This window comes from Anabas testudineus, chromosome 5 (genome assembly GCF_900324465.2).
Source record: "Anabas testudineus chromosome 5, fAnaTes1.2, whole genome shotgun sequence".
Lineage (NCBI taxonomy): Eukaryota > Metazoa > Chordata > Actinopteri > Anabantiformes > Anabantidae > Anabas > Anabas testudineus.
In genome coordinates this window covers 7,617,446-7,756,485 of record NC_046614.1, presented here as the reverse complement: position 1 = coordinate 7,756,485, position 139,040 = coordinate 7,617,446, and the positions used below count along the sequence as shown (strand labels likewise).

Genomic DNA, 139,040 nt, shown 5'->3' with positions numbered 1-139,040 from the left:
TATTTTGAGGATTAAGATTTATGACAGAATATTGCTTGTTTATCTAAAACTGTTTACATCTAGCTGCCCTCTTGTCTTTCAGTGTTTTGGATCTCAGTATACTTAATGTGCCCTAAATGTAGGGTTACTGTACATATGTAAATACAAGAAGTAACATCAGTTGACAAGGAAAGGAAAAAAAGAAGGGAGGGGGATAAAAGGATGGCAAGCAGGATGCAATTAAAGTAAAGGGAGAGTGCAGAGGAGAGGGACAATAAAGAAAATAATCACATTTCACAAGTACTTCAAAAGGAAATACAGTTGAAAATGCATGATGTGATAGATCTCAGCTCCAAATAAGTTCTCAAATACCAGTCAATTCTCTGTACCAGCAAACGGAGGAAACAATTGCAGCATCGAGCATTTTTTTTTTACCAGGAACAATTTAAAGGAGTGGAGGAATGATTTTTGAGAAAGGACCTAGAAACAGCTTAGAGGGGAAATATACACTAAAAAGTCACACACTTTGTTATCAAAGCTAAAGGCTACACACATTCGCATCTTTTCTGTAAGCTTTTGCAATGTCACAACATTTATTCCTGCATTAATTTTTTTTACCAAGCTTGGTAAGCTTACATTGATAAGGGGAGAGTTAGAGCTCTGTACATACAAAGTCTTCTCCAGCACATTCCAAAGATTCTGGATGGGGTAAAGGTCTGGACTCTGTGGTGGCCAATCCATGTTTAAAAATGATGTGTCATGCTCCCTTAACAACTCTTTCACACTGTGAGCCCGATGAATCCGGGTATTGTCATCTTGGAATATGCCCGTACCATCAGGAAAGAAAAAAAATCCACTGATGTAATAACCTGGTCCTTCAGTATGTTCAGGTAGTCAGCTGACCTCATTGTTTTGACACATAATGTCCTATGTTGCTGAACCTAGACCTGACCAACTGCAGCAACCCCAGATCGTAGCACTGCCCCCACAGGCTTGTACAGTAGGCACTAGGCATTTAGGTGCATCACTTCACCTGCCTCTCTTCTTGTCCTGATGCGCCCATCACTCTAGAACAAGGTCAATTTGGACTCGTCAGACCACATGACCTTCTTCTACTGCTCCGGCGTCCAGTCTTTATGCTCCCTAGTAAATTGAAGCCTTTTTTCTTATTAGCCTAAGAAATGGTTTATCTTAAGGATACACAGCTGTTTAGTCCCAGGTTCCTTCGCATTGTATGTGTGGAAATGCTCTTACTTTCACTATTAAACATAGCCGTGAGTTCCACTTTTTCCTCTGTACTGATGGTTCCCCACTATCCTTCCAGTTTTTTAGTAATGTGTTTGACAGTTCTTAACCCAATGTTAGTAGTTTCATCAAACTCCTTAGATGTTTTCTTTGCTTGATTCATGCCAATAATTTGATCCTTCTGAAAGAGATTAACATCTTTTCCACGACCACAGGATGTGTCTTCAGACATGGTTGTTTAAGAAATGAGAAGCTACTCACTGCATCAGTTAGGGTTAAATAACTTGTTGCCAGCTGAAACATAATCATTCATGCAGTAATTATCAAATGAGAGGCTCTTACCTATTTGTTTAGTTAAATCCAGGTGGTGACTTAATTTTTGAACAGGCAGAGTAGCTATCCAGAGCATCTACTTCATAACGCCACCTCTGCGAACTCTAACAGCCAGAAGTGGAGATGGGAATATTCACATATGTGTCAACAAGGATGTTTTTTTCTTTGTTGTTTTTTAAGACATTCTGTGGCTTTAGATCAAGACTTGGAGAGTCTGAGAAAAACTGTTGCGCCAGAAACACTCTGATTTGTGTCAGATGATGTGTTGTGTCATCACCTAACACCCACATGAGCAAATAACATCTTGAGGTTGCACAAACTTTCAATAGTGGTACTCAAGTTCTCAGTTGTTGCAGTTGCCTTATTATCATTAAAATAATTAAGGTTAGTCAAACTATAATGTTTACAGCATCTGCAGTGATTGGACAGAGCTTAAACTGAGCCATTACACAAAAGTCAACTCTGATTATTTTAACTATTTATGAAAATAAGATAGCATGTAGTGTATATGAATGCACTCAATCACAGCCACTACAAGCTTTTAGCCCTTGTTGACAATAATGCTGTGGTTTCTGCAGCAGTGCCCAGTGTTATCAATAAGTCCTTGGAAATTTATAGAATAGACTAAATAGTCTACTTCTGTTTGATATACACTCATCCCGTTTTTCCTGTTTCCCTTCCATTTGATATGTCTGGTCAATGGCCTCATGGCCAGGTGGAAAATCAGGCCACATCCCAATATTCATCTCTGCACAAACCCACCACTCCTCCTTAAACTCTTGAGATGGTACTTGGAAACCTCACACATTTGCAGCTCTGGTAATGATTCATTAAAATGTTTTAATGACGACAGACTTGGAAGAGACTTGGTTAAATCTCCACAAATCAACTTGACAGGAAGATGAAAGTCAAGTGTTGAAGAGACATTATGGAATCGTGACAATTGTTGGTTGTTATCGCCTGGAACCAATCAACAGTCCATGTTTTAGGCCCCAATCCCTTGCTCCTTTTTTTGCAAACCCAAGATGGTTAGTATGAAATTTGAGACATCCAAAAGACAACCTCAAACTGAGCTCCTATTTTGTCATTATTAAACCCTCTACCAATCACTAAATTCACAAATCAAGGTCCAACTTTCTCACAAATACATTAGTACACATAGGATGCAGACATCTTTCCCTGCAAGTGTCCTCATGGCATAGGTGAAAGAGGTTCTGCTGAACTCCATCATGTCTCCCACCACTTCAGAGTGACTGTGCCTTGTTTTGTAATTAGGATGTTTTAATAGACTCATCCTTTCATGTTGGGATGAAGCATGACCACAGTAGTGCCTTTCTCGGAGCGGAGATGCAGAATTTAAGTTGTGCCAGAAGTGTTGTGGTCGACCAACTGTTGTGTCGGCAAAGCTCAATGAGAACATTCACAATGAGGTCAGAAGATCATGATGAACAAGAGCACATCTTGAACCTTTTCTCTGCCATCATACTTTAATATAGCAGCAGCTTTTAGCAGAACCAAGTTCATTTATCGGTCATTGCTGGGCAAACGTGGCTGCATCTTCGTGAGTCAGAGAGTGTTGAAAAGCACATGAAGGCCACTGACTGGCAGTGATAATTTAACCAGGCTTAACTGAATAAACGGATGTGTTATGTGTAACGATATGACCACCTGGGCTGGGGCTTTCGTGTAGAGGATATGTTGCTAATTCTTCCTTCCTGGCCTCATCTGGGAATGCTGCATTGTATTAGTGTAGTTTTCATTGACCTGGCTTTCATTGCCATAGGTGGAGGTATGTTACACATGCTTGAACTGGAGTTCAAATGCAATCGTTTGTAGCTTTTGATAACATGTAGATTTGCCTTATTGTAAGAAAATGTATTACTTTTACATTTACATTTAGCTATTTGGAAGATGCTTTTATCCAAAGCAATTTACAAATGAGGTGCAAAGCAAGCAAATATCTAAACCAAGGAGACTTTTTTTTTTAAGTCCAGAGAAAGATTTGAGTTCTGTTTTCAGCAAGTTTTTAAAAGTTAATAGTGAAGCAGCTGAGTGTGCAGAGGTGGGTAGGTCACAGAGCTGAAAAGTTTTGCCTGGGATCGTTTGAGGTGAGTTGAGGAGACCACAAGATCAGGAAACTGAACCAAATGCGGGCAGCTACAGGAAGCCACTGCACGGATCTGAAAAGTGATGTAACATGTCAAAAATGAGACATACTGCTGCATGTTGGGTCATTTGGAGGGGTCGCGATGCACCATCTGCATGCCCTTTGAGAGAGATGTGGTTGATCATCAATGACCACCCCCAGGTTTCTGGGAGACTAAGTTGGAACAATGATTGTGGACCCTATGTTGATGCTGATGATATGTTTCATTGAAGGTCTAGCTAGGAAGACAAGAATGTCAGTCTTGAAGTGGTTGAGCTGTAGACGCCTTCAGGCATGTAGAGATGCGTAGTGACAGAGTAGAGTCATCTAGTAGAAATGAAAGGGAGAGGTGTGTGTGTTGTCAGCATAGCAATGATAGGAAAAACCATGCAACTGGATGGGGATAAAGGGATATAGTATAGATGGTAAAGAGTAGAAGACCAATAGCTGAGCCCTGTGGCACGCCAGTGGAGAAACAATAAGTTAGAAATCTATCCTTGCCAAGATCAAGGAATGTTCAGGACTTAGGACAGGCCAGTGCTTTTACGCTATTTACCCTATTACCCTTTATGCCTCAAAAGCTGAGAAAGTTATGAGCAGATAATCTTCATTATGTTGGACAATACACTACTCATCATTATTCCACCAAATAAAAACTCAAGTTAACTTGAGGCAAAAAATCTCTCATCCACAATAAAACTGATTTGACCATGGTTTGCTTTGAAAACATCATAAATATGAATTATGTGATCACAGAAATCCACAGAAACAAAAACTAAGTCTCCAGTTTATTGTAACAAGATATATATATATATATATATATATATATATATATATATATATATAAAATAATGATAATTAATCTTATACATCATCTAGATACATTAAAAAACATAACATAATGTACAAACAACATGTCAGTCAAGGAAAACCAGAACAGCTAATAACAGAAACATTGTGAGGTCCGTAAAGAAAAAAAACAAACAACAGTCAGTGACATCTCAATCAACCTCAACAGAGCAGGGACGAAGGTAAGAATTAGAAAGTTGGAAAATCTGCCAAAAAGTACAGAGAAGAGCCAGAACTTGAATGATTCTTCTCTGTACTGAGGCCAAAATAAACCTGTATCAAAGATCTGTTAATGATCCAAACCGTACCCCCAGTGCATAAAACAACAGAAGGAGGTCACAATAAAAGCCTGAAAAAGCAAATCAAATCAACGATCCGATGATGTCCGGGAGTCACAGGCTTGATGACGTTATTAACAGGAATATGCAACCAAACATGAAGTTTATTAGTTAGTTTGAAGATATGAGGTCCATTTCACTGCACAGACAGATATGTTCCTTCAGGATGAGCTGGACTGATAAGAGCTCGGTATAAGAGAAGTGTGAGTAGTATAGAGAGCAGGTTTATTTACAGCTTTGCTGAAGGAATGTGCTCAAAGGCCAGCTGCGTTAGAACAGGAGTAAAAAGGAGGAGAAAGTGAGGGGCGAAAAGAGAAGAGAGAGATCAGAGATCATTTCCCCTTCCCCGGACTCGAAGTCTTCAAAGTCCTGCAAATGGAGCTGGGAGGCCAAAAAAAGATGCAAAAACATGCTCAAGTGCAAAACGCTCAGGTCGGCATGCATCTGCCTGAATTTACACATGCAGACGCACAATCAAATGCTGAAAACATGCTGGCTCCAAAATGAGCAATCTGGGTTACGAGGTGAGTGAAGTGGAGGAGTGGAGCTACTCAGGCGACCATAGCTGCTCGGGAGATCGTTTGTGTCATTAAATCACACAAACAGTCATTTTCCTGCTACATCTGTGAGAGAGAACCCGATGACAGGCGTTCACTCGCAGCTCAGGTCGACGAGTTTCATCGGCGGCGTGCACAGCAGACAGCAGTGACTTTGACGACAACAGTGTGTGGCCAGTGAAAGCATCACTGTAACAGTACTGCTGCCTGGCTGTGGGGGTGAAACGCAAGGAAAACACACGTAACGCACCGTGTACGCATGACATCTTTGCGGCGAGCTGCTTTGTAGTAAACATTTAGAGCAGACTCAGTTTGAAAAGTGGCTCTGCTGACCCCACCCTTTCTCTTTGCCTGAAAACCCCCCAAAAAAAATTCACCCCAGGTTTTCAACACTGGCAGGAAGCACGCCACAGAGCTCTTTTACTAATGAACAGGCCTCCTCCTTTCTCAGCCCCCCATGTAATATTCCCACAGTGCATTGTTGTTATTTCGCATTCCACAAAGGTATTGTCCCATTTTTGTGCCGAGGTATACACCAGAGGTTCCCCAGTAAGTGGTGTAATGAGCAGAGGTTGACAGGGGTTGACAGAGGAGAATTAGTGCCTACAGAGCCCCTCGGTCGGTGGGCAGATGGCGGCCAAAGCCGAGGCCTTTTGTCTCCACCAGCAGGTCCCAGTCACCAGGTCCAAGCACTAAGACGAGCTCCTAAGCACTAAGCGCCAGCACCACAGCACCACAGCACCACAGATTTTTTCCATGTTTTCCATCAATCACACTGGGTTCAAAATCCTTAGATTAGTCTCGTCTAAAATCTGGATCTCATCACAAGATGCTTCCTTCTGAAACCCAGTGAGGAGTAAGAGCACAAAAAAAAAAAAAAAAAGGAGCTAACCTCAAACTGTTGCACAAACACAAACACGACAGCTACAAACGCCAAGATGTGGAAAAGCTTTGTCAACTTCTTTGAAATATACCGGTCCTGTAAAATGACTGATGGAAGAGTGGATCTGGAAACAGGTTTTTGGAAGTAATTAGAAGAGAGACGAACTCAAACCTTTCAATCTGTGTTTCGAGATAATCTCATGTGAACTATTACCTACGGACTTGTACATCTAAACTCCACTCTCAGACACCATTTCCACCCAGACCTAAATGTCCACCTACGAAGATGAAAGATAATTCCTCTAAACAGCTTTGCTCCCACGGTGGGAGGCTAAACGAGAACCTGGTGGTGTGGCAGAGGACCAGAGAGGCAGATGAAAAGCTCTGTAGGCTGATAAGGAAGCCAGGCAGACTGGATGATGAGAAACCAGAAACCTGGCCTGTAATGGGGAATTGGCAATTTACTGGGACTGCCGGTGAGTGCTGCTGGCTGTGGTTGACTCGAGTGACAAGACAAGGCCACCTAGATAGAGAGAAAGAGGGGAACAGAATGAGTGAAAGGGGATGCCCGGATAAGTGCAGAGAGTGCTGCTCGCTTCAGTGCATCCGCCTTATTTAAAATCATAGTTTTTTTTTATACCCACACCGCTGGAGTAACATACACGCATTTTGTAATCATAATATTAAACTTTCCCATTCAGGAAAATTGTGAGCATTTGCCACCTCTCTCATCTTCTAAACTGCAACTAGCCTGTAAAACCAATTAAGGTGTTCTGCCTTGTTTGCTTCATTTATATATATATATATATATATATATATATATATATATATATATATATATATAAAAAAATAAACACATGTAAAAGTGACAGCTTGTGGTTTTGTGGGGGCACAAAAACAGTCTCTGCTGCCTGGCAATATCAAGGTGTTTGTAAGTTAGTGCTGCCAGCCAACAAGTAGCTAAAAGCACAACTGGTCATTTCAATCCCAGATTTCTTGTGTTAGTCAGTGAGTTTAACAGGATTTTCTCAGTGTCTGTTCTGTGAAACAAATGTCTCCTGGTTGTAGCTTCATAATTAACAGACATGAGTCTGGTATCGATCTTCTCATCGGACAGTTGACAAGATAAGAAGCAGAAAACGCTGGGACACACACAACTAACACACACACGGGAACACAGAGCAGAGAAATGAGTGGAAAAGTGAAAAAGATGAAAATAATGTTGCTGCATCCTCGCTGCAGATTCCCCCCCGGAGTTCTCACTCTGATCACGCCTCTCTCCCTCTCCCCTATTCACCCGCTACTACATCTGTCTCTGTCATCAGTCTCACAAGAGTTTGTCCCCCCCCACATATACAAAAACACAGACACACAACCTCCCACTCAACCCCCCCTACGGCCTGCGCCCTGGCCCCCATTGTACAAAGCTGATAGCTTGAACATCCAGGGAATGTGCCTTCATCGAAACACTCTTCTATCTAATTAACAGGCCGACAGCTGGATAAAAGCACCAAGGATGAGATGCTTTCTGATTCCCCCCTCGTCTTCGACCTGTTACGTGTTCGCTGCCAAGACGAAAAGGTGGTTTGAGGCAAACAAGTAGCTTAAAATGAAAGAAGAACAGATGAGTGTGTTCTCCAATCCTTGACAACAGAGAATAGAATAGAAACGGAAAATAAAAATAAAATAGAGAAAATAGAGATTTGGAAATATAGTTAAAAGTCAGTTATTCTATGTGACAGACTCATTTTTATTTTCTCATTATCCACACAAGCAGAATCTTTTTGTAGGTTATCAGGATTTGATAACTACGCAAAAGCTGAGATTCAAAATGCAGTGTAGAAGAATTGGGAACAATGAGGAATCAATCAAATCAAAAAGTCAATTATTTTTATACTTTTATTTTTTTACTTAACGATGCGTCCTAAACTTTAGAGACGCCCACTCAACAAAACCTGATGACCACACTGCACTCATCCTCATAAGCTTTCAACAAGTTTACCATTCTGGAAAACATCACTCTACGGAGGGCCCTTCCCTGACGTTACAGCCCGTTAAGGTCAAAGGTCAAATGAAAAAGTGTTGTCGAGCATTAAGAGTAAAGTTGCCTACAGGCTCACCACACACGCACACAGCAACATCTGGGTTTAAGTGAGGAGACACAGAGAGTCTGGAGCGCTGCTAGTACTCAAGGGCTGACTTCATCCCCTGCATGTGTGTGTGTGTGTGTGTGTGTGTGTGTGTATGTGTATGTGTGTGTGTGAGAAGGGGGATGCTGAGCCAGCATGGAGTGGCTTATTTGATCACTGTCAGTCTGACGGGAGCGTTCACTCAAGGCCCCAAAACTGCTGATAGCTGATCGTGATAACCCCACAGTGTCTGACATCATTACTGTCAGACAGGGGTCAGACACAGGGGTCACTAGAGCAAATACACAGAGACATCATAAATGTTCAGTGGGGGTGTGTGTGTGTGTGTAGCAAAGAAGGGTCACAATAGACAGATGAGTGCATGTTTTGCTGCATTTATGGTTCATGAAGTTATATTCCACAAATTTTATTTAGTTCAAATACAAAAGGAAAAATAAAATCAACAATATTATATGAAATGTCCCATTAAATAGTAAAAGGAACTTCCTCTAACTAAAAGTCTCTTTGAAATCCCAGAGAGAACTAACTCCATTAATATGTCCAACAAGTGAAACGGTGGCTCCAATAACAACATGACCTCGCGGGAGTGACATCACGTTGACGTCGTCTCTGCTTCTGTGTCAGCGGTAAACCCGGAGCGCAGTCGTAAACTCCAGAAGTCCACACGCGTCACAGCACTTAAGCTCCAGAGCGTGCACACAGGCCCGTTACGTCAGCAGGGTGAAGTATGGGCCGGGAAAAAAAAAAAAAAACCCCATTTGAACAGACGCACTTTTGCTCAGCACGCTTCCACGGTGAGGATTCACTCTGGGAGCGTCTGGGAGGCGTCACTGAGAGTTCACTCTGTACGGGACTGTCTGTGTGTCCGCTGTCGCCACAGACACACACACACACGCCGTCGGACCAGTAATCATGAAACGCTGATTACAAGAAGTGATGCAAGCAATAATCTTGTAAGCAATCGTGCACTCATGCGCGCTCTGAAACACACAAAATCTCTGCGGAGGCAGGGGCGGTATGAGAAAACAGCTAGAAAAGCAAAAGACAGACTGAGAGGTTCTGTGTGATTTTCTATTTTTTCCCCCCAACAGCAGGCGAAGCAGCGGAGCGTCCTCTGGGGTCTCTCCCTGGAGAAGTCCCCACCAGACTGTGGAAAAGCTGGTCAGCGGGGGTCTCGGAGCATGCTCAGTGCCGTTTTCCCATAGATTTGTCACAGTCTGCATCTCTGGCCCTGCTGTGTGACCCTCTCTTACTACATCATGCTTCCCAGGGTGCTGCCACTTCCTTGAGACTGCTGCTCGGCCCTTCCCCTCAGTCTCAGCCAACTCAGCCTTTGTAGAACATGAAGTTGGCTCCAGTTTACTCAAGAACATCAGCAGAAGAGATGATTTATGACAGAATACTTAGTGGTATCTTTGGATGTTTGGACTTATACAGTAAATGACCACGTTTGACCGGCACCTCCACCCCAAAGGAGGCTCCGTGGTTCCTTCCAGGATACATTGTCTTCACCTACTCATGTTCAAACTCCAAGGCTTTTTACACAATCCATCCGGCTTCCCCAGGTACGAGACACCGCACGTTCACCAGCCCACCACCCCTGCATTGTCTAGGACAGGGTGTTGTAAGGGTGGTGGTGGTGGTGGTGGTGGTGGTGGGGGGTGTCACCTTTCCTCCTCCTGGTGCTGCCTATGACCACACCCCTTTTCACAATTCTGATTCATTTCTTTCGGTGTAAGACATCCTGGACACAAACGCGCTTACTCACACTCAGAGGATGCGAAACGGGGCAGCGAAGAATTCATGGAAGGAACACAGCTTTACACACACACACACACACACACACACACACACACACACACGTAACTCCCACCGGACCACTTGCCACACATTGACTCTCGATCAGTGCTCATGCCTCGCTCCAGGTCTTCGTCACCACTTTTACAGGGCATCCTATGCATCACCTTTTTTTTTTTATCTAATGATACAAACCAGTAAACCAGCTTGCTTGTCCTTCCTGTCTTTGGACACGTAGTTTTCAACATTTCCCAACTGAAAATGTTTCCCACCCACTCCTTTTCCAGTTATCGTCCACCCCTTTACTACTCTACACTACTCGGTCTTCCTGTGGAGATACAGTGTGGACGCTCTGGTACAGAAAAAGATCAGGGCTCGCACACACTATACCGATAACTAAATAGAAGGTTAAACTTTTATAATATATAATGATTTCCTTAAACTCCTTACATTTTTCATCTCCATTGCTGTTTCTCTGTCTCCCTAACGTCTGTTTTAATGTTGTGCCTCTTCAGCAACATTGCAACCACTTCCCATGTAAGCTTAGTAAAAGATAGAGCATGGAGACTGTTATGCTGGAGTTTCAGGTGATAAAACAGACTCGTATTAATGAGAAACTTTACTAAACGTGGACTTAACACCTCCTAGCAGCTGCATTTTATTGGGCCTGTGGGCTCCTGACAGCCTTGGATGATGATTCTGCTTTCAATAGGCGATTAGTAATCTTTTTCGTCCTCTTTCCTCTCACTGTGGTAACTTGTTGGTCCTAGTTATCAAAACACAAACTACCACGCACTGGGTATTGAAAGATCCTCATCACGTGAATGTTGTTCTTTGCAACACTCGCCTCACATATCACAGTGGCTGCAGACACAGGAAAGAAAGTGAAGATTGCGGGATGAGGACCCGTAGCTGCAGCATCTTAACTTTGAATCATCATCTGTTTCCACTTTAGAAACAAAGCCTGCTTTTCTCTTTCAAATTTAAACTGACATTAAGTTATTTTAACCCATAAATACTGTGAACGAATGCTCGTATGCAGGTGAAAGTTTATATCAAACAGTAAGGGAAGTACCTGCAGACAGAACTTCACACCAACTAAGCGTCACACATAATCATAATATCATACATAACAACTGCCAGTTTACACCCAGGAGATATGGAGAAATACTAGCATTAGTCCAAATCGTCTTTCTGCCCATTTAAACCCCATCTGGATAAGGAATTACACTAATTTTTGCTGCTACAGTATATTTAACAGTAAGTTTCAAACTGTCTGCTATGAGGGACTGATCATAGCAGGTGGTAACCACGGGTTTATCTGTAATTTTACAGTTTTGGTTTACTCACAACTCTCGCTGTCGTCACTTTTATCAGCTAAAGCTGGCGCCATCATTTGAATTCAAATGAATATTAACATTTGTCACAACAATTATAAAGTAATTACATGTTAGTGTTTTGTTTGTGTCCTCAGCATATTACGCTGCCCCCAAGTGGACAGAAATCGGAATGCAGGCTCAAGTAAATGTGCGGTGTGGTGTCAGTGTAAACCATCATTAGTACAAATGAAATTCATCTTCAGGTGCTGAAGTCAGAAACCAGAGAAATCCGCATTTATGAACATCTCCGGCTGCAGCAGGTTACAGAAATATTGAAACGGAGACCGAGTTTCCTTTGCATGCCCTCTGCAAAGTAACCAGCTTCCTCTTGTCAGCCGTGCCACATCAGTCCAGTGCACCCAGCAGGAAGTTTACAGCTGCCACAGTCAACACAAAGCGTGTCTGTCTTTGTCCCAAACAGCCTTTGTTTTTCAGTGACAAAGAAGAAAGCCTGAAAAAAAAAAAAACGAGGGTTTGGAGAGGGAGACTGTCAGGACTGCTTGGTGCCACAAAGACTGAGCATCGTACAGAAAAGCAAACGTCTCATGAAGTGTAGCTCTCCACGGCTCGGCCATGCTGACAGTAATTACACCACACAAACAGCTATTGTTTACAGGAAAGCACTTTCTCATTATTTTACACTTTGTTTTTTCTGCTGCGGGCCAGTGCCACGGTCAAAACATCAATGTATCTGATTTGGGTTTTTCTTGGCTGACTGTAGGCTTATTAGCATGCTGTGGATGTTTGTGCAATTCCCCCAGTGGTGATCGACTATGTGTGTGTGTGTGTGTGTGTGTGTGTGTGTGTGTGTGTGTGTGTGTGTGTCGCGCCCTGCAAATACATTTCAGTTTGTGTACATTAGATAATGTCGGGGCTCCATTACACATGTAAAAGCCACAAATTTGGGACTGAATTAAGTCAGTTAATTTCTGTCTCATGTGTTCTTGCCTCAGTGCTGAGTGCACATAGCAACACAGCCTTAGTGTGTGTGTGTGTGTGTGTGTGTGTGTGTGATCCCCTATAGTGTAAGCTGTTGCTCAACACAAATCTTTGCTGTTAACTATAGCTCAAGCATTCCCTGCAGTATTTTACTATGCATGTTATTGCAGAAAAAGCTGCTATCAAATGAGGGGAAAAGCACCATGCGAAAACACTTTTCTCGTGCTGGCTCAGCATATTTCTGTGCTGGGGTTTTTGCTGATCACTCTGTGTCCAGCCCCCCTGCAGCCTGTCTTCAACTCCACCATGCTATAGATGAATCACTGCTTTGAGGTAATGATGCATAGAGGGAAAAAAAAAAACAAAACAAAAAAAAAAACGCACCATGCACGCAGCGGTCGGGGCAATAACTCGACCTAAAAGCAAACCATGTGTTGTTTGTGTATGAATGTGTTTTTCCGACACGAAGACGGTGTGTAGGGATGCGAGTCACTCTTTTTCTCATGTGATAAATAAGGAATTAGGCCACACGGGGCCTCCCATCCTCTTTGTGCCCTTGCTGCAAGACATTTCTATCACTCACTTAATCACCTGTCAGTTTAGCCAGGGCTCACAGAACCTTAGGTAACAGCTCCCTTTGAAAAAGGAGACTGATAAAACAAATCCACTCGTCTCCAGTACAGATGAGGTAGATCCCTCGAAAGCCTAGCACCGATATCAATATTTTAAGGTGGTAGTATATATATATATATATATATATATATATACTATCATCTCCTACTGGCCCTGACTATGACAAACACACACAATCACAGACATGCATAAAAATCCCTCTAGTGACATTGATTTGAGTCTCTCTCTCTGACAGAGTCCTTGGCCTCCGATGTTGTCTGTGGCACCCTGGCAGGAGACCGTATAACTTTATAGTGGAGAACGGTTGTGCACGACACTCAATGCCCTTGTTTCAGAGCGTCAGTCACCCTCAGGCTTGTGAGTTACGGCCTGGGAGGTGACAGCGTGTCCGCCACAGGAAGTGGCCTGCTGGCTCCACGAGCTGCCTGTTCTCACAGCTTCAAGGCAATCGGGCTGGAGCTCTGTTGACAGGGAGGAGTGTGATGACTGCGACCTGCCACAAGATGACACCAGAGTACCCAATCACAGCATCATAATGTACTGTTTTAAATACTACATATTTCATGGTTTGACCCTCAAATATTAAGAAAACTAAAAGATAAATAAATCCTAGCGTTATACTGGTAGATCAGATTGGAACATGATGCAGCTGGAGCGCAACTGTTTTCACTGGTTGAGTAGTTGACCCCATCATGGAAACATGTAAATCCTCGGTGTTACACAAATTACTGCACAGGCACAACTCAATTACATGAATTAACATGAAACCATGCTCGAAACGTAACATACCAAACACATTTGTTCACAAACTATCACATTACGTGTGAAGAAAAACTGCTCCCAAGGCACTGGAAACCATGGCAACATTTGATTGACCATGACTTGTAACGGTGACATAATACATTTAGATAATAACATATTAGTCACAAACACGAAGTCTACGCTGCAGAACTAGTGGTGAAAATTTGAGATATAATTAATTCAGTGAGTAATTTCTCCTGCTAATCAGTAGCTTCCAGCGCTAATCAGCATAAGGAGCCTGCTCGCTGCTGTTAAAGGTGATTTTGATGACATGCATTTTGCATTTCACCTGACACTATTGTGATTACCATCATGCTGATTAGAACAATGCTGCACTTGAATATTTGACTTACTTAACAGTTCATAATCTAATTTAACTTGGTCTATTTTAATATTTGAGGTTTGACAAAGTTATTCTGGAAGCTCTGCTGCGTCACACCTCTCCTCTTTTTGTCTTCTCATCGATGATAAGAGGACCCAGCACTCATCCACGGAGCCTTCTTCAGCTGAGATAGTTCGAACCAGAAAGCTTTTAACTCTCTTTACTCCTTTTGGCCTTTACTTATTTACTTCTTCGGGGGGGCCGTTTACAGAAGAACACATGCACTCAGAAAGAGCACTTCCTCTGGAAGGCCTATAAATAAAGGCGACGGCTTCTTTAAAATCCGAACGTCACATCACCGAGACACCAAGCTGCCACAGTCCTGCGATGTTTTGTTATGTCTCTGAGCTGCCTGCAGCACCATCAGCACCCAGCTGCACTGCTCGCTCGGTTTACGTCCAACCAGCCACTCCTCAAACACTTGGGACAGCTGTGAGCCAATGGCAGCACATCACATTAAATATATATATTCTTATAGACTAGAACAATTTTAATGGGGAAATTCCTACATATTTATCCACGTCGATGCTTTTACACTGTGGATGGACAAAACCAAACATGTCAGATCCCCATTTGCTTTTGTCTGGCTACTAATGGAAAGCAGTTATTCAGTGCAGGCACAAATTCAGCCCTAACACACGAACTTCACAAAATAATTCTTTAGGAGAAACTCATGAAGCTTGTGTGAGTTGTAGATTCAATCCAGATAATTTGAACAGGGGATGCTGTCACCCAAGGTTCACAAGCTGCCGTGTCTGTAAATGTGTAACTCTAATAAGAAGAAATCAACTTTTAAAGTGTTGCTCATCTCGAGCATATTTCAGTAAAGTTTGGTGCACGTGTGGCTCATGATAACAAAAGATTATTAGATTTTCTTCCTCAACCAGTAAACAACAATCCAATGTATGTTGCCAATGTAACCCTCTCCCCCCCTCCCGTCTCCTTTGAAGCGACTTCACAGCATCAATATTTAACCTGACATTGTCAAAATCTAAAAAAAGAAACAAATGCTAAAAGGAAGGCAAAGCTTTGAAGAATCTTTTGCCTGTAGAACTGCTCTGAACACACGACACGAATTTCCCTCCGAGTGTGATGACGGCGACACAGGAAGTGTGGATTACAGCGCTGTAACGCGCCCAACAGTCATATCTGATTATGCTCTCGACTGTATAGAAATTCATGATCGATGGCTGCAGCGCAGCTCCACGCGACGCAGGTGACAAATGATTTCTATGTGCACGTTTCATTTTCTGTTGACACAATGGGACATGTGGTGTACTGTAATCCTTTAGTGAGAGCAGTGCAGCTTGGCCATAGGAAAAACAGAGCTGTCAAAGAGGGTGAGACTCAAGCCCGTCCAAGAGCCAGGAATAGCACATAAGTACATGACTTTTATATTTTTCAGATGTGATTGTTGTGGAACCCCTAGGAGCAGCCGAGCCCCCGGGGGCCTCTCTGTCCTGGCTGCACACACAGTATTTAGATTTCCCATTCATTTCCTCACTCATTATGTAGCAGTTCAGAGCAAGAAGCTCCGGATGCTGCTCGAGCAAACTCTGCTGAACTTGCTTAGTGCTCATCTTTTTTTTTTCTCCACAGATACTCTGTTCTTTGAAGTAGTGGATACAACACGAAAGGCAAATTCCCATGTTCCCATCCAAAAACAGCTGGTAGGGACAAATTTCAGCCGTCCACACACCGTAGAGCACGTTCACGTTACACGCACTGTGAGGAGCCTAATAGGTTTTCATAACGTTTCATAAGATAGGCTGCGATAAAGGAAGATGTGAATGAAATGCATCACGGGGTCTGTGTAGCATCTTTTCTCTTCGACATAACCGTGACGAACAGCTCCACACAAAGCGTCAAATGAATCACTCAACAGTGTGACACGCATTTCATTTATTAATTTTTTTTAAAAAGAGGGGATGAGTCACTTAAAACAGAGTTATTCTTACCATGAGGTGTACAACTTGACTTCGATCAGGGGCTCTGAGCACATGAAACAAGAAATCCAATGTGACTTTCGTCTTACAAATCAAATGTCCAGTGTGAGAAGTATTTCATTTTCCAAATCAGGAAATGCTGCTGCATTGTCTGCTGCTCCACTTTGTTTCCCATTAACCAAAATATTCTACAGTGAGCACAAAGAGCCTGTATGGTCCCCTGCAGAAGAACACCTGGTCCTCATTACATTTACTTTGTTAAACGGGCTTTAACACGCCTTTGTTCACTGAAGACATTTTAATATCACAGTGGGAGAGGCGCAGCCGTAAACAGTGAAATTAATGATTTTGGTTTTAGGATCCTGGTACCGCGCGCTCTGGCTCACTGTCGTGGCTTGTTTGGTCACTTGAGCATAACAGAGCCATTGTTAATGTCACCTGTGATTCCCACTGTGCCAAAATGTCAACTGTGAAAAAGGCCAACAGGCTGTAGGTTCAACATACAACATATCATGCTGTATCTGTGATAAGAAACTAGACATTGTTTAGTTTACACTGTTCAGAACCTGAACTGGTTCTGAACAGTGTTGCGCGGTTTCGTTTGTTGGATGTTTATCGCTAAGAGCAACTGTGGCCAAAACAGTAAAGTTGAGATAGTAAAGGAAGTAGAACAGAAGGCATCTGCAAAGGTCCTATCTGCTTTCATGAACATGCAAGGCCGTACTGAAGGAGCCTCGACACCGTACAAGCAGTCAGGTCAGTCGGGCGTTCTACAATCTTACACAGGACACATAGTGAGTGAATTGAGGCTCAGTCCTCTAACTGATCAAGGTGGGCTGGACGTGAAGTGAAGTCTCATGCCAGCGCTAGATTAAGTCACATATGGTAGCTTTAATTAAAACGGATTCCACTATTCAAAGCTTGGGAGACATCGTCAGTGGATTTCTTTCTAGCAGCTGCTGATTGATTATTGTGACAACTGCAAGAGGCTGCAGCCATTTTTCTCCTTAATAAAACCATCCACAGTAGCCTCAAGCCGAACATTCACCATACCCTGTTGAGTATTGTTATTCTAACTATGATAAGAGGAAAAAAAAAAAAAAAAACACATTGCATGAAATGCCCTTTGAACAGCCACAACATATTTCTCCACCACACCTCGGTCTCCCTGAGAAAGCCGATTTCCATGCACAGTCAAGCATAAGACAGATACAGTATTAGGACAAAGAGCAGCCACTGCATGACAGCAGTGTGGATGCCCATAACATGACAGCAGTGGGAGCCACAACAGGCTTGTTATAAGGGATACTGAGAGAAGTAACTTAAAAAATGAAGAAACTTTCTTTCCTTTTCTCTTGAGTGACGCCTGTTGAAATCCTGAGCACGCCGCCAAAAATAACCCCACACACACTCTTCATTTACTTTGCTCCCTCAGCCTTGTTTACACATCTACAACTCCAGGCTCCAGTCAGCTTGAGGAAAGAGCCCAATGTGTTGGTGTTACCATGGCAACACGGCAGCGGAGGGTCTCCAAGGTCACAGCGAGAGCACCTGGAGCTGAGATGATGGGAGGGCGGCGGGTTGCCCTAGCACTCTGCCACTACACCGGGACACACAGGCATGTTATTACTGGACATTTCATTAGCCTCTCCTCGCCCTGCCTGGCGCTGACGTGATAAATTGTGACCAGATGTGTTAATCTGGGGTTGCACAAGCAATAAAACACCGGGCACCGATGATGATGATGATGATGATGGTGATGGAGTTTGGGTAATGAGAAGGAGTGGAGTATATCCTGGTAATGGTGGGTGGGGGGTTTAAAGAGAGGGGAGGGGAGGGTTTTCAGTGCTGGCAAGTGGATTACATCCATTATTTAGGAGCTGCTTCCCCGTCACTGTGGAGAGAGAGACGGGGAGAGAGTGTTTGGAAATATAAACATCTCCCCATGTTTTCATAGACTGCAGTAGATTAAAAACATTCTTACATGAGCCAAAAAAAACAAAAACAAAACAGCTTAATTACAGTTAAATGTTATAGACTAATTTAATTGCAGTTATACAGCGAGTATGTACTTGGATATATATGGAGTATAGCTTGTTAAAAATAATCTATAACAACTGTGCGACTTAAAAATGAGTTGCAGTGCATGTTTCTCAGAATAGTGCAGGAAGCCAGATCCATACCCACAAAGGGAGACTTTCAGATCATTGCATCAAAAGGAGTGTGATGCACTGAAGCCCCTTTGCATTGCAGAGAAAGTGGGCCATAAAAAAAAAAGCTCTAATATGCTACTGTTTGATCGTGATGCTTCATCCCTGCTTCCCATTTCCTTTTATGAGCTGCACAGATTGTGTCTACAGGGTAATTTGGAAAACAGACTTTGGAACATATGGTATTAAAGCTACAATATGTAACTTTCTCAACTATTTTTTGGTTTATTAATATGCTTCAAAACATATCTTAATGTGATGAGGCGCAGTCGAATGCATCAGTGACCCAGGCTCTTTAGACAACTTCGCAGCATTGCAGAGATATACAATATTAAGGATTTTTGTGAGAGAGGCTCACCACTTTGACCAATCAAGAGAGAGAATTGTTATCTGGACCTGAGTGTGTATCACAGCAGGGTTTTTTTTTCTCCTCCAGAGTGGAAGTCATACCTTTGGGCACAGCATGTAGTCAGCCATGCATCCAGCTAACATCAACAGCATTATAAAAAAAAAATACATGTGGGCTTGTTTATAATTTTGCAAACAAATATTCGCTCATTAACTTACAGTACAGGACTCATCTCAGTCTCATTATGTATGTTCAGAGTCCTCAACCTGGCAACCTTCCAGTCTTGGGAGGAGGGGGCAAAAGGAAAATCTGACACTTGAATTTGGGCTGCAGAACCCAGATGAATGGCTTGATGCCAGTGCTACAAATAGTAAGGGTTAGGCCAAGAAATTATAGGGAACACTCATTTCAGCTGATGGAAAGAATCTCCAAATGAATGAAATCTCCTTTACTGTAATTTCATAACAAGAAGTGCGACAAATACTATTTTCCTCTATGTGTAGCTTAGTGGAAGTCCCATGTTCCAAGGAGAGAAAATGTCCATCTTTCTTTGCTATCTCAGTGAGGCTTCTGCAGTATCTCATGCTGCGCCTCATCTTTCTGCATCAAAACCACCCAGAAAAAGATTTCATTTTTCTCCAGTAGTAAATCCCTGCCGGCATTCACAGTTCACCAGGAGTGACCACCCTGTTTGCTGCTGCGTTTGTCTCATTTCCCCCACCGTTGTTTCCCGGGGACAAAAAGCACAACACAGCACTTCTGGTGTCTTCATCACCACCTACCGCGGTCTCTGCAGCTTCCCTGCTGTCTGTTCTCTGTCAAAAGCAAAACCTTTCAGTGAGGAGAGCAGAAAGGATACACGACGAGGAATAAGACAGGGAAGGGAAAGTGCAACGTGGAGGACGACGTGAGAAATAAGGGTATATATGAAGTGCATATCAATGAGACAAGACAAAGAGTAGAGGAACTTTTTAAAGATGGTCCCATCCAAGCTTTGATGTTGTGAAAGGATGCAAAATCTTTGCATTACTTTGCTTCAAAGGCTTTGTTTCCACACACACACACATACACGTTTCTTTTAGATCCTCTAGCCTCTTTATCCATTTGTTTGCCCAAATGATTAGAGCTCAGTACTGTCCAGACTGTTAGAAAACATGTTCTACTTGCCCCCCAGTGTCTGCTTCACTATAACGCCACAACACCATGTTTGTATCGCTAAAGCTGGTCAGGGCTTCACGTGACGTTCACTCAGTCCCCAAAACGATTCTAATGGTTATGATAACAGAACCACACACTTTATCATTTGTTGAATATATTATTTTATTTTAACATCATCATCATCATAGTTTAACTTTAATTTCCCCTTCATTCATTTAAAATGATCACCTCTGAAATGTACACATACTGCAAACTGTCAAAAATATACAAACAAATGCAGGCTTGTGCTATAGTCTGGTCAAATGTCTAAAAAACAGTGGCACTGGGGAGAAAGAGACAGAAAGAGAAAGAGAGAGAGAGAGAGAGAGAGAGAGAGAGAGAGAGAGAGAGAATGGGAGGGATGGAGGGAGGAAAGAGAGAGAAAGAAAGCGAGAAAGAGACATTGAAACCGGTAAAGACATGCACAGCATCATTGTGAGCACCGGTTACATTGATCCAGGTGCGCACTACTTCCATGGGATCCTTGTGGAAAAGTACATACATTTCATCATCTGACAGTGCGGCACAAAATGCCTGCCACGTATCAAATCAAAAACAAAATGTTGCTCGTTAATGGAACTGTTAGGCACATCATTGTTTTTTTACGGTTTTTCATTTTCTGGAAAAGTCTGAGTTACTGTAAATGCAGAATGCTTAAAGAAAAAGAAGAAGAAAGAATAAAAATAAAACATACATTTAAAAAAAAAAAGAAGAAGAAGAAGAAAAAAAAACAGCTTTCAAAATAATTTGGAATCACTGTCCTGTTAGTAACTCACCACTGTTACATACTGTGTGTGTGTGTGTGTGAATGTGTGTGTTCGTGTGTGTCACTGAATATATGTGTGTGTGTGTGTGTGTGTGTGTACACAGCTGTGTGTATTTCTGTAGCAATCAATGATAATGGGAGTGAGTACTTGCAGTTGTTATGTGGGTTGTTGCTGTAACTGGCTGCCAGCCGTCCTATCAGATGCTCAGGTCTTTGGGGTTCTCCTTGTAGGTCTTCCTAGGCTCGGGGAGCATGGGATTGGGTGACCGCCTAGCGTTGGTCTTGAGGGTGCTGTAGTACTCCCTGACCTTTGCCGCTACAAAATTGTCGTCATCCTCTTCGTCCTCCGAGTCATCCCTTCTGGAGCTCCTGATCGGGGAGATATCTCGTCCAAGGCTGCGGGCTCGGTACTGTGGCTCAGGGGAACTATCTCGGCTGGCATACCGCCCATCCCTCTCCGCCCTCTCAGCTGAGCGTCCCCTCAGCAGTGAGGTGTACCTCTTGTAGGCTGAATCTGAGTCAGGGGTTCCCACCCTAGGGAGGGTGGTGTCCCTGAAGGCATCTCTCTGGCCTCGAAATGCCACATCCCTTAGTAGACTGTCCCCTTTGTATGCACTCTCCATGGTGTGGGCTCTCCTCAGTAGGCTGTCCTCCCCAAACAGGTGCTCCTCTTTGCGCATTGACTGAAGCGGGGCCTCCCTGTTCAGGCGGTCTAAGGCTGGGGGCTCACGGAGGATACTGTCCCCAAAAGAAAGGCTGGGTTCAGGAGTCTTGGAAGACTCCTTCAATACGGCCTCATCCCTGTTTGGCCTATCGTGGCTGCGGCTCTGTCTCACTGGAGAGGCGTACCGGTAGGGGTCTGAGGAGCGAGCATGACGTCTGGTTGGGGAGTGATGTCGAGAACGATGTGGGGATCTGTGGCGACGAGGCGAGCGATGAGGCGAGCGATGAGGCGAACGGTGGCGGTGGTGAGACGAATGGTGACCGTGGCGTCTGTCGGGGGAGCGGCCGTGGCGGTGTCCCCTGTGACGGCCGTCCAAGGTGTTGTCTGCGCTGCGTGACCGGGTATGCTTCCTGTCGGGTGAGTGGTGGCGGCCACGGTGGTGCCCACTGGAATGGTGCTGATGGCTGTCGCTTTTCTCATCCTTTCTTGATGAGCCCTTCTTCCCGACCTTTTTCCACTTGTGTTTGCCTGTGCTGGTTTTCTTGTTGGGGGAGCTGTGGCGGTGCTTGGAATGGTGGTGCTTGCCGGTACCATTAGAATTGTGGCTTGGCTCCTTCTTGCTCCGGGATGATTGGTGAGGTTCTGGTGGGGAGCTTGACTCCAATGGCGCGTTGACTGTGGGAAGGGTTCTCACTTCCGCAGCGTTTTGTAACCCTGAGGCTGGGTTGGCTGCACTGTCGTCGTTGAGGCTGCCGTCTGCAAAACAGTGTGACATACAAACGAGGGCAGTGGGATCAAACATGCGTCTATACTATAAAAGCTTCTGACTGCTTGAACATGAACCATGCTGAGTCACTCAGACATGAAACTGAGAACATTTCAGTTGAAAGCCATTCTGATGTTAATGCCAGCAAAGATGGCTAGTTGTTAGATGGCACACCAACAGTCAGCGGCAGAACACTGTAGCTTACACATGAGAATAGAAGGCAGTGTGATACAGCTGTGAAGCAGCCATTGCTTGAAGAGACTTGTTACCCACAACAAACCTGTTCCCAAGTTTGAAGCAGAATGGGACTTTGCTGGTCGAGCGACTGGGCTTTGGGCTGGTTCCACTGGGCGCCAACGTGCTGCATGTTGATGATGCTGCTTGACTGCACTTATTAGCCATGCTCTTTCATGCGCTGTCATGATGCCTTGGACACTTGTTTTATGTTTAAAGCTAATAAAATGAAACTATTTCTGTATTACAGTAATTGTGTGGGCAGCGTAGGTGGCATTTTAATATTGTAAACAGTGTAAAGACAGCCTGGAAGTACAGTAGAATCTAGCAATGGACCAGCAGTTCTGTGTTAGTCTAAAGCAGTATTGATATTTAGAGGAATTAATTAATCTAATATAATGAATTGAACCTCTGCATTTCACCTTATGACTTATTGCCCAGAGGTTAAATGCAGCTGGTGAAGATATATGCATGAAGTATCCATAACAGCAATTACGGGAACGGCGACACTGGCAATGCACTTTGGGTGAATGGAGTTGTATGTATGGAGTAGCGCATGGGCACAGGTGAGTCAAGACCACACAAAACACATCAGGATGGACAGAGAGCGAGAGAGAGAGAACGACAGGAAGTGGGGCGGGAGAGCCAGACGACAGGGGAGGACAGCAACTAACCGTGGTCTGATTTTGGAGGACAGAGGCCTCCCCCATCTTGTCATTTCTCATACATGCAGTGAGATGGGAGGCGACCATCCCTGAAGGAAGACAAGAGCCCAGTGCAATATAGGAAGAAAGGAAAATACACAAAAACAGAAAGAGAAGAGCACAATAGTTTAGATTGCTTGGAGCCAACTTGAAGGAAGAAAAGGAAAATTATTTTGTTGATTTTTCAATGAAAAAAAATGTGTTTATTTGATCATTGAGTCATTCAGAATAAAGAGACAGTCCAGGAAATTGCCCAAACCCTTCAGTGGAAACCATCAGTTACAGAGAAAAATACTGGAAACGCACACATACACACACACACCTAAAGATGTGGACACAGAAGCAGCAGAAACTCAAACCCCAAAAACCGAAAAAGAAATAAAAAAACAAAAATAAAGACAGTGAGACTCGCACACCCAACACAATAGCATATGAAGCAGTTTTACATTGTTGACAGAAGTCAAAAGAAATACTGGCGAGACTGTCGAAGGTTGTGCCAACTAAAAAGTACAAACAATGATCCAAAAATATACAAGTTCACATGATGTCATATAGGTGCAGGTTAAGACAGCACATTCTTAGCGCAAAAAAACAAACAAACAAACAAAAAAAAAAACATTGATGACTTTTTCAACAGGCAAATGTATCTCCACTCAAAAAAGTAACAAAAAAAAAAACATTTATGATGACTCGTGACTATCAATCAAAACTGGTCAGTACAATAAAAAAAAAAGAAACATTCCATAAATATTATGGAAAATAGACAGTAGAAGGAAAAAAAAATCTAATTTACACTTTTGACAAGTTCATGCAGCAATAGACTTTTATCCATTAATATGTGGCTTCAATTCATGGCTCTGTACACAGAACAAAAATACTTGTAAAAATGCCTCTATTCCTTTAATCACTGTACAAAAAGCCTATATAATTGGAGCAACTCTTCTTATTTTCAAATGGGGAAGGGTGCAGCTCTATTGTCACAGCTTTTCAATGACATTAACAGTGGGTGCAAATTAGTGAGTCATGTCAAGCACAGTATAGTGAGATTTGCTCTTTGAAATGGCGAAGAACAGCATCGGGCTGCCTTTTCTTCTAAAACAGGTCTCACGTAAAACCTTTAAGAAGTTCAGTAGCTTACATTCAACTTCAATAAATATCATAAATATGGTTGTGTCGCGGCCAAACCAAAGCTATGAGATATCCCATGTTTTATCACAGGGTATAATGGATCAAGTTTTCTCTTCCCCTTAATGCTAAATTTAATATTAGTATTTCATTTTTGGAGCCAACATTGTTTTTAATGCACAAGAAACATTGATTTTTTTTTCCACTACTCTGGTCAAACTCAGCTAACAGATGCTATTTTCATGTAGCACTGAAATCACACCCACCACCTTTCTGTAAAGTCCCAGCAAAGTGCTGTTGCTCAGTGGCCAGAAGGTGAAGAGTGACAGCGGGGTGACATGGAAGCTGAGAGCGGGTGACAGCAGGGGGCGCAGGCAACAGCACCCAGAGGAGCGACCTCCACCCCTGCCCAGCCCCCATAGCAAAATACCAAAGCCCAGAAGTGACCTCCACCAGAAAGAGACTCAAGACCAACCAGCCCCCTCGTCCCCTCCCTGGTGGGTTTCTGCCAGGGATGGGTGAAGGATGCTGGAAGGTTGGTATAGTTCTTTCGCCTTCAACCCGCCACCGCCCACTGAGCGTCCCCTGGCTCAGGGTGTGAAGATGGGAGAGAAGGGAATGTTTTCGTAGATTGACCCACCATATTCAGGCACGGAGCCGTCGCCCCTCTTGAGCACCAGATGGACGCGTCGGCCTCCACTCTTGATGAGCTCGATGGCTCTCGCATGCTTCATACCCTTGGTGCTCTCGCCATTGATCTCCAAGATTTCATCGCCGACCTAAGAGAAGGACAAAGGCAGGAGGAAGGGAAAGGAGGGAGGCAGAAAATAGAGCCAAAAGGACAGGTGAAGACAGGGGAGATGAGGTAAATCGGAAGGAGAGAGAAAAGACAGCAGGAGACAGAAAAAGAAGAAGAGACAGCAGAGGAGGGAATGCAGAAAACAAGTGACAAGTGGGGAGGAAAGTACATACGGGGAGAGATAGGAGGCACGAAGGTTCAAGGGGGCAAAAGGAAGGAGAGATTGAGAAGTTGATAAATAATAAGTCAGCCGAACCGTAAACTCCACAACAGCAACGTTTTCCCCCTCTAAATCAACAGTTTCCAGAGAGAGCAAATTATGTAGCAAAGCAGCAACTGTGACGCCGAGAGACAAAAATGAGGGAGGGGGCAAAACAGAAGTCAGAAGAAATGCCTCCATGCCTCAAGTTATCTGTCAGTGCTGTCTGCGCCGAGGGAATTCCTCTCTGGCAGACTACGGATCTTTCACTGACACGTCTCTCTGCCTCACAAAGCCCCTACTATTAATATCTCCGCTAACAAGGTGCACAAACACATGTACAAATGTGCTCATGTATATACATACACACACGCCTTAAATGTAGCACATTAATACATAACTAAGGCTACATTATAGAACACAAGCACACAGTTTTGTTCTGCATATGTCTCAGACAGAGACGCATAGGCGAGGATCAATTAATCCCAAACTATATATTCGATCAAGCAACCCAGAGGAAGGGCTCCTGCTTTCTGCAATTAATCAAAATAAAGGTTAATGTTACAGTTTCCTGACAACTTCGCTAGCATGTATGAAGCAAACAGAAGGACATTAATTAAAGTGTACATATTCTGTCAGGAGGAACACACCGCAACTCTGCAATGTTTGTGTGCCACATTGAACTTCTTATGTGGCTGAGCCTCGAGGCGAGCATGTTTATATTCTGTGAAGCGTAACTCGCTGTTAATTAGGAGATACATTATGCACAAGCAATTATGTTGATAGATAATATTCTTCTGAACGCTATGAAGTTTATGAGGCAGTATAATCTACGCCGTAGTTAATCAAAACAGTCAACGGCACCTGAATCTATTATCATATCATAATAATGGTCACAACTAACAGTTATTTAATTATCAAGACCAAGTCCAAAAATGTGCAGCACTGTCCAGTGACAATGAAACACATCTTAGTAAGTCAAATAAACCGTATCACATAAAAAGCTATCAGTCTGGAGACAGTAGACATGCACGTCTCACACAGTGTACACATGAGAACATAAAAACTAAACTACATAGTACAGGATACAAAAGCAGTGCTTCTCTAACAGATTTGTCATTTCCAAGCTAAAATAATCCTGATGACATCACCTGATTTTCTTAAACTTGAATAAGAAGTAGTATCGAACTGAACTTTCTGCACACGTGAAGATAGTGAATCCTCTGGGTTTAAATGTTTTATGATTTGAGCTGTGTGAATGCTGGCAGTACGTTGTGCCCATACCCTCATCTTTCCGTTGCGTACAGCGGCTCCTTCCTCAGCTAGCCTCAGCACGTACAGGTCCATGTTGTATTCTCTGCCTCCTCGCAGGCTGAAGCCAAAGCCTTTGTTATCTCGCTCCAGGTCCACAGAGTAGAACTCAGCATCCTGATGGCGCCACACACGCACACGGAAAGAGAGAGACACATTTGCATCAAGGTCACTTTTGTGATTCAGATTTGAAGTTTGTATGTGTGTGTGTCCTTTGAAGTGAGCTTCTATTTCAGGAACATGTGACAAATGCCACCTTCAGGAAAGTCACACCTATTTAATAGGTGTGCCAGACTGTGTGTGTGTGTGTATACACATTCATATGCTCAGGCGTAAGCATGCTGAATTATGGATGCCTTGGGCTCTCGGTGGACAAAGAGACATGGCTCAGACAGAGAGAGAGAGGGGCCAGGCACCGCAAGGACAGGCAGACAGCCAGCAGCTCCTTTCTTCACGCCCTCCTAATCTCCTCTGCTAAAGGATCAATGCTATCTGTGAGAGCCATCTCCAAACTGCCAGATTAATTCAGCAGTGAACACAGTGGACTGAGGGGTTACTTTGAAAGCAAACAGATTTTCCTTAATACAAGGACTCCGATAACACGGGCAGGTAGCCACAAAGAGACAAACATATAAATAAAAATGCACCTTGTTTGTCCTTGGGGAGGTGGGTGGGTGGACTGGTTAATGTACAGTATGAAGGGACAGAAGATAAATGGGTCTGTAGGTGCTAGGACAGCTGGATGGATGGATGAAAAGACAAATGCGAGTAGCAAGCTGCGGTGATGGAGTGTGAGCTGCTGCTGTGTTTGATGGAGACATGAAATGGATGGATGGATGAAGTGACAGGTGAATGGATGACTGCAATGTCCTTCCTTACCTGAGCGGAGACTTGTGTTGGGGGTTGGGGAGGCGGGCCTTGTGGGGGTAAAAATTCAAATGATTCCTGTTTTGGTTTGGTGTTGTTCCTGACACAGAAAAATATGAGTCAGTGTGAAATATTAAAGATCAAATCAGCAAGAGACTGAACTTACTGAAGGCATAAAATGGCAAATGGAATGCGTATATACTCAGCTACAGCCTTCTCACTGTACTATTCTTGTTATGTCCAAAGCACTTTATTTCCCAGTGTGCTCCTCACCTGGCTTCAGTTGCAGCCTGTTGCAGAGGAGTGTGAGTGGTGGTTATAGTGGCAATCTTCTCTGCATTGGTCAACAAGGATGCATTTGATGACTCTGAGGATAGTGGAGGAAAGAAGGTGTCGTGACATTTCTACCAACAAATGTGTCCAGTGAGTCAAAGCAATTACACTGGCTTTAACATGCTTTTAAGACAAGAAAAGAAAGGTGGAGACCAATTCAAGAACTGAATTGGCCAATTACAGTTTTTGATGTCAGTGTGTCCAACACGTTTGTCACACCATCCAATAGCCGAGCAAACGTAAAAGCCTTCTTGCTACTCTGAGAACATTTTATTGACATTTCCTTTTCCCATACAGTCATAATTTGATTCATTAAAGCGTGAATACAAATAGAAGACTCTCTGTGATGAAATGTAATCCATATTTCACACGTTGAATTTTTCTGTGTGAACACTGGTGTAGATTCAGCAGCTGTCAGCTACAAACATTAGCTGGCCTACAGGGACAACTGCCAGCTCCACCGTTAGCCTACGGGCTTCCTCCACCACATAGCCAAGTTCTGGGACACGGAGGAATATAGAGGTGTGCCAGTCACTTTGTCGAGGCACTTTTCAAACAGTTCTTTTCCTAAACAAACTGTACGTCTTGCTTCGGATTGAAACTCTGCCTGTCTGCCTGTGAGTTGTCAAAAACACAGACACATGCTCTGGGGACAAAACAGATCCTTGTTGTTCGGTCTTATCTTTGATTCAATCATTATGATATCAGTTTGTGTTATCAGTGAATCACACTGGGATGTAATGAGAAAAGAAAAGGCCATCATTACACTAGGGTTAGGGTTAGGGTTAGCTACACAAAGCTTTTATTTATACAGCTCTCCACTGCTCTCCACTTAGTCCCCTATTTGCTATACTTCTCAGCCTCTATCCATCTCCTACAGCTCCACCAGTCCCTTTGCAACCTGTTGGTTTAACACACGTCAACTAATCAAACTGCAGCGACATTGCAGCGAGCTTCACCTCAGACATTGGGTGGGAGAACCTTGTAGTTCTGGGCACACACCCAAAAGTAGAAGGTCCTCCCCTGCATCAGGTCTGAGCTGAAAATAATAGATATGATTTTCTGGCACTTGTGTTACATTTTCACATATTTTCTGTTGCTCATTTCTCACTTTTAGAGCCTCATATTTGTTCCCCTAAACACCCCCTATACCCCTCCATCTGCTCATTTGTATAACCTACTCCTTCCATTCTGCTGCATCTCTCCATTCATCTCTCCTCCAACTGTTTTCTGTTTGGAAATTAATCAAACAAGCTCTGTTTCTTTTTTTGCCCTCCCATTATGCTCATGAACCGCTGCTCCTTTTCTCCTCTCGCTTAGAAACATTCGTGATGGTAAGGAACCAAACTGCTCCTGCAATTTGTGTCTGGCCTTGGCTATATGCCCTCCTGGCAGTTAGGAAGGAGAGCAGGCAAAATCAAAATGAGATTTCAGGAGAGAGAAAGCAGAGGGGAAAATAAAATGGGGGGAGATGGGAGTGGTGGGAGGGCTGCTCAACACAATATACCCCAGGTTGTTGTTTTTTTTTTTTTTAATCTACATCCTATCACCTCAGGCATGTCTATTGCTCTTCTCTTACAGACTAGGATCAATGAGGTGTGATTGGTCTGTGCCTCAAATCTATGCTACAGAGACATAAGCTCTGATGAAGGCATTATCTATTTGTGCATGTATTACTGTGCACAAGCAGGAAGCTCGTCATGCCAGTTTTCCTTGTGGTAGCAGAAGTGCTGCACATCAGTCAGTACAAAACTCAGTCTGTGCTACCACACAGGAGGAAGTGGAAAAGGAGCTCAACCTGGTTTCACTTTGGAAGAACTGCTTGCAATGGTATTTATTCATGTCAGAAAAGTTTAGACAGGATTCATCCACACAAAAATAGGCATGCTCAGCCATGTGTAAACACAGGCAGGGAGAACAGTGAGTCAGAGACGCAATCTTTTCCTGTCACTCCTTCTGTCTCTGTGTCAGACAGCGTCTGTTTGTTTGACACATGCACATAAACACAAACCACAACTTTGTAATAAAGCATATCCAGTTATTTTTCCTTGACGCCTTCGCTCTTGTGTCTTCTTGGCAGAGCAATTTTGGCTCACGGTTCTCATCAACCGCTCCACAGGGAAAAAAAAAAAATCCATAGAAAGTGAGTCGGAAAGCAACGAGCGGCGGACAAATAGCTTCAGTTTCTACTAGTGTGCTGGTTGACAAGGAGTATCACCTTGTCTCACTCACACGGATGCGTGCGCGCGCAAACACACTTAATTAAACAGTATTTGTGAAGCATGCCAGAGTGATCTGTCAGCAGAAGGTACAGAGAGCTCTCAGCTGCACAGCACATCATGCAGTGCAATGTGCACAAACATTTCCTTAAAACCACTTTGACAGAGTAGACACACCCACATCCACACAGAAGGTTCTGCATCTTTCTCCTTCTCTCACACGTGTGCAAACACACACATCTGACTTACTTATTTACAAAGTGTGGACATGCTGAAGAAGAAGAAATGCAAAGTAAAGTTCCCGAATATCCCCAAAGAAGCCGTTTTGCTAACACTGCGGCCGTGTTCCAGTGAGATGAAAAGGCAGTGAAGGAACTGCAAGCTTTATATGACAATACAGCCGTACATAAGTACTGAGGAAAGTGGTGACAAGTCCTGCCTCTCAAATATTCACTCCTTGGAGAAATACTAGTATTTGGTAACTGTACTGCAAGAACAACTGAGATTTTTAGGACTATTGAAGGTGCTGTGTCCTACCTTCTGGCAACAGCTGATAAAGGTATTGAGAGATATTGAGGCTAATAGACAAGTAAAAACAGGTAATGACACGACCAACTTTGTTTAACTGAGTAAAACTTTACTCACCGTCTCCGGGAATGATGCGCAGAGTGACAGTGTTCCCCGCTTCCTTGATAAGGTTGACAATGTCAGAGTGGGACTTGTTGGTGATGGAGCATCCATTGACGGCCAGAATGCGGTCGCCAACTTTCAGCTTCCCACAGCGGTCCGCTGGGCTCCCCTCGATGATGCGTCCTATTTTGTGGGGCATGGCCACACATGCATTGCCAGCTATAGTCACCATTGACATTGTTTGGTTTATGCGATTGTGTGTGTTTGTTTGGGGTGTTGTCGGAGTGTGTTTGAAGAGAGGAGAAAAAAACAGAAGGGAAAGGGGAAAGGAGGAGACAAAGAGGATCAGAAGGTTAACAGCCAGCAGTCAAGCCAAAGTCATTGAGAGAAGCTTATCAGAGATACAGTGGAGCAAAATGCATGCGTTGGCAAAGAGGATGGGCACATTTAAAATGTGCTCTGGAAAGAAAAAGGAGATTTTGTCATTCTGTAATTCTAAGTACTTTCCATTGGAGAAACTTAGATTAACTCCAATGTATTCACCTTCTGTTTCCCCCTACTTAAAGCTACTCCAGTACCACATTCCCAAATTGGCTCTCATTATTACATTTGCCGAGCAGCAAAAAAGCTAATAATGAAAAAACTGTGTTCTGCTGTCTGCATCCCAAATACCTGCACCTGCAGAAACTTGGAGACGACAAACATACATCAGAGCCGACATCTCACCAACTACCCTGAGGTCTCTCTGTTTCTCTCTCAGTCTGACATCAGTCACTGCAGAGAAGAGGAGTGTGCAATCACTCCTCTCTTTTCCCCCCGTCTTACTTTTCATTATTATTCATTTATCCCTTCCGACGGCTCCCACTCTTTTATTTCACTACAATCTTGTCTAACCCCGACCTCCTTCTGTCTGTTTTACATTAATCCAGTCGGTTTGTGCTGTAAAATATTGTGTTTAGAGTGAGTGAGAAAGGGAAACGAAAGGTGATGTTGCATATCTGAACAAAATGAAGCGATACTAAAAGTATAGGAAGACTAGTTTCTAAGTCTACTACTGCTCTGAACTAATGACTTACTGGAAAGCAACATTTAAGTTCCAAACCCCCATATAACTATTTGGCTTTCATTTGATCAAATCTAATTAAATCTGTTGATTGGTGCTTTCCACTCTGTGTGAAAAGTAAGACTTTGTAAGCCAACCTGAACAATCAAGCATTTTCATGCCTTTTCAGTCCACCCACACTGATAAAAGATAAGCGCACAGAAAACAGTGGAATACCACAGTGGTGAAGGCAAACAGCCATAGCAGTAGGGTAAAGAGTGCACTGAGTAGAAGAGACACTTCTAGTTTGTAAAAAAAAAAAGCAAAGCAGAGTCAAAAATACCAGCTGAGTGAAGCCAAAATGTTTCCAAGGTCATTTTGAGTCAGTGAATATGTGTGATTGTGCATCATCCAATAAATAAAATTGATCCACATTGGTCATTTCACCTACTTTTCCTGCTTGCAGCTCTTATTCTCATCAATAGGCTTTTAGTGCCAACCTGCTTGGCAGCAACCATTTAAGTTCAGCTGAATAATACAAGTGCCTTATGTAAGTCCCACTTAGCTTGTGATCAATTATGAAAGCCTTGCGCAAGAGCAGCAGCAGCTGCAAGCGAAGAAAAGGGTTTCAGTGTCTTGGTCTGACAGGCTCGGACAAAAATGAGAAAGAAGAACCACTTCTTTGAAGAGTGTTGGTATTGATCTGGTGGGACTGTAAATAGCCAGAATCTGTGCTGGTTGTCAGGCTATTTTAGTGTTCAGTGGTTTTATGGATGATGCAAAGGCAGCCCGCAAAGAAGATAGGAAGATAAAAGGCTCCAGTGATGAGGAAAATCTACAGAGTGTGTTTCATGTTTTGCTGAGTGGAACTGATTTTTGTAATATTTGAAAGTACAATCGACAACAATGGGCCTGAAGATATTTTGCAACTTTCAGAACACTCCGAACAGTGTGGCTTCTCTTACCGAAGGTGGTTCCAGTTTCAGGCCGTGACACAGATGAGACGATGACAAAACCAAATCCTTCGTTCTCGCCCCGGCGGATCTCGACGTCGTAGGGCTGCAAGGCAGAAGAGGAGGCAGTGGACGTGGCGTTGGGGGGCTGAGAAGAGGTGGTGGCTGCTGCAGCAGCGACTACAGCGTTGCCACTGCCCCCTGTCCCTCCACCTCCTCCCCCGCTGCCAATGCCAGAGGTGGAGCCGCTGCCAGAGCTCACTGTGTTGAGGGAGTTCTGGCTGCCTTGCGGGGTGCGCTTCCCTATCTCCTCTGTCAGGCTTGGCGCCTGGGTGCTGCTGTGGTGGGAGGAGGCTGGCGATGGAGGCACGTCTGACTCTGCTTTAACTAGAGATGGCAAAGAAGGATAAAGTGAGAAAGGCACAGACATATGGATAAGAAATGGTGTGAAGAAAAACTGCGAAGAAGGATTTATTGAAGGAATAAACTGTAGACAGCGAGGTGAGGCGGAACATACACAACATACAATATGAAAAGATCATGAGGAGAATGAGGGCAAGTAGATAAAAATTGGACCAGCCAGCATAAAAAATGGTGCATAATAAGAAAATACAACATTAAAGGGAAACAGTCAAGATATAGCAACACAGATAAATGTTACATCAGCTGCCCAATCAGAAAATAACAAAGATTGTAAATAAACAGACATTTTTCTCTCCTAACACAGCTAGTTTATGTCAATATGATAAAAGAAGCGCTGGTATGACAGCTTGGAGAGAAGAACCTCTCAAACAATCTCTCTCTTTCTGTTTTGAACAAAAGATGAACTGAAGACACGGCCCGCCTGTTGTATCTGGACACTTCATTCCACATTTCATTTCCTGTACAGCTGCTCTAGGAAGGCGCCTCATATTCTTGACGCTCTGAGTCAGACAAGCAGCAGCACCGGACTAATGTCTGGCTGCGGCCATCAGGCCGAAGGTTGACCACCCTCTCCATCATATTTATGGGGCTTTCTTTATCGCCTGCCGTGGAGCTGAGCTGAGCAAAGTCGGTGATGGGGTGGGGGTGTTTGCTCACACTATTGGCCTGAGCATTTTCTAATGTTATACACATTAGGAAAATGTAAGGGGGCGATGCCTGTACACATTAAGCGGGTCCCCAGGCTCCTGATGCAACTACAATGAAAATAACACGGCTCCTCGGCAGCGTAAAGCACAGTGCCCTTCAGCTACTGATTACTGTTGTACTGTAAACAGCAGAGAGCTGTAATGACATAACAGAATCAAAATGAGGAATTGGATTTAGTTTATAGAATAAATTCTTGATGTAAAAAATACACTAATGACACGAAACCCAACTACTGATGTGCTCAATGATGTTAGTAGCTACAAGTAAACACTGATTGGGTTTTTGTACTTGGTCTTGTATTTACATTCAGTAATTACTATTCTGCATCGTAGTACTTGAGTGACTGAGTCCACCAGAACTTGTCTTAAAAAGAAGTTAACTACAACTCAGCAAGAGCACCAACTTAACAGAATATATTTTAAAGCATAGTGGGTCTGTACAGTAAACGAATACACCAGGTTTACTCTTCTGGTTCTCAACAAATTTGCTGGCTCCAGAATTCTGTGTCTTGTGATATATACAAGATACAATACTTTTATTTTTTTCTCCTCTCAGTTCAAATATATTAACTCCTATGAGGTCATTAAACACTGACTGACTTTTCTGAACAGGGCTTGCAATAGGTAAAAATGATTCCTCCTCTGGCTGCTTACCGGCATAGCTGGTTTTGCGTCGCACAGTGAGGTTGACGTGGCCTTGCTTGGCCGCCTGCTGCATCAGTTGCACCACTAGTTGGTGCGACTTGCCCACCACTGCCGTCCCGTCCACACATATCAGTTCATCACCAGACCGCAGGCGTCCGTCCTCATCTGCAGCGCCATACTTCACTATGTGGCCAATGTAGATCTGTAACAAACCAAAACAGATGAGTGAGACTGGATTATATCATAAAGGGGTATTGACTGCCATAGCACTTTTAGTAATACACACATTACTTTACAAAAGCTCAACTAGTGCATTTTCCTGAATCAAAGAACAGTATACATATATAAATGAAAATCACTGACAGACATCCTATTTTTCAAGGCAGCTATAAAGTTGGCTAAAATTTAAATCTCGCTGTTACATCTTCACTTTTCTTTCCAACCTGCTACGCCTGAGCCAAGCTCCAAAGCAAATCATTATTTTTTTTTCTCTATTAAAAACGCAATGCAGGCCAGTGAACAAGAACAAACATCTCACCCTTTTTTTTTTTTTAAAGGGAGAAAGTGTTTGTGTGAGATGGTTGTTTTTTTTTTACTGATTGGGGCTACATTGGCCAGATCAAAGAGAAAATGTGTTGAAGAAATCACTGATATGAAAATGTCGAACACTGAAGCTCAGAACTATACAGAGGAGGAAGATAAATAGAAAAGCAAATGTGGTGGAAAAACCCCTATACAGGCTTCACAGAGACGTCTTGGAAAAATAGCGTCCTTTTCATCATTCAGGTTGCCGTAGCTTATGTCTTATATACATGTCACAAAAATTTAAACCAGAATTTAACTACTGGAAAGTCACGTTGGAGATATTCAGTCATGAGAGACAGAAAAAGTTTGAGAGAAATTCACCGGCTCTCCTGGCTCATTGCCTCCAAGAATCCTGAAACCGAACCCCGTGTCCTTCCTCCACAGGAAGATGTCCTGCTCCTGGAAGTCTGGAACTGTAAAATCGACAAACCACCATTAACATTTTTGGCTATCAACAATCTCAAGAGACTTTCTGTGTCCGCACCATTACAGTACGATTTCAGTCCCAGCATGCTATTAGAAATTCTGTTTAATTCCTTCAAAATGTCATGCTCTAACTTTAAAAAAAAAAAGCACTGCAGACGGTGTTAGGGACATAAAAGATGCATCTATTGTTCTCAAGGAATCAAACCTCATTCTCTTGCTTATGACAACATGCAAATAATCATCCCCTGAATTGTTTTAAGCTTTGTCGCCAAGACAGCACTTTGAACGAACAGTCTACCTGGACACTGTTGGAATAGAACAAACAACCAATCCATCAAAAGATAAAAAATGATCTATTTTGGATGAAGAGCATAGGTATAGAGCTTAAATAAACTATCAAAAGCCAACCAGATGCCAAAAAAAGAAAGAAAGAAAAATTCATTGGGCTCATAATTAGAAAGGATCAGGCTAAAACTCCCTACAGATGTATGAAATAGCACTGTTTCTTTTTATTTTATTTAAGTATTTTGAGTGATGTTCCCGGAGTCTGGACATTACTATTCAAATGGACTACACTGTTTCTTTTATGAAGTAATGTGTGACATGCAACTCCATTTCCATTTTTACAGACATTCGAAAGCACTTTCCTCCTGACAGGGGTGCTAATACATGCTAGAATAGGCTATATATTATTGAGCAGAGGGCCTGAGGAAGGCTAGTTCACAGTCCACTTCCATCGACGACAGAAAGAAGCACATTTGTGTGTGTGCCCGCGCGCGTGTGTGTGCTAGTCACTAAAAAGGTGCTGTGTTATAAAAGAAGCATTGCACTGCAGCGACTGACAGCTCATGGTTCACGTAGCAGTGGAGATGAGGAGAGCCACAGGGGGTCTGCTGTGAGCCAGGGGAAAGATGGAGCAAGTCTGCACGTGTGTGGTCTCATCCAGGAGCACACACGAGCAGCTCTGCTTTAAGTATGTCTATATTTATTCACATATGCATGTTTATGCATGCATTTGTATCGTCGCAGCTGTGTTGTACAGGCTGTCAAACATGCACCTCTGAGCAAACTCCCGGAGAGATTTTCTTTTGCAGAGGCATGGCCGCTGCTGCCAAGGCCACTAAAGTCACTACGAAGTGGCAGGGTTGCAGAAGGCATAAGCAGCCTGCTTCCAATCTGTTCCTTCAGTCAACAGTTAAAATCCCTGTGGAGCGCAGCTATCGTGTCCAATCTATCACAATGTTACTGTGGAGGAACTGGAAGAGGAGTCAAAGGCTAACTATCAGAATCTGTACCTGCACTCGGGAGGGTCAACTGCACAGTTACACACTGCTTCTGTGATTAATAGATCCATAAGTGATCCCTACAGTGAGGCAACTGGGCGTGACTGGATCAATATTTTACAAAGATGGACGAACCTGTGCAGAGCAATGAATGAGGACTGCAAATAGCAAGCGTGGATGGCTAAAAGAGTGAACTGGGAATCTGTTAAATCCAGACAATAATAAAAACAAATGCCAATAATAAAAACGAAGGCCAATAAAGCACAGAGCGTCTTGTTTTTTCTTCCAGCAGGTTATTGCTGTGTGAGGTTTTTTGAGGATTTTTTTTTTTTCGGCAAATGAAAATGATTCACCACTTGATGCATTTAAAGACCTTGATCTCAGCGGAACTTTTCATTATAGCGAATGTTGCATGAAGAAATGTCCCCGCTGTGGCCAAGGCCTGGGCCCTATGGGGAGCATACAGCAGGATTTTAGGATGAAGGCTCAATGCAGCGTGAGTAAGTGAAAGATTTACAGCCACTGTTGGAGCTCAGCTGTCCTCCCTGTCATTCTGTGTGTTCCTCTTTACTTTTTCGTGCCTCTGAATTCCTGCATCTCACGTTGTTTGACCTTTCTCTTATCCTGATATTTCCCGTTCACATCCCATCTGTATGTTTCCATCGCTTCCACCTTCATTCGTGCTTTCTTTGCATGTCTTACTGATCAAAATGACTCAAGCAATTTCGAAAATCCCCGTCGAGTCTCCAGCACCTTAGGACGGACATGTAGACATAATCTTCCCCTTAGTCTTGGTTTCTTCAACTCTTCATCTTCATTCTTTACTTCCTTTTTAGATCAAGCACTATTGTCCTCGCAGGCTTTCATAGTGGCTTGCCAACAGGCGTCTACACTACTAGCACTAGCCCCTGCTCAGCCCTTCCTTTCGCATTCTTCTTCAAAGTCATCTAAATAATGAAAATCCTTGACAAGGGGCGCCTGGGAAAATGATTCGATGTTAAGGTTTCTCAACACTTGCAGACTTTAGGTTTTTTTTTTTACTTGACAGTAGATCTAAGGGTTATTCTTTTTAATTGGAGTTATTCCCTGGCTTTGACGAGGCCAGACAAGTAGGAGGGGGTGTGCATTCAACTGACATCCACTGCAGTATTGCTGCTAATTATACACTCATGCGTCTCTTAAGGGAAGTCTAGAGTAAAAGTGTGTCAGTGGTGCCAGTAGCCGGAACTGGACCAAAGTATTATCCAGCAGCTGGACCAAGAACATGTAACAGGCTTCTGTTGCTAGTTGGAAACAATGTTAAACTGAAAGATACCACTGTAGTTTGATCACTTTGTTATGAGATGTGTTCATGTTCAACATGAAGCTAGGGACAGCAGAGCTTCTCTTAGCACAAAAACTAGAAGCAAAGGGGAAACAACTAGTCGGGCTCTGGCCTAAGTAAAGTGAATCTTACCCACCACCTTGAAAGATATATGTCACAACTAGCATGATGAAGTATCATTTGTCTTATATATATACACAAACAGTATTTGAAAACTTTTTTCAACAAAACCAGGCGGAGAAAACAAACAAACAAAAACAAAAAACCAGAGTGTTTGTCTTGCTTTCTCTTTGGGCTAAGGTGAGATAACCTAATTGCCTGCTGGCTTTATTTGTATATTTAGGCTGCAGATAAATTAGTTTATCAATCTTCTCAAACAGCAAACAACATGTTTGTCAAAGTGCTGACCTACTTTAATTATAACATTTAGTTACATTACATTCTACAATGCAAATTTACTAATCCTACTACTAATCCTTTACCAATTATTTGTGGATTGGTTTAGACTTTTTTCACGCTTGCAGGACTCACTATATACACTCTCTATATAGCTGCTGCATTAGACAGCATTAGTTTTAGCTAGTTGTACCTAATATGCTAGCAACTGAGCGTTAATTAGTCCACATATATAGCAGCACCCAAGCACCAAAAGGAGATCATATCCCTTTCCAAAGTACAGAAGCACACAAAAAATGATTGGGTCATTATCACTTTTGAGAATATAAACCAGTAATTTACATGAAAGGCCTCTCCCTGCCCAACACCTTCCTCCCAAACATGCAGTACCATTTAGACACACAGAGGATCTCCACCGAGCCAGCAGCCCCATGCAGCCCTTAGCCAACTGCCACCAAAAATGTATATACTTACGCCTACTTTCATACATGCTCCTGGACTGGGCCCAGATCTTAAAGGGGTCCGGTTTTCTCTGAATAGTCCCGTCTGCCAGGGAGTCCTGGGGCAGGCCTGGCAGGGGCTGAGAGGGGGGCGGGGGAGCAGTGCTCTCAATGAGAGAGGGTGCCAGGGACGAGTGTACGGGTGAGTCTGTGTGGGTGCTCCGGTGGCTAGAAACGCTATGCTGGGAGCTGTTCTGACTGTCCTTCCTGGACAATTGCTGTTGGAGAAGCAGATCAATATCAATTGAGTATTGAAAGTCAGCTGTGGGGGAGCATGATGTGACAGGGACACAGACAAAAATGCCAGGAAAACAGAAAAAACTTCAAGAAACAGTCAGGGTTGTGGTTTTTGAGAGGAGAAACTTAGCAATGAAGATATGAATACAAAAGATTTTGAGATTAGATTAAAAAAAGAAGATTCTGCTCCTTCGGGTAAAAGGAAACAGATTTTATTGTTGTTTTGTTACCTTATTCAACACAAAGAATATTAAAGAGGTTTTATTCCGAGTATTATTTTAGCAAACAAAGGGAAAAGAAAAGATCTCAATGGTTTCTCATGATTAAGTCATTCATCTGTGGGAGAAAAAAAAAAACATGGCTCAACTTACAAGGGTGCATTGACTATTCCTTTTGTTTAACAGAGTGGAATGTATTAACAAGAAACTCCATGCCCTGCTGCATATGGAAGGATATTCACACGGTGAATAAAGCACTCGTGGGGTTTGAAATGAAGGGAGGATTTTATGGATGAAGCCAGAAATGTAAAACGCCTCATAAATTGCCACTGACCCCTCAATAACATGGGCACTTAAGCACCTGCTCAAGAATTTGAGGGGAGTGGTGCTTGAGCAAGGTAAAGTACCTACACTCGTGAGCTCAAGCACATGTAAAAATCCTTTCCATGAAGTCACGTTATATGTCACATTTGGACTTTTAGTCAACATCTGCCATGCTGTGAAAAAGTTCAATAAGAAAACAGTGATGTGAAAGGGTTACAGACTGAGCATGAGGGGGAAAATGTCACATATTTAAGACAGTAAGAGAAAGTGACAGCAGTTAGGTCTCGTCACATCACGTGACTTTCCGTTTTTTGGCTGTGGTAGACAAAAATAAACTGGAGATGGGGCGGAGGCAAGTGGCTGTTCTCAAATATCAAAGCGTTAGGCCTTCAAAGTGCAGCCATGTCTTCAATAAATTCCAAATCATTACTCTCTGAATCAGCCTCCTCCACCTCTGCAATTCATGTTTATATTCATCATCCTTGTTAGACATAAAAGAAGCTTGATGCTTTTCCAAATATTAAATCAAAGCTGTGGCTCCTGCTGGAACACTTATTCTACCAGTGTAACCTCACTGGGTTGTGGTCAAGTAAAGAAATCGATAGATTCCCATAATTATTCGCGATTGCAGGTCTTGTTTGGTGCTAAAGTCAGGCCTCAGGACTGATGCTTCCTGCCCTGACCACAAAATGATTGTTTTTTTTTTTGGTCACTTTCATTGCATCAAACACAACAGCGCCTCCAGTAGACAACAAGGCAGCGTTGTCTTCCTTCTCTCTCTCAGTTTGATGCACACCAAGCCCAAATCCTATTCCCCTTTCAAATGAAAGCAAATCTCTTGCTCTTGATGGATCTATTAGATTTGACCTTCTGCAGTCATTCTGTTCTCTCTCTGTGCTCTGGGACTCATCTAATACATTGATTTCTCCTTCTTCAATAACTTATTAGGGAGACAGAAGATGGGCGAAGGAGAGGAGGTGGGGAGGGGGGGGGGGGGGGGGATGGGGCAATGAAAACAAATCCCTGCTGCTTCCTTAGCTCAGTGCTGTGTTGCCACCAACTGTCCACAGCGTTAGCAGTGTTAGCAGCCAACTTTAGTTTGTTGTGTTGCACATAAACAGCCTCATACAACATAACTGACAGCACTGACACACTGTTGTCATTTATTGTACTTATTATCACTCTATTATCTACTACAAGTATATTATCATCTACCCCACACCAAAAGACCACACCTCATTCTGAAAAACTTTCATCACATACCATCCTAGTATAATCTCTGTATGGAGGAGCCAGCTCAAAATCATCCTGCAACACAAAATTGACAAACACATGTTCAGTCAGAAACAGTCACCACGGCCCCTTGATGAATGCAGCAGACATCACAGGATGAGGTCGTCTCTCAGCTGTGATCATATATTCAACTCTCACACTGCAAGCTTAGCATCCAGCACGATGCGATCATCAGCATGTTAGCAACCCAGCTCACGCTGTGCATCAAAGCCCCTTGTCCCAGACCCCACCAGAGAGGAGGAGGGGGAAGCTGATGTGAAGCTACAGGCATCCACCCCCACACACAGCACGGCATCCCGTGTCTACAAACAGACCCACAACCTCAGCACAAGTTACACCTTACAGGAGGGAGTTAAAGATGAGGTAGCAGAGGAGAGGCGGTAAGAGTGAGCCAGATATACCCTCAGAGAGATACAAGCATGTACATGAGAACACAAGATGATGGATGGAAGGATATAAATGAAGGGAAAACAACTACTTACCAGTTTGGGGCTCTTCTTAGCAGGTGCCACTCCTGTGAAACCAGACAGAGAAAGGAAAAAGAAAAAGGGAGAAGGTTACCGATGGCATCATAGTATATAGTCCACCTTTACAAAAAGGGAGAACGCAAAAAAACCCAAATAGGAACAAAAAAAACTGATAACACAGACTCCAAAACAATGGAAGAACAGTGCTCATCTAGCCCTGCTTTTTCCTTTCCTTCCTCTATTTCACTGCTTTGGTTCCTTTGCTCGCTGATCCACGGCTGGCGCTTGAGAAGGAAAGGAGGGGAGTGGAGTGGGGGGGGCAGGCAGCGCGTTCTATCTGCATCACTGCCGCGGCCAGCGCTTGGCTTGACTGGTGCAGCGGAAGAGTGGGGCCAGCCCCAAGGGCTAACTCAGCGCTTGGTAGACCCTGGCTATCTGCACGCATGTGAGTGAGTGTGTGTTTGAGGGAGGAAAGTGAGAGTTAAGAGGAAAGGACAGACTCCTGGAGAGCAACTAAGCCGGAGAATAAAGAGAAGAGTAGAGAGAAGAAAAGGGAGCTGTGCTCTGGAATTCCTGGCCGTAGCATTACCCATGGAGAAGGAGTCCAAGATACTGAACATTAAATTATAGGCAACCGTCAGTTCCCCTCTTACTGAGACCATCTTCGTGTGTCCGCTGAGCGCCACGCTCCGCTGTCGAAGGCTCCAGCATCTATAGACAGTTGGCGCGTCCTCCCTGTCTCTCCCTTTCCTGCTGCCTTTTCCTTTTTTCTCCTTCTTTCTCTCTCCCTCTCACCTAACAGCACACTGTCCTCCCTCCCTTTTCTTCCATCAGCATCATCGCCCTCCCTCCCTCCCTCCCTCCCTCTCTCTCTCTCCCTCCCTCTTCCTCTATCTCGCTCTCCTCCATCTCAGTCTCCTTCCCACCCCCACATGCTGATAAACATCCACGCTGCACACACACACACACACAAGCACCAGGCAACTCTGCACAGCGCTCGACATAAATCATAGTGTGTTTAAGGCAGAACAGACGGGCTTCTCAGTGAATGAACAGTATCCAGAGATAATACAGAAATATCATTATCATAGCCAGGAGCACAAAAATAGAGTAACGGATGACTTAAATTTTTCCTCAACCTGGATCTAGCCAGGGAGATGCCTCTGTGCCCTCTCCCTCTCTTTCCCTTGGCTCTGCATGAAATTAACAGTTGCATGAAGTTATGGAAATGAGAATGGAGAAGGAATGCATGAAACAAAGAAAATGCAAGATCCGTTGCGTGCCTATTGCCACGATCAGTGGAATATAAACCACACGCCCCTGATATCCAGTGGCTGTGTGTAACACATGTAAAGCATGACTGAGACTAGTCATCGTCTGATCTCAGAAAATGGGCCACTATTATGTGTCAGTCCTCTGGGGAGGCCCAGAGAATAATATCTTATACACCACACGCATACGCTTGCCTTTTTTTATCTGTCAGACATCTGGATTTATTCACAACTGACACCCCACACTGTGCTGCGTATACAGTTTTTCTCTCCTCCCCCTCCTCATCCTGCTCCCTCTTTTCACCTTTTTTCAATCAAGGGGAAAACATTCATTCGGGAGTGTGTCGCTATCCCCTAAATCAGATGCAAGCTGTCAATTCCGAGGTATTCTCGCTGGTCTAAGCATGCTGTCAGTCAAAGTGTCAGGTTGGTGTGTGATTATCCTTAATCTGTCCACTCTGACTGATGCGCTGCTGCTCTCCGTCAGTTTCTCAGCTCACATGCGCTCTCTGTTTGCTTTTCAATCAGACACTCTGATAAACTAAATCGACACACCAAGCTGACTGTCAAAGGTTGTGTCGGGTCTGCTGAAATGTAAAGCACGTTTATATTTCACCTCCAAATGTTGATCCTCATACGCAAGACACAAATTGGGATGTTTGTTGCATGTGTTAGTTGGCATTTTCCTTGTTTGTGTGAGGTAATTAATCATGTAATTAACACAATAATTAACAGATGCACTGATAATGAAGATAACCGGTAGTTGCAACTTCAAAAACAAAAATAAATAAATAAATAAAATGAAAATAAAAAATAAAAATATATACTGCTATACAAAGGTCAACATTACATCAGTAGGCAGAGGCAGCTTATGGGCACTTTATGGGCTTGTGTATGTGCGTCTGTGTGTGCGTGTGAATGTGAGAGAGAGAGAGAGTGAGAGAGAAGCACCAGTGTATTTGAAGCTCCCAAATCAAAAGGTATTGTGGATGTTCGGGCCAACATCCAGTTCTAATTACAGACAACAGGGAGGAAAGAGTGGTTTTAGACAGGTGGTCAACCTGCACACTGACAATGACCAAATCCTGAGTGCCTGTGGTTCTCAAATAACGGAGTGGAACCACCTCCCTCCACCTCTACTCTCTCTCTTCTCCCCACACACACACACCCTAAAGCTTATTTCATTGTGCTTAGCAAATCTTAAACTTCAGGGCGGAAAAGACAATGATAAAGGGATATTCAACCTAGGCCCCACTCATTTTGTATAATGTGTGTTTTTTTTTTTATGATTAATGACATATGAACGGTAAATGATTGACTGATTATTATGAAGAATGACTATTATCAATTCCAATGACGTATAAACCAATTAAGTATCCAGTATGTCTGAGGACTGCAGTTAAATTATTTTTGTAGCTTGACACAACAAAAGTCATCTCATTTCACTGAATTTTAGCTGCCTGTGTTTCTCTCTGTGGAAGCCATGACTGCAAACACTGTGGCAGAATAACTGCAACCGTACAATAGAATCTATTCAATGACACACAGTTAAGATGTGTGCACTGGTAAGTTTAATTCAGCCAAAAATATATGCCAAAAAGACCTGTCCCTTTGTGTTCTGTAGGACTGGGTATAATCTGACAAGAACTACTGTAACCTCCCCTGAACATGTTGCACAGTCCTCTTCAGCAGGAACTGTTGCACCAACCTGGCAGCACAGCAGTCACTAAATGGAAGCAATTACTAAGCAGATTAGGTTGTCTGTCTACAGTGCGTATGTGTGTGTGGGTGCACGTGATGGTAGATCTCAGCTAGGAGTGACGGCTTCCAACAGGCAGGTCCATCTGTCACCGTGGTGACAGTGCCGGGTGACTGTGGGGAACTGACAGACTGTCTCCAAGCAACAGTTGTTGTGGTGAGCTGCTCTCTCTTGTAGAGCGAAAGGACTGAAAGGTTCACATCGGCTGTGTACATCCTGGATGTGACAGCCCTGCTGCAAACAGCTGTAGCGTGTGAAATTAAATGTGACAGAGGAGCGTTACAGTGCCATTAAATAGATAACAAAGGTGACCAGGGAGATCCTGCCTGTACAAAGTTAAAAAAACAATTAATGAAATTTCTTGAAACTGTTCTGGTGCTTTGAAAGTAAAAGTGCATTTCCTTTTTCAATCTGTGGCTTTTGAAAAAGCGGGGATGAAATCCCACCTCCTAGAAATGCATATATCAACCTGGTGGAAACCCAAGCGCAGATTATATGCACAGCATTGTCATGGAAACAAAATATGGTGCAATGGTGGAGATTTATGACCCACCCAAAAGCTTTAGAGGTGTGAAAACATAGGAGATCGTGGGGGGTGTCGGAGAGAGAGCCTCACCTTGCCCCTGTGCAACAAGCAGTGATTCACCAGCTCAAACCGCTGGCAAGTCAAAATTGAGCCGAGGTGAATCGTGGGCACCCAGTGGGCAGGCTGCTCCCCCATCATTGCTTTTCAGGACTGCAATGCTGTTTGTTATAGTGCCACTGGAACATGCAGTCAGCAGAATTTTTAATGGGAAGTGGGCAAAAATACGACGCTTCCTGCCCATACAGTGAATTGATTTCCTGCTTTGGTCCGTGCAGGGACCTATCATCAACATTTATCGCTTTCTAATGGGTGTGTACAAGACTGTCCACATTACAGAGGCCTCACGAATGGGTATGCCAGTAACTGTGCGTTTATTTATGTGGGTTATGTAAGTTCACATAGTTGTGTTTGTGCCTATCGATGTGTGTCCTCAAAGAGCATTGATCCATGGAGCGTTTTTTGACAGGAGGCATTTACAAGCTGTCTGTACACTTGCCCACTATTATACCAATTAAAGCTATCTAGTGTGACAATGATCTACTTGATTTTTTTACCCTCTTTAAGTTGAGAAAAAAAAAAACCCACACATTTTGTGGGTTTTTTTCGTGTCTGTCTTCACGGGTACAATAAATCTCCTTTAAAACTGCACTTAAAGACAATGAGGGGAAAAGAAAACAGATCTAAACAAGAACTACACCCAGTTGTGCTTTAGCACAATAAACTCATTGTGGAAGAATGAGCTTTAGTTTTCTAAATAGCCACACAAATAACCTGAGGTGTCAGACATGTCTTTAGGTATTTAGCTTCCCATTTAGTCAGAGCACAACCCCCCTTATCTGTGTTCGTCAACCTGTGTTTGTCCCCTGTCCAATGTTGGGGGAGAGTAGAGGTCCAGCTGTCATTCTGAGATGAGAGTGAGTACTGATCCTCAAGCAGGGACTAATGTGTCACTGCTGATTGGTGAATCATGAAGTAGGGGCAGAGAGAAGAAAAGAGAGTGCAAAGAGTCATGCGGATTTCTGCACCACTCTTTCATCATCTCTGTGATTCTCACACATCCAACGGTTCCGGGGCAATGCAATCCAACCAGAGTATGAATTCTACTCAGTCTAATTGGACCTTTTTGGATCGAGTCTGCCTGTTCTCAGGTTTTTTTTTTTTCAATGAAAATGAATTGCATGTTGAATCCCTAAAGCTCTCCCAGGGTCTGTTTCAGGTGGTGTCCTATCAAGACCTCTACCTCCGACATCTTTCCTTCTACCTTTGATCCACAGTCGCTATGTATTCTTCCGTTTCCTACACATGGCCACAAGCACAAATTACCTTTCATTCATCCCAGCACCTGCTTGGCCTCACAAATAGGCCAAAAAAAAAAAAAAGTTGAGTGCAACCTGCACACTGAGACAAATGGGCTTCATTTTTCTATAGCCGACTCATGACACGAGCTGCTAGCCTATTGAGAGGCTGCGTTTCAAAAAATCTACAACTATACGAGTTTTCGCTGACAAAAAGCTGTACAATTGTACTGATGGAGTGCGACTCTATGGAGTCCACAACATTTACACCTTTTTAATGGGAACAGGGGAGAGGAAATTAGCGTCTGTGCTACTGCAAGACATCAGGGGCCAAAATGAATTATGTCAGCGCATCAGTGGGGGCAAGAGAAGACAGCCGGGGGAAATGAGCACATTAGAGCAGTGTAATTAGACAAATGAAAGAACAATGTATCAATGTATCACAGACCTGATTGAAGCAATAAATCATGAATGTGTGCTTATACACAGCACATCTTTGTGTAAAAAAATGTGTAAGCTAACCTATGAAACACTGTCAAGTCTCATGCAATAACAAAAGCAAATAAATAAACAAACAGATTAAATTCACATTTTTTAAAAACACATTTAAACGTACAGTATTTTCACACTGAATCGTGCAAAAGCTCACAAACTATGAAAAACTATGATGGGAGAGGGGTGATGGGGACCACTGTTGTGTATAGCATAATTAGTGTGTGTGTTCATGCTGTGATCTTCAGGCACTGGTTCCCATCTTCATGGTAGTGAGTGGGTGTGAATCTGTACTGGTAGGAAAGACAAGGTGGAGGAGGGGTGGATCTCCACCAATTAATTCTATACCGATAACTTTCTGCCTTTTGAAAGTGGATGCATTACTGTTCATGTTTGAGACCAAATGAGCATGTGTTTATTTATGCGTGTGTGCGTGTGCACCTGCAAAAGCGATGTTTGCTGAGGGAACAAGAGATTTGTGATGAATAGTAGGAGAGTGAGAGTAAAAGAGAGCACCAGCGAGAAAAAGATGTATGCGTGTGATAAGCAACACTGACATCAGGAGTCCAATTAGAGGCCAGTGCCTCGCTGCTACTGGTGAAGCGAGAGCGAAGTGAAGAGAGGGGGAAGAGCGGGAGAGTAATTAAGGCACCGTGTCTAAAAGCTTGCTTTATGTTCTCGGGAGTGTGACTGTATGTGTGTGCTGTATGTATGCTGGCTACTGACGCGAATGATGTGTGTGAGCAGGCCATTGACACGAAAGAAATGTATAAAGGTGTGAAGAAATTAAAAATGATGACAGGAAATGTGTAGAAATTCAGCATAAGGAATTAATTTATGGTTGTTATAATAGCACATATGGCACGCTTGGTATTGGTAATTGTGTATAGATCAAATTAGCACAGAAACAATTAGTTTCTCAGATATTTCAAGATGTCATCTATGGCTCTGGGCTATTGTGACAGACATTTTTTACTAATTTTATAGACAAAGCAATTAACTGGAAAACATTACACGTAGCCCTAGAACCAACAATATTTTGGTGGGCCATATTTCACAAATAAAGAATTCACACATGCTCATAATCTATGGGCAGATGCTCGCCAGGACTGAGCATTATTTGTATAGCTTTTGAATACTAGTAGTTAACAAAAAATTGCCCTCCCCCCCCGAAAAACCCTTATTGTTGGTTTATAATACAAAGCCAAGCAAGATATGTCTTAACACAAGCAGCTGTAGAAAAGCTTTGAGTAAATAAAACAGTGTCTCAAGCTGCTTGATCAAAGAAGATGAAAAGTATGAATCTGACTAATTTCACTAAAGTGAACTCAGTGCCAGGTTTGAGGACTTAACAGCTTTTGATATTCAGTACTATGGACATATTTTGGAGGTTCTGATACCCAGCCAGGTCAAAAAAATCAAAGCAAACACACTGCACTTCTCCAGTTTGGTTCTTTGGCTTTGTTATTGCTGGGTGTGTTGTGACTAGGCTCTTCAGCAGAGCAGTTGTAAAAACAAACTGTATCCAGTAACAGTGCTGTGAGCATATTTCTGTTGTACTATTAATCTGCATTGTCTGTTTGTCTGTATGTGTATCTACATGTATTGTCAATCTGCTAAGTAGGATAAAACCAGCTATAATGATATTTAGTAATGTGCATTATTATTATCTATACCATTGTTTTTTTTTAGCTGCATTTCATTGTTTTAATAAGAGCCCATTTAGCTCCCATCCGTGATGAGGTTGTATCACTTCATGGGTGTGTGTACACTACCACAGCATGATAAAGAAGTGCTCAGAGACTGCAATGTGACTTGGATGCCATACATCTGACCAATTTCCCTTGACAGTTCTGGGTACTTAACCCTGCAGTGGAGATGACTGCATGTGTGCACAAACACATACCATAAACCTTTTATTTACCTGAATTAATAAGCCCCAAAGCAAGCTACGGATAGTATGACAGAGAAAATGGCCCAATTACTTGTATCACACAGTGCATTTAGAGCTCTTGCAGTCTGCAAGTCTGATGGGGTTTGAAGGAAAAATGCTGAAATTCAATCATTTCAGTTTTATCCTCCATTCACAATTGCTTTGTTTCCATTTAGTGCTTCTGTGCAACAGTTTCAATCAGAGGCTGTAAAAACCCGGGCGGTGCACTTTAAATAGCAGCATTCACACACCCGTACGCTGTCTATGCAGAATTGACTGACACTGACCAAGTAACGCTGAAAATATACGGTATGTTAACAATAAAATGTCAGAGACTTCATCTCAATGCGAGACAGATAGCCAGGTGGGCGGATATAAGGCATGCCGCACAACTGGTGTCATCTTCAAAGTGATTCTCGCAAGGGAGCAAACTAAAAGCCCAAAATAAACTAGACAAGTTCTCAACTAACAAGCGGCAGAAACATGGGAGAGCGCAGAAGAGCCAGAGCAGAGAGAAAGAACCTGAGTGTGAGGAAAAACTAAAGAGGATGCATCATATTAAGGCCCTGATCTGACACACCACCTAAAGCTGAGTTTCTCTGCTGCTGTTTACCCATAGTTCATCCATGTCCCATCTAATTTTTCTTTCTCTCTGTTTTCTGCCAATAGCTATACATCTATGATATTCTGTCAGTGTCATTTTGTGTAAACACCTCATCCTCTTGCTTCACACTTCAGTGTAATTTCATCTTTCTCTGTGGCTCCTTTTTCTCTTTTCCTTCTACAATTATGCCTTTATCTTGCCCTTCTTGGTTCCAACCTCTATTTACATGAATAAATAAACATGTGTGTCAATAAAAGAGCTCTCTGTGAGCTGGAACAGCCTGAAGGGCAGAAGCCTATTATTTTTTGTCAATAGCATTAAGCAGATCCATGGCAAATGTTTGTTTTGTTGTGCCGTACTTGAACATATGGGAACATAAATCTGAAACTGCCACATAACATGACACATTCTTCCTCCCCCTTCCTCATCTCCATCTGCTCAGTTACCATACAAATGACAAACATACAGATTGTTCTCCACTCACCTCTTTGCACCAGCATGGTGACCTCGCTGCCTTTGGGACACTTGCTAAGCAGGTCGACCACTTGGTTGTGAGACATGCTCTGGACGTTTCTCTTGTTCACCTCCACGATGATGTCGCCCTCTTTGAGGCCACGGCAGCGAGGGTAGTCCACAATCTGCTTCACTCTCTGCCCTCCACCTCCAGGACTGTCAGCAATAGTGAAACCAAAGCCTTTGTCTCCTTTCTCCATGTGTACAGTGATGAGCTCTGGTTGTGTGGCAATGGATGAGGCCAGGGTGACCACGTCACTGGGGTAGCTGAGCTGGGAAGAGGTATCAGAGGCAACTTCAGCAGAAGGGCTGTGGGGTCGGGGGAGACCGTTGAGGGGTGCCCCTCCATTGGTTGAGCCATTGTTGTTGTTCTGACTGCCATGGCTGGATGGCGAGTCATAACTGTTGGGTACTTCCTGGCCGTTGACGATGATGGGCTCTTTGCTGTCTAGAATGGCCACTGAGGTAACCAGGCTTGTGTTGGGGTCATCGGGGTCAAAGGGCAGTGGATAGCCACGGCACAGCTCCAAGTTGACCATAGAGCCAATTGGGATAGATTGGAAGATCTTCACAACTTGGGCATGGGTGTAGCCCAGCACACATGTATCGTTGACACTCACAATCACATCACCTTAGAAGTGGAGATACGAATGAGTTAGTTTAACTTTGTTTAGTAAAGCATTCAGAGAAAGTCAAATTTACAGGGGGTTAATGTTGTTGTTGTGCTGTCATCAGAGTCAGAAAATCTAACTGAAGTATTCCTTCTTTGTAAACTTTGATGCACTTCATAGACCAACCTGTCTCCATCTTGCCATCAAGGGCTGCAGGTCCATCTAGGACCAGGCTCTTTATCTGCAGGAACTCGTCTGGCTCGTCGCCTCCGACAACAGTGAAACCGAACCCTCGACGACTCTTTTTCAGCTTGGTATTGATGAAAGTCCCCTTGAGCTCGGATCGGTTCCTAGTAAAGAAAGGCTTTCCTCCTGGACAAAGAAACACAGGTTACTTAATTTACACCAGTGATAATATAACAGCACAAACTATTAATTAAGCTGTCGTGGTGTTGGTGTGCATATCATCTGCTTCTACAACTGTTCTGGGCTGTGTGATATAATAAATCTGAAATTCTCTTGTGCTTACTGTTTCAGCACAAACATATTACAACTCATCGCTCAGTCCCAACCAATCAAAGCCCAGTCCTGCCCTCTTCTAGGCTTCAGTTGGTGCTAACCTTGTGCCTTAATTCTGGACAGGGCATAGATTATCTGTGGAGTCCACTGTTACTCTGGTAGTGGTAGTATTTGGCAGCTACTACAGTTAAACTCAGACGTGGTAATACTGCCTGGAAAAGACTGCTGTATAAGATGCTTGTAAGTGATCTTATCCGGATACTGTATCGACTAAGGCAATATTGATTACTCAAAGTGTATGGAAAGCTGCAGACACTGGGCAGTTAGGACATTAGCACTCCAGAAGAAAGACATCGCAGTTCAGCCAATAAAAAAAAAAGTATTTTTAAATATAACATAGTTCAAATTCTATATGTATGTTATACCTGATTCCTGATTGGCTAGTCTGCTGGGTCCTTTTCACTTGTGAAGGTTTAATTAACACCGAAATCTCTATCAAACACATTCCACAGCGTTAGAGTTATGGGAACGGCTGAAAAAAAATGTTACAATCTAAACCTCAGTTACTCAGTCCCCTTCATTCTTCTCTGTTGTGCTTTCTCGAGCTCATTATCTGGCATTACAGATAAACTGAAGAAAGATGTAAGATAAAATCAGTCTAAATCAAAAAACGGAGGTATTCATGTTCACTGTGTAGAATGTGAGGATCAGTGAGTACCAGTTGAATACAGTTATAACTTTCTATTAATAGTCAAAATGTAAGCTACATACCACAGAAAATGACTTAAATAAATTAAAGAACATATTTCACATAAGAGATGTTAAGGGCGAAGAATGAAAGTGAACAGGAGGGAGACGATGGAGAGTGCACAATATGAAGAGGAAACCATACAGGAATGTGTATTTAGGGACCTGCAGTACCACATCAGGTCAGAGCAGAGCTACATCTAATGCATTCAATGAAAAATGCATTACCCTTGAAGTCAGTTGGTGTCCTTGTGTTTGTGGTGTTTTGCGGTGTATGCGTTTGTGTGTGATGCCGTTGAATAGCGTCTTTCATAACAGGCGAGATGTAACAAAACTGTGAGCCGAGATGGCGGCTTTATCCACAAGGGATCCAGAGATGTAAGAACAGACCAGGAAGTAGGAGAAACATGAAAGCACAGAGTTAGATAAAGAGATTTCACACGATGCCTTTCACGGGAGGAATGTCAGGGCCTAGGATGGTGCAGAATAGCGAAGTCAGAGAGGATGTGTGGTGGGGAGAGATAGTGAGATAGACAGAAGACAGACAGAACCAAAGTAGAGAGCAGAGACAAAAGCCTGCAAGACGCCCAATACGAGCAATAAAATAAAAAGATCGATGAGGGAAAAGGAGAAGGTGGCCAACAGAACAGCAAGGGAGAGTAAGAGGGAGAGACGGGGTGAGGCAGTTAATTCTCTACCGTGGCTGTGCTAATTAGACAAGCTGCTAGTGGGAGGCTTGTACAAAAGGAGCTGGCAACCGAGAGAAGGAAAACACACAGCAATGGCTAGACAGTGTGTCTGTAGGTGTGCATATTGCTAAATGATGGGTGAAATCAGGCCATTATTTGATCCAGAAAAATGGAACGACGTAACAGAGGTCCTCAGAGAATCAACATGTGGCCACAGTAAACACAATGGAACACAATACCAAAAACTAAAGTACATACACTACATTGGAGGATTTTTGTGTTCTGTCTTGCACAAAACAAATGAGATGAACGTTATTTGACTCATTATTAATATATAAAGAAAATGGTGCAGCTTTATAGTGTCAATTCATAACTGGCCCTAACACATAATAAGTCACTCTGGGTAACATGGTCTAGAAACTGAAAGGACATGACTAATCTTGTTTTTGTGAGGTTTTAGATGAAGTTGAACTCACGTTTTTGTCCCATGGCGCTGGGCACTGTGGGTCCTGTTTGAGGGTCCCTGTAGGTCTCCTGGTGGTTGGCAGCATAGCTTGCCAGGGGAGCCCCTGCCAACGTGGAGTCCTCAATCCATTCTGCAACAAGCAAGAGGCACAAAATCTCTAGATGGGGTCTAGACAGGTGCACAGCTGCCCTACTTGAGGAAGGCTCCAGGGCTCTGAGACATCATAGCCTGCTGCACAGTGCACCTGGGACAAAGCCAGGTTGCTTCATATGAAGGTGGAGGAAAAATTCCACCTTCATATGAACTGATACAGTTACAATAGAAATTTATTTGTAAAACCAGGCTAAACAGGTCACACAAATTACATATAGATGTAATTTCATGATGCTTTTAACAAGGTTTCAAATCCTGCTATTAAATGAAAGTGTGATGTTTTTCTTTATTATATCTACCTTTTATTAATCACTTGTTACGGCATCACGGCACTTATCACACTACAACTTTCATTAAAATTCTTAACACTGAGATAGAATCAGTGCAGAGATAAATACAATTAGTAAAAGCCCTGCTTGATACTATTGAGTTTTTTGAAGATTGTTCCTTCAGAAAGGACCAAAGTCAGTTAATCGAGTGGACCTCAATGATTTCTGCTGAATCAGCAGAAGGCGGAGCGCGATAGGAGAGCTCCCATGCGGGAAACACTGCATTTACAATTAGTCTCTGCGTGGGGCGTCCTCTGAATGCAAAAGGTTTGAGACAGGAGACAAAGTTTAATTTCAATTTAAGTAGTATTTAAGATGTTACTGTTAAGTTTTGGCAGCTGTGCGAGAAGAACTTTGCTCTATTACGTGACACAATTAGGTTGGGGACTCTACGCTACTCTACTCTAAGCAGGCAGATCATCTTCAGTTGAAGACAAACTTACCTCTCTTTACCTTGGTGAAACAAAAGCTTTTATGTTATTACAAACAAATATTCAAAAGCAACAAAGAGAACAGAAATTAACTTCAAAAAGGCTGTGTGGTACAGCCGCAAATAATAGTTATGCCTTTATGGAAGGGCAACTAGCAAATCATAAGGAAGGAGCAGGCAACATCAGGTCATACAGTAGCAATAATTTGTAGACAGACAATCTCAGGCGCACATACAGACATGTATGCAGACGACTCAGTCACACACATGAATAGAAAGAAAAGAAATGACGCCCTCCGTGGGGGCTTGTGAACAAACCTCTGATGTAGCGCTCACCTTCAGGTGGCTGCTGGCTTTGGGGCTGAGGCTGCTGAGGCTGCTGCTGTTCTAGCTGCCTGCGCCTCTTAGCCTCCAGCACTGGATTCTCATACTGGGTCTTCCTGTTGATATGACTTTGGGGTGGTGAAAGGAGGCATGAGCAGATAGAGGTAAAGAACATATGACAGTGGGGATGAATCATAGGAGCCAGCAGAAAATAAGAATAGAAAACATGATGTAGGACAAGAAGTAAATATCAGCAGGAAAGTGGAGCGCAGCAGGAAGGGAAGACGACACAGTGGAGAGGAGAAGATAAAAGAAGAGAGAGGTTCAGCCAAGAAAGGGAGGGGAGACATAATGATAAAGCCTTGATTAATACACATTGCAACGCATCCACTCATGCTTACACAGAAACTGCTCTCTAAGACATGTTAAACACAATCACAACCACGTCACATCAAATGGATCTCATTGTGATGAAGGTCTAATCCATAGAATCTATTAGCTTTCACACTGCACATCAATCCCAGGAGGTTTCAAACCAACACTGAGATACTACACATACAGCCAAATAAAGGAAACTGTGAATAATGTATATAAAAAAATAATAATTCAGCAAATGAGAAAACAGAGATCCCACAGCCTTGAGCTCTAGGTGTTGCTTTGGACAACATGTATGAAATATATTTGTATTAGCGTTGATGCCATGGGGCTTTACACAAGATGAGATGCACACATAAGCGCCGGCACACACACACACATACACTTTGCATGTTTTCCCAAATGGTAATGACACAAACAAAATGTCCTACATTTTCCAGTTCACAAAAGCCCAAAATAGCTGCGGGTGTGAGAGCAGAACTGTACAAACGTAAGAGTGGTTCTTCTTTACAGTAAGGTCAAGAGTTTCATCCTGTTTCAAATGAAAATGTGTGACAGCGTTTCTATTTACGTGCGAGGAGAAAACTGTCAATCTTTGCTTTTTCCTCATACATGCATGTCTACACAGAGAGTCTGTGTATTTGAGCAGCCGCGTATTATATACAGTAAATCACTTACTCAACATAGTAGACCCCATATACTGGATCGTCTATTTTCTCCCATCCTGGTGGAAGTTCTAAAACAAGAAGAAGAAAAACAGTGAGAATAAAAAAACAGGGGAAAACCAAAGGTCGTAAAGTAGCTCTAGGCTATGTATCGAGTCATTACAGGCAGGACCTGCGGAGACCTTTTGCCTCTCTATTGTGTCTCCCTGCCAGTCAGTCTCCAGGGCCAGACTGACACAACAGCTTTACAGGCTGTCTGGCTCTCCCCCAACCTCTGTCCCCCTGATACTGCTGACATTTCCACACATCAGATAAGAACAGAGCAAGACACCCTTGGGCAGAGATGGATGGATGAACGAATGGACTGACAGAGAGATGTAAGGAGGTGGCGAAAAGGAGTAGTGAAAGGGTTATATAGATAGCAGGTAGGAGGACAGAAAGTAAGTAAGAGGCAAGGAAGGAGACATAGTTGGAGGTAGGCAGGAAGCAATAAGCAACAATTCAGGCTTTGTAGGCACTGTATGAAAACACAAAAAAAATGTTTGTATGGTTTTAGGGACTTAAGTGACAACACCTATCAAAAAAAGGAGATTCTCTCTTTTTTTTTTTTTTTTTACACAATGACCTATGAATTTTTTTCAGTTTCTTCACCTCATGCCAATAAAAAACACTCCAAAGAATTATTTAATCTAAATTAATGAAAAGATACAGTCCCTGAGTAGACAAAGATAGTGTAGCTGTGATCTCTGCTTGCGTCCTTCACTTTTTACAAAAGTCAGAGTGTTTTTGTGTGAATTCACCACAGACCTACCTGACTTTGTCTTCGTAACCTCCTGCTTTGCACATTGTCAGCAGCACAGTCAGAAAACCTTCTTTATTAGAAGGGACGGCTTTGAAAGCAGCTGGATACTCACAATGATGCAAGCATGCATTCAGGGAGGCTTTTAAAGACGGTGAGGGTGAAAATCAATGTAATCGATGCTGATTTGGAAAAGATATAAAAGTGACTGGGCCCTCTTCAGCTGTTTGATGGCGCAATCTTGCTAAGTTTCTACAGCGTTTGCCACTGAGAACAAAGCAATCATCTCTAACAAGGCTATGTGATTCTGGTCTATAGTTTGATCACCGCACCCTGATTGTTGGCTGGCCTTCATATAGATAATGTCAGAAGCTTCTAATTGGCAACAAACACAGATTGTCCAATAACTATCTCCTCGAATGTATCGCTTTACATAATATTACCCTCAGCCTATTATGCCTCGCCCTGTGAGTGAGTAGATGGTAATTACAATTATCCCACTTGGAGAGGCTCCCTCTGCTTTCCAATGATGAGGGCTCTTAGTTGGAGTGGAGTCAGCAATGGCTGCAATAAAAATGCTGGATGGGAATGTTTAAAATATCTGTATGTGACACACACGCTGCAGCATATAGATGTTGGCTTACAATACTCCCAGGTGAGTTAGGTTCAGGTTTTTTTTTTTTTTTTTTAGAGGAACAAAGAACGATTCTGGAACCACGGCCGTCAATTCGATGCCTGTCAACAACTTAAGCTACCATTATTCCACATTTCCTCACCTGCTAAATGCAGCTAATACAAAAAGCACATGTGGCATAAAAGGAACGCAAGGTTATAGTGTTGGTGTTATTATGGAGGGCGAACCCACAAAGCAGGCACGGTGAATAATCATTCAGATGTTTTGAAGTGGAACGTTAAATGGAATGCGGTCCCGCCTCGCCTCGTGCTAAACTTTAATCACCCACTTGATTTCACACTGCACTAGTTCCGGTCCTGGAGGAGCACCTGTGTGTAGTGTGTGGTGAGAGTGTGCGTGTGTCTGTGTGATAGAGAGAGAGACAGAGAACGTACAAAGGACATTTGGTGGTGTAACTATCTCAGCAGTATTGTATACATTTCAGCATGGGGCAATGCAAAGTAGACGGACAAAGAGACAAATCTATCAGTCATTAAACAGTGTTTTCTTCTCACTCTGGCTCCCTGTTCCTCCCACACATCACCTTTCAGAACATATTGCGTTCAATATGGAGTCAAGAGTAATGAATTACGTGTTTAACTGTTTGCAAAGTCTGTGCTACAGAGAGCGGCTGTGTGAGGATTTGAGCACATGTGTTGTCTGAATCTGTCTGAGTCTGCCCCTCCACAGAGAACAGAAGTTAATTACGTTTCTTTGCCTACCTTTATTGAATTGTGCCGATCGATAATTATTGAACATGTTCATGCGGTCGAGAGCTGTCTTATGGACAGGGGACTCGTCTGGTTTAATGATCATATCATGGCAGCTATTTGAAAAGCTTAATAATGGAAGTTGCTAAAAACAGCTAGGCAGAGGCTAACAAAGAGTGATTAATACAGTTTTAACAAAGGAACAACAAAGATATACCTAGTTCTAACACCTAGGTATATCTAACACCTAAATAAGGCGCCATAAGGTGAGAAAATTCCCTTAATGTAAAGTGAATGAAAACCTTTCCAATTCAATTTAATGAAACAGAGAGTGTTTACAAATAAAAAAAACACAGAGTGGTTGCTTTTGATTGAGGTTTCAAATTTTTCCATTAACACAACCTTACATCCATGTTTTTCCCGTGTATTTCCAGCTCATGTCAGAACATGTTCATCATAAAGGGCTAGTACACTCAATCAAAAATCAATTACCTCCTCGCTGGAATGACATCATTCACTAACCGTGTGTAACAGTGCTGGGCACAATCTCCAGACACCATTTATCCTGCACAAGTAGATGCTCTGTAGTGTCTGATAGGATAGTTAGCATGCTGATGGCCTTAGGGAGGAAAAAAAAGGACTGTTGCTGTCTGGCTCAGGCAGACACCCATTAAGAAACTATCACTATAACAATCTTCCTCGGATCATGACTTCGTCTCTTATGTATGAAATGCTGGTCTGCTGATGTGGGATTGTTTTATGCGTATCATGTGTCTGGTTGGCTGTCGTGTTAAGGCCAGCTTGTTTTTTTTCCTCATCACATAGTGTGTTTGTCAAAGTCTCATACTAATGGTTAGCTTGATAAATGTCAAGAGACTGACAAATGTCTTATGATGAGGGTGATTAAGAGTCATTGTCACAGTCACCAAATGTTAAATTACTCCAGGAGCCACTGGTGGTGTGGTATAATCATTAATATGACTATTATCTTCTATAACACACTTTATAAAACAGTAAATTCAAATGAAGCCATTTTAATTTTAAGAGTGAGTTAAATATATGACAAAAAAAAGTAGAGAGATGGGATGAGATGTTGGATGTTGGGTTGCCAGTTCAAATGAGATGGAATATTAGATAAGGTACCTACCTAGATCATTGTCCAGCTCCTCTGTATGTACCCCTTCTACTCATCATGACAGACAGCGCAGCAGCACGGGATCAACAAGAGGTGGAAGGTGGAAAAAAAAAAAGGAAAACAGCTGTGAGTTAACAGTAATAGCAACATCTGACCACTGGGTGGCAAGAATTTATCAAAGCAAGATTGTGTTCAATATCACAATATGAGTTGGTTCAGGAGCAGCAGCGAGGTTGAGTTGAGTTGGTGATTTTTATCCACCCTGAATGACTGAACATCAACAAGCAATAGCGCAATTACTTGTGCACATTACTTAATGAGCAACATGATGTGAATGATGCAGTCAGCCGCTGGGAGATGTGGGACAGCTTGCTCTCATAAACAGTGGAAAGGAGAGAAGCGGAGCAGTACCACCCATTGACTGCTCACTATTTTCTGTGACCCAACACTGACACCTAAGGGCTGCTATGTGAAACACTACTTGATTTCCAGACTATCACACTGTGAAATTTGCACGAATGTTTCAAAACTCTAAACACAGAAGTGGCTGTGGTGATTCATTCGATTAAATCGTAACATATTTTATCATCTACATCCTATATATAAGGGGTGTAACAATCATTCACACAGGTATTCGTGCTCAGACGTAGACGTACCATCATCTTCACATTCTTCCAAGGGTTTCTGAGGCTTGTCCAGGCACCGAGGGTCTATCCAAGAGGTGGTCTTTGTGTTGTGGCTAAACAGAAAGTACAAGAATGAAATTAACAAAATTAACACACCTTTTTCTTTTAACATATTGGGCGAAAACATGCAACTTCAAACTGTAGAGGTTAGATAATCCTATCAAAGCCAGGACTAAGTGGATTTGTTACACCACTTGCTAGTGTGTCCTAACCTGCATGACAATACTCAGAGTACTCACTCTATAAAGTAGACCTCTCCATTCTCGGTGAAGGCCATCTCCCAGTTGTCAGGCAGAGGTCCCAGCGGGTCCTCTGGGGGAGGATGGCTCAGGTGAGAGTGTGTCTGCTGTGTGCTCTCCGTGGTGGCCGGTGGTGAGGGGCTTGTCCCAGGGTAGGCTGGGTTACGCTGGCGGGGGGCGAAGGGCCGGACCGAAGGATGAATCTCGTCTAATTCACTAGAATCTCCTGGGTGAGCAAAATCAAACGTGGGTTGGTGTTAGGAAATATTTTTACTAACAGGGGGCTGGCTAACACTTTAAAGACTTTGCTGTCTTATTGTATTGATGCTATTTATTTCTTTATTTTGGTGGGATCTTTTCTGGTTGGTCCTTTTTCTGGCTGTTGGAACTGAGAGAAGCTATGAAAAGAAAAGCCAATTCCCCTCTGGCAATAATAAAGTTTTTTTTTAATGTTGAAAAAGAAGCTAAATAATTTTGAGAAAAAGGGTTCAAATTTTTCAATTTCAGTTTCTGCTGAGTCCTCATAATGTTTCCAAAAACAAATCAATGAGAAATCTCTTGATCTCCAAGATCAAAATAAGTTTTATAAATCCTCAACTGGCCATTATAAGAGCTGGCTACAGTCTAAGGACTTTCCAAAACCTCCACAAATAGTTGTGAGAGTGGGCAGTTCACGCCTTGAATGGCCTCTGAAGTGCTCTCACCTAGCTTCCTGTTATCTCATTTTTCACACTCACACTTGATTGGCATCCTCACACAATCAGAGACAGCAAATACACAACTTACTCACACCTTCTAAAAACACACGGCAGAAACAGCTTCAGGCCTGAATCTAGCTGCTTATGATGCCCACTGACCTACTAACACACTATAGGAAATATCAAGAAATGAGAGAAGTAAGTCACATAACTAAAAATCACCACCAACTCTGACTAGATCTTAAAAAAAAATAGCACCAGTGTCAGCATCATGATTCAAAAATGGTTTAAATCAACAATAACATCTACAGCTCACTCACAAACAAAAGAGACCTAGCGAGTACTAATGACAGCATTAAAAATCATTTCAAAAATGGAGAGTGCTCAGTTATTGGGCCTCTGCTGCTTGCAGCCAGATGGCACTATTTTACATTTTTGGATGCATGGATACAGGCAGATGTAGTCAAACCCAGAGACCACTCACTCACCAATCAAAGAAGCACTTGTATTCTGCAGCCCCTCACCACACCAACTAGCTCTCTTTGCTGCTCTCTCTCTCCACGTCCTTTGTGCTCTTTCTCCTACTTCTCTGATTTTCTGAGCTTATCCTCTTTGACAAAACACAAACCACCCTTGCTGCTTCTTCTTCTTCTTCTTGTCTCTCTCCCTCCAATCCTTTTCAGACTTGCCCACTTTACCCATTCCCAGCCACTCCCCCTTTCTCTTTAATTTCCTGTTACCATCTCTCCACTTCCATCCCCTCCCACTTCATCCATCGCCACTCACATTCTCATTTTCTCTCCCCCTGAACTATGTTGCAGGGAGCAGGATCACATTCTAGTGTTATACTCCAAACTAAATACAACACAGCATGTTCTCAGGTTGCTGTCGAAGACGGCTCTGCAAACTGCCGCCTATATAGCCACTGATTTCAAGTCTTTTTGGCTTCAAAGATGTGCTGCACCAGCTGAGGGAGTATTTGAGTCACAACTTAAGTTTTTTAGCTCTGAGATTTAACATGCACCTATGAGTAGTATAAAACAAAGGAAAGTAGACCAACAATTGGTGGCGTGCAGCCAGACACATAACAGCTGTTAATCAGTTGAAGATAAACATTTTGAGAAGGAAAAACCTGTGTGAAAACGCAGACAAATTGAAGTGGCTATATATATATATATATATATAATATCACTTCATATTTATATATATATTTATATATATATATGTCCACTTCATTGTCGCGTTTTACACAATATTACTATATGTATATATACTGTGTATCGATGCCAAATGTGGTGCTTTGGTTTGGCTGTTGCCTGTGCTAAGATGCCAAATTGAATTTAGTTTGGAGTATACTGCAAGTCTTGGGGTCCATTCCGGCCTCATATTTTGTATCCAAATGAATGAAGATTCGGTCTAAATCCATTTGAAACACACTGCTGTTTACACATGATGTCAAAATGTGTTTTAAATTATTTCAACAAGGGAGTGACCACTGGTTATTACATTTTGTGTCCCCACTCGCGGTGTGAAACTGTTTAACAAGAATCTCTGTGCATCTCTGCACAGACGAGTGTCTGGTGCCCCAGCTTGTTTACAGCTTCAAATCACTGAGGCTGATGACGCAATCAACTGTGTTTAGCATTCACATTGCATTACACTATTGCATGGCCTGAGAAATCAGTCCATATTGCATCTTCAGTGAGGTCATTCACACCAGTGTTTGAGTAATAACCGGTTTAACTGCTCATTTAGCTCATTTAGTCCTTCAAGAGAAGGTCCTATACTGTTTTTAAAATTGCTTATTTTGCCAACTATCTAAAGCCTTGCTACTTCTGCATCTGCATAAAGGGAGACTTGAAAGACAGATCCTCCCTTTATTCTCTAAAGGCTCCCAAATCTCACAAAATATAACTGGATAGTGTCTTCACTTAGACCCACACTGACTGGTAAAAGTCTTTGTGTTTAAAACTTAATAATGCCAGTTTGTCATACATGCTTTCTGTTAAAAATTCTGAAGAGCTGCAGAGATAACCTGGGGGCATTAGCAGGACTATTTTCTTAAACCTAATAAAGATCCTGCCAGAGCCACCAAAGATATTACCCAACTGGTTTTACAGGCCATAGAGCAGTTCTCATGGTAATTGAGCTTGATGCAATAAAAACTAGGACTGATAAATAGACTTACAATGGAGACAGCATGTTCACATTTGAGAGAGGTTGAAATGAGGAAATGTTTGACTTTACATAATAAATGACTTAATTAATCAATTATGATAAATTGATCAAATGACTGAATTGATACACCTGTACAACCAATCATTTTTAAATGGAAAACTATTCATTCCATTTTACCAGAGATGCAACTAAAAGTTCATATCTTAGGAGATTTTTGAGAGACCGAACATGAATAAAGATTCTGGCTTCTACTCTTGTGATGACAACATTGAAACCACATGGATGCTCATGTTATTTCACAACTGACATCCTCTCTTTTAGTTGCAGTAGCTTGTGACTTCAGCATCAATGGGAACTTATGAAAACTATTCGCACAATATTATTATGGATTCACATTACCCTTGCTCCCTAACCTCTCGTCCCCTGTACGTACCGGTAAAGCTACTGTTCATGTCAGGGAGGTCCTCGTCGTCCTCCTGCTGCTGTTCTCCAGGCACTATTCCAGCATTTTGCATGTCATTGTAGGACTTGGTGCGTCGGGGAGTGGAGTGCTGCGAGCCCGGCAGGCTACCACTGAGCCCGTCTGGCAGTGGAGCATCACCGCCGTTACCACTACTGCTAATCACTTTCCCACCGGGGGGCTGCACCGGCGGCTTGGGCGTCCCATAATAGTTACCTAGGAAACGAAGGAGGAGGCAGGGAGGGTGGGATTAAAAAATACAAAAATGAAAAAATAAAATGACATTTTAGGTGGGGTAGGTCAAAGGTTTGTGTGTGTGTCTGTTAGAAGGGTTAAGTCATAGCCTTTCTATGCAAATACAGAGGCAGGATTTGTCTATGTGTAGCAATGTGTCTAAATTTCTTTCTTGTTTAGTCCAGTTCACACCCACCACTTTGTTTTAATTCACAAAAGACTACTTAATATTCAATTTTGAGTATTTTCTTAAACAGAATTATATAATTTTTGACTATTATTACTGAATGTATTAAACATTTTGTAAGCAAAGTTGATACACTGGCTTCCATTTACTACTAGCAGGAGAGAGAAAAGACATTTATTCATACTGTTTGCAGCCAAATTGTTGATTAGTGCCAGCTGCATATTTTCAGCTAAGCTAACTATTTCTAGTGAAGTTAATACCAGGCAAAACCTAAGAGAAAAAAAAGATGCCTCTTACATATACAGTATTGTACACCAAGGTGTATTCTGCATACTGTACAGAACCAGTGCATTGTTTTTAGCATTGTTATATCACATTCTCATATAGTTCAAAGCCAAAGCATTTTGAAAGCTGGCAGAAAAATAATTGCTATATCACCCTTTGTATTCAGGACCAAAGTGCCATTACGTCTTTTTTACCCTCATCATCTCTTGTTTTAGTGACTAGACACAATTGCAAGCCAACACCGCGCTTGCATGGTGTAGAAAATATTTGATTCGTGAGTCAAGCACACTTGACTGATCTAATAAAGTGGTAAATGCAACTGTGAGCTCAATTTTGCTTGATTTGCCCATTAAAAAAGCTACTTTGCTTTCAGCATCCTTGTTATTTGTGGTGGTTGGCAGAAAGCAAAATGGTGCATGGTACATCCTCCCTCTGATCCTTTTAGATCATCCTACCCTAGCTTCCTGCCACATCTTCAATTTTAGCTGCCTAGGAACTTGACAGTCTGAAGTCTAATTTGTCACAAACACAGTTTGTGGGAAATAATGATATTTATTCTTTAAGTTCCTCATTTCCTGCATATTGTTGCTAGCAGAACTGAGCAAACTACCTGTCAGTCAGGAGTCCACTGGCCTTGTTTGCATCTTTTGTCTTATCATCAGAGGGAAACTCTAACATCAGTCTCTAAGAAAGACGACTGACGACTCCACAGTCCCCCAATATATTTGACATTCACCACATCAGTGATGATTTCCATGAATTCACCTCTGTGCTGTACTTTTAAATAAAAGCAAACTATCAACATTTTGTTAGTAACCTTTTTAACTTACAAACTTTTCTTAAACTTTTCTACTTAATCTACAAGTTTCCAATATGTCCAAGAGCTATGTTTTTAACAATCTCATGAGAACTGAGGTGATCATGTTGCTGTGGGCTATCTGACCTACATTTATGGTGGACAGATTGAGGGCAAAATCTGTTGCATACCAAAGAGCAAGAGAACATGAACTTCATTTGAAAAGTACAACTGCCTGGCCTTGTAATATTGCACAATGGTGCATTGAGGGGCTCATCTGTTGAGAAATAAGAGCAATATTTTGAAGGTTGATGAATGAAATGAATCATGTGTTATTTGACTCAAATGACTGTCAAGGACTTGTTTTGAGTTCAATTTGGAGGCAGTGAGAAAACATAGTGTCGTGTGCTAGGAGGTCCACCTGTCCAATGCTGCCAGGAGTTACAGAGCGACTTGGATGTTTTCTGCTATACAAGTTACCACATCTGTCCTGCGTCAGGTTAAATGACATTTGAGAATTTGAGCTTATGTACTCATGAGCACAGAGTGAAGGTTGAGTCTGAGGACCTTCTATTTATAAGTTTCATTGAGTGATCATGTATTGTTCTGAATGGCACATTTACATCTGTAATTGCTTTTCGTGCAGGATGTCTGCAGAGCAAATGAAACTGAAGATATTTTAACAGAAGCAAATAGCATTTAATTTAATACCCAATTATACATGTTAAAATTACAATGGAAAACTGCAATTCCAGTAGCATAACAACCATTTTTACAATCATCATCCTCATTTACATAATCATGTCCTAGATCAAAGATGTTCTTGCCTATTATTGGTGCTGAAATGCTTCAAAAACACCAAGAGAGTCTTTGTAAATCCAATGAAATCTGTTCCAAAATCTAAAATGTGATATACTAAGGCCTTTTTTAAGAAATTGAATTTAAATGTTTTAAAAGTCTTTTAAAGATTTGCTTTTTAATTGTTGTTCTAAATACAGTATCTGAAACTCCATGTGGACTTTATTTGAAATGTAATATAGAGGTTTACCTTTATAGGTAGTTCCTAATATCTGTACTATGTGAATATAATGTCACATTCTCTATGTTGGGTCAATTATTTATGTAACAAAATGCATAAAATGCATAACCAAACTTTAAAAATGGGCCCTGTAGTGCCAGGTAGAGAACAACCAGCATTCAAGACTTTTAGCTAAGCTCATATGTTCATCACTACTATGAACCAGCAGATTTGACATCTGGTTCAAACCACAAACAGTTCCTACTCCTCCTCAAGTATGAGAGGATCTAAAGGAGTTTGCCTTCCTCTAGTTAGAAAACCTTTTTTAAAATCTGTAGAAGTTACTAACAATACAATACACTTTACTAAAACTACATTTTACCTTCATATGCTCCTATTTCTAAAAGGGTCCCACTCTTCTCCAATTCTAGGAAGTCCTCCACTGAAAGGAAGTTGTAGTCCACACCAGGGACTTCTCCTTCACGTGGGGTGCGGGTTGTACCTGGAAACCAAAAAGAGTAGGAATTAGCATATTTTATTCACACCACCCTTTCAATATGTTTTTTTAATAAGACACACTGTGAAGATTAGTATAGCAGCAAGTTTTTTAGGGTACATGAGATAAGGGTGTACAGTGTATGGAAGATAATATTTATCGAGCTAACTAAAATGTAATATTGTGAATAATGTAATAGCAAGAACAAATGTTCACTGATTCTCCAAAGGGAGATGATCCATTGTTTGCTATGATCTTCCTTCACACTGGGGTAGAGTGTGAGGTATCGTAATAGCACCTTAGTAGGATCCTGCCATATGTGTGTGAATGTGTGTAATTTGGCATGTAGCCGGTGAGAACCTAGCATTTGTTGTTTATGGCTGCTTATTGTTTAGTCAGTGCAAAGTCAGTGGTAATGGCTTTTGCTAATTGTCACACTCCCCACTGCATTGGCAGAGATCTTCTTCTTCTTTGCGTCCTTCATTCTCTTCCCTTACTTGATCCATTTGTCTAACCTCTTGATCACTTGAGTGGTTTGGCAGCGATAAAAAGGGTAAAAATAGATGTATGTAGACAAGGGTGAAGGCTTCCTATGCAGCCACGATCAATGACATTGGTGATAAATCACAGGTTTGAGGATCTCTTACAAGCATTTATTACACTCATGCAAGGACATCGTACTCGTACACAACTTCTTTCCCAAAATATTTTGGCAGGCATCAATCAGCTGTCACAATCACGAGCCATTTTCAGACATGCACTAGAACCGGAACACTGGAACAGCTAATGTAGAACTCAAATGTCCAAAGCTGTTGGTCTGGACATTAAACATATTTCACCCAGCCAGCTCCATACTATAAAGTCCATGTAAGGGCTGAATGATCCCATGTGTGATTAGAGCAGATAATTGTTCTGAGAGCAAGTGTGCATGTTGATGACATATCTATCTATCATGCAACTCGCATTGTACATCTTGCGCGTTTGGCAGGCACCATTCCTCGCCTAAACCATACTGAGTAATTTCAGTAGCGAGAGCATGTCCAGGTTCATATGAGAAAACGGTTGTAATTTGTTTTTTTATCTCTGTTATGGGCCACTGTATGAAGGCACACAGATCGGGCAAATCTTCCTGTGGACTAAATATTATAATTAGTGCCCACATCCTTCCAAAACTCCACTGTTTGTGACCAGATAGTCATGCAGCAACACAAAGTCAAACAAATCCCTTCTGAAGTCTATCAAACAAATTAGATCACATCACTCATTCCCAGGCAGCAAGTCATTTACAGAATGTCAACCTTGGAGAGTCCTCAGCTGAGCCCGAGTGTTCAGCCGACTGTCAGTTCACTTCGTACACAAAAGTGGCCATTGATTCGACTCCATTGAGACACTGCTGCTCTTAGAAAGCCAAATAGGAAGTAGAATTGCGCAAGTGTTTCAAAAGGGATAGAAAAGCAGGGCTTTGGCTTAGACCCATGGGTAAGACACTGTCATTGCTATAGGCCTAATTAATTCAATACCCATTACCCACAAAAGCTCCATTGACCAAGCTGTGAAATAGAGTGAGAAGGAAAGATAGGTTGAGACTGAGAGCCATACATAGAGACTCCTGAATGAGTTGAGATTGGATGAGGCGAATGACAACTCTTCCGGATGCTGACCTCTAAAATGCAGAGGGAGATACTGAAAGAGGGAGACTACCAAAGCAGAGTTAGCATAATCCAGCTACTGGCACATACAATGAAGCCTTGGAGATTTGCTGTGTTCGTCTAGTGCTGGCTGGCTTGTGGCTTAACGGCTTCAGCATCTTCACCAGCTGAGAAGAGTGGGTGGGCGAAATGCTAAAAACACATTAGCATTTCAAGAAGATGATCAAGGAAGTAAGTGTTGAAATATTGGCAATCGTACTGTGGCAGTGAGATTTCAGAGCTACAACTGCTGCAGCAAAACACATGCACGCATGCCCTAAAAACTGTACATTTACTGTGGCTTGATGTGTGTACGGGATTGCGTTTTTACAAAAAAAACAGGCAAGAAAGAAAAATTAAGGTAATTTCTATTTTATAATGCATCATGCCAGCGGATTTCAGCTGTTGTTGGGGACAACCCAGAAAAGATAAGTGAGATATGGGCACAAGCAGTCCTCTACATGGTCTCATACGAGTTCTTAAATCCCTTTTCAATTCTGTAACAGAAATATGGAGTACACAGAGGCATGGCTCAAAGGTCTGGCTCATATGAGAAAGCATAAATAATGCATGCACACGTAAAATAAGAGTGGGACATATACTTTTCTCAGAATACTATTAAGTGTTCTGAGATAATTTGGAATTTAGATTTTTTTGTTTTGTACATTGATTTTATATAAGGCTCAGACAACAGTATACAACTTCTGCCCACTGTTCTTCATGGATTCTTTTGTCTGACATATTTTCCTTCAGTACACACATTCACAGGCCTGCTAGGTAGATAATACATTTAGGGCATTTACACGCACTCAAGTAAGATGGTTACAGTCTGCCTTCTCCAGAAAGCTGATTTCTTAGGTGTCATGTAAACAGGAAACCTGGTTACAATAATCAGGGTAGGGGATTAGAGAGACGTGATTTGCTAAGATAGATTTCTCCTGGAGATCACCAATTACTCTGTCATGTAAACGCGTAACTAGGTTTCTAATCAGCTTTCTGCAAGAGCGCATGCGCATAACAAAGGCTGCAGGCTCTCACCACTCTACTACTATCAGCTGGGAAATGCAGCTGAATGAAAGGAGAGATCATTGCACGGAGCAACACAGTCGTATTTAAATCACGTCCACCCGAAATTAAAATAAAACTGAAACTAACACAAAGCTCCCCGTTCGACATCTAAATAAGTCACTTTTCACTGTGCATTTGTTTTCAGTACATTTTTTGCTATAAATAGGAGCTCTGTATATCTCACTGTATGTCTCTCTCTCATATCCTCCCACCTCCCCAATACATGTATCAATTCTAAAAAAAATAAAAGCAAAGAGAGAGAGAGAGAGAATGGAGGAAAAAGCGGTAGGTAGGTATCTTTTCTGTCTCCAAACAGCATAAATGTATGGATCCAAAAATCAGCTCAGGGCAGAGGAGAAATCGGATTACTCTTTTGCTGCATGTATACTTGGATTTCCAGTAACTAGGTTACTTGAGTGCATGTAAACGACTGTCAAGCAGGTAGAGCACTTAGCCTACATATGTGTACACACACACACACACACACACACACACAAAGCATGAGAGTTGCTATTGGCTAATCAACCATAGACAATGAAATTAAAGGCTATTTATTTTGTAATGGATGTACATTGCATTTCCTTGAATCTTTCTAAACAGCTTTCTAACAAATGCAGTGCTTGTTTAAAGGCTTTATTGTAGAGGTTTATGTTGTCAGTGCAGGTGTAATTACATCAGTTGAGCCCCTATAGATGAGCAGGAGGCAGAGTGTAACTACGGAACGAAAGATAACATTTTTTTTATATATGCCAGGATTTTTGCATTTTTGTATGTAAACACATCCTGTTACTTATTCCCTCCTTCTATCCTTTTGTCTGTCTCTTCACACCAATGGCACAGGGCATATTGCTGAGCCACCTTTTCCCTCTGTCATTCCAGCAGAAGGTCGACTCATACACCAGCAGTCACACAGACGTATTATTGGTTTAGGCGTGAGATTTGCTAGACAGACTCTTCCACACTTGCTTAAGCTTGTAATTGTTTAAAAGAGGTGGAAAGGAAACACCTTTTGTTATCATCAGCAGCTGTCCAAACCCCAAAAATCGAGCACACACACACTGACAATGGGAGGAGGTGCATGGTCACCAAATGGTATGGTCTGGGGCTAAACAGGAGTAATCACTTAATGGAGCTTTATGCACCCATTTCCCCCCAGCACACACACACACACACACACACACACACACACACACACACTTTCATTACCATAACAGCCACATTGGGAGCACTGTACTATCTTTGCTATGAACCACCTATTGTGACCGGATAAAAGACCCACAATGAGGACAGCAACTTAGAGTTAAGAGCTTCTTCACTGTATCTACAGTTATTTAGCCCAGATTAATATTAAGTTAGACATTCATTCAACATCTGGCCACATAACCATAGCATGGCAACTTGAGTACACACTTTAGGGGATTCTACATCGTATGACTCATAGACTTGCAAGAATATTTCTAAATGGTTAAAACCACCAACGCGCTGCTGGGTAATGCTGCGTCACAGCACAGCTCCAACCTTTTGTAATGTATTATTATTTGTCTTACTAACAATTCAATTCAATTTAAATCTGTGAGAATCTTTATTTGTCCCCATGGGGTAATTAAATTTGAGGTGTTCTGTATAAATATGCCTATATATGCCTGTATAATATGTTATTAAGACTTTATGCATTTTAACCCACATATGAGATGATCACGTTCTGAGTGCATTTAATATTTGGTATTCAATACTGCATCAAATGCTTCCACTATCAATTAATTGTTGGTGCCTCTCATAGATGTCATCATGAATTGTTTTGGGATTAGTTGACCTTCTCTCCAAATTTGCATTACACCATCTTGACACACTTCAAAAAAATAAAAATAAAAAAACACCAGGATTTTCTTCAGTGACTTGAGCTCTGCTTTTAATACTGTCATTCCTTGGAACCATTCCCAGGTAGATCTTAACACTCCATTAAATAAACTGTATTTTTCTAACTTCAGCTGGGAAGTCCCCAGTCATGTCAGCGTCACCAAACCTTATCGGCCGTGGTGGTAGAGGGAGCTAGTGGACTGGTCCAAAGAATTGTCTCTGATATAAAACAAACAAGATGACAGTGGACTTCAATAAAAGTCCACCCTCACTTTGCCTAAAAAGCACAACTTCCTGCAGTAGCCGAGGCAAGACATCCAACTTGTTCTACCGATATTCTACAGAGGCACCACAGAAAGTGGACACACTCACTGTCCAAATATACACGGCTGCTGTTACCTTTGACCTCCAATCATTCAGCTACCTTAACTGAAAAGAAAACGGCAACAAGGATCCTCAAACTGTTAAGCTTCTGAACTCATTGACCTCCAAATCAACCCCTTTAACTAAATGAACAAAGGGATAAAATAACTGAGTCCCACTTCATACTTCCTGTGGAAGTTGCAGAAACAATGTATATGTTTCAACATCATGCTTGCATTTATTCAGATGGGTGTACATAGATTTTACCTGGCACATCTCTTTTACACATTCATTTACCATTGCCTACAAAAAATATGTTTCCTCTAGTGAGATGCAGATTCATATAAATCTAAGGACAATAAGCCAATTTACTTCTGAATTGCCAATGTGACTCTACTTTTATACCAAAGAAATAATTTGCACTGGTCTTCTCCGGTTCTGCACTAATGCATCCTAAAGTGTCACTGGAGACGCAAAACTAAAGGATTTGCCTGAGCAAATGGAGAAAGTGATGACATAGAAGCTTACATAAACACCGAAGAATGTGATCACCTGAGTTTCTCCTCTGAATAAATTGGTTGGGTTTGTGAAAGTTATTGTTTAAAGCCAAATAAATGGCAAAGGCAGGTGAAAGCTCTGAGCTGCTTCCTTTGCTAAAGAAATAAAGACATTGTTCTGACTGTGTCAAGAAATATTGGGCAATATTTAACATTTAGAAGTACAACTCAGTTCCTTTAACCAACACCATTATCTTCTATTACTGAAAATGTCAACACTAGTCTACACTCCTATTATACAGGCAAGTACAAAAAAGAAACTTTAAAAAGTTAAAACATTTTGTCAGTGTTGTTTAGCTGAATCCCCTCTCTTCACTTCCTGACATCTCAGTCTTAGCCACCATATACCTGAGCAGCAAAAGTAACCACTGATTGTGAGCAAAGTTTTGTATAGTTTTCTTCTTCATCTAAAGCACTGGTAGCCTGGACAAATGAAACGGCTTCTTAGCCCAAGGTATTACACTACCACAAATATATTTAATTCAAAGCTCCTTTGAGTGATATTATCAGTACATTTAATCAAACGGCTCACTGTGATGTGCAGTAGCACTTATTTCAATGAAGTCACCACGCACTTCTGTTAGTATTTAGAAAGTATGGTTGTTTCCTGTGGACTTTCCATTCCATATCTGGGAGTTTTGGACATATGGTCGAACAAAATAATATAATTACATCTAAATCCCTCTTACTGGGCTGGGGTAAATTAAAACAGCCATTTCCACTATTTTCTGAAACTTTATAGACTAAACATTTAATTGACAAAATAATCTGTGGATTACTTGCCCTAGATGTTTTGCTAATACTTTAGATAAACACACAACTTTAATCCACTAATAAATACACTAAGTGGATATTTAATAAGCAAATCCTAAATCACATGTTAGGATTCCCATGAAACGCAGCTTTCTTGTGACAGCTATATAACAATTTTTGAAGGAAACAGTAACCACTTTGCCACCACTGTGACCGTGGCACTGCCAATCATAATGTTCTTCCTCCACACAGTGTCTCAGAATTAGGCTCATCCACTACAGTGAGCATCCTGTTACACTAAGATGTCTTTCAAACCACAATCGATACAAGACGGTGACTTGTCACAACCCTTGCTGTGACCTTGGCCTTCCCCGTTTGTCAAAACTGTCACTCAGGTAACAAAGGATCAATATCCCTGTCACCTGTCCTCCGCCTGTCATCTTCCCATCATCTCCCCATCATCTTGACTGAACTCTGGTGTTCAAGTTTCATGTCTTGGTTTAAGGAGGACACGGCTAACAAATGGCATTATTTTAATTTTTACTTTTATTGTGATACTAACCATGTCCTTTTAAAACTTTACATAAAAGCACACTTATTTTCGTCTTTTATTCATGCGTCACCTCTTTAGCTGATGTTTACCCCGTCTCTCTTCAACTAGGCTAATGCTCACTAGCAGACAAATCCAAGCTCCTCATCTATATTTAATTGATGGCAAAGTATTTTAAGGAAGGGACTGCCCTTCTAGTGGCATAATGCACTCAGACCACGGTTACTGACATGTATGAAGGCAGAGGATGACACCAGGATTAAATCTAAAAGTACAATGACATAATAAGAAGTACCAAAATTACCAAATTCTTCAAGTATATTATACTAGGGCATCTGCCTTGACATGACAAAAGACTGAGAGGTAAATTATTATCACTTCAACCATGTTCAATAATGTACTATGTACAGCAAGCCAGAAATGCTAGCAGGGGAGAGGAACATTGCTCATCTTAGCAACAGCTATATTTAAATGACAGAGGAAAGCACAAGGTTATAAATTTAGCCCTCTTCTTTTAACACAATGGCATCAAAATATATGAAAAATGTAAAAGGAAGCAGTGCAGGCACGCCACAACCCAGCTTCTAAAAATAACCATGTATGAAAAATCTGTTTATTTCCTACGCTTGCATAGCCCCAGAGCAAGAGTGCACCCTGGGCTCACATATCCCCCAGGCCTGGCCTTGCATTTTAGCTGTGACCTACATTTAATTCCCTCCACAAGGACAACGTTGGGCTTCACTCCTTGGATGACTTTGGGTTCATGGCTGGGAGCGGAGGAGGGATCTTGCTTGACATCGTCTTTAGTTTCAGTTTGTTTGCATAGTATGGCATTTTTCATAAATGTGTCTTCATCTTGCTTAAATCTCACCGTTTTCTTAAAATTAAAAGACAAAAGTGCCCCAGACTCAAATACTTCTCTCATATTTGTACCAGGTTTTCTTCTCTTTTTGCTGATTCCAAAACAGCCACAGAGCTTTAGACAAAAAAGAGTAAACATGACTCGCTGGTTATAGCAAGTAAAAAAAAGATATCTTCCATACAATGAAAGTGTCCAAATGTCCTTCAATGTCACTGTCCAAACTGTAAAAATTAAATCCACAATCACAATATTTAGTTAAAAAACGTACAGCAAAGAAAATGTATATAGCTCTCTTCTTGGATTAAAGAATCATTAAAAGACATCTTGATTAAAGCAGTTTGAAGTGTTTGTTTTCCTTGATGAATTCTTCTAAGATGATGAAAAATATGACGTCTAAAGTAGTACTTGAATACTAAAAACACTTGCAGACTTATGGGTTGTTGGTCAAAGTAGGAGGCGGACTTCGTTCTGATCCCAGGGCTCCTACATTCAGGGGAGTGTCACTGTAAGATATCTCCACCCTTAACAGCAGATGTGTTGATCTGCCTAAGGAACTTGGACGAGGCCCTGAGGGTGGGGTTGAGGTGAGAAGAGGATATATTCTGAAACGTAAAATTGAAGTAACACAAATAGTATCTGCAAACATGGCTGAAAGGAATACACATATCCTGGATGTCACACTATTTGGTTATATTTGGCAATACTGAGCTATTTATATGGGCTAAATAAGGAGGGACTTACAGCATTCATCCAGTAAAAATCTATTTATGACAGGTTATATGTGTATCACTCCTTCAGAATCTAATAGCAAATGACACAAAATGTATTCTTCATGGTGGACTATTAGACATTAGTTACACTGTGCTTTCTCACCGAGCCAATTAAACCTAGATCTACTTAACATAAAGTGACATGACCAAACAAGTTAGTCAGGCTCTAAAGAAAACACACCTACCCTAGGACATTTAGGAGTTGTTTTTAATAGAAGACATTAGCTGAACAGAATAAGATAATAACATGAAAACTTCAAACACACTGAAACCCAGAAGAAAAATAATTTCACTTTGGTCTCAAAAACCAAATAATCAAAAGACACATTTCCACAATCACAATCCATCTTTCCACTCGAAACAAGTCTTTGGCGTATGCCCACACTACACGGATTCACAGACTTCAGTATGACCTAGTTACAAATTGTCTTCAAAAGTCAGAGGGTTCAGAGAAAAAACATGCACACTAAGGTGGAAAACACCTATAATTCAGAGGGTTTGAGGGTTCATCTCTTGGGCAATTCAAAATGCAGGAATGAATTTAGCAAGTACAGAAAACAAGGAAAAAAAGATGATCAACATATTGCTCATGGTGAACTGATCAGTGTCATGAGTAAGAAGTAGGCCCACATAAATGTGTTTGGCAATGATTCATTATCATAATTGTTCTATTAATAGGCCCAGCTATTCTTATTCAGCTTGTGTGCTGGCATTCAGGTCATTCAGGACAGGAGTTATTTGAAAGAGTGAATATAAATTAGTTTGCAACTTACATAAAACAATGTACTCTCAAACTTTGGTGATTGTTTTTTTTTTTTTTTTTTCTTCAGTGCATATAACAAGTTATTTAAAAAATATTAGGTGCAGGGTTAAATGCATGTGATTGGTTAAAGAAGAAGTTGTGTCCTGCAAAGCTTGATTAAAGTTTTCATGAGGATGACCCAGCGGACAGCACAGGAGCGGTACTCACTACCTCTGCTTCCCTCCCCTCCACTTCATTCTTTCCTTTCTGTTTTGTTTGTTGTGTCTTTTTCTGGCCTACTCAGTAGTTTTGGTTTTTCAAATCTCCCACAGCAGGAATTGCCGTCTTTTAATCTTTACGCCATGACTCATCTACTCTATGTATGAATATTAATAAAGTTAATACCACAGACTCCTCCATCCACCCTCTCATCTGCTCATTTTTGTTTTCTGTCTCCAGAATATCTGGCAGTTCTGACAACTGCCTGTGTGGCCGAGCAAAACTGTTCCTTCTTTTGGTTTGAATAGAAGACAACTGTGGTTTTTCTTCAAGCCAGAAGCCCCAACTCCATTTTGCTGCTCTAATGTTGATGATGTCATGTAATCCAAAAGTCTACCAAATAACTCCTGCCTTATTCTTCCAGGCTGCCAAACCTACTTAAATAACCAGGGGCTCCAACAAACCAAATGAGAAAGACAATGAACATGGCGTTGAATGGAGGCCATATGTGTAGTTGATTTGAAAGAAAAACTTGTAAACTAAAGGTATTCATAATTTCATAAACACCAATTTTCACATTTATATTAGATTTTGTGCAGTTTCTGATCTTAATTTTTGCAGTTTTAGATTTTTGGCACTTTTTGAAGCAGGGGGCAGGATTACCAGAGATGAGGTTCTACAGATTAAGACCAAATTGCATTCAGGAAATCTGGTGACTTTACAGCTCAGAATATCCTACTCATTATATTTAAGTGATTGGAGTAAATGAAATGGACACTTGGGAGAATGTTACATTTTCCAGGCTCTTTTTAGACCTGACAAGACACCAATTACAGCCCTAGACCGATCAATAATGTCTTATGGTACAGCTTGATGGTCACCTTTCTTACAGCAGTAGCATTTAAATCTATGTATGAACCTAACGTTGCCAGTGCTGGAACGCCATTGGTAGCCCAATGGTTACAGCACATACTAAAATTTCAGCTTGGCGCTAACATTAGCTAACATGTTTTAGCCAGAAAACCACTGGCTGAATTAGACAGCAAAGAATGCAGACAGCAGAATCAGAATGGGTAAATACCATGTAATTACACATCATGAACTGTAGTCTTGTAGAGATGTTTTTTCTGACTGACCACGTTTGTTGATCATGATGGGTTTTGCTGTAGCATCTGCCTTCCCACAATAAATATATATTATAAAAAATACAGTATGTAGCTGGTGGATAATCATAGAAGTAACATATATATATTTGCCGTGTCTTGAAAATCTGGCGTTATTCACAGACCCAACTGTTGTGCAGAAGCTATTACAGAAGCATTTCTCTAAATCTCCACAATAAACATGCTCTTTTGTAAGGCTAGCCAACTAGTCCACATTTTCCAAGTAGATACAGAGGAATTTCCTCATGGATAACTTTCAAGACACACGCTACAGTACGTACATGCACGCACACACACACAAACACAAGGGGAGGGAAAGCAGGCTGTCATCATATTCCAAAACCAAAACAGATCCATCACCCATCTTGGCCAGCCAGCCTGCCAGTATGCTTTTTTTTTTCTTTTTGGGTGAAACACTCACGCACACACACACACACGCAGGAGGGGTGACGGGCTGACTGGGGACTGTGATCTCGGCAGGGGGATGAAGCCATCTGTCCCAGTAAAGGGTTAATCCAACCAAAAGCACAGGCCACAGATTCCAGCATTTTCAGTACTTAAATTCCTGGCTATGATCAGGCTACCTTTATTTTGTTTTGTTTTCAAACTTTCTTAGGAGGCAGTGTTTCAGTCCATTGTCCAGCCTGATTCTCTCAAACCCCAAACATCTTAAGGGGTCTCCTGATGGAATTAATTAATGAAGAGTGAATGAATTATGCTATGGCTTTTCAATGACCGACACAGATGGATTGTCTTCCACCAGGAAGGGTGTATTCACTGCTCTGGCTAGTTTAAAGATGCACACAATGAAGAGATGACAATTACACAAAATGCTACACGACAATAGGAGAAAAACAGGCCTTTCTGTGGACCTGTGTCGTACATTTTATGCTAAACATGATTCCCCTACAGCTGGATGTTTGGGTGGGTGTCTGAGGAGGAAGGGAAGGAATGAGGGAAAGAGAGAGATTAGAATAAGTAACAAAAAAGCTGAAGGGCCAGTAGAGTAGTGTGAAGCTAAATCAGCCAGAAAGCTGCCTGAAAATGCCCCCCGCACACAGTCACAGCCGGCCTTTGTCTTTTTATTCCACCCAGAAAAAAGCATGATGGGCTAGCCTCTACCTACAGCAACACAGAAGTGAAAAAGCAAGGCTTTAAAATGATCCTTTTAGAGGGGTGGGGAGGCAGTGATGATGGATGGATCGAGATGAGGGGGGGCTAAACCAGACAAGAGATGGACTGAGAAAGGAGAGAAAGAGAGAGGGAGGATAAAGGAGTGGTACAGGCTAACCATAGCATCTTGGATGCTCCAGACATACAGACAGACAGCAGTTTGCCGCTGGAGGTAATGGCTTCCAATGTGATAAAGCATGTCAACAAGATCACATAGCTTTAATACCATTGCAGAACTGGAGTGCATCCACCAGAAACACACATACTGTACATACACACACGGAAGTGACACTTTGTACACACACAGGCATCGAACCGGGATACAGACAAACGCACAGACGCACGCAAACCTCAGACAGACAGACACAGACACACACAGCTTCCGTTTGACCACAACACATCAGCCTCCATTACTGCCAGCGATGTGGCTCCGACTCCCTCGGTCTGCTCCTGATGCCTTCCGCCTGATGCACAGCCATCCTCACCGCCTGTCTCTCCATCTCTCTCCCTCCCAACCCCCAACCATTAAATCACATCAAACCATAGTGCTCCTTCTCCAAATGAAAACACAAAAAACAGAATACCTCATTCAGGGTGCTTGTGAGGAGGGCTTCTTCTCCTTACACTCCACAGAACAACACCACGTCGACAGGAGACAGAGGGAAGGAAAAAAAATCCAATCAGGTGCGGATGAGTGGAAGTAAAACCAGAGCAGATTCACAGTTCCTTCTCCTTTTCACCCTCCCCTTCCTTCTCCCGTGCGTCTGTCCTCTGTCCAGCTTTGGCTTTATGATGCTAAGCTAATGGGAGCTAAGCTAAGCAGCATCCACACATTGCCTTATAATGTGCTCTGTCTCATACCCACACACACCAATGCAAGCTTCTGTCTCCCTCTCTCTCTTTCTCGCTCACTGACTGAGCCCCGCTGTCTCCCATCTCACAGGCGCTCACATGCACCCACCCACCTCCCCCTCTTGCTCTCGCTCACTCGCGCTCCCTCCCCTTCTCTTGACTATTCACCCCTATTCTTTCTTGTTCTCACAGATCCAATCAGCTTTTTTTTCCCTCTCCCCTACACCTCTGTTCTTTTCTCTTCCCCAGACACTGATGTCCTCACACACAGATATTTTCCTCTGGGTGTTTAACTAGTTCTAAACAAGTCATCCGTGTCCAGTGTGTGAAGAGAACTGGAGTCAGGGGAAGAAACTTAAAGGCAATGTTGAGGTTCTGAAAAAGAGTGAGCTTGGACAAGAGCTGGTAAGGCTGGGAAGCGTGGAGTAGAGTGAGGCTGTAGCTGTATAAACTTATGTTCAACAGAATTAGCTTGAAATTAAGAACAACTGCAGAATCAACAAAAATTAGTTGTTACAACTGTAGTGAAACTATTTAAGAAATATTAACACATGATATCAATAGAAATGAGTCAAATCTGGACGAACCCCAAAAGAAGCAGATTGAATCTTAGGATTCTTATGAGATTCAAGCTACAACATGAAAAATGTAAAAACAGCCAAAAAAACAAACAAACAAAAAAAAACCTATAATGCTGAGAGAAAATTGGCCCACTGGCAAAACCTAGGATTGACTTTTATGTTGGTCAGTGGAGGGGGTTGGGAAGAGCAGTGAAAAAGTGTAAAAGGGAGTGGGGTCAAAGATCATGCAATTCTCTGTCAGATTCCCCTTAACTGTGCCCGAGATCCATACTTTATACTATCACTAAGAGCACCAGGCAGGAGACTCACACTGTAAAACGTTAACTTGGTTACTCTAAGATGTATTTTTATCGCATGTTTTCTGATTGGAAAACCGTATGAGCTGGAACATCTGCAAATGGTAAAGTATTTCCATGTAACTACAAACAAGGAGAATCACACACACACATAAGCATTCACATTTCCAAAAAGCACCTTGTACTACCTCTAGTAGCCTAAAGTGAGAAAAAAAAACTTTCTTTTTTATTCTGCATGTGTGTGCAACAGTGTCAGTGATTGAGTGGGTGCCTGTGTCTGTGTGTCTGTGTGTGACAGCTGGGGGCTATGAATCTGGTGGACTCCCCCTATCATTCATTCACTGTTTGACAACATTCCTTTGACTCCTGTTAATGGTGTTAGTGATACAATAAACCTCCCCGCCAGCATCAATTCAGCTCCTATTATTTTCTTCACACCCCCTGTCTGATCTACCTGCAGCATGCTGGGAGACCCTACTCCAAATGTAATCAGATTGATACGGGTATAGTGTTGTGGCCAATAGCCCCCTCTACAATGGTTCCAAAAGAATTTTAAATGTATTTCTAAGGGAAGGATCTCAAATATTGAAAGGTTAATACAGTCTACTCAGTTTAAAACCAGGAAGCATTACATTTCTGGAGAGGAACCATACACACAATATTATAGGAGGTATAATTAAACATTAAATTAAATTGTGAAGAATCATCATCAGATCCTGAAGAATGAATGATCTGACACTGGGCATGCCAAAATGTGTTTCACTAGCCTTGACAAAAACAACATGTCAAACTGTGGACACACACAGTGTAGCTGACTGACACAGATCTGCTCACAGGTCAAAGCCAAAGGAGTTGGAAGTTCACTTGTCAATATTCCCTCCACCTTCCATCGCCTTTCCTTGATTTAGCACCTTCTGCTATTTAGCACTGGCGTACTGCGGTGCTTTGGTTGAGGTGGCACAGTGTGATTGCATCTGTGGATGCAATCGGTAACCTTGCCAAACCAACAGCAGACATGCTGTAGACACACTCAGCAGAAACAGTCACGTATCGGGCTGCACTGCGAAGTCTGATTTAACCATGGCTCGTTATGTGTTTATGTTAGCTTGAATGGCTAGCTAGAGCCAGCACTGATTTGAATGTGTTTGCATCTTTCCATTCGCCCTCTCTTTCTCTTCTCCAGCCCCCCTCGCACACCCAAACTCCACCCCACCCCCATCCCCATGGCTTCAGCCCCCACCTCCCTTCGAGTCGTCCTCTTAGCCTCTATACGGGTTGTCAGATCATCTGTGCTGCTAGCCCCGCAATTCATCACACACTCACAGACACACGTGAACGCAAGCCTCTGCAAACCTTTCTCATCTGAGAAGCCAACAGCAAACTGCCAGTATCACAACAACCACAGCAGACCACACTGCTACTTGCCTTGGAGTAGGAGAGACCTGAACTCCCCTTTCAAAGCTCGCTGATGCAGAATGCTGAGCTTTAAAATCAGCAAGAAACCAAATACAGCAATCCTCTCTTCTTCTTGCTATTGCTCCGATCAACTGGCAGGAGAAATGAGAGAGGTAGAGCGTTTTAGATACAGAAAGAAAGCAGCAGCGGCGGCAGTGAGAGCATGAGGCAGCGGTGTCATGACTTGGGGGGGTGGGCAGGAATGAGAGGATAGAGGGGTTGGAGGGTTGGAGGGGATAATGGGAGATTGGGAATGCTGAGCGCGGGGATGGGGTGACCACAGGGGAAGCTGACGGACGCCTTAGCAGATGGGGGAGGGTGGGAGAGCTGTGGCTTCGCATTTTTAACAGGGTTTTGGGAACAACTGACTTTGTGGAAATGTGACTGGAGAGAGCAGTTTGTGTTTATAGCAACTTACTTAAACTCCGTGGCAGTTTTATATTGTGTTTGTTATTTATTCAACTACCTGCTACTTTACTACTTGCAATTTCTAAATGTATCTAGACTCACAACCCAATACAGCAGCTCTGCTGTGAATTTTACTTGTTTTGCAAGGGCAGCATTTCTCAGTTTTTGTTAAAACTATCAGAAATGTGATAAATCTACTATATGTTTATTATTGAGGCCATAGTGGGTGGTGAAGTTGGAGTACGCTATATTAATATGGTAGCCAAAACATTGGAAACACCTCATGCGCTCTGCATAGCTTTACCTCACAGAACAGAAATGGAAATGGCTCTCAAAAGTGTTGGATGACTTGTAAAGACTAAAATATGTTTGTTTTTGTTGGCACAGAGCAAACACTCGCTCACCACCACAGTGGACTGTGTTCAATCCCTACTGTGGTGCAAACGGGATGGCACTCCAACAAACACAGTTGGCAGTGCTCATCGGTGGAAAGCCAGGGAAGGATCGTGCCCTTATTGCTACTCTTGTGACTCCTGATGGTTGTTTAGGTCACCAGTGTGAAAGGGATAGCAGGAACCTCCACACTTTTTAGTGAAGCTCATGGCTGTCTGGTGAAAAGAAGCAGCTAAAGAAGTTATGAATCACAGCCAACCTTGCTAAGTTAGTAGAGACAAGCGCTTTTGTTTTCCATTACTGTATGTAACTGTTACATTATTTGCCAATTTTATATTTATAAGATGTTCTTGGAATTAGATATTTTGATCATAATTTATATATATATATATATATATATATATATATATATATATATATATATATATATATATATATAATTATAGTTATTTTAATAGACGTTTTGTAGAGTAGGTTTTTCATAATATTGTCAAAAGTAGGACATAAATTGGTAGAAAGGTTGGCTGGAAGGAGTTACCATTTCACAGGATTTCGAGGTAAGAGAAGCCCCAACATCCACAGACTCACTTCTCCATCTGTTTATCCACCTGCTTGCTGTGCATTAATCACACCTACACATGCACATGGACAGTGTTTTGAACAACCTTTGGACATACGTCAACATGGATGCACTCTGACCTCTCACAATCAAATGCCAAAGCAGTCCATTCCAGTCCAGTCCAAGTGTAAAGGTAAAAGGGAGTATTTACCGATGTCTGCATGCACTGTAATTTCCCCCAACCACCACATAATGCAGACACAAAAAATAAGCAGTGGCAAAAGATTTATAAATTTAATATTCCAATGAGAGTCTTGTGCCTCTGTACAAGTGCATAACAACAACAGTTTATAGTCCAATAAAACATATGGTGTGGGGAGCACCTTCATGCGTTGTTTACTGCTAACAACAACAGGGTTTTTACTAGTGTGCCATAGACCACTCAGTGATTAAAATGGCCATTATTGCCAAACCCCCACCCTCCACCAGTGTCTGGCTGACATATGGTAGTGGAGGTAATGCAGATAAAGTCCCTTAAACAGGGATCCTGAATACAGATAGTAATTTGTGTGAGAGGGCCACGAATAAACTAATTGAAAACCCTACTGAAGAGAACCATTAAGGGAAAAGCATGGTTCTGGGGAAAATAAAAAGTTCCCTTTCAAGTTACTGCAAAGCAAAAATTCAGCACACTACTTTTTATTTGTTCCATCATCAAAGCTGTAATTACAGAGAACAAAGTTATTTAAAGTTATGTTTGCAATTGAATGCTCCAAATTATATTGGATAGAATGAAAGCAGCAAAAAGTACAGAATTCTGGACTGAAATCTGAATCCCTGATGAAAATGTGTGACATTTTTGATACAATGGTTTCATTTAGATACTACTGATATGAGCCTACCGCATCTAAGTTGAAAATATTGAATTTGTTTTTTGTAAGTGTAAATAAGAAGTTGATGCAATATACAATGATGTTCCTGGCTCTGATTAGTCTATACAGTTGATATTAATATTATATACAAAATTGGGAGCAGAAAGCGTGGTTCAACTTCTTTCTTAGTGTTCTATCTATTCTCTGCACAGGGGGAGTTGCACAGTTATCACATTTATCACTCTGCAATTATGACATTAATGCAATTACCGCGTGGAATTAACAATTCTACATCCTTAGCACCGATGTTATCTTCATGGGATGTTTTTTAATAGCTGTGATGAATAAAACACATATTTCAGCTTTTGAGCAGCAGCAGCAAGTTCAAGAGAAACATGCAACATTACAAATTCTTATGCATTCTTGTCAGAAACAAGTCTGTATTCCTGGATTACACAGCCAGCTCTGGAAAAGGAGACGCTGGTCAGTGATACAGGAAGGACCTGGATGAAGCCACAGCATCTACAGTGTAATTAATGGTGCTATGGATCCCCAGGACATGAGATACTACCAGCCTACTTACTGTGGAGTCAACTAATTTTTTTCTTCTAACTGATCAGACAATATAGTAAAGCAAACGATGTGCTGAGTGAATAAATGGAAGGTGGAGGCTGGCTGACTTTGTGTCAACACAATGCTTGTTATCAGCTTGGGAGGCAGATGAAAAAGTGCATTTTGGGATGAAAAAGGATCATAAGAGATAAAACCGATCAACTCATAACTTGAGGTTAGATCCAAGGAGGATGTGATTTAATCATTCTGGCTGACTGCACAGCACACATTAGTCAAAAGGCAAATGGAACCCTGCTAAGATTGGACCGAAATAATCAGGCCTAATTACAACAAAGTATGTGGAGTCTGTGTGAGGCAGTCACAGGGATCTAAAACTGATGATGCCTGAATCTAAGACTAGAGCTTGATAAGACCTGGCCTAGCTTAAGTTTTTCCTTTCTTTTTAATCTGAATGCTCACAACATAAATGACAGTCCTTGGAGTTACATTGGAACAAAGCATGACAACCATGGGAATGGAAATGAAATGACAGAACCAGGTATATGGCACTCACAAGGCACTGCGTGACGGTAGAGGTTGTCTCGGATGGTCTGCTGCAGTTCGTGGTCGGGTGAGGACTTCTGGAAGCGCTGGCTTAGATAGTGCTTCAGGTCCTTGTTCAGCTTGCTTCCTGTCATTGTGAACAAAAGCAGGAAAACACATGGTAACTGCATCATAAATAAGGGAAGCAAAAACAAGGCTGGCAGACAAAGGAACAACACAAGAGGAAAGGGAAAACACTTTTACGCTTCAAGTCGGTCAAGTGTCAAACGGCCACACAGCGTGGCTTCCGCAAAAAGAAAAAAGGTTTATTCTACTACAACAAAATAACTAAATAGTGAGCCCATAGCCATGAATTGTACACTTGCCATTTTCACTCAGAGGGGCAGCTGGCTGCAAGCTTCCCTCTCAAACCAGCTAGGGCTAGCCAAAACTAAGACTACTAGCGCCGTGCCTAACACCGCGAATCAGGCCCCCTACCCCTATGCCATCTGGGCCTCAGACACACATTAGGCTACTGAAGGGCAGCACGGCTGGAAAGTGCCCAACAGCGTGCGTGTGAGTGTCCATATGACATGCACGTGCAAACACAACACAAACAGTAGGACAACACGAGTTACAGAGTGAAGATGTTAAACACAGCCTGTGTGCCGTCACAATAAAAGGAAAATTCAGCCAATTGACCTAATGAATATGACAATGCTGTGATCTGCATGTTCATGAAACAACTAGCACCTTATCACGTTCTATATTCCTGCACGTCCCATCATTTAATATACAAATGATTTATCTACCATCTTTGCATGGCTGCTGAGACCCTTTTTGGTTGTCTTGGGCAAACAACCAGTCATAAAAAGCCCTGGATCCTGTTTCCATGGAAACTGTGTGCATGTGTGCGGGTCTGCCTGTTTTTGTGTGTGTGTGTGTGTGTGTGTGTGTGTGTGTGTGTGTGTGTGTTTAATAAGATGATTGAGATTGTTAGCTTATTACAGAAGAGCATTCTGCGCTGTTTGGCAGAATGATTGTAGGTTCAATAAAAATACAATTGAAGCACTACAGGCACATCCCACTGATATGATACGACTGCTTTTTAAATTTAATTTTTATTTGAACCCCAGATTTTATAAATGGTAAATGGACTGCACTTATAAAGAGCTTTTCTACCTAACTGGTACTCAAAACGCTTTTACACTGCTTCTCATTCACCCAGTCGCACACACAAGCACATACAAGCACAAACACACACACACTCAAAAACCCATGGCAGAGCTCACCAGGGGCAACTTGGGGTTCAGTATCTTGCCCAAGCACACATGTGACAGCAGGAGCTGGGCATTGAATCACTGATAGCATGATTGGTAAATGACTGCTCTACTTCCTGAGCCACAGTCACCCTGTCATTCATATATATATTAAATATTAGATATATTAATAATTATAATTGCATTGTTTCGGTATGGTTTGGAAATTGGCGGGCTCATGTTTCTGGCAATATTTCTATACTAGACATAAAAATAAAAATGCAAAAGGACGGGTTTTACGTCCTTACGTAAAAAAGTGAATGTCATTTTTATAAAGAAAGGTCTCAATATTTGTCCATAAGTTTCTGAACACTTGACAGTGGACTCTTTTAGAAGAGCTATGGTAGCTTAACAGAGCACACGCCACATGACACCACAACATCCCCTGTTCTGACCAAGTCTGTTATACCCTCTCATACCCTGTCATATCATCTCACTTTTCCTGCCTGCGTTTCTAGTGCTATTAAATAAAGGCTAAATATTATATATTAGAAATATTATTTAAAAAGAAAAGAGCATTTTTTATTTTCTTTACTTAACTCATTCCTCACAGTTGCCATGATAGCACACGAAGTTGTTCTGTGTCTTGAAAAGGTCAATTTTCTTAGGTTCTTTCTCATAAGTGATTACAGCCTTTGCCAATCCAGGCCAATCTAAGTGATTAAATAGAGTCCTTGACCATGGCTATTTGATTAACCCTAAGTAGTTTCAATGGACGATGTGGCGATTCCAAGTCTGAGAGAAAAGGTCGTCTTTACTCCACCTTCTGTGGGTAAACACTCTGCTCCTGACCTGCTCCCATTCAGATATATCACTGTGTTGTAATCCTCACAACAGGTCACCAGCCAACATTCAGGCCAACACAAGGCCTAATACTCATCCTCGTGTGCTCTTGTCTGAAACATGTCCACACCTTTCAAAATGCTTATTTATTATTTGTAACAGTGAAAAAAATCAATAAAAAGGTTATTGACAGATGTTGTGCAGCTAACTGAGGTGTCACTGACAAGCATACCTCAATGGGTTTTAGTTTAGTAATGTAGATGCTGTCATTCCCCCCACTCCCTTCCTCTCTCATATGTTTATCTTGATAAGACAATAATGCTTTAATGTAGATGAGAAGACATCCATAAAGGCCGGACAGTGTGGATGGTAGAGAGAGTAATCACTTATTTATGCAGTGATTAAGTAGGTAGAGCACATCTGTCGTTACTTTGTTTCTGGGCATTTTGCAGTCATCAAGTGCTGACATGCGATATGAGCAGTGTCCTTGATGCCCTCACAACAAGCAGAAGATAACTGCCCACTAGCTTTTCATTGGCCTTTGCTGAGCGGCTGGCTGGGACCAAAGTATGCATGAGCTTGGGGAGTTAACTCATTTTGCGGCTACCCAATATAATGTGTTGATTCTGGTTTGAGGTCAAATACCATTCAACCACATTTCTTTTCTCTATTCTCAGTCTTGCCAATCACTTAAAGGAACTACAGGCTACTCTCCTTAAGTACACCCACAGTGTGTGGATTTCACTCTTTGGTTGGCTCCAAATAAAGTCGAGATTGGTCTGGCGATAGCATAAACACCGTCAGCTATGCTTAGATATTCCCATTTTGTAAATGCTCAATCAGCAACAAATCATCCATCTCATGTACAGGTTAAGGTCAAACAGATCAGAACTCACCTCTATTTAACTATTTAATGTGGCTAACCAGCTCCTCCAAATCATGGCCAACTATGTTTTCACCATAAACCCAACCCTACTGTGCTGCCCTGTTCTGTTTTGGTGTTTTGTGTGCACCAATCAGACAAAACAAGCTAAAGGTTGTTTTTTTCTGGTATCTAGCACCAAAACTTTTACAGCATATTCCCCAAAGTTGTAAGTGCGGGTGTCATAGATCAGACTTCTTTTTCCACCACATCCCACAGGTGCTTCATCAGACTGAACTCAGACTATTTTCTTCCCTTAGTGCAGTGATCACCAATTAATGTGAAACTTTTTTGTTATGGCTCACCAGACAGTTGGCTGCTTGTGCCCACCCTGAAAGGCTCAGCTCACAGTGTTAAAGCCAACTATCTGACCTGCTGATGGTACAAACTACTGCCATAACAAAGTTACTAATGCACTTATATGATGTTATCCTTTGTCAGCCCCTGCATACTTGTAAGAATCCAAAAGACCTATTTGTTTTTTGTTTCTTTGAAGCCATCACAATCTGGCTATTGTCAAAGCTGCTCAGGTCCTTATTCTTGTCCATTTTCCAACATATCAACTTCATGAGTATTGCTTGCTGACTAATTTGCCCCTTTACTGTGCATGTGCCATTCTAATGAGATTCACCTCATCTGTCAGTAGTTAAAATGTTGTGGCTCATGAGTGTATAATTAGAAGTATAGGTATAATGGTTCTAAATGTGGGACCAAAACAATAAAAGCGTCCCTTTCTCCTGGCTGGCATTTAAGGCAAACAATGGAGAATACTATAGTATATACTTTAATACTTGTCCCTTATAAAGCTGAAACTAGGTAGTTTTCATTCTGGTGCCTTATTACGATTTTATTTAATCCCGTTATTTCCTACCAACATGTTCAAATATCAAGCAGTACATTTCTGATGCAAAAACAACAGGTTACCAGTCCAGGTTTGTAGTGTATTATTTAACTGACCAATTACCGAAACTCAATTTGACTCACAGGCAGCAAATATCAGAACATTTGGCCCAGTGGCCACCCACCTAAATACCTTTGCAAACAGATAATTAGAAAAGACATATCCTTCAAACACAACCCACCTGTTACAGATTTTCCATAAGCCCCCTAAATCAAGCAAGGTTTTTGGGAAGGAGACACGCAATCCATGACAGAAGGGAAGTGAGGGTGAAGAGGTTTATGCAAGAGAGTGAGGGAGAGAGAGGCAGAGTCTGTTGTACAGAAAGAGAACATCAGAGTAAGCCAGACAAAACATCAAAAGATTTTTAGACACAGCTGAAATGTGAAAAGCTCCACTACTTTCCAGGCATCTCCCATTGAGCCCCCTCCTGCACCCCTCAGCTCTGGTCAGCCAGCCAAGGCCCTGCTCAGACATGCAGAGCTAGACATGGCACCAGCCAGACCCTCCGCTGGCAGTTGACATCTGTATTCACAGCAATGAAAAACTAAACATTACTGAAACTTGATCTCCTGCTCAATAAGCTGCTGTAGTGGGAAAGGAAATGTTTTTGACCATTTTTTGCTGATTTGGAAATGGCACTGATGATTTCTTCTTCTTCTTCTTCCAGACTAGTCATTACATAGTAGAGAGACTCAATAACTTGTTTGATATTCAAAACCTACGGCCACATTTATGCAACATAGATGTCTTTGTTTGACTGCTGCGTCTGAAATTAATCTCAGTTGTGTGTGCTAAAAAGTGCGTGATTCTGTCAATACACGATCTGGGTTCAGGCCAAAATCCCGAAATACTTACAGCTGCTCAATTTCACCGGAAGAATTCCTGTAATTTCAGAATGCAGAATTTGTTAGTGTTAGCATTTTAGCATGCCAACTTTAGTATTTAGCTCAAAGCATCTGTGTGACTCATTAAAGCCTCACCATAGCATGACCATGGTGTGAGCGAGGTTCTAATTACAGGTCCGATTTCAATGCACGGTCTGCCCAGTGATAAATAAACCTCTTTGAAAAGGTCATTATGCAGAGGCATCTAAGAAATATTCTAACTTCAATCAGCACACTGGGCAATGGGAAACACAATCACCCTCTTAACACAAAGCAACAGTCTAAGTGGCAAAGTAGAAAACACAGTCATATGCCAGGGTGCCAGCCTGTTTAACACTTCGCCAAGTCAGATTTGGCAGCACTATCATGTTTGGCTGGGCAGTAAGTGTTGTATCAATGTAGAATACACAAACAGTCTGGCATACAAGGTAACAAATAATTTTTTTTTTCTCCTCTCTTCAACTGTCTTTTTGACATCAAGGGACACATTGAGACTATATTTAGAACTGAAGCCTTCCTTCAGTGGGGTGTTTATTGTTCAATTTCGTTTGCATAAAGTTGGATATAGTAAAGAAAATGGGGTTTAAAATCTAGATGATTCATGACATTCAAACCTAACCTATTACAAGGTAAATTCACCAATGATACATACTGTACACAGACTGTCCAAAGTCACGCCTCAAGTAATCAACTCTTAAATGAGCAGTGGCTCTAGTTAATCAGTTAATCAGGGCTAATCACCATTTAATTAATTCTACCAGCAGCAGCTTTATACAGTTAATATACTTCATTATTACTGATCGGCCTTAACCAAGTCATCATGATTAGGGCACAGAGAAAAAAGACAGAGAGAGCTCTATCTGATCACTAAAGTGATGATGGATCCTATTTTTTTCCAAGCTTGCTCAGCATAGATCAAGGTGCTGACTGGTAACTAAACAACTAGTCAGGTCTACAGACCATAGCAGAGATGACTTCACCACACCACAGATAACTAAACATCATTCTAGGTAAAATGCAAACGACAAAAGTCCTTTCAAGCTCTTAAATAGAGCAGCTGAACAACTGACACTATGATGAGCAACTTTTTTAAATAAGAAGTCCAAGTCTCAAAACAGAGAGCAGAGATGTGTAGAGAGGTGTCTTTTATATTCACAGAGTAGAGGTGTGTGTTTGTTTGTGTGTGTGTGTCTATCTATCTGTGCATCCCTGTCTCTGAGCTCAACACTACCCCCTATGTTTCTGTATTCGATGTGGTTTGCATCATAGCAATGGGTGGCCTCTGTATCCATAGCAACAGCTGCCAGATGAATACTCAGTGTGTTGAAGGTGGGGACAGTCAGAGCCTGGTATAGTCTGCTGCCCCTCTCTGGACTAACAGTGCATTACAAAAACAAAGTAAAGCTCTTACTAACAAATAGATAATGGGCAATACTAGAGTAGTAAAAGCATTTGTAGTGATTCCAGACAAAATTAGGGCTTCATAGACAAGTCTAAAATCACAGAATAAAATAAGACTGACCTCCACTCTGCCACTTTTCAAAACATGCAAAATTAAATAACATTATAAAAAAGCCAAAATACAATATTTGGTACCTGATTTTAAATGTATAAGATTTATAAAGCAGTGAAGAGGTTTGATGTGGTTAAACACAGTAGTATGTGCTAATATTTATCAGTGCCTGTACACTAAGTCACTAAGCCAAGCCATGCTCTTCCAATGTGAAAGGTTCATGATTGCTTAAGCATTTTAAAATCTGTCTTCACAACATGTTAAACAGGTAATTGTTTCTCCAACAAGCACCTTTGTGCAATTCCTACATCCACTATTTATGTATTACAAACTGCAATGTGGATACTGTAGTGAAGGAAAGCATTTTCTCTGAACCTCTTGTGGCAAGAACAAGCAGATTTTCAATCAACACTTATTTAAGGTGCCAAAGCTCTAAAAGGTGGCAGTGAAATAATCTATCTTGATAAATCTATCTTAATTGCATGAGACAAAACCATTTATTTTTTTCAAAGTAAAACATATGTAAACAGTAATGCTGTTTCCCCCTATGAAGCCAATAAAAACCTCAAGGTCTGTGGCGTTCTGTGGAGCACTTAATGCTGATCAGTCTCTGGCTGAACGTGCTCCTCTGTCCAGCCAGCACACTGTGTAAGGGGAGTGAGGGATCCAGCTCCACTCTCAGAACAGAGCAGGCCCTCCTGATCAGTTAGTTGTCTAAGTACACTCCCAGGTATTTGTACTCAGATACAACCTCCACCTCCTCCCCCTGTATAAAGAGAGGGATGACGGCTGCAGAGTCATCTGAGAACTTCTGAAGATGACAGGGCTCTTCAGGTCCAACTCAGAGTCCTGCCAGCTTTACAAGCATGAACCAAGTCTTCTATGGTCTAGTCTGTAGTCTGTAGCTGTAGAACAACAAAAACAAATTTTATCCTTTGACATCTGCCTGTTGTTGAAAAGAAAATGAAAAAAAAAAAAAAACAACCACCAGATCCATCACGGTCAGGGTTAAATCGGACACATTTTCAATCCTGTCTATATAGCTGTGTCCTGAAGCTGCTTGCCTGTTTACTATGTTCCAGATTGCTTTCATTGATTGAAGCCCTCCACACAGGGAAAAGAAATCCTCCAAGGATTCATTTCAGCATGCAGAGCAGCAGAAAGGGCTTCAGTGGAGGTGTCAATTTCCATGCAGGAATCTGACAATGGATTGAGAGACCTTTATAGATCTGACAATATTTTTGTATACTGTGTCTGTGTGGGATGTAACACTGACATTCTCTTTGTGCACTGCTATTTGTAGATGCCATGTTTACACAGCATGTACATCAGTCCAATATCACTTCCACCCGCACTGACTAGCCAAGGGCTCTGACACTATAAACAATAATACAGTATTATGTGGGTGCTGAACAGAATCCTATAAGTTCTGTGTTATTAACAATTTTGGATGATACCTGCATCCAAAAGTATGAGCTTCTACATTTATAGCTGCCTCATGAGAGGCCTGTGAATGAGCAGATCCATCATCCACTGACACATAGCATAGACAGTTTGGCATTTACTGGCAGACAATTAGACAAAAGGGACAATCCACATGCCATGAAGTCCATCGCACTGGTCTACAGTACCTCGGCAGACAACAAAAACACAAAGGGATGCATTACTAACACAAATGGCTAAAGCAGAGATTTACTTGATGCAAACGTTCGTCGTGGGAATTGCCCAGCTAACAATGTAATTATTACCTGACTGATGTATAAACCAGTAGGACACGACTATTCTGGAGGTAATTACCTCTCTGTCATGGCGTCTCCTAATTGAGAGGCAGCATCTCAAGACCAATGGGAGTATTTGTCTTTTGTGACAAGCCAACTGATTGGCTCCCAGATTTAAAACAGGTCTCCTGGCTAAGAGAGCAGGTCAGCTGTTTTATACAAAGGAAACTAATGGCATAGGCCTCTTTGTGTGTGTGTGTGTGTGTGTGTGTGTGTGTGTTTGTGTGTGTGTGTGTGTGTGTGTGTGTGTGTTTATCCCACTGATAAAGGGATCCCAGGAAACTGCAACTTTAAACCTTCACGCACTTCAACTGTCATTTAGCAAAGTGCTTTTCATATTCATATTTTGTCGTGTGTCAGCAAAAAAGCAACACTGGCGTTTACAATAAATAAAAGCAGCAAGAGAGTGTTCCTTTAATCTATTTAAATCATCAGATGTATTTAGAAAATAGAGAAATTATTTGCTTTATTTAATGATTTATGGAATTCAACAATTACCTCTTGTAATATTAAAAAAGGAAACAAAAAAATTAATTATATTTACATACATGAGCATGTTATTACTGTCTTGATTAGTTTTCCACCATATTGAGACACTGAAGAGATGCATACTTTAAAAAAAACTGTTAAAACTAAAGCAGCGGAGGCCAAGACACCTCCAATTTAGGTCTGTAGCATGAACTCAGTTGCCTTTCGTTGCCTTTCCTCTATCCTTAGTACAGTACAATTATGCTTCTTTCAAACTCAACACTGCCAGTTTATAAACCTGGATTTCTACCTCCAAGAAAACCGTGATAATATGTGTTCCCGTAAAACTGAATTCATATTCCATTCAGACCCGGAGTGAGGCACGATCCTCCCATCTGTCTGCAACTGTACAACCAGCTGTTGAGACTCTGTGTCTTCATCACAGAATTCCTGCACTGTAATTGGCCACATGGGGAAGAGACGGTTGATCTTTATGAATAAGTTGAGCGTGGCACCGTCCACCTCACCTCAGGGCACAGGACAAGCTGATTAACTCTGCCACCAGGGGGCATATGTCACTCAGGATCATAAAGTGCGAGGGACAGTGTGTCTTGTGTGTGTGTGTCTCTATGTGTGATGATTACGAGGTAAATTTGCTCATGCCTGTGTGTGGGTTCTCTAGTTGTGGGTGTGTGTTTGTGCCACTGTACAGAACCATCAAGTCATTTGAGTTGATCTGAGCTGACAGCATTATGGACTCAAAGCAGAAAAGCAACTTTATTCAAATAAAATTTTAAATGTTACACAAGAGTGAAACGGCTCAACTATCTCTCCAATCCTTAAATAATAATAATGCAAAATTCCTTGTCAACATCATATGTTTTTATTCTCCCTTTTCTTTTTTCACCTACACACATTGACATTCTTTACTTTTTCCTATTCTATTTTTAAAATCCTTTTTCCTGCCCTTGGTCACACCCTTTGCCACTAACGTCCACCTCCAGTCATCTTGATCACTCTGTCCGTCCATCCCTCACTCCATCCATCCATTCATTTATCCCTCTGTCTCATCCTAGAGAGGGCATGACTGGCCTACTTCCCTAACCCCCGTCACCCTGTCACACTGCTGACTCAAGACACGCTCAAGATGCTGTGTGAATGCACAAATACGGACATCCAGCCTTGCTCAGGCGGATGAATACATTTGGCAACACATGCATACAAAAGGGACACTCAAACACACTACATCTGCTCACTGGGCTAATTTTAGAAACAGGATGGGAATGCGCACACGTGAAAACAAGAAACCAGCATCAACAGAGAGAAGGAAAACACACTTAAAGGTGCATTGTTTCCTTATGCCTGACAGAACAGAATTAGCACAAAATGCACACAAATGCATGGTTTCCCCTAGGTGCAGCTCTGATTCATTTTGCATGTTGATACGCAGTCCTCAAGTTTATTATAACAAGACCATACACTACGATAAGACGGTGTGATTCGATTCAGCTGATATTCAATGTTAATTTTACTTAAAATAGAAGTGTTTTGTTTTGCAATGAAGGAATACGTGCACCAAGTGCTCCACTTAACTCCAGTACTTCTAGTATTTAATTCAACTGCAACTCAGATTAAATATTGTACTTAAAACAATTATTTGCATAGTACAGAGTATATTTTTATCACCTTGCCCTACTCTATTTTTACCGTTACACTGTTTTTACTCTCCATGGTTACATTGGATGTCAGTGAGACATAGCAGTGCAAAAGTCAGTGTACAAATCATGCTGTAGCTTTTGAGAGTGTGCTTAATTACAATTCATTATGATGTGGTGAACTGTAGTCTTGTTTTGTCTACTTAAGAAAGGTGAACTAAGCTCAATGTATGAGCATAATGCGCTTTAAGGCACAAGCACTTAGGTGCTTCCCCTAAGCATTTGTTATGGTAGGGAAAACCCTGAAATGCATTACTATGTCCACTGGTTGTAACTAGTCCTGTAGGTCTTTCTTATACATATGTATGATACATTCAATGATACAAATGTAATCATTGAATAATGATTAATATTTCTGTGTAGTTATCTAGTTACAGTTAGTCTAGTTACAATTCTCTCGACACATAGAGCAAAGATAAAAAGAAAGAACATAAAGCACAGATGAAATTCAAACATTCACTTGAATTATAAAAGCTATGTGTGTTCCAGGGTTGTGGGCTAATGGGCCAGCAGTCACTGCTGGTTACGTCTACAGTTGTTTCTGGGTCAGCATCAGGCAACGCTCATCCAAAGCTGCGTCCCTCAACAGCTGACTCCAGGCCAGACGTTAGGCAGGCAGCCGTGTGTACGCACCCCCACACACCCACCAACTTATGTGCTGTTTGTGCGTGTCATGCCTGGGAACAAAGTGCACGTTTAAATACAACCCATAATTTCTGCAGTGTTCTAACACCACAGCATGACGAGCAGAATGAAGCTGGGGGAACCATGAGAAAAACTTGTGTCTGTGTTAAAGAGAGAGAGAGAGTTAGAGGGCGATCATGTTGTGTGTAACTGGGTTGTTAAGCTCGCCCTGATGAGGTTATTACAAGTGAACACACCCCTACACAGACTTGTTCAACATGCTTTCAAACAGCAGCGTGTTACGAAAGAAGCTCAGGTTAGAGAGGGACCAAGACCATGACTAGGCCACCAGTTCACAGCCTTAATCCACTGTAGAGGTCTACATCCAATCCACAGTGATGACACACTGACACACACTAAGGGAAACAGCTAGCGTCCTACAAACAGAAAACTAGCCTCATACTGCTCAAAGAAAAGGAAATGTACCTACCAGTAGCACTAAAGCTCAAAAATAAACATGTTATATCTTATTTGGTGAATCATTAAAAAGGGTAAAAGCATATGTGTAATGCTGATTGTGTGCTTGACCATCTCTAGGCCTCAGCAGTTGCAGCACATTTTCTCAGAAAGCTCTCTGCATGAAAGATAATGGACATAATGCCCAAAATGTTTTATTATAACATATGGTTAGGTTCACTTTACACTGAATTACTATATAGTTATGGCAAAGCTTTATTTACAGTAAGCATGCAGAAAACTAAATGCCAGTGGCATGCACAGTACAGCAGTATCTGCTGCTGCTGTTGATGTTAATGTTATTTTTTTAAACTTTTGACATGAATGATGAAAGATAATACTGAACCAAATGATCTACAATGGCGAGATATATGTTTTGTAAGTTTGTAGGAAGAACAAAGTGCTAGAAAAACATGGCTTTTTCAGTTTTGTGACAAATAGGACGTCAAATTAACGTATTTTGGTTTGAATGACATAAATGCTTAACTCGGCTTAGTAAGAGCAGGGTACAGAGTACCACTGAGCCATGGGAGAATTTTAGCTAGAGATGAGGCTGGGAGTGGAGCATGGCAGGCCTACACTCCAGACAGAAGCTGAGCTGGTTGGAAAGTGGCAGCCAGTAATCACTGTCAGCAGCTCACATGCTCCACAATCATGTGCCTGGACGTAGCCATGTTCCCAAACTCATAAACACGGAGCAGCAACAACAGATCTTCTGCCTATCGTCGGGGACCGACCCACACACAGACACTGACAAAAGAAGTGAGGAGCTCCATCTTTCACTGAGACAACCAAGACTCAAAAGAACAAAGAGATAAACACAGCACATAAATTTTGCCCACCGCATGACAACAGAAGCACTCCTCCATGCAGACAGACTGTGGAGCGACTAGTCTGTGCAGACACTCCATTACACTTGCGCAAGTGTGTCGATGTGTGTTTGTGTGTAGCAGTTGCAAGTAATAATGGAGGTCAAGTCTAAAGTGTGTCTCCTTTTCTCTCTGCCCGTACCTTTCCAATAGATCCTGAGTCAAATCCCAATGCAATTTTAATTAACTGGGACAGATGGTTTTTAACACAGGTAAACTACCTACAACCTCCATATTTCACAGCACGATTAAGTGTTATGTAAATTATATTTATATACAACTGAAAAATTAGGGAATATATAAGTGGATTAGGGAGCTGTTGCTGTTGTTATTCACTGACATACAATCTCCATTTTCCAAAATTTCTTCCTTGCATCTATAAAAGCAGGGTTAGGGTTACTGCATACTTGTAAAAGAGCCAAATTTAGGATTTAATATTCATTAAAACCGACACGATTAGTGACATTAGTGATGTTGGAGTTGCTGGAAGAGAATGAAAGGAAGAAGGATAGAGAAGAGAACAGAGGAAGAGAAAAACTGGGAGTGAGAGGTGGAGGAAGGTACAGCATGAAGGCCTGGCAGGGCGCCAGGGCAGGGTGTGCCACAGATGTGCCCCCCACCACCCAGGAGGGAATGTGCTGTGTGGACAGAAACTGCATCCTCTTACACATACAGTGGCAAGAAAAAGTATGTGAACCTTTTAGAATTTCATGGTTTTCTCCGTTCATTTGTCCTAAAGTGTGATCTGATCTTCATCTAAGTCAAGAGTATTAACAAATGTAATGTGCCCTAAATAATAATACAAAAAATACTCTGATCTTTCATGTCTTTATTGAGAACAACCTTATAAATCTCAGTACTAGTGGAAAAAGTATGCGAACCCAACCAGTTATCAATTCCTAGGGTTCACATACTTTTTATGTACATACCATATCTCCATTTAGCGCTTAATAGACAGGACCATCCAGGCATACTAAATAACGTCAATCACCCTGTAATGTTTCTCAAGCTTTTCTTGGCAGAAAGCTGATCGATCTGTACAGTTTAATTCAATCTCATTCATTCTGGGCAAGGGTTCATTTTTTGAGTCTGAAACTCTAGGTTCTGCAACAACAAGAGCGGCAATTATTATTAAGACATGCAGGAGTTGGGTTGCTGAAAACAGAATTATGTGGTTTAAATGAACGAAATAAGGTAGGCACCAGAGTGGAGAAAAGATCAATATGGTATGTAAGAGTACGAAGGGATGGATTTTTCCCTTTTTACTGAGTTACATAAGCAGTGGTTTTCTTGATTAACATTTAACTGTGCTGTCATCTTTTGATGCTGTGTAGCAATGCAGAGTTGATGCTGTGTTTAAATCCTCAGCAGAACCAGCCATCATGATTTGAATCCACATAATAAGCGTAGATGCTTTCTAAGACTGCCAACAAATATTCTAAATTCAATTATATAATCAAATACCGCAAATACTGAAACAAAATAAACATTCAGATGTGGAAATTAATATTGTTTGTGAAATGTGCTGCTTGCCTCACAAGTGCTTTTATGGACCTGAGATGCTGAACTGAATACACGGGAGTCACACAACGTCACCATCATCGATTTAAAATGAAATAAAGGTCAAACTGAAGTGACCGAATAAATCAACAATTCAACCGTGTGGTAGTAAGGGCTGACAGACTTTGGTGAGTAAATGGCAAAATTGTGGGACCTTGACATAAGGTTGTAAAGAAGCCACCCTTGTATAAGTTTCAGTTAGCCTTCCACCCATATGCAAAGGCCACAGCAGAGCTTGGAGAGCTGAATGTCTGTTCGATATACTAATTATTAACAGTAGTAGTAGAAAAGTCTCTCCTTGTATTGTCTGCCTTTCCATGGACATAATGTACAAATATACATGTGTACATTATGGTTTGATTCTATGTGTTTTTAAAAATAATTTGCGTTTTGCTACAAATCTGTTCTCAAGCTGCATATTCAGAAATAAAATAAACGAAAGTTGCATTGCAAAACACGTCTCGTCCGCTAAAAGAACCTCTCTGTGAGTTTTATCATGCTGCCGTTTCACATTAGCTTTATCTACAGTCCTTTGCAGAGCTGTGAAGGCCAGATCCACTCCGTAGCTCTGAATTTCAAGGAGATCAGAGGAGCAGAATGGAAAATGTACTAAATGTCAGTAATAGTGACACGGAGAGCCTGGATGTGAGCACTTGGGACTCAAAAGACTGTGGGTCATTGAAGGGGGTGAGAGAACAATTCCATCTGGTTTTCCAATGTGCGACCGTGATGACTCTCCATCTGTCCACCTTGTTGTGTCACGTCTGTTATGCAGACAGATACAGTCATCCACTGTTTAACTATTATTTTAACCCCCCACTGAACAGACGGCAGTGTGGAAACATCTGCCTCCTTCCTCATGGTCATGACTTTCTTTATTCTTTCTTTTGTACAATTTGTGAGATAATGGAAATTCTACATTTCTATTCCTGTCATGGCAGGTGTCTGTAAAACAACCATCTTTATAATGTGGGAGCAACACAGTATATGTGTAGAGCAAAATATTGAATAAAAACAGCCAACACACACACACACACACACACACACAGCCACACATACAGTCAAGCTGCTAACATGGCTAAAATACAGCAGCATAGAGTATTTCAAATTTACTGTAACTTCTTTGTGGGAATAAAAGAATCTGACTAAGAGCAAACATAAATAGCGGCCAATAATAGGCCAAGCTAGAAACTAGATTCGTTTTGTGTTTCAGGATCAATACTTTGTACATACTACATGCATTCAACCCAAACAAATCACTTCACCTGACTGATGAGCTGACACTGATGCTCGGCACCCAATAATTGCTTTCACAGACAACAAATTGACTCATAATCCACCAAAAAAGCCACGATCAGCAAATCTGCTTAAGTCAAGGCACACTTTCTGAAAAGAATTTAAAGGGGAACAGGTGATTAAGTGCCGATTACAAGTCATTTCAACATAAGAGACAAAGATCAAACTTTTGGTAACATAAGAAAAATACCTGATGGGTTCTGTGCTAAACACCATTACAAATGCCCATCACCACTGAGCCTGGCAAGCCTGAAGAGTCGCAGATGAAAATATGGGTCATGGTGTTTTAATTAGGTGGTGAGGCTTATGGTGTTGATGTTAGCGCTCATTCTAAATCCCAGGCACAGTCAGAAGCCTTAGCTTTAATTCGAGCAATGTGACGGAGCTAGACCCAAAGCTAACATTACACAGAGAGCTGAGGCTTACAGGCGTGTTTGCCTTAGAGGCTGGTTGGGCAAATGTAGTGGTGTAACTCAGCAATAGTCGCAAACTCATAAAAGCTAAAGAAAAATAATGCAGACTCACCAGCCCTAATAAAACACAGCACACACACACACACACCTTAACATGGACTTGAACAGCCAAAACACACCCACATGAAGAGAGGAGAGAGAAAAGAGAGAGAGAGGAAGAGAGGAGAGACAAAAGAGAGAGAGAGGAAGAGAGAGAGAGAGAGAGAGAGAGAGAGAGAGAGAGAGAGGCGGATGTAGGTATATGAATGAGTGTGTGAAGAAGACAATTATCTACAGACTATGGAAAATGACATCTGTAACAAAGGCTACCCAAGCATCTGTTTTTAATTACCTCAAAAATGGAACATGTCTGCAAGTGTACAGTGTGTCTTTATTAGCAGGCTCAATCTGTCAACATACTGTATGTCTACTGAAAAAGCAGACAGCTGACACCTCACACATGACATCCAGTGAGAATACGTAAATAAAAAAGACCAAACAGAGGAGGAGGGAGAAACACCTGATAGGGAAAAGTAAGAGACTGGAAGAGTGTTTCTCAGTGAACGATTGATGCAATTAATACTCTTCAAAACTGGGGCGTGCTTGCCATTCCTGCCTACACTGAGAGAGTGCATCATTAATCATCGTTTTGGAGGGGAAAGCAATCTCCTGCTGCAGGAAAAGTAAAATCCTGCAGCAACTTTAGGCAGGTGAGCTCAAATAATGTTGCTGACTCGTAATAAGAAAGACAAAATTATAGAGGAGAGATGGAAGAGCGGAGAAGAGAAGTGAGTGAGGCGGGCAGTAGAAAACTATAGCTGATTTGAAACTCAGAAACAACCAAACTGTGTTTTTAATGTGTGTGTGTTTTACACCACAGAACGTTGGTTACATAGTGTAAAAAGTAGAAGGCATCATTGCTTGCTGATGCATTTAGATAAAAACAATGAAGCTTTTGCAACACCTGGCATCTTTTGCACACGAAGGAGCATATTTGTAGCATGTGCCTTCCAATAATAAATGAGTTATTAAAAACACTGAAGAGTGTACACAATGTTTGGAATTTAGTCAAATGATCAAGTGGCAAAATGGTGACAACCAGCTACCATGATAACATTTAGAAAAACTAGTTTCAACATTGTTTACAAGATGCAACACAAAAATAGTTTGGTGAGGAAAGACACAAATAAAAAGACCCAGAGGATATTGGGTGAGGAACAACAGGAGGAAAGAGGAGAAGGAATGCAGAGAGGATATGAGTCAGAGAGAAGAGAGAGGATGTCACGAAAAGGAGAGAGGTGGGGCAGGGGGTGAGAGGAGAGGTTTGCCAAAATCTCATGGTTCTTCCCCTACCAGCTTCCATTTCCACCCCAGCTCCCGCCTTCTGCTTTTAATAGACAGATCTGAGATAAGAGAACCAGAGCGAAAACTGTCTAGAGAGAGAATAAGGGGGATCCATCTGTCTCTGAAAGCAGATTTTTGCTACACACTTTAAATAGAGAGGAAGAGAAATAAATACAAAGAGGAAACGACAGAGTGAGCATGGTAAACCGGCACGGCCTGTCGACACGCCTTCCATTACTGCAATCATGTTATCGCCTCTTATAGATGTAGATGTAGACACAAGAACAGAGACTTTAATTTGAGGTCAAACATGGAGACCTGACTAAAAACTTTGCAAAAGCTGTTTTCTTTTTTGTGCAATTCTTTCAACCAAGTGCTGTTAGGAAGGAGAGAATTAGTTGTCAATTTATATGCAAATTAGCTTCAATCAGTAACAGCTCATTGAAAAGGGGTGAATGCAGTGAGGTGTGGCCAGCCCCTAAATCCAGAGAGAGAGAGAGAGAGAGAGAGAGATGGGAGGTGAAGCAGAGAGCATGGTGAGAGAGGGTGCTCTCCCTCACCAATAAGAACGGGAGATACTGACCACCTTGGTTCAGGCCTCCTGTAACTAACCAAGACATGGGGAACACATACAGTGCATCCAGAAAGTGTTTACAGTTCACATTTTGTTATGTTACAGTCTTATTCCAAATTCATTCAATTCCTTATCTTCCTCAATATTCTACAAGAAATACCCCATAATGTCAACATGAAACAATTACATGTTCATAAGTTTGTGCCATGACACTCAATATTGAGCTCTAGTGCATCCCATTGCCACTGATTAACCTTTGAGATGTTTCTACAACTTCCTGTCTATATAGGTCTCACAGTTATCAGTGCATGTCAGAGCACAAACCAAGCCATGAAGTCCAAGGAATTGTCTGTAGACCTCTGAGACAGGATTGTATCAAAGCACAGATGTGGGGAAGGGTTCAGAAAACTTTCTGCAGCATTGAAGCTCCCAATGAGCACAGTGGCCTCCATTATCTGTAAATGGAAGAAGTTTGGAACCACCACCTCTGTGGAGAGAGAAAAACGTTCCACAAGAACAACCATCTCTGCAGCACTCCACAAATCAGTATGGTAGAGTGGTCAGATAGAAAGCACTCCTCAGTAAAAGGCACTTGACAGCCCACCTGGAGTTCGTCGAAAGGCACCTGAAGGACTCTAAGAGTCTCTCTGGTCTGATGAAACAAAGATTTAACTCTTTGGCCTGAATGCCAAGCACCATGTCTGTAGGAAACCAGGCACTGCTCACACCTGTCCAATACCATCCCTACAGTGAAGCATGGTGGTGGCAGCAGCATGCTGTGGGGATGTTTTTCACCGGCAGGAACTGGTACATTGGGAGTCAGGATCGAAGGAAAGATGAATGCAGCAATGTACAGAGAAATCCTTAATAAAATCCTGTTCCAGAGCACTCTGGACCTTAGACTGGAGAGACAGTTCATCTTTCAACACGACAAAAACTCTAAGCACACAGCCAAGACAACAAAGGAGTGGCTACAGGACAACTTTGTGAATGTCCTTGAGTGGCCAAGTCAGAACTCAGAAATGTGATTTTTTTAATTTTTTATTTTTAAGAAATTAGGAAAGAATGTACATCAACTTCTTTCATGTTGTCGTTATGGGGTATAGTTTGTGAAATTTTGAGGTAAATAATACATTTAATCTTATATTACAGCCTAATTTTAGAATTAGGCTGTAATATAAGAAAATGTGCCAAAGTTAAGTGTTGTGAATACTTTCTGGATGTACTCTGTTCAACATGGTTTTATTTAATGCAGTTTGAATGAGGTTGGTGCATAAATTAATTAAAAGAGCATTCAAGTAAATAAAACCAAAATAAATAAAACCAAAGATGCACCAACATTATATTAGGTCAGAGGAAGCATATTCCAAATTCCAAAACTATCCATTGATAGTTTTTCATATGCTGTACCCTCAGTTGATGGAGGTGACATTCCTGCATTCAGCGTCTACACTGTACTGCAATGGTAAGGTCTATTTGATTATGTCTTTGATTCTCTTTAAAGGCCCAATCCAATATAAAATAGCAAGCACTCAACAGAGCGTGTACCACCGCTTGCAATGAAAGGATTAGATGCAAAATCAATTAGTGAATCAATAACTACTTGCACAATCTAAATAACAGTTTATGCCAGGCCAACTACTACTTACAAGTAGGCCAGTGGGGTTATTATCATCAATGCATGTGATCATTTGTTGACATCTACCAGTCACAGCAGTGTCAGTCGGTTCTGTATAAGAATGAAACTCTGCATTGGGGTGGATGGTTGGGTGACAAAACAGAGGATTATCAACGTGAGACAGCTGTTTGTTCTATGTTTCAAATCTACACACATTCTTAAAATTTTAGTCAATTTTACTTTATTTTAAACAAACCGTGACATTTCCCCTAACCCTAACCAATTATTTGTGCTAAACTCCAATCCTGCAATGGTTTGTGTCTAAATGTAGCAAGACTGTAGCTCTGCATTTAGTTTTGTAAATCCACTGCGCCTACAGGCAGAGTAAGGACCTACTGAGCCGTATGTAAGAACAGGTGATGGGATGTTGAACTGATAAGATTCGAACTAAGAGAAACTTCACAGTTCACTGCTTTTATTTATTATGTGGAATGTGAAAATTTGCTAGTTTCCATGATGGTAAACTGAACATGTTTGGATTCTGGATTTTTTGTCAGATGAAGTATTTATTTTCTTATTGTTTCCAATTAATTGCATTTAGTACAATACATAAGATAAGTATAATACAATAAGAAACACTTTACAAGCCAATACTGTGAAATATTCATAGAGATACAGAACTACACTACATTGCAAACTCATGACTTTAAAGTCATTCATTTTTAACTGCAAAAGTCCAAAAGAGACCTCCCAAACCATTACAAAAGTTCTCTCCATTTCTTTTAAGTGAGCCACACAGGACCATGGGCCACGCAGAGGGTTTCATAACTTGAACCAAAGCTGAAGTCAACAGCAGCATTTCACAGTGGAGGACTGCGGGGAACGCTGAAAGGAAATTGTGCCTGATGACATAAATGTAAGAAAAACAAACACTAAGCAAGAGTGGATAAACTTAATGATTTGGGTTTGACTCCTCTGGGAGGTAAAAGAGGTGTATGCTATATATATTTGGGAATTAAGCCCTCTGCAAAGCTCATTTGTGCATGTGTGCATAATAAAGTGTGCATTCCAGACGACTGAGGAGAGAAGCACTCTGAGGCAAGTTGACGCAGAATGACAGAGATGGAGGGAGAGTCGTGTACCAACCACATTACAACAATTACTCAACTACACTACACTCCCTATAATACCCCCCACACATACACACCCGCATCACCCCGTTCACTGCTCTCACTCCCCCTGCAGCAGGGTCTGTACACAAGGCTGCTGAACTAGAAACAGTGCTCCAAACAGCTGACTGGCGGAACGTCCAGATTAACCCCTCGTATATGAACACATTTCAGCTAACAATGGTGATGATGATGATCCACATCTATTATGTTTTCTTGGACTTGCTTCTGTGCAAACCCACAATAAAAAAAAAGAACAGATGGGCCCCATGGATTAGCCTCATTATCCAATAACTATTTAACTATTTAGGCAATATCAGAGCCAATGATGTGATGTTTCTATTGGATCGGTGCATCCCTCATGGCAACAGCTGTCCTAACACAACACTATCTAGTACACAGCGATGAAGCATTATGGTGATGTTCAGCCCTATGGAGGATTTGAGGACTATGAGGTATTTCCCTAACAACTGAGAACTGTTTACACATATGCACTCCAGACAATGTCTGAAAATCAATTGTGTTTTGTTTGCAGAACATCAAAGTAGAGCCCGTCACATGATTAGAAACAACACGTTATGTATATCGCCAGTTTCCTAAAGGTAAAAAGCACAATAAGACAACAAAAAGCATTTCCTATACATTCTGGTGTTGTGCTCAGCAGATCAACTGAAAGGAAAAGCCCACTTGCTGTGAATAAATAAATGAAGTCCGGGTTATCTTGGAGCCGACATGTCTCAGATGTTTGTGTTCTCACATGCAGCTCATCTGGGTAATGTCTAGAGAAGTTCAGGGTTTCAGTACATGTTTGAAAGTAACTACAGCAGTTGAATGGCTCACTCAAAAGTTAAAGGCACCTTTTACCACATGTACCATACTATAAATTAAACTATTTAATTGCCCATACAGTTGGCATTCGTCATGTAGCAAGTCAATATAGTCATTAAAAGCCCATTTAGCATTTAATAATCATTTAGCTATAATCTTGCACAGTGTCTGTAACAATTTAAATTAACATGCAGCTATATGGGCTAGAAGTGCTCAATAGCCCATAGAAGAAGTCAAAGCTCAAAGATGACATGACATGATAAATTCATCAACAAGTCACAGTAGATACAATATGATTTGTCAGAGTATAAGATCTCAGCGCCCCCTCCCATCTCCCAAAGCACCAGATTCCAATGAAAGCTGTTGACTGATTAAATTCTCCTCTTCCACCTGGACCTGAGTGAATTTCCTACCTTTGAAAATGTAGAATATAAAATAGAAACTGGGACCTGTTAGTACCTTTGATATTTTCCCTGAAACTGAAACAACTACAAGGCTTCATCACAGTGACACACGAACTAGCCATTACGGATTCTGGAAATCGACTCGAAAAATGATGTCACCTCCACATCTCCAAGATTTTGGGGAGGCTTTATTTTAAAAAGACAAGTCGACGGCTGACATTTTTATTCAGAACACATGGAGAGTAAGATGTTGGCAAAGACTCTACCATTAATGTACAGCATTGTGTGCAGATCCTTAATTCTGCAAAGAAAGCACTAGCTCACTTATAGTTCTATACAGTTGTACTGTAGTGTAATGGTTTAATGTTAAAGTCAGTTGTAAAGTCAATTACGTCTTTTAATGTTTTAAGGTTAAATTTAATGTAGCATGTTTGCCTCTCCTCAATAATCATTTACATACATCATATATACACCAGCAGGGGGTTAAGTACAGTGAACACCATTCGTTAAAAAGGGAATAATCTTATACAATAATAGCACACAACCGCTTTTAATCAAATAATATACACAACGGAAGGTCAGAGCATGTGGTCATAATTTGCATGTGTACTGTACCAGCGCATAACAATGCATACCAACAGGGCTACGTTATACTCTCTCTTCTTCTATGCCCGTTCTCCCTCACTGAATTCCCAAACTTATGACATCAACACAGCTTAAAAAATTCCATAAATGTCATTTTTAAAATCATGATTGTAAAAATGTCAAGATGTGAGGATTTTGTATTTGGCAACATTAGTGAGTGCTATTACTTTAGCATTTTTGCACAAAACTTCAGAAAGCAATTCATTTTCATGTCTGTTGAGGGTGGGTTCACGCAGACTAGGGTGTCATGGGGCTGAGCACAGCCTTAAGAGCTTTTGTTGTTCATGCTAGCTACCTACAGAACCAAACACCAAATGAAAGATATTTTTCCTGCACTGTGAAGCATATTTAGCTGGAAAGACCTACTATACACACGTTTTATTTATTTAGTAAATACAAAAAAAGATGTCAGCTGAATCATTACAGAGACATCAGATACAAAGATCTTCCCTCCTGAAATGACTAAATCACTGTGTTGATTTTATTATTTCAAATGTCAATAGATACTTCCATCAATTGCTGACCAAAGTATATGAAGTAAGAAAGAAATGCCAGTGGAAAACTGTGGCATTGTTCCTTAGATGTGGAGTGCCAATTTCCCACTCAGAGTATTCCCACGAAAAAAGGCAACACACACGTCTTAATGGTAGTCATCAGTCAGCATACTTGGTTTGCAGATCTATGCTAACAATGTAGCTGTGTGTGGGGGGTGGGCTCCCTGAGGTAAAAAGGTCATCAGAAAACATAAATTATGCTGGAACCAACAGATGTGCACTCAAAATAAAACCATTAATTGAGATGTATAAGCAGAGAGGCCGTGGTGTTAGGAAGGTCAGGGGGGCATGCTGAGGGAGCTTGACAGAGTGGAAGACCATTTTCAGAAAATAGATGATAGATAAATTAGAAATTTCAAGTAGGAGAAATTCTAAAACGTCCAAGCAAACAGATCAGGACCACAGCACAACATGGGTAGTCCATGTCATTGTACTGTCAATAAAAGTAGGATTTATTAGACATGTTAGAGTATGGGATTCATAAAAGGAAACACCACACCACATTGTATTAGGATCGGGAAGTACCACAAATGTGCATCAGTAGGCATTACAATATGTACAACAACGACATGCTCTATCATATCCTAGCACCATAATCTGGTCACAGTAGAACATCATACTAAAAAACATTAAATATATTGCCCTGTGCAGACTAGTTAGTAATGGTTGGTTTTATTGGTAATCCATAAAGTTCTAGCTGAGCCTATTGCTTCACGTTATTAATGTGCAGGCTTAGAGCAACTTTCCCCCCATGACACCAGCAACACAACACATGTCGCTCAATTTGCAAACTTCAATGTGAGCATCAAACTCCTGCCAATTAAACAGTAAACAAGGCTCCTTTGTGATGCAAACACAGTTATTGTTCTACCAACTGCAAAGTTATTTAATTACAGAACTTGGAAAAATGTGGAAAGGATGGGAACCCTGGGCTACTTAATTAGTATTCTCAACTCTTCTATCGGTGCTATCACACCCTGTTATTTGAGGTTCTCAAAGAAGTCTACCAAGGCGAACACTGGCGTCGTTTGCAATTAAGGAAACAATAATGACAAAGACCGTGATAACGCTTCTCCATTACAGTCAGTGCTGGAAGAATCTGTCTCCTGATAACCTCCACTTGATTAGACACTTTAATCAAAAGACCAAATGTCTGTGTTCCAATCTCATTATGCACCATAGCAGAGGAGAACACACTATTGAATTAGCTTGAAAGTCTGCCTTCAGGCCCTGGCGCAGCATTCTCCCTGCATCTGCAGAGCTGCGTCGCATTGCCTCCTGCTCGTTATTAAGTGATTAAGTATTACCTGGCATCTTTTCAACCTTTCTTTGCAAAATGTACATATTCTGTGTCTCTACATCTTGACTTGACCACCTCAGCAATTTGATGACAATTTAGTCTGAACTTTAAGGACATTCAAGTGTAAAAAGTTGCATTTTCTCAGGAGCAGAATCAGGTTCTAAAAACGAGTCATAACTGCCAGCTGGTGCTGCTGGTGCCACCATAAAAAAACACCTGAAGTTGTCTCGACTACTCTGCAGCCATAAACATAAAAGTGACTACAAGCTAGGGCAGGGAAATCACTGTGAGGACTAAAAAAATGTTGCTGTCAAAGATGGAAAGCAGTAAATAAAGTTAGCTCTGACTTCTGTCCACCAAGCAGTTTAAGAGACAGATCTGTGAACTAAAAAGTTTGGAAATCAATAGATGGTGAATACATTTGTCTAATACACAACAACATAGTTCAGTGTGTGCCTTCATCATTGCTCTCTGACCCCAGGTATAGCTTTAAATCTGATACAGAACTATTACTTTTGCAACTCACTGAACACAGTCTTATTACTGGGTCTAAAATATAATTTTCTTCTGCCACAGCATACAAATAGATTTCCTGATACTGCAGCACCAATTCAGCAAACAGCTTAAAGTCAATGCACATAAAACTGCTTCATGAAATGAGAATTGGTGTGATACATATGCTGTGTATGAGCTTTGTGAACAGATAACATCCTACAAACAAACCATTTCACTAACTTGGCGACGTGACAAGCTTCTTGCTGAAGCACTAAGGAATACACTAAGGAAGTTCACTGCAGGACAGCTGACATGAAAAAATGTAATAATGGGGAAAAAATATAAATGCATTAAAAAATCCCAATAACCTGAGTCCCTACTTTAGGTTAAGTCTCTGTCAATTCAAGCATGAACCAAAGTATTCTCTATTGCATTTGTGTGTCTTTAAATTAACCCGCTGTTCTCTGCATCACTGATACATTCTACAAATGAATGCAGATCTCTGCTTTAGGCCAGATGTTGGGAGCTGCATGTCTCTGCCCTACAGCCCCTGCCCTCCTAATGAGGCCCTTTAATTAGTCATTTAACATGGGGTCCGGCCAGTGCTTCTTTGCCCCTCGCTCTCTCTGATCAATAGCCATGACATTTCCCCGGTTGACTCCTCTAATTACATTTTTGCAGCATAGCTCGAGTATAAATATTGCACATGAGAGCAAACAGCATAAAAACGATTGATAGAAATATAATGCAAACTACTTTTAAAGCTGTGCAGTGCTACCTTTGTGAAATTTCCCAAGATCAATTTCTGGTGTTCTCAAGTTTGTGTCTGTATTAAAGTGTGTTGATGTGTATGTCGACAGGATCCCGCCCTCACCCCCCACCATGCTGGGCTGCCCATGTGATCAATTAAACATACAGCCACCTCCAAGATTCAGTAATATTCATCCTGGCCCAAGCAATGCTTCTCTGACAGTATATAACAGCAACCAGAACTCTGGTGGGACTAAGCTGTAGGGCAGGTCTCATGACCTCATGGCACAGTGAAATGGGTACAGGGGTAGATGATCCTGTGGTTTGTAGCACTATTAACCCACCACGTTGATCAGTGCAGTGAACACTGTGCACACAATGACACAATCAGCTTTCATAATGACCATGTCTCTTTTTTCATTACATCTGTCTCTTCATGAGCCTTTTAAGTAACCACGTCTCCATAAAGCAAAGAGGAGTGGGATCTGCGCAGTGGGATCAATTACTGTATCATCTTACACTGGAACACACCACGCACCACCTCTAGGATTTTATACATGGTGGTGGTAACCTACTCCTGACCTGAGTCCGACTGCTGGCACAGCAGCTAAAGCGCAGCTGGAATAATAAGCCATGCGCTGCCAATGACACAGTTATCAAAATTGGAAACGCATGGAAGAGCCACAAAACAAAGAGGAGCTCAATATTCACGGAAAACTGTGAGAACTACGGGTTCAACAAAAGGTCTGGACATGCTTCAAAAATGTTGATCGGAACTGACAGAAACATTACATGTCTGCAGACTCTGTCATCAGGCCTTACTTTCATTTTCATCCCGCTGTCTTAAACTAGTCCGGTGTTTTTAGAAAGGGAGAGGCACCATATGGCTGCATGCTGCTGCCACAGCTACAACTGGGATAAATCAGCTGGCCAGCCTCTGTTGCTCCCAACACTCAGAAACACAGCAAGAAACCGCTTCTAACTTTAACTTCTACATGTAGCAATAAATGGCTAAATGAACATGGAACTAACTATTAGAATGGCAAATGGTTACTGGTAACTGAGTTTAACCTTTGGTGACAGTTTGGAGCCTGAAAGGACATTTTCCAGACTGTATTATGGCCATTAATTCAGAGGAAAGTGGTAAATCCAGTTCCGTTAAGTAGAGATACACTCTACTTTTCAATTTATCATTCCAAAACAGGCCACAGACTCAGATTTATGTTTTACACCAGTTTCTGATGTTACCTACTTACAAATTTGATCTCAATAAAATTTACATGGTTAGGAAAGGATGTGGATTAAAAAAAAAGTCACTGGCTTTAAGAAGAATTTGGTTTGACTTTAAGAGTGCAAGAAAACTCCACTGCTGTGAAACAAAGGCTACCAGTCATCCAAGCAAGACTTTATGTCTGTTTTTTTTTTTTTTCCCAAAAGGAGGGCACGACCTAGCAGTCCGAGAAATACGCTACACTGATATCAACTTCCATTCAGACAGAGAGCTCGACCTTAAGTTACTTTCAACTCTTACTTTCCTCTAATTTGATAGGTTTCTTTGTCTTGTTATTCTAATGTGTGCATAGGTGTGAAAACGTGAAATGGGGAAAACTGGGACATGGCACAGAAAAACACACAATACACAGAAACAGCTCTTACAATAGCCACATTAGGAAAGAATTTTACAAGTACTCTCATAAGCAGATGAAGCTATAGTTTCTCTTTCAGTATTTCCATAGTCCACCTCGACAATTACATCAACTGCAGCAATCTCTAATAAATAAATCTCTATCATATAGAATATATCACAGTGACATACCCACTTTGCCTCTAAACAACAGATTAGAAAGAATATTAAGAAGCAAGTAAAAAAAGAGACACCGTACCTGAGCCCAGCTATTAAGCCCGATTGTTCGAGATTGATAATAAAAACTTCCTTAGAGTTCTTCTTCAGTTGACAAGGTGTTTTCTTAGGAAAAGAGTCAGTCAACTGAGCTTACCTGCACCTGATCACATCCAAAGAAGTTTTGGATGTGATCCTTGTGTCCTGTAAGACTTAAGGCAGATATCATGAGATTTTTTTTCTGTCTTCTCAGCATGTCTGCTGTGACTAAACCTGTATGGAACACTTGTTGGTGCATACCAGCATGCACACACAGCCACTCTCATTTATCACAGTGCCACAGTGGGAAGGGCTCTAGGCATGATGCTATCACTACCTCCTTCAAAAACAGGCAAAAGACTAATATAAAAGGAGCAGTTTAGGATAGCAACGTCCTATTAGCACCGTGTGTAACAGCTGAACAAGAGACCATGGTTCTTTCAGAATATCCCTTTTGTAAAGTTATATTAAGGGGCTGGTAACTTGCCATTCTTTTAAAAAAAAAATGGAAGTTTTGGCCTGGGATCAAAGCACACATCTGTTGTTTGTACAACTATTTTTTCCCAGAGTCTCGAGGAATGAGAGTGAAAAGCCCTCTCCAAGTGCCTTAACAGTAGATGTGATGGAAGATCAAGTAACAAGTAGATAGGGAATTGAAACACGTGTACATGCACTGAAACCGAGGATGGGCCATGCAGCATGGAGGCAGAAACTGGCTGCACGTGCGGATGATGACATCAGACCACCCACAATCCAACTGAGCAGGTCCAACCACATATGTAGCATACACTGTTTCTCTTCAAACACACACTCTTGTTTTACTCATCTTTGTCTTCTCCGTTTCACTCAGCCAACTGGACCTATCTGGCCTCTTTTTACATCAAAGATAATAAAACTGTTCCTCGCTCCATTCCCCAGTGCTCATACATGAAATACAAAGCTCCAGGTCATGCTTGTCTCCTAAAGAAATGAAACACATAATTATATTTGGGGCATTTTGCTCCTTATTGAGGCTCTTATTTAGGTTACATGGTTGTCTGGGGCAAAACAAATCCAAATTTATAGATAAATGGATTTTAAAAAGTCATGTTTTTCAAATTGTTTAGCAGAGGTGACTCTGCTGAACAAGAGAGAGTGATTATGCAAAAGCCACAGGTAATGTCAAATGAGACAAACACACACCAAGTCACCATCTGCCTGCTGCGGTGCTGCATCCTCAGATAACCTCCCTCTCTAATTAAGCGGAGAGATAGGCCCTTGTGGGGCAGCAATTTATCAGCCCATCAGCCTCACATCCAACAATGCAATATGTTATTCCCACTACCAACAAGTCACACTAAAGAGAAACACAGTGGCTTAATATGGTAACTCTAATGACTCACTATTACTCAGCAATGCTTGGACAAAGTGGAGCTTAAAGAAAACAAGGCCCTGGTAAGGCAATAATGGTTTTAATATTTTTTTATTATTACTATACAAGTTATTATATAAGGAACAGCTTTTTTGGCCATGTCCCACATCAAAGCAAAACAATGCTCTGAATTGAAAACTGAATGAACTAATGAAGAGGAACTTCTTTCAAAACAGTCGAAACACTAAGGAGAAAGTTAAGAAGTAAAGTCCAGGTCAGCTCACTGACACATGAAGGTCGGCCGGTGTTTAGAACAGCTGGACAAGAGATCAAGGGACTGGGTACATGCCATTCTTTAAAAAAAATAAGTCTTCTTTTTTATTATACAGTACAAGTTTCTAAGAAAGTTAATTGAGAGGTAACTAAGATGTTTTTCTGTCCCTTGCTTTAGCTAGCATAAAACAGTTTCTCTGTCACGCTAGCAGAGTGATACTATGAATGGTAATGTTAGAAGGTCAGCCCATCAGGCAGTAATTAATTCCAGAGGTTCACATACTTTTTTCACTTTCACTATGAGGTTTGTATGGTTGTGAAAATAATTTTGCTCAATTTTCCTCAGGGATTGGATCCAAGAACTTTGGTGATCCCCTGACCTTTGACTCTCGCAGCGTCATAACACGTTGGAATGCCAAAATGTTGCCAAGAAACTGAAAACTTCTTAGTTCATGGAGTTCTTTTCTTTCTGAAATGATTAGTAAGTGCAACAAGTTACGAAGTACAGGCACTAAACACCAAAAAATCTGCCTGTTAACCCCCTCTACATAACCCCAAGCACACAAGCCTGGGGTTTAATGTCTTGCTCAAAGGCACCACAGCTGTAATGAGTTTACATAGTGCATTATTCATCCGTTTCTTCCTGCAGCTATCCATCCAATTCTGACAATCTGACCACAAGCTTGCTTTTACAACAGCTTGAGGCTCCTGCCTCCTCAGGTGTGATATGAACTTGGCTGAAATATAATATTTAAAAGGCACTCTGCTGATCTGAGGTGTTTCCGAGCAAATCAACAAGCTAGCCAACAGAGTGCCTGTCGTGTTACTGGCTGAGTGTAAGCAGGACTGTGGTTTAGGTCCGGTGGGGGTTCAGGAGTGCAAGGCATATGGTTGTGATTCAAACATGGGCAGCGGAGCACAGCATTTCCATTAGCATGCTGCCTAAGGGGCTGTGGAGCTTTATGAGGGGCTGTGCCAGTCACAGTGCTCAGTTCATCATGCTCAGAGTTTATAGAAGCAAAACTTAAAATTCAGATATGAAGCAGGAGTGTATTTTTCTACCTGTCTGCTTTATTAAACAAGTTTATTTCATTGCAATGGCGGCCATGAACTTTTTAGAACAGTTTAGTTTCACAGCTAGATGCTAGACATTGGAATAAACAGTGAGGAATGAGAAAGTTGGCATGAAGAAGAGAAGAAGAATTAGACAAATACCTGTGAGTGTGTAGTTTAAGACAAACTCCAGTATCAGCAACAGTGAAGAGGGGACTTGGAGACAAGGAAGACAGGAAGAAGGTGTTGTCTATAGATGAGTACTTTTAACTCTGACAATGTCAGCATGTCCTGTTCTTTTTCTAGATTTCCTATTCAGACTAATTTCATGCGTGTTTCCTTTGTTTCCTTGGAAAACAATAAAATATCTAAGTGATCCCAAACTTGTGAGCGGTAGTGTACATCCACTTCAATCAAGGATAATGAATAATAACTTTCAACAAATATTTATCAGAATTAAAAAAGGAGAGGTAATTTAGGTCATAATGATAAAAATATTTTAATTTGAAACAACAATCCCTATCACATCATCAGTTAGGGGTGGGGTTACAGAGAGTATTTGTTTGAAGAAGAGAACCAATTCCTGCACAGGTAGGTTTTAGTCAACAACTCAAAATGAACCAAGAGCACCCCACATGAAAGAGTAACTTTGAGTCCATTACGGCAAAAAGGGTCAAATTTAGCAGGACACAACATAACAAGCTTTAAACAGAATGAAACAGATGAATGGCGGAGGAGAGGCAGAGAAGGGTGAGGAGGAGGGTTTGTCTGAGTGTGTTTACTCTTTGAGCAGTGGGAGGCAGTCATTATTACAGACGAGCAACCCCAACTGACACAACTGAGCAGGCGGCATATCCATCACACAAACACATAAACACACACACACACACGCTCAAACAAAGAGATTGCAGCTAAAATCCTACCTCAGACACTCTTGTACTGTATACTATAAATCTGATCTTCACTGCATTGCGTTGCAGGAGTTATTATTTGATGAAGTTTTACTACGTCTCCTTATACTTGACTTGGAGAGAAAAGGTTCATGACCTTGTATTCAGCTATGCGTTGAGTGGTTGAAATCACATATAAACATGCACACATAATCAGTCTTTTGCATCATTAGCATAGTGCCACAACCTACGCAGCACACGTCACACTAAAAGGAGTGGTGGAATTTTCGAGAGGAAGACGACGATAACAAAGAGAACACACCTCATACCTAAACAGGAAATGAGAGTGATTTGTGGCCGCTGATCACTGGCACAGTCTACATCGGACTGATTAGACAGGGGGGCCGGCAGGGTATGTCTATTCTACCTGACATGAAATATGGAGGTAATATCTGTTCCCTTCTGTTGGAGGATCCCAACAGCTTAACGATTCAGTCAGCAAAGTCTGACACACACACACACACACACACACACACACACACACACAAAGACACAAACAAGGAATCTAACCCACCAGTCCACCCGAAGAATTCAGCTTTTGAACCAAAGTTAAGGGAATGATGGTGTAATGTGGACAAACTTTAGAAGCACTCTGAACCGCCCCACTGTTATTTTCAAAAATACACACACACGTCAGCTTCCTGAGAAAAAAAACTTTCCAGCGATTCTTCGAAAAACTGTAAAAAGTCCAAACCACTAAATCCAGTCAAACTGGCTCACTTGACAACACGGCCTTGGCCTCGGCCTTGTCCTCATTCATGGTTCACCTGCTGTGTGTGAGAAAACATGACAGCACCAATAGAGTAGTGTCAACACAGCCACTGTTTAGTGTGGGAAGACAAAGAAAGCCTGGCACCCAGAGCCCAGAAAGGAGGGGTCCATGAGATGACACTGACTCATGAGTGACATGTCTGAGGGCAAATGACCAGGGGGGATCTTCCTTTATCTGATGGGAGAAGAAGTAGGAAATGAGATAGAGTACAAGTTTAAAGAAGGAGTGGACTGAACCACTACACATTGGGTTTACTATGATGTGATGTAATTGGATTCTAGGCTATATGGGCTTGGGGAAAATCATGGAGGACAGAACGAGGTGATTCAATGGAGAGAGAATGAGGCTGATGAGAGGAGGAGGGGCTCAGAACAACGAGGAAGAGGACTGATCTCAGTTTGAGCGTTGAAATGAGTCTCAGGAGAGGCTTGCTTGGTGGAAAAGCCTTACTAGTTTTCACCTCATCTCCTCAGTAAGCCATTGGAAGAAACTATCCACGCCCAGATTTTATGACCCACAGCATATTCTGTTCAATCAGCAAAGGAGAGAGAGATTTCCCCAGAGAAGGACGCGAACGAGAGCGAAATTAAGCTAAGAAGGTTGTGAGCTAATATGCTAATCAGAGCAAAATGAGTAATCTCTTCTTGTTCTTTCTTCTGGTTCCCACGACCCATGACTGAGACCCTCCTAACCTAAGCTTGTTGTCTTATTTGTTAAAACCTGTGACTTTACGTAGGAGCACAGGGGCCGTCTCGAATGCTATACACATTTGTCAACTAGGAATATTACGTTTCTGAGAGGAAATTTTGAGAATTTAAATTATGAAAGATACTGTATATCACTGATGAACATGAACATACTCTTATCCTACATCTCCATCAAACACACACTGTCCTCTGCCTGTCAGTCACTTCACTATAAATAGAGTGATGGGCTCTGTGGTTGACCTAGGCTGATGTGTAGAGCGTTATGTAGACTGAAATACCTCCCTGTACAGCTGGCGCTTAGCAGGGCAGAAACAAGTCAGAGAAATGGACCAGATGAGCAGGTACGCACACACGCACGGTTAAAAACACAGATCCAGCCTCTCTTCCTGTGTCTGCTCTAATTCATCTGAGTGTCAGGCAGATGGGAAATGTGTGTGTGTGTTTGTGTAGTATAGCTGCCAAAAAAGTAAGTGGAACTTAAGCCAGGATCACAGTTTGGATGGGCGATTTAAAACACTGGGTTACATCTAGTGCATGGCACTGAAGCATCTAAACACAAGTTGGCTATATTTCTGCCTTGCACTGACACAATGAAGTGAGACTGTAAGTGAAAAGAAATCTATAGTAATCACTTGGCCAACATGGCTAAAGCTGGAGAAAAAATAAATGTCTACCACTCAAAGCAGTAACATGTAGCCAAGGCACATGTGTTAATGACAAAAATATTGCCTTGGGTTGACATTTCATGAGCAAACAGTAGCACAATACATATTAACTGCTGACTAACATCCAACAAAGACATGCCTGTGGAAAAAGTACGAAAATATAGAGCCGGTCTATGTTTAGAGCGGCAAAACAAAGTCACTTTTATGACCTTGTTTGTGCCTTTTGGCGCACAATGATTTGGGCAACAGTAAAGAGCTGCATTTAGACCACACACAAGCATGTATGCCAGTATACACACACACACACACACACACACACACACACACACACACACACACACACACACACACACACACACACACACACACACACACACACACACACACACACACACACGGCCTGTGGTCAAGAGTCTGGATACTTAGAGAACAAAGCAACACATTTTTCCTCTGCTCTTTTTCACAATGGAGAGCTAAGAAATGACATCATTTGTTTAAAACTGCAATCACATATAACTACCTTCCCAGCAACAGCTTTCCTGTAGAAACATGAATGCTATTTTCCCATATGTCTCTGATACACTTGAGCTCAACTCAGCATTCGCTGGCATTCTTTTTCTTTTATTTCCACCTGTTTAATGACTAAAGTAAGCCATCGGACGGTTTGCCGTGCTAACCCTTGGCCTTCTCGCCTGTGTAGTATAGATTAGTAGAAGCTATAGTTTATCTGTGAGAGTAAGCCCGCACGGAAGAAGTGTAGGAGAGCATTTCCGCAATCCCCCACTCATCAAATGCCTGCCTAAACTCTGCCCATAGACTCAATGTACACCCATGTACAGTATATTATACTGTATGTTACGGTAGCTGATGACTCACGGTTTAATATGACAAAGAAAACCGCTATTCATTCTAAATTTTGTGTCTACTGTGCCTCTGCACTTGTGGGGAAAAATATATTGCAAAAAAATATATAAGTTTTTAAATTTATAATATTAAGTTAATATGCTACTTACTTGTTGTAACCAGTTAATTCTTACTGCAAGCCACACCAACAAAGTAATCAATTCCATCTTCATTTTCAAACATCCGCGACTCTCTAGGAGCCCTCCGTCACTTCACACTTATTGGACCTGATCAGAGACACAAGGTACGAGTCTAGTGACACCGTCTCTAATGACTCTACTGCTATTCGGTAGAGTAGATGGACAGACACTCACAAGTGATGATAAAAGATGAATCCATTCGTCCATTATCTGGAGTCATGTAGTGATAGTGCAGATGTTTCTCTGGCATGATCCTGAAGAGTTGCCAGGCCAGATGAGATATACACTTTATGGTAAGGCTGTACAGGAGTGCGGTATTTTAAAAAGTGGTGTTAAGGTTTTGTCCCCCTCATTTATTTTAAAATAGGGTAACAAAAAGACTAGGGGTGCTACTAATACTAATATAAATCCACCATTCACTGTGACCCCATTAATAAACATAGAGTATAATTATCACCTTCCTGACAATTTCAGCTTAAAACTGAGAAATTGTAACCTTGTAAAAAATCTAATAAATGGCAGCATTGTTGTATTGGATTGGATTATATAGATGTAACTAATGAAGTGGCCAGTGAGTGTATAGTCTCTCCACCATGTTCCGGGTCCACCCTGGGACCTCCTATCAGTCGGACAGGACTGGAAAACATCCACACTCACTCTTTAACAAGAACCCGGAGATACTTAAACGTATTCGCTTGGGGCAGCAACTCATTCCAAACTCAAACAGAGCAATTAATCATTTCCCGACAGATTAACGATAAATGATTTCATATTCATTCTAGTTGCTAAACAGTTTTTTGAGTCTATTTCATGTTTGGTCTGGTCTTTGACACTTTGCTAATTGTAAAGTTTTGTTTTCACTCAGATGTTCCACACTCTTGGACTCTGTACTAAAATTCCACCAACTGTACATAATTTCACTGGCATCTGTGTTAGAACTGTGTTAATATAAAACACTTGTTTAGAAACTTAGTTTTAACTGTTAAAAATTTCTTGTCTCAAGTTCAAAAACTTTTATGTGGTCACTAATACACTCACCCTGAGGTTAAATGCCTGCTGTTTTCCTCTACCTTTTTTATTTTTCTTGTGCACAAAGCTAGGATTTAAAATTTGAATCTGTCTAATGCAAAAAAATGATTCATGGGCTTACTTGTAAAAAAAAAAACAACTAAAAGTTTGGTGCCACTTTTGGTGTATTTGAAAACAAAAATCAGGTTTTAAAACTGCAAATTGATCGGAAATATAATGTAGACATTGTAATGCTATAAAATGTACTGTAGCTGGAAATAGCTGTATTATTAATTTTATATCTACAACGACCAGAGGCCCATTGACAGAAAAGAGTAGTGCTGTGTTGAGATGGCACCTTGTTTTGGCTAATGCAAGTTTATTAGTTTAAAATGCTAAACGATCATTATGAAACTCTTTGCAATTAGGTTCTAGGATCGTTATAAAACCCATTAATTTTCCTCTAACTTTGGAAAATTGCCAGAGACAATTTCCTACAGCAAAAGGAAATGAGAGACGAAGTAGTTCTGGAGCTTGTTCTGTTTCAGTGATGCTGACTGTCTGATAAGAAAAAATAAAGCATCATATCCCCACATTTGAAAGTTTGAAGCAAATGGGAGTTGCCAACTTAGATCATGGTCTGCATTTATTTGGCACAGCTTGTATCCCTAACACCCCTCTTAACACAAGCCTGGACAGCGTGGGGGTTCAGTCTTTCACCACGGGACAGAGTCAGGCTACAGACTGTGGATGGTAGAGCCGATGGGCAACCACTCTACCAACTTAGCCACTGTCACTCTCCTTAACTGAAACCATTTGAACAAAAATATAATGGGATTGTCAGACTAATTGCTGACTAACTGAACAATGCTAAAATTTGATGAACCTCTAATGGAGTTTTACAAATCCTGTATTTAATATCCTCCAATGACAAAATAACACTAAACACAGCAATAAGAGGCAAGGGCATACCAACCACATGTGTACGACAAGACTGTCTGTCCAGAGACATGATAGGAATGTGGTCTGCCCTTACTCAGACAGCTAAACAAAGTTATCTGCCTGCAACATCATGAGACTAAAAGCCTCTCCTCTCCCCACCACTGTTTATCTAGTGCTTTGCAAGTCTGTGGCGCGTGTGTGTGTGTGTTTGTGTGTGTGTGTGTCCAGAGAGATTTTATTTAGTAATCAGCCAAGCCCCTGGAGATGACCAACGCCTTGGGATTTAGAATCTTATTGCCATGGCAACTAAAAGGTCACCTGACACCAATCACCTCAGACATAATGTTTACACTGTCTAGATGAAGAGAAGAGGAACAGAGTGCATTCAAACGTGATATTTAACTAGGGTAAAGAAACGCTGGCTCAAACTGTGCAGATAATCAATCTTCTTTAGGTGCCATCAATAGTCAGTATGCAGTTCTGACACTACGTAAGACAATTCAAATGTTAAGTCTGCAGAGGTCTGACTGCCACTGAGGAATTTCCATATGCAAGAGAGGAAACGAAGCTGTAGTAAAAACAGGGATGTGTGGGTGTGGTCACTTTTCCAGGAAGTTTCACTGATCTCTAATCTTGATCCCGCCCTCAGGTTGCATTCTGTCGCCAAGCAACGTCCAATGTACCTGCTGACAGGTGCAACAGAGGTATGTTGAAGTTTCACTCCAACCTGTCTGACTGGCTGAGCAATAGAAACAGGCATGTACACACACTCACTCACAGTGAGAGAGGACAGTTTGGTGTTGCTTTCTCAGATGACAATTGCTGATTGTTACCATGCCCGACAACTGATTCACAAAATTCCTAACAAATCACAGCATAAAAACCTTTTGTCAGTACACACCTACATATGAGAAATGCTATTATCCTACACAGTATATGTGTATGGGGTAATTAGCTAGCATCATATGGTTGTAATCAATTCAGTTTAAAGACAACTGAACTAAAACCATGTCTCCACCAAGTGTCTACTCCTGTGTTCATGTTCTTTGTTGACTGTTCCTAATGCTCCAATTCTGTTGTAAACAACTCACAAAGAATGTCTGACATTGGCATCTTCATGCGCTGTTATCCAATGACAATCCAGAGACTTTGTGTAGATGAACAGCAAACTGGTTGTGTAGGATTCCAGCCATTCCCATTCACCTCACAGGCAGCATGGGTGGAGGATTTATAGGTGACCATTCACTTTGAAAGTCAAAACTGAAAACGTCAGGCCTCACATAGTTTGAGTAAGCATCATATTGTGTTCGTGTTAGTGTTCAAAGAACTTAATATGTAATAATGTCACTTATTCTGGGCCGTGTTGATGTAATAAAAATACTAATGGTTTGTCAACATGAAACACACTAGGACACTGCAGTCTGTCAGACAAATGGACAGCTTGGCATATTCTCCAATTTAATGTGGACAGAGGCAGCACAATGGATTGAGGAGGTGACACACAGGAATTTGTGTGTGAGTAATGGAGAGCAAAGATAGTGAAAGTCGATCTAAAAAAGCTGAACAATAACAAAAAAGTCCCTTCAGAAAGGAGAGAAGAACTCAGCAGCAGAGTTCAGTAACAAATGAACGCCCATTCTAGTTTTCCAGCTATTTGCTGTGATAACATTGCGTGTAGTGCTTTCTGTGACCCTTGACAACCTTGGGAGCAACACACTTCAGCACTTGTAATAAACTCCCTCTCACAACAACAGTATCTCCAGCCGTGAGGAGAGCAGAAGACTTCAAACAGGCTTGTCATGTGCATTGGTAGAAAACCCCAGAGTGAGTGTGACAGAAAGAGAGTACTACTTAGTCCAGAGTGACTCAGCAGGCAAGAAGGCCACAGTCTACTTCCAACTGTCTCCTTATCAGCCCATTTACATCATGAAGAATAGAAATCAACTGCCCCTGAAAAGAAACAGTGTGTCTGTGAGTACTCGGGGCCTAAGAGCCCCACAGGGAAATTAGATTTCTTGTCTAATTTATGAGCTCAGGAGCCCAGTAGAGCTTGAGGACATGGAGGGACATCTGTGTTTGCCGGCAATCTTCTACCTATTTGCACCATTGGGTTTTTAGGAAAATAGGTGATTTCTTTGTGTTAAACAGATTGATGCAATACATCACCAGTACAGCAGCTGTCATTTCAAGGCAAGGTGCATAGAGAGGGAGCATCAAAGGGAGAGGGGGTGGAGTTGAGAGAGATCGTATAAAAAGGCATCCCGATGTTGCACACGGCTTTAGAGGTAATGAAGCTGGCTGGGAAGGTGCAGGTGTAAATTTTGTTTGACAGTAAGTGTGGCCCTAAGTGTGGCACACAAACAAATTTGATAGTCTTTCTGCAGGAATACAAGTTATATTTGTATAAATGAGACTAATGGCATCTCTATCCCTGACAAATTATGTCAGGCAGGTAAGAATTGGGCACAAAAATTCAGAGTTTACAGACTCAGGACATGCATTCATAAGAGTGGCAACAGAAGAATACGCTTATATCAGACCACAGTTTTCAGCAGAGCCCACAACTTTTCCACAAGGTCTCCTACAAAATAAATGGCATTAATCATGAAGTGCATTTCATTGATTGTGCTAAACATCCTTAAGAGCCTCTGGGCCATTATGTCCTCTTATAAATCCAGCACACACAAGGGGGAGTTTCAGGCTTTAGGTGCAGCAGCATTGGAGGACAAGCCATACTGGAGCTTATAAAACAACTGTCAGTGACACACAGCAGACACCTGAATGACCAAAATACTGATCTGGGCCAGCCCCAGCTATGTAAACAGAGCATTCCTGCACAGTCTCAAGTGCGGGGAAACAATGGTATGTGTGTGTATGCACATGTATATGACGCTGTATTCATACAGACTTTTCAATCTGCACAGTAACTTATTAAAATGAAGGGAGGAGGGAGTTTTAATGCTGTGGAGATCGACAACAGTGGTAGATGTAAGGCATTACCAAGAAACAAACATACTGATCCACCCCACACAATCGTGCCTATTTAACCAGGCACAAAACTCAAATTAGATAAACTGAAAATGCCAGCATGACATGGTCCAATTATGAGGCTGCTATATGGCGCTATTTCCATTTGGGTGACATTAGCCACTGTTTGCAGTGACTGCAGTCCACGAGCCATACGTCAGCTGTTATTTTTATTTTCTGAAAGGCTGCCATGTAAGAAAGCCACATGAACCTGCAGGAATTTGTGTGTGAAATATAATTTTACATTGATTACGTTGCTGATTCAGCAACCGTTCATCTGCTACGGTTTGGCACCACAGCCTCTCTAAAATGTTTTGGAATTTACACTTTTTGTGAAGCCTGTGCTTTTCTGGTTTTTGTTTACAACCGTTTATTTGAGAAATGGGTGTTTCCACTTCTCTGTGTCATAAGATTTTTTTTCACTGCAGCCTAGGAGGGGAATGAAAGCCAGCAACAGCAGTATTGGGTAGTGTCAAGTCTGTATATAAGTCGGTAGGAGATCAAAGATGAAAACAAATATACCTTTTGACAAGACGTGTGTCTCCAACAGAGAATTTAAAAAGAAACTCAATCCACTTAAGCTGTGGGCACAACTGAAGAATAGTTAATACTTTCAAAGACTGGACAGTTCCAACTTAAAGACCGTTTCCACCAACTGTCACAGGTTTCTAGTCTTTGAAAGTTTAGTCTGTGGTCAGCACACTGACCAGGTTGGGAACAGCTGGGAGTTCTGGTTGTAGACAAACCCCCTAAATCCCACATGACTGGAAATTCTTGCTTGTTCTTGTTGTGCCAAAACAAACGTTTTATAGACTGTGTAATTTGTGCAGCAACAACAAAGGGTGAGATCCTGGATGTAGAGGTGGGGCCAACGCCAACTGTAGAGCCCACATAGGGAAATGAAGGAGGAAAAAAAAAAAAAATACAAACTATAAAAACTATAGCTGAAGCTGCAGCTACTGTGTCATTGAGATATGATGTCATCTGTCCTATCAGTCGTAAATGTTAAAACAAATCTTTGTGAGAATGACCGACATTGACTGGGTATTAAGAATAAAGTCCAGAACCTTTACACACAACTGAACAATTTCCTACTCAGATAGTCAACACCAGCTGACCTAGACTTGTCAAAACCAAATTCCCTTCACAATCACATGTACAATCATCTTCTGAAGCTTAAAGATGAAACTCCTGAAGTTAGAGAACATGGGGACACATCTGTGACTGATGCCAACAGGATAGAGAGACAATGGACACCAGTGACCTCTTAATTAAGACTCTGCTTTTCCCGTCTTTACTAATTAGTCTCTCTGTGTCTAATTAACATTCTTCAGTAAGCTATCGCATTTCATTCACTGTACTGGTTTAATGAAGCCTTTACTGTAAAAGAGCAGTTTCTGAACACTTGAAAACTAAGAACAACTCTCTTTGTTGTACTTTTCATGCAGTATGTGTACTGACCTTTAAGTGCTCATATGTATGCTGACCTTTCTGTTCTACTTTCATACACAGAAAAGCATAAAAACAAAGAGTGTGACAGTATAACTTTGAACTGCCATAGTGATGCTACCAAGACAGTTGGTAGGTAGCCAACCTGTCCCAGAGCTGAAATGTGCTTTGGAAGTTGTGGTATTTGCAACTACTCTCTTTTCAACTTGAAAGACTTTATATTATACTGTATGCGCAGTTAATATAATTTTCACTTTATAACACTTTGACATTACTGTATAAATGGCAAATAAACTAATGTTCCATTCACTATACCAAATATGCAACACTAAAACAATCCTCCTCCTACTTTGACATCTGGCTCACTTCTTTTGTTTCTATCCAGGCACAAAAGAGTATAAACCACTCCTTCCTCAGCCCACTTTCAGCTACATTAGTTAAATACTACAGTCATGTTTGGCATTTTAGCTGAGAGGACAGCATACCAGAATCAAAGAATGGTTTTGTGTCTGATCCACAGCATAAATATAATAATTTATTGTTTGTACCACTAAGTTGATGATCCATGAAGCTACTGGAAACAGTAAGCATTCAGTTTGAGTGGTCCAAGTGGTGACTGAGTCATACAGCCAGTACCCAGCTTTATGGGACACACAAGCCCAGCTGATGCACTGTCCTCACGCAGGGCCACGCAGTCCGATGTCAGAGAGTGGCGATAGCTGTTATTACCAAGCATCCATCAGCGGTGGGAGGCCACCTGCGAAGCTGATGGCACAACCATGCCTCCCCTGCCATCATAAGAGATTACTGAAGCCATTTGGTGTCCTCCTGCTAACCGCAGGGCACACATGCTTTCTCAGTCAAGGCATCAGTGCTTGGCACTGTCACACAGCCTGATATTTCCAGATGGGAAAACTGCAGGGATCTCCTCAACTGTGCTCAAGCTTCACACACATGTACATGCATAAAGAAGAGGCTTCATGGCAAACACAAATGTTTTTAAAACTTTTCTCACATTAACAAAGATTTCGGACACGTAACACAGAGAGACAATGTGCAATAATGGCTGGTCCCACTCTGTTAGAATCAAGTGTCCAGTATAAAGCTTTGGATTTCTCCATATGCTGAAGTGGTGTACATGGAGCTATGGTAACACTAACAGAGATACGGTGTCCTTTTTTCTACACATAACATTTACAGTGTTATGTTACAATCAAATCCATCCAAATCAAATCCCATTTGCATTTGAATTTTTTTCCTTATTGTATTCTGTATCCTGTAATATTTCAACTAAAGAGCAATTCACTACAATAAATGCAGTTTATTTATTTCTGTGTCTACACAAATTGTCAGCTGGTGAGGATGTTTGTTTATACGGGAAGTGTAGCTTTAGTGTCAGTCTTTTAATCACTTTGCACACAGTGTTCTCCTAAAAATAAGACAGATTAAAACTCTTTAAATCAACGGAAGATATGCTTGTCAACCAAGATATTTCACCAGATACAGTACATCTACGGTAATTTCCTATCCAAACACACCAACTTGTTACCAACCTATCGTCCTTATTTCAAATTGTCTTCTCTTTCTTTGTATCCACTCTGGATCTCATACACATCCTTTACAGTAGCTACCAGCCAATACAAAGCTGCCTTCAGTGCTGTGCCACACACCGTCATCCATAAATGCTGACGCGTCTTTTTATTAGGAGACTTAAGAAGGAAGGAAAGCACGGGGCCTTGGGCTTAGTCAGAATGAACTACCCCTTATTAAGCACTAGTGCATTTCTCATATTCAAGCAACAATGATTGTGGAGGGAAGAGATCAAGACTTGAGAGGGGAGCGATAAAGACGGCAGACGGGGAAGACAGCAAGGAAAGATGAGCAGGCGAAATAAGGCACTGTGGCTCAGCGAGGCATTGTTGTGTGCCGCATAATTGCCACTGCAGGAAGACCCTGGGAGTCTGGGGCTGGTGAGCGTGCGTGAGCAGCTATGTGGTGTGCACTCACTGCAGCTGACAAACAAGACAGACTCATGTCTAAATCCTCTTAATCAGGGCTAGACTGTTCTCTAAACCTGTAGATACTCCCTTGTTTTGTCTGTGTGTGCACATGAATGTGTGCGAGTAAGCTTCCCAAACACTCTGAATTAACGCGATTTGTGTAAACAGACCCCAGAGTCTCAACAAGAATGTAATTAAAGGTAAAGAAAGGAAGAAAGCATACTGGGGACGAAAGGCCTTTTTTATTCTGAGATAAAGTATAGATTTTCTTGGTGCAGCCACAACTAAAAAGATAACAAGCTGACACTTGCTTTAATGACAATACATTAACTCCATGTAAGATTCCAAGTGTTTTTTTTACTATTTTGCTTCACAATAATTCAAATATGTGGCACAATAATATTACAGAAACATGGGATGGTGTTAAAAACTCACAGACACTTAACTACATTTCTTTGTGCCTGTCATTTAAAAAGAACTTATAAGTGCTTCAACTTTTCAAGAGCCTGGCAGCATCTTTCTTGGGCACATCCTCTTGCGAACAGTCTCAGTCGTATTAATAATGCCCACATCCACTACCAATCCCATCATTTTGCTTCCTAGTCGTCCCCGCTGCAGGCGTATCCGCATCTCATGCGAGTTTAACAGCAGCAGAGTTGACAGAAAGACTTGGCTACGTCAGCCAGTTTGGCACGCATACGGGCACACATACATGCAAACACACCACAGCTATCTGCAGGCGGTGCATATGATCCCATTCCTGACTTGACAGTACAAAGAACAGAGCTGCCCATGCTCAAACACTGTACGGACTCTCCCTCTGAAAGCTAGGACAGTGTGTGTCAGCTACCCCTGATACTGACTGCATGTTGGTGTCTTGGTACAATATTTCACTACTGAGCTCCTCACTTCACATTTGCTGCATTTACCATTAAAAGGTTAGGTTTGTTATTGATGGTCATTTTAAATGAAGAACAACTGTCACTTCACACAGTCTCCATGAATTTAATTCAAACTCACACTCTGGCCCTTCCCTTATGTTTATCTCTTACTTTCTACCTTCTACACTGACACACAGCCATTTAGTGTCCTAGTAACACATCTGGTGGTTATCAGAATTCATAGAAAAATAGTTACATATACTGTTCTACCAATATATAAAGTCCATGTTGGTGTCTTGGTACAGTATTTCAGCAGTGGGTAGGCCCATACCAGTCCTAAAAGAAAGACATCACCATGAATCTTGATGTGCCACCTCTACCTCAACCGCTACCACAGTGTCCTGACCCTACTGATTCTACTAAATATATCTACTGTATACTTCCTGCAGCAGTGCCTCTGCTGTAGAACTGCTAACCTACTCTGTTTCGAGTCCAGTGTTTCACCATGTTTATGACTTTCCTTTTCGATTTCTGTGTGAGATCCCCATGTGTGCAGTCTCTCGTGACCTATTCATTCAGAATAAAAAAGGTACGTGGAAAAGAATATTTTAATAGGTTAAGAATGTGTCACGAATCTAACGAATATTTTTCTTAGGACTTTTCTTAAGAACAAATTTAAGAAAAAACTTATACACAAAGATATTTGTGAATGAGGCCCAATGGTATCATTACATCAGCAGAGCTATTAATATCAGTAAAGTAAAGGCTGCATAGGAATAGAAATATAAAACAAAGGACTTTAATGAGTTTTTGGAAGAGCATGCATTTGTGTTTAAATATTCGAAGTAGTAGAGGTAGAAATAGAAAGAGGTGTTTAGGGGGATAATGTACTGAGAAATATAACATTTTTCATAGGTTTTTAGTGGATAGTCTGGAGGACGGAAATACCGTAAAATACAGAAAGCATCTGTGGCATCATGTGTCCTACAGTGACTGTACACAATTTACAACCTAAAAAGCAACTAAAATGTGGTTAAATGCTACCAATCTTCAAAAACAGACCACTAAAAAGAGAGTGTTGACAGATTTCCAACATCTGAAAGGGAAACAGTCAATCATCTCTCTACCTACTTCTTTAGTAATAGCTACAACAGCTATAAAAGCAACAGCTGCCGTTAGAAACTATGCAGATGCTTTGATTTTGAGCATAGAGCACAGTGAAGGTCATTCAGAGAATAACAATTCCTGAAGTCATGTGGTCAACTAATATTTAAAGACTCACAAAAGGTTTCTCTGTGGAACTCGGATGTTTCTCTCTTTAGGAACTTCTGTCAAATGTGTAAATCATAACGGATTACTCAGAAATACACACTCCCCTAATGTGCAAATATACAGTGTGGGGACATGGGATAACAGCCGTCTTCAAAGCGAAAGAAAGGAAACAGACTTCTGCTTCCCCCGCCCAAACTAAACTCACTATCATAAATTAGTTGGCCTTTCTCTTCCTCTGACAGCGTGTATAACTGTAGGTGCCAAGTGTGACCAATTCCCATTCAAACTCCATTCAACTGCCTACACTTGAGCTAATTAGGAAAAGAAAGACAATTCTTCGGCAAACAAGAGGAAAGGCTATGCACATGTGCATACTGTATGTTCCTCTATAGTGGCATTAAAAAAAGAGCTGCATTAGTGAGACAGCATTTCATGGTCTATTTGGTTGGTAACTGAGTGCCCCTCCAGTGTATTTAAACGCAAAGCTTAAGCTGAGCACTGACACACATAAACACAAATTCAGCTCAAAGTAGGCAAGACGCTTATACTGTACTCCCACTTTCTCACTTTTATATCCACATGCAACGTCTGAAATTGAAGCCAGATATCTTTCCCAAAGCCTGGCTATAAGGAAGGAAGCGAAGCTGTTCCACTGCTTTCAGAGAATACAAAGGTGGGAGAGTGGCTGGGTTGAGGAGAGTTGTCAACGTCCTGCTGAGAGAAAGGAAATAAACACTTCCATATGCGATTCTTGCCAGAAACACTTGCAGTACACACAGAAACCTGGAGTTAAATGCAGTCACACAATGCTGTAAATTCAAGCAGGAGGACCCCAGTTAGCAACTCCTCCCACAATGTGAAGGGGAGAATATTAACTGCTTCCACAAATTTATAACTAGTAGGGCCTTGTTCATCACACCAGCTTTATGTTATAATGTAGCCTGGAACGAGATGCACTAGTCCAAAGATGTAGCACTGTGATGTCTGATTGGCTGGTTTTACAAGAAGGATTCTAATTACTGGAGTGTATGAAAGTGTGGTTATATGCAGCAAATCATGTTGACTAAAGCGTCCCACACACATCATACTGCCTGCCTGGAGAAACCTGTAAACTCTGGGCCACTGCAGCATTTGTCATATCCAGAAAACACACACAAACACACTCATTCATATACTTACATTTATGTTACAATGCTTGAAAATAATGTCACTGGCTGCAATCTCAATACGTACCTACTGCAACAATAAGCTCTAAAATGTATTACAGTTTATCTAATCAACATCATCTCTTGTGTTCACCTGAAAACACACAGCAGAGGAACCCACACAGACACCATCACAGATAGTAACACCCAACATGTGTGCTAACACAGAGAGGATCATCATACTAATCTGCTCTCAATCTGAAACCTCTGTGTCGTGACTGCATGTTTGATCATGTGCACGTTATAGTGTTAGTCTATTATTAGTTTATCTTCTTATGAGGATTATGCAGTAAGATGTTCCAGGGGTTTATATAGTTGAACTCACGGTTTTATCGTAGAGAATTTCTGTTTGTAAACACTGTACAGTGACATTATACCACATATCTGAGTATGAGTATTTAAACATTAAAGCGCATTAGCACAGGCTGCTCGTTTATAAGGATAAGGAGTGAGACAGCCTCCTTGTGTTTGTTTCTAATAGTCCTTAATTACATAATCCAATTAATTTATTCCCACAGCTTCTGTCCAACCAACATTAAGGGTGGGTTCCGGTGGCCGGTTCCATTATGGATCCCGTTCAAAGTTGGTGAAGTCCTTATATTCGCTGAGCACTGCAGCCAAACAAACCTGTAACCTAATGTTTCATTCACGTTCTGTGTGTTTCAGTCTTTTTGGTCTCTCACAGTGCTACAGACATCAGCAAAGAACAAAAGACTAACACATGATAACTCAGAAACACTGCAGACAAGGTGAACCAGCGTCGTCTTTCAAATCAAAGCCAACAAAACAACTTCAAGATGTACTATATTACCTAAAAAGTACTGATGGCGAAGGGGAAAGTGTTTTGGTTAAATATATATCTACCATTACATAAGTAACTGCCATTATCACATGTAACAGTATATATTGTTTTGATAACTTAAGAACATGTGCTCAGTCTCAGCTAGTGTAACGTCACATGCTGTAGGTGTGTGCAAAATATATATAATATATTCTCTGAATCAAAAAAAGTTGAATTTCTAAATCAGAATGCATAAAGAACTTTTAAATGGTTTTGTCATGACGTGAGCTCAGCCGTGCACTAGTTGGGTGTTCTGCAGTGTAACTGAGTTTGTGTATTGTCCTGTTTCACCGAAACCTAAAGCAAACATTACAATCTCTGCATTAGAACTGATCAGAGCCTCTTATCAGCCCAGAGTAGAAATACCTCTGTGCTAACAGGTCAGTAAAAAGTGATGTGGGTCCCAAATAACGCCTCTCTCAACATGTCTCTTTATGCTGTCGACAGTTTACACGAGCAAGTGCTTTGTGGACATCAGTGAGCCAAGACACTGCAGCAGTACCTCTCCTCACGTCTCACTTGATTAAAGTAAGAAAATGGCACAAGCTCTGGATAAAAATAGGTCGCTCAGATTTTACAGATGGCTCTTGCTGCCAAGCATATTTTCCCAATTAAAACCGATTAGGGAGGGAAATTCCCAGACAGTGTGAATTATTAAAAACTTGAAATGGAATCTGAATCGGCTGCGACAGCCGACATCCCCAGATGGGTGTTGGGGGGGAAAAAAAAAAAAGACCTCCGATTAGCTGAAAGTGGGAGCCGAGTTTCCTCCTATTGTTTAAAATCATTACAAACTGCAGAAATGATGGGGTGCCCACAGTCAACTCTGTGCAGAATGTTGTTGCACGGGAGGGAAGGCGCAATATGAACATTTTGAAAAAAAGTTGTCTCTGCCATCACAGATAAGTCCAGAACTTGGGACTATAGTTTTTTGTTTGTTCGTTTTTCCTTTTGCTGCAATTATTTGATCAGAAAACTGTGTTTTGCTGGGACATTTGAAGGAAAAAAAAAAAACAGAGCCGGTTGCGGTTGGTGACATCACATGAGCAGCACTGCTCCACCCATCATCAATTTGAGCTCAGGTCTAATTAGCCACTAAGTGGAAACACCAGTATAGTTTGCTCAGTTTGACCAATACTAATAATAAAAGTGTTTAGCTACTGATTAGACATTTATTCACAAGAACAACTAGAGCAGGTTGACTGGTAACAATGTGAGGAGGGGGTAGCCAGTAAAATTCCCTGTTGTAATGTTTGTTTAGGATGAAAAATACCACAGTATTGGCACTTCAGAGCTAATTAGGTCGAGGCAGAGATAGTGATGGCCAATAGCAATTGCAGAGCAGAGTTATATTTGCCATGAGCCCTGTTGTTTCCTATCACAGTGTTTAGTTACAGGTTTTCACCTTATTCTAATTTCACAATGATAAAACAAAAAAACTTTACTTAAAGTTTTCCCCTATTACTTAATCACTGAAAGAAGAGAGCACTCCTCTTGTTTCCTGGCAAATACAACATGGTGGCACAACACCTCATATGCTGGCTAAGCCTGCTTGACTCTCTGGCCTTAAATGTCTTTGATAATTATAATACTGGCCTGAAATTAATAAAATATTATTTTGAACAAAAAAAAAAAAAAAGCATGGTGCTACTGCTGCCAGCATTTACAAGTTATAAATATGTGAAACTGTCCTTGAAGAGAAGCTGCTCTTATGCCCGTCTCTACGGGAAGATGGCGTGGTCCGGGCTGGCTCTGAGCATCCCTTCAGCAGTCTGCTTTGCCACGCTGCGAGCCTGTCAGAGTGGCTCAGTGTCAAACTGCACGGCCCTGCTGAGTCAAGCTGACTATGAACTAGCCAGACCAGCCACACTGGCCTGATGTTCCAGTTTTGTTTTGTGTTGTGCTGGGCCGTCGGATGTTCCCCACTCTTTGTTATGCGGCCTCTCTAACCTGTTCATTGAGTCCACAGATGCAGCACAGGCCTGACGGACACAACCTAAAAGCACCAAGGCCAAATCAGACTTCATCTGCTTGATTAGTAGACGGCTTTAATCTCGCTCGTTTCTTCCATCTAGTTTAAGTAGATGGAGGGAAAACTGAAATTCCCATATTGTTATATCCTAATGGTACCTCCTGCTATCCCCACACACAGGGACACCTGTAGGAGCACACTGAATACTGTTTCAGGTGTTAGATTTGTAGATAAAATGCTCCAAACTGACACATTATTTAGAGTTAGGGTTATACATCTGAGTTATTCATTTGGGTGGGAAAGGATATATAACAAAAAGGAAAGCTAAATAAACAATATAAGAGAGCCTTTATTATTATTTCCATCCCTCTAGGCCCGACAGGTGGCATTGTCTCTAGTGTAAGGATGAGAAAAAAAAAAACACACACACACGCCAAACACCATTCAAAAATCTGTCAATTTAACGTGGTTTTGCACGTCTGCAAGTGTAGACGTGCAAAACTTCATGAAACTCTTCTAGTTTCTGAAAGTAGAACCGCTCTAAAAGTTTCTCTACTCATACACCTTCCAGCGTAATCGTAATATTATACATGCCGAATTGAAGAATGCGTCCATCTGTTCATTAAAAGTCCTGGCACAAAGTTTTCTATCCCAGCCATTTTTTTTTTTTAAAAGATCCGCGCGCAACATTAAAAAAGGCCGAAGTTTGAACCGAGTTTTGAACGTGGTGGTGCCTCTCCTTACCTTGCTTCACGGTTTTTAACCTGACGGGACCTTTGCAGTTCTTTATGACCGTCTGCACGTCGTACAGGGGTAATCCTGAGATGGAGAGGTTCTCCACCTCCAGCAGCAGCTCCCCTTCGTTTAATTTGCCACTTTTGTAAACCACCACATCCTCCTTAAGTTGTCCGACGTAGGCGAACTCCCCGTTCTCCGCGCCGCCGAGCAGCGGCACGTTCAAGTCACCGCGGGCATCTTTGACCACGGAGCTCTCGGTCACTCTGGAGCTCCAGTGGTTCTTCTTTAACGCGGCTTTGGACATTGTGGACTGTTACGAGCCGACAATCCAAACAAGCGGGCTCCGGGTGGGTGGATAGGGGGCCCCAAAAAAAACAAACAAACAAAAAAAAACCAGTCACAGCAGCGGCGTCTCAAACAAACTGGACTCGTATTGGACTGAAGCGCAGCAAACTTTGTGTCTCTTCCACAGAAACATGAGTGCCTCTGACAGGATCGTCCCAGCGCTCTCCCGGGCTCAGAAATCAAGCCATTCCTGTCCGCACGGAAGTCGGTCCTTACTGTGACGGTGTCGTTTTCATCCTCTTCTGGACATTAAAGCTCCTTTGTCGGCGTCATGTTAACGTCTCGTCTGCCCCCGGTCCCACTGAACGTCCCGCGTCCACTTATCAAATCCCTTAGCTCGCCGTTTAGTGGAACAAACTCACTTTAGATGCACTTTCTTTCTCTTCTCCACTTCGCGGCGGCGGTGTTCTTGTCTCTCGGTGTCTCAGCGTGGACTTTGTCAGCAGTTGTCAGCCTCCTCGGCTCCCTGATCCAGGTGCGACCCTCCCGTGTACTGGGCCGACTCTCACTCCCACTCCGGGCTCCGCTGTGGCGCTGGGAACGTGTTGCCGTTCGTGCTGCATTCGCGAGCTGTCCGAAATGCTGCTTTCATTCAAGATGGGGAGGGGGGGGGGGCTTAGTTAATCATCCCCAGTAACATAACTATTACTGGGGATGATAACTACATTATAGCACGCCGTAACAGGACTGTTGCTGTAAATCTTTGCGTCAGTTGCTACTCAATTTGCTAATTGGGAGTAGCAATTTTAAGTCAGAAGCCTTGCAGTGTATGCTTTTCATAATTTTTAGTTGATATATCACCAACTACTGTACACTGCGTGTGTTTTATATAGTAACGTATGTGAAGTGCAACATTGGTAATAATCGGTGCGTTATATTTACTATTTCTTACTGGAACACACTGAGACGATTAAATTCAGAAATCAGAAGACGGAGCCTATAAAGAGCACTTGAAGGCAGCTATTTTTACAAAGAGCGCATGCGTAGTGTCCAGAATTCAAAGGGCAATTTAGGTTTTACCTTCTGCAATAAAAAACCTTTGACTTCTCTAAATGATAGACCAGTGTAATTCTTGTGTTTATGTCAGACAAATCAAAAGATTAATGTGAGACTGAATATAAACTGAATATAAACTTTGTCACGTTTTAAAGAATTCTTCTTACACTTATGATATTTGCTCATCTTTGGAGATTTCTATCAAAGAATTGTCTTTACTTGAGCTCAAACTCATTAGGATTCACCCTGTTATGAAGACTCTAACTGAAATGTTTGTTTGACTTTTTGATTGATTTGATTTTAACTAGTCAGTCGATGTGTTTTATGATCCTACCTGTCAGGATTCCAGTAGTTCAGGTTAAACAGGTGGCACACCATGTTTCCATGTGTGTATGGATCCTCCCTGCACTGCTCAGACAGTCCTACGTGTAGGTGTAAGTTGTGTATTTGCATTTCCTTGGCCACGTAGAATGTCAGTAAAAGGTGTTTCATCCTTTCAACCAGAGAAGGACAAAAGGAAAAGCAATAATTCAAATCAAGTTTAACATACAGAAAATGAAGCCAGATGAGAAAGACAATAATGTTGGACAATTAGCTGGGTGGCCAGTTGGCTAAGGCATCAGGGATGAATATAGTGCTTGATGGGATCAGATGGGCTGGGCCTCTTACCTAGGGAACAGCAGATGAGCTTTTCCCAACCTAAAAATAACAGTGAAAGTACTCTGGGTCCCATGGGAATAAAAACCATTGGCCTGGATGGGATGGGAAGTAGTAAATGCACTTTTAAGCTCCGGCCTTACAACTTTCCCTCATCTCCATCTGTTATCAGCTGCTCACACATCAAATGCATGTTTAATGTTCAGCTCGATGCCTTTTCCTCTATGGGAAATCCTCCTTGGAAGTTAAGAACAATAAACATTCATGTACAAGAGTGCTTAAAACATAAAGCAAGACACAGGCGCTATAAATTATGAAAGCCTTCATTCATGCAGTGAAGGGGAAGTGAATGATGGATGTAGAGTATGTCCTTGGTTCCAGCCACCATGGAGGTGCTGTTCCTCAATAATAATTAGCTGGAACGCCATGAAATATGCTGATAATTATGTTTTCCACTGTTACAACTTTAGTAATTATTTAGCATTCCAGAAAGGGGCATCATCAGGGTGTTCAGTGCTTACGTTTGCCTGCAAAACTAATGATGTTCCCATGACGCTCAGTTGCGCCTTGGGTGTAGCGCAAATTCTTTAATTCTAAACGCCATGCCTGTGAAACATCAGCGAGGCTAACATGTTCGCATTTAGCTCAAAACACCACTGTTCCTAAAAGCAGCCTTATTTCCAGTCATTTTCTATTCCAGTTTAATAAGGAGGCTTGTTGTCAAGAGTGAACAGTAGCATTATTATACCAGTTAGATCTCCACTATTTAGTGCATTTGGAGATAATAAGAAGAGGAATTTGTTGTACAAATACAAATTGTAAGTGAGTGTATGCATGTGTATATTTGCCAGTCGCTTCCATCATGACCTCCAGTGGAGGGGGTCACCCAGCTCCTCTGCCAGCTTCCTGTCACACGGTGTCACCCAAATCGGATCGACAGAGAGAGACACACTGCTACGGGCCCAAAATTTCCTGTTCCCTTTCCACCCATCCATCAGTTTGTATATGTCAGTGTCTTCTTGCCGGCATTTGCTCCCTCTCTATATTTCTATATTACACTGCCACGTTCTCTATGTCTGTCCTTCACCGTCTTGCACACATTAATAAATGCAAATCTTTGCCTGCATCCTGAAACAGTTCATATGTGCACAGACATAGCTGCATGCTGTGTTTTATCCACCGTCACCTCTGCATTCATGTAGTACATGTGTGATCTGCAGCCATTATTCTAAACAGTGGATATTGCCTTCACATCTTTTCACCACCTTGCATTATACTGAAGGTTACATAACATACCCAGTGTCATATGTGTAATACTATACAGCACTGCAGGATCTACATATTAAACTCAGCCTCACTGAATAAGTAATGAATGTCAGTGTTGATCTCAGTAGTTATAAAGAAAAGTCAGGAACATGTCAGAGATGACTCTGATTAAAGTAGTGCTTTCACAATATCACAGTTTCTTTTGCCATTGTGCAGCAGTGTTTTGACACATAACCTATCGTCCCAAGCAAATGTAAGGAGGACGACCTACGTGAGAAGAGTTTGTTTATCATAAACTATTATTAGCCACTACTTCCATTTACTCTGCCTGATGAGCCTGGTGACACCGCTGACAAGCAGTGACAGCGGGAACTTAATGGCCAACAGTAATAATGTAGCCGTCAAATCTGACAGCTTCACTCAGATGACTTTAATAAGACACTCTGGCAGTCCTCTGCTATTAGAGACTTTGATGATGTACACAGTGGAGGACCCATTCATCAGTTCTGATTTTAATTTGTGTAATATGACACATCAGTATCACATCTGCAGGATTTACATGTAGTCAAATGCTCACTTAGCTGACTTCATTATAATTAATACTCAAACAAAACACTGTGTATAACAGAAAATCCTATTCAATGAGTCAAAGAAGCAAGTGTTTATTCTATGAAATGGTAAAGTTTGGGTATGAATTAAAGAGGAAAAAATGACATTAAATTAGAATAGAGCAGCCTGTACATATATGTAGATGCACAGCTTGAATTGTGTGGCAAAGCAGACCCAGAGAACTACACCACTCTGTAGATGTGATCGGGTGTACCAACTTCGGCTCTCTGCTGCACCCATAGGTGGATTTTATTCATTATTCAATTAGAAATAATGCATCGCGTCATTTGAAAAATAAATGTGATTGAGATCAGACTGAAAAGATCAAATTGAAAAATCAAGGAAAGAAAAAGCTGATGGAAAGAGAGGAGGAACGGCAGAAAGAGCGAGAGCAAGAAAAACAGAAAGAAACTCAAGCAGAAGCTATTCAAATGAACCGTGGCATACAGTAGACGCAGAAACAGAGAGGACTGTATAATGTGATGCGGCCCGACACTTGACCTTTCAACAAATCCATCTCGGAAGAAACCTCTCTTCTTTTTCAGCAAGTTATACGTCAGAGCTCTGTTTGAAAACTTCCACCGCTCTCCCTCTGACATTTCACATCTCAATCTTTAATGCTTTTGCTATCTTTGCGGGCTTTCTGGGTATCAAATGACATCAAGTGAACTTTTGTATAAATATTTAACTGAACTTCATATTTCTTTGTAATTCTTAGGAACCCTAATGGGTCGGTGTCTGTAAAGTATTCAGGGCATGTCCATCCCGACTCGTTCTTTGATGAATGAGATCAGACTGTTGTGAGCCACTGTTGCAACATCCCCTGCATCAAGAGACACAACATTTTTCAGTTCGCATTTTGACTGATTCCCATTTTGACTGATGCAAACCTAACAGCGCTGTGCACATTTACATATATAATCCTATACTAGAGCCGCATTGTAGATATGACCTCGTGCTATCTGTGTTGTGACATCGCGTCATTTTGCACATCTGAAAAGCAGCATCTGCATCACTCATAAGTCATTAAACCCTGGAACCTTTTATTTCTGAGCCCCATTGTGGATGACAGAACAACTCACAAGTGTCCCTCTATTGTATAACAAACGAGTTTTGCTGGAGTCATGTTTGCCGACCCATGCTCACCACTTAACACGGGCCCTGTAAATGACGAAGGTCATTGTTCTGCTTTAGATGTCACTTTAATCTTCGCTACCTCTGTGCCCTGATAATGCCTCATTTATCATAATATCCACAAAGCGTTAGTGAGAAAGAAACAGAGTAGTAGGTTGAGAGAAAGACAGTGAGACACACACAGGGAGAGAGAGAGAGAGTAGGGTGAAATCCTTCTTTTAACTAAAGCAGAGCGCTGTTGGCCTAGAAGATTAAGGATGAATGGCTCGGCACAAAAAGACCATCAGATTATGTGACTGGGCTGCGGAGAGCTGCCATATCACAGCCATGACAGGGTAGGATTCATAACGCAAACTAATGAGGTGCTTGTTGTAAGTTATTATAACAAGTATCTCTATTTAACTGTGCTGAAATGTCCTCTAAACACACCTCTTTTCATTGTTTTAAACTGATTCAGGAGTAAGCCGCAGGCGCTTGAGCTCTTCAACTAAGGACCAGGACAAGAACGGGATGTTGTTTGAATTATACACAGTATGCAGCA

General features: G+C 41.6%; 1 protein-coding gene across 4 annotated transcripts; it reads right to left on the bottom strand.

Moving 5' to 3' along the window:
- Nucleotides 1-20,233: 20,233 nt before the first annotated feature.
- On the bottom strand, nt 20,234-134,382 carry magi1b (membrane associated guanylate kinase, WW and PDZ domain containing 1b). Of its 4 annotated transcripts, none has more exons than XM_026346799.1 (24): nt 133,499-134,382; nt 84,215-84,331; nt 65,794-65,913; nt 62,865-63,107; nt 59,556-59,781; nt 59,287-59,369; nt 58,643-58,678; nt 55,327-55,384; nt 54,286-54,401; nt 53,048-53,167; nt 50,803-50,988; nt 49,977-50,636; nt 41,568-41,599; nt 41,056-41,100; nt 38,988-39,231; nt 35,406-35,497; nt 34,509-34,701; nt 32,737-33,111; nt 30,745-30,912; nt 27,821-27,914; nt 27,560-27,647; nt 26,654-26,797; nt 25,012-25,150; nt 20,234-22,298 (listed from the first exon to the last, which is right to left on the bottom strand). In XM_026346799.1, the coding sequence occupies exons 1-24, from the start codon at nt 133,794-133,796 to the stop codon at nt 21,076-21,078; spliced, it is 5,100 nt and encodes a 1,699-aa protein (XP_026202584.1). In that variant the 5' UTR covers nt 133,797-134,382; the 3' UTR covers nt 20,234-21,075. The 4 variants fall into 4 exon arrangements, with proteins under 4 accessions (XP_026202584.1, XP_026202581.1, XP_026202583.1 ...); XM_026346796.1 differs by having other exon boundaries at nt 54,268-54,401; nt 133,499-134,381; XM_026346798.1 differs by having other exon boundaries at nt 38,994-39,231; nt 54,268-54,401; nt 133,499-134,381.
- Nucleotides 134,383-139,040: the final 4,658 nt, after the last annotated feature.

What these genes read in the sequence shown, in the direction of transcription:
- magi1b (XM_026346796.1), bottom strand. Translation starts at nt 133,796, where the DNA reads ATGTCCAAAGCCGCGTTAAAGAAGAACCACTGGAGCTCCAGAGTGACC. An exon ending in AGGTGAGCGCTACATCAGAG is followed by an intron (nt 53,168 to 54,267) that starts GTTTGTTCACAA and finishes TGCTTGTTGCAG; the next exon opens with AATGGATTGAGGACTCCACG. An exon ending in GAGCATGTATGAAAGTAGGC is followed by an intron (nt 35,498 to 38,987) that starts GTAAGTATATAC and finishes TCGATTTTACAG; the next exon opens with TTCCAGACTTCCAGGAGCAG.